The 144,179-nt window shown below is 38.6% G+C and overlaps 2 protein-coding genes across 4 annotated transcripts; both read left to right on the forward strand.

Moving 5' to 3' along the window:
* Positions 1-713: 713 nt before the first annotated feature.
* Positions 714-96,688, forward strand: exoc6b (exocyst complex component 6B). 3 transcript variants are annotated; one of them, XM_084403438.1, is made up of 23 exons: positions 735-891; positions 19,646-19,811; positions 20,017-20,064; positions 20,149-20,239; positions 20,767-20,812; positions 22,556-22,760; positions 32,666-32,839; positions 34,849-34,917; positions 42,056-42,139; positions 43,102-43,148; positions 43,698-43,818; positions 44,731-44,802; positions 45,382-45,479; positions 46,405-46,510; positions 47,254-47,363; positions 53,747-53,858; positions 57,530-57,664; positions 57,802-57,981; positions 59,462-59,491; positions 67,878-68,019; positions 70,664-70,737; positions 90,279-90,391; positions 94,739-96,665. In XM_084403438.1, the coding sequence occupies exons 1-23, from the start codon at positions 803-805 to the stop codon at positions 94,863-94,865; spliced, it is 2,439 nt and encodes an 812-aa protein (XP_084259564.1). In that variant the 5' UTR covers positions 735-802; the 3' UTR covers positions 94,866-96,665. The 3 variants fall into 3 exon arrangements, with proteins under 3 accessions (XP_084259565.1, XP_084259564.1, XP_084259566.1); XM_084403439.1 differs by lacking the exon at positions 59,462-59,491 and having other exon boundaries at positions 714-891; positions 32,666-32,866; positions 94,739-96,688; XM_084403440.1 differs by lacking the exon at positions 59,462-59,491 and having other exon boundaries at positions 94,739-96,688.
* Positions 96,689-112,281: 15,593 nt separating this feature from the next.
* On the forward strand, positions 112,282-128,559 carry cyp26b1 (cytochrome P450, family 26, subfamily b, polypeptide 1). Its single transcript, XM_084405343.1, has 6 exons — positions 112,282-112,608; positions 120,558-120,782; positions 123,387-123,662; positions 123,798-123,953; positions 126,561-126,842; positions 127,487-128,559. Exons 1-6 carry the CDS (start codon positions 112,405-112,407, stop codon positions 127,877-127,879), a joined length of 1,536 nt encoding a protein of 511 aa, XP_084261469.1. The 5' UTR covers positions 112,282-112,404; the 3' UTR covers positions 127,880-128,559.
* Positions 128,560-144,179: the final 15,620 nt, after the last annotated feature.

Consider the following 144,179-nt stretch of genomic DNA (forward strand, 5'->3'; position numbering starts at 1 on the left):
ATGGATATGAAAATACTGATGCGTTTTTATTTTATTTGTTTTTTTATTTTATTTGTTTTAGTTTGTTTCGCGGATGAGTGGTCAATTATAGAGTGTTGCTATGGACATCGATAATTATTCATAAATTAATGACAGCCACAAAGACTGATAACTGAAAATATTTTATTTATATGAAAGCCTAATGATAAAAATATATGCTTTTACGATAGAGGCTGTGATAATGATGCAATTGCAATAAGTATATTATTTTTAATCTTTATATTTTAATGCCGGAATTATTACCATGTCATGTTTAAACACTATTAATACCCATTAACACAATGCTGGCACTTATAAGTGAATGCTGGTTTGTTTTGTACACGAAGAAGCATTAGATGTCGCTGTCCTGCAATACAGTTTATGCTAAACTTTTACAGTGCTACAGAGTTGTAATAATTAGCAGCATCTAAATTCTCATATAGTATAATATATTCACTTATTCATTTTATATATATATAGATATATTAATATAATATACACATTTCTGGCTTTATTTTTCTTTAACTGTGACAAGTTAAAAAAGTTCATTGTATCAAAAAAAAAAAAAAAACTTTTAAAATTAAATTAAATGTCTCCTCCATATGTCCTCATTAAAGTATTACAGACACGATGTTTTTTGTTTTGTTTGTTTAATACAAATCTTGTTTTGAAATTAATTAACAGTTGAACAGTAATACCGGAAGTAAAAGCTCCAGTATTTTCCCCCCTCTGACTCTGGGCGCTGTGTGTGTTTTTTCTCGAGCGCGTCGCGAGGATATGGAAGATGGCGAGCGCGGAGACAGCGGCAGAGCACGAGCGAATCCTGCGTGAGATTGAGAGCACAGACACTAACTGCATTGGACCAACGCTCCGGTAAGTCTCCATTAACCGTACAGGAGGCTCCCGGGCTAATGTGACATTTGGGTTCAAAGGTGCCCGGAGAGCCTGTTCTCCTTGTTCCTTCAACTTTTCACTTTAGAGACTTGCCAGGAAATCTTCCATTCAAGTTGTCAGGCTGGGAAAGTAGGTGCTCAGTAGCGGTTTAGAGAAAGTTTTAGTTAGTATTCCTCTCACATGGCTCCCTGCAGGAGTCCCGGAGAGAGCAGGCGGATATTGGAGAATAATGAATAATGCTCTTTATTTGAAAACAAACCAAACGAAACGTTTACACTGTGTTCTGTTGTTGCTGTCCATTGTATTTAAGGAAGTAACCCAGGCTTTTAACTTCTCCTCAAAACATTGGCATTTTGTTTCCCATTTAAATGGGATCATTTTACCTTTTCTTACATTTGTATTTCTGCGTCAGAGCTTGGTTGCACATTTGTCTTTAATGGACATAGTTATGGGAGAAATTAGTTAAAAGTTGCATATGAAGAATGAACCAAATGAACATAGTTATTTCTTGTGGAGTTTCAACTTTTTAACCAGCTTGAGCTAAATTTGCAAACCACAGATTTCAGTTAAAGGTCAGCATTTCTGTGTCAGAAGTGGTTGACATTTTAGAAAAGTACGTGTTATGAGAGGTAAATGAAATCAACAATCCTGAAGTATGTTAGATTAGTTGGTTCAGCTTTAGTTTATCTTTAATTGCGTATATTTAATCTCATTCAGTTATTTTTTAGCCTTGCCTACCAATATGACAGCAGCATCTAGCCTATGTTATGACTTAAAAACTGTTTATGGCGAAGATCTTTTTTTTCAATGACGGCTACTTAAAGGTCAAAAGATTTACAATGTCTTGACTCTTGAGCAAGTACACAGAATGTAGAGAGCATAATGTGGACAGTAAATTTAAGGGTGTCTTTTCCACTTACTTTCCTCATAGTTAACCTGCATGTCAACTATGTTCGGTTCCTTTAATAATAATAATAATAATAATAATACATTTTATTTGTAAAGCACTTTTCATAAAAGAATCTCAAAGTGCTACAGAGACCACATTAAATGAATTAAAATCAGAAACAAATAAAAATACAAGTGATAAAATACATAAGAAAAAAACAGCTAAAAGAGGAGTTTTTAGTGCAGAGTGAGATTAGCAAAGCCTAAGGACAACTTAAGAACGCCTGCCTGAACAAAACAGTTTTAAGCTCTTTTTTTAAAAGTGTCCACAGACTGGGGTTTTCGTAAATGTTCAGGGAGGGAGTACCAGATGCGAGGGGCAGCAGAGCAGAAGTCTCCCATGGTGCGGAGTCTTGAGCGTGGCTGATGGAGGAGGTTTGTGCTTTGGGACCGGAGGTTACGGGTGGATGAGTGAGGGGTAAGGAGGTCTTTGAGGTATTGCGGGGTGTTGTTATAGATGCAAAGGTGGGTGATGAGGGCAATCTTGTATTGAATTCTTGAGGCTATGGGGAGCCAGTGGAGGTTCTGAAGAATGGGAGTGATGTGTTCGTATTTGCGGGTTTTCATCAGAGTTCGGGCGGCACAGTTCTGAATGAATTGAAGTTTTTGAAGGTGTTTATTTGGTATACCGATAAGCAGGCTGTTACAGTAATCAAGCCTGGAGGAAAGTTAACCTGCATGTCAACTATGTTGATACAAGTCAAGCACCAGTTCACTAATTGAATCCATTTCCTGTTACTTGGCGACCAGTTTGTGTTTTACATGTTGTTTAGATAGTGGAACTGTGTGATGCTAATTTTGGTGCTAGCAGGGTGGTGTGTGGGGCTGGGGCACACTGATAATGACATATTCTCACACCTCTGGTGGGACTTTCATTTACAGAATGAGGTGACATTACGAGCACAGCCTGAATTCATGGCCATGGTCATATTTTCATTTAGTTATAACATGTGGTTCTTTTACACCAGCCCCATAAGACAGTGCACCTAAAAGCATAAGGAGCTGTGTTCTTTATTATGTATGTCAAGTACAGAACAAGACAGTAGAGCTAATGTTGGCTGATTGGACCGGCAAAAAATTGGCCGGAGAAAACCCAAGAATATACCGCGAACCCAGACGACGTACTGAAGGAAAAGGAAAATTGAGCTGAAGTACGTAGGAGGGCGGAGCCAGGCTAGTGTTAAATGGGTTATCGAAAAAGAAAATGTAAGGTTCTATCCATTGGCTATTAATTGGATGGAAGCGTGAATGCAAGTTTGCATTCGCTTGTATGAAAAAGAATGCGTTTAAGCGAACTAAATTCGCCACCAGAGAGAGGTCTGTTGTTTCACTTGGTTTATGTCCTTTTGATTAAAGATTACAAGCAAAAAAAAAAAAAGATGAAACGTGTGGATGAATTGTACACAGTGATGCCGACCCTATAATCCAATCCAATTGCAAAACCAAACACTGTCTTTGCTGGATATTTCATATTGCTTGGAAGTTTTCTAGCAGGGAAGAATTTTTTTCAGAGTAATTTTTTTTTTTTTTTAGGGATTGGGACTTTTTTCATGGCAATTAAGCATGAAAAAATCTAATTCTAATTCCAATCCAGTCTACATAAACTGATATGTATATAAGTATGTTTTTTTCTTTTTATACTATAAAAATACTGCATCGCATTGTATACATTTTTTTTTTGGTGCAGAATTTGAATTCTTTTATAAAAATGTGACCTGGACCTGGATCTTTTAGATTGACCCACAAGAACATAGTAAATCCCATATCCCTTCAAATTACCCTCTGTATCAGATCAGGATCTGGATCAGAATGATCTGGATTTGGATCTGGGTTACCAGTTCTCTAAATGGGATCTTCACAGATCACAATGGAGGCGACTAGCTATGTAAGAACAACAGTTAGAAAAGTGAATGTGGGGTTCCTTTAAGTGTTTTTGTTTGAAGAGAATGGCACAATAAAACAATGCAAACATCCCCTTTCATTTTAAAATTCCTTTAAACAGTCAGACCCCTACCCTAAAGGGACACTGTGATGGAAAAATATGAGATGGCAAGGGAAATTCTTTTTGAGACTAAAAACATTTGTGAGGGAACGCAAAAGCATTGAAAGATAATTGTTTCAACACAAATATACATGCAATAAAATATGCCGTATTTTGACTGGTTTATCTCATCTTGTGTAATTAAGTTGGCTTGGAAAAGCCAACATACTGATATTGTATTTAAGCTTATTATTATTCTTCTTAGCCAAAATTTCTCCACGCTACTCCTCCTAAACTGTTCAAGCTACAACCACTAAACTCAGACTAAACCTTCAAACTGTTCTGACTCGAGTTGCTTGCTCTTTTCAGACTGATCAGACTTAACGGTTTTCCTAAAATTGCTGATCAAAAATTGGAAAAATCCCATAGACTTTCATTGCGGAATGTTCAAATTGAGCCAAGACTATTTAAACTTCAACTGTATAAATTCAAATTTTGACAGTTGGAGAGGCTCCTTAGACTCCATCAGCTGCCATTCTATGTACTACCGGTATTTCTAATTCATTGAGACTTTTTTTTATCAACCCATTTTCAAGATTGAATGAATCCAATAGCCGAAATCTCATCAGATTACTTTTAAACAACTGGGCCAAGGTCTTTTTCCATCCATGTTAATCCAACATATACAACTCATATCTCTCCTGCACTGTTGTACTGCACATTAGAAGGACTTCAAGTAATTCAGCGACTTCCTATGTATCGTATTGTAAGGTCAAGTTGTGTAGTAAAAGCATGGGTCCCTGACTTTTGCCAGCTAACTGACTGTGCAGATTTAATGGACTGCGTGTTCTTCTAGATGTTTCCTTAAAGTGCTAATTTAAGGACAGTGGAAGGCTTCTCACTTTCTGATGTGCTTTTAATGGATGGTACAACACATTATGAGACATGGCTCAATAAAATGTAAACAAGCTAATCAATGGCAACATTTTTTTTTAATGGTTGGCTGAGATTGACTTCCTGGCTCCGAAACACTATCTCTCTGTTTTTTTTTTTTTCTCTCCTCAATTTAGATGTCTGTTTGAGCTCTTTTTGTTGCCATTTTTAAATGCTTCTCATTTAAGCTCAGATGCAGTTGATAGTGCTTTACCTTTTATTCTGTTGACGTAAGCAGGTTTAACATCCTCATATGTCTAAATTAGTACCTCTTTCTAAAGACTGAATTTTCTGCTTTTTGTGGCACAGCTGTCAGCGAATGTGACTTGCTTTCACATGAACAGTGTGTGTTTTGTTGGTAGATACAGCGTCTGTTGGCATCAGAATTTGTACCATGGGCTGTCTGTGTTATATTGTATCCATGTGATGTCTCATAGAACATGTTTTCTTTCCAATGTGCAAGTATTTAAATGAGAAGAGCTGACTCTTAAGAGTGTGAGAGAACTATGTTTGGCTTTATATGAAATATGAAGATGCTTCTAGCAATACTTCTGGGGCCCTAGGTCTGAAATTGTGTGTAGTATGAGAGAGATTGAATGCTGAGACAGCCTGGGCTGATCTGTCTTAGTGAGTCAGTTTCCCCACCCAGACTGTACTGCTTCCACTCCCGCCCAGCTCAAACTATAATTACTCTATTATTTCAGTCAGTCTCTAAATGGACTGGCTATGGCTAGTAATTTAAATCGCTTTATGATACATGCCACTGAAGTATGTAATGTAATGTGCTCTGCAAGTCGTTTTTGTCGCTCCATAGAAGAAGTGATTGGCTATTTCATAATCATATACATGCCAGGACTTGTGATGACATTCCAATGGTTAAGCCCTGTAGCATAATTCACGCATAGAAGAAAAATCAGTCTGCCTTTCCTTGGTCTGCTCATCCTTCCCAAGCTATCTAGAAGTTTTAATGTGAGCATGAAATGGAAATCAATTTTCTAAATGCATTTAATCGATCTTGTTGTGAACGATTTATCCATTCATATGATTGTTTTTTGTAAGTGTGGCAGATTTTTCCCTACGCACCTGACTTAAGTTTAACCTGGGTCCTCTCAGGAGGACCTCTTCAATAATATTTATCCTCTAGCGCGTCTCCTAATCGACGTCGGCTGAGTCGGTCAACGTCTTGACCCCCACGAACACTAGCACTTGGGAATAAGGTCTCTAGTGTTCCACTAACCTGTGCAGCAGTAGCCAGACAGACTCCAGACAATGCCTTATGTTTTAATCACGGCCGGAGGATCTCAGACAAATTTCAGAGAGAATCCCACCAGCAAAAAGAATACAACAGTTTTTATAGAATGATACATTACATAATTTTCCTACAATATGATTGGTTCTTCCTATGTATAATCCAGCAAACCCTCCTGTTACTAGGCAGAAACAAACTCTGGATTTCTTGATTACTCAAAATCATGAGTTTTTTAATTTAGATATCTGTCTAGTTTAATTTCCCCTTTTGTTATATTCGGAGATGATTCAGAGTGACACACATGGACTGACTTTGACCAAAGTGTTTGGAAACATTTAGGTTTCAAAAGCATATAAATGATTTTGATTTGAAAATGTTAGTTATGATTAATTAAAAAAATTATCACATAAGCTTGTAATTTTTTTTATGGAAATTTGATAACTTGATCTTCTGGTAGATTGTCAGACTTCTCTCTGGTGATGTATACAGCACCGACTATACAATCGACTGCAAGCTCACATTCAGATCTGCCTCCATCCTATTCTTGTTCATTCTATTCATCAAGCGATGAATAGAAGCAAGTCCTCGTCCTAGACTTTACCCAATGATCTGTTTAACTTGTATACGTCTCAATACAGAAGATCTGTTGCTACACCACAGTATCAGATGGCAGAGAAGTGCATAAGCTTTTAGGAAGAGACCTGCTTAACCATTTCAGTGGTCTGCCTAAGTAAACTGCTATGTAGTTATACAGCTGAATTTGTTGTGGTTACAGAGCCTTTAACATTTTTAATAGGTATTTTAATACTCAAATAGGTAATTCCTAGTTTAGTAACTAAAGTACTTTATGTTTTCTGTAACAATTGGTGCTAAATACAGGGCCGTAACCACCAAAGGCATTGAGGGGAGTAACCAAATTGCCCCCCCCCAATATTTGATATTCTTAGTGGTGCTCTGCTGCTCTCCATTACTCACCACTGTTTGTTGTTAGGATGAGAGTTTAAAAAGTTATATTTTTAAGCTTGCCTGCCTCAGAGGTCTAACAACGCTCGTCAATGTCAAAATAATGGCCATTGGCCAATCAGGTCAAAGAAGGCGGGGCATATTGTTAACTGGAGACGTGTGAATTCCAACCCCTTTAGTAATATACAGTGATGCAAACAGTGATGGTTTTTTTTATGGAATTTTGCAGAAAATGCTATAATTTACATGATCCATGTCTTTGACAGAATAGACATACAAATAAGAGAAAATGTGTGCATATTTTTAAATAAATATGTTTAAATAAAAGTAGTTTCAATTAATTACTTCACAACTAGGCTACAATTATCAGAACTTCTCTTACCGTTCTATTTTCGTTTTCTTTATTCCTTTAAATTCCTTTAAATTCCTTTAAATTCCTTTAAATTCCTTTTAATCATTCTTTTAATCCTTTAATTATTTAATATCTTTAAATTAAAAGACCAATACCCCCCCCCAAAACAAAGAACAAAAACCTTTGGTCCCCCCAATCTTCAAGACATGGTTACGTCCTTGGCTAAGTAGCCTATAGATTACAACAAGGATGTGAGTTCACACACCTGGTGAATTGGACAACCAATGGTAGCAAATAAATCGGACTGGGATGGACAGCTGAAAATAATGCTGTAACCAATCACAAAATTAAAAATCTCCAAAAAGTCCCTTTTAGGACAAGTTTGTGTATTGTTACTGAATGTTCATAATTCAGTAACATAAATCAGTACTCATGCCTATCCCAACTGTAAATCATTAATCATTCAGAAAAGGAGTGATGACAACAGTATTAAACTACAGGGTGTGGCCCTTAGAGCTCAAATGTAAGAAAGTCTAAAGAACTAAAATTCACAAAAATTCTTGATTATTAGACATTGATTACTAAGTGTGTGTATGTGTACATCTTGGAGTACCAAGAACGAGTAGTTAGGTTTCTTGTCACATGCTGGGCCACAGTGACTTTAATGCTAGACACTTGACTGCTTGTTCTTGCAAATACCTTCTCAGCTATCACTCTTTCTCTCTGTCTGTCTGTCTGTCTCATCCAATCTCTCTTCTTTTTCGGTTTATACGTTTTGTGAAGAAATCTTTCTGTCTTCAATGTCCTTGATCTCCTGGTCTCTTGTGTGGGCAGTTGTTGTCCTGACCCCTGTAGAGTGATTACTGCTTCAAAAAGGAAGAGAGGACTGCAGCTTTGGAAACACGGTTCTTTGTTCCAATTATGGCAAGAGGAATGTTGTAAATATTTTGGGCTCTCTCTGCATCCACCTGAGGAATTTCGAACAAACACTTCAGAGTGCTTGAGCCAGTTATTGAGGATCATTACTCAAGGATTGATTATTTAAAGAACAGAGGCAAAGAACTGTATCATTGGTTTCATAGGATTTCCATTTGCATTAAAAGCAATTCAAATATTGCAAAATAATTTCCAGTAAATCGATTCAAAGTGTTCGATTACATATGAAACAATGTAATGATCTAGGCTTTCACATTTTCTCCGAATTGCTAGGTTGTTTTAGTGACTAATTTGAGTGTAGTCCAGAACGCTGTGGAATACTGTGCTGCTTTTCCATTGTTTTTCTGTGCAAACATGCATTAGACGGACCTGTTTGACCATTGCGCTCGCTTCTCGCATATATAACAGGAACTTGCACATGACACGCCGTTCTGAAAATGTGGTGCTCAAGTTAAAAGAAGTTCAACTTTTAAAAAACATGTCTGTAGAGAGCTTGCATTTTTTTTTTTCATTCCACTGACCTGCATCAAACTTTTTTAACCGCAAAAACACGTTCTGTGGTCCCTAAGTCAAGCAGACTGGTCTGGTCTCTAGACATGACCTGGGTCTGACTTTGTTGGTCTATTATCCACCAAGGAAATAAAAAAATAGTCATATATTATTTACAACAGTAAAAGCTTACCTCTCGTTAAAAAGCAACATGAGTTGAGATATCATTAATGTGCATAACATGAGCATGAAAGTTTAATTCAGGCGGTTTGGGATTTAGAACAAAAGTAATATGATAGAGATTGTTGCCATAGTCAGACATTTAACCTGGAAGCACAAAAGCCTGCACAGTGGGCGCAGTTGGAGGTGGACAATCATTCCACAAACCACCACCTTCTCCGTTTTGTTCCATGTACTTTCTGAACAGTGGGGAATCTTTAGATCGGCAACTTATGACCTTTACAACAGAGCTGCAATCACACAGTTAACCTGCAAACAATACACTTAATGATGAAGGAAATTACTTGCGGACCTCCACCATCAGGGCGGCAGGACTGAGAGAGATGTCTGCCGGTGGTTGCAAGAAACCCTTAAAGGAACACTACACCGTTTTTTTAAATAGGGCTTATTCACCGTCTTTCCTACATTTAGATAGGTGGGCAAATGCATTTTTGTCTCAGTGCATGCATTGTTTTAGTTTGGAAGCGCCACCGCTAGCTTAGCAAAATGAATGGAATCCTTTGTTGCCAGCTAGCATGTCATGAGTAAAAGTGAAAAAATAAATAAAAAAAACCCGAATTACTTCTTGTGGCCTGCGTATTCACAACGAGTACAAATAGCAATGGGCGCAGAGATATCACACTCACCACCAATGTTGATGTGTTGACTCTCATCCTCACGTCCTCAGGCTGTTGAGCGATCGCAACCTCCTCCTCCTGTCGTTCTATTTCCAAAGCACGCAGCTCCTCTTCTGAAAACTCTGGTTCCTAGAGGTATGGTTCTGGCTCTTGACTGTCTGAGAAGTCACCCTCTTCGTCTCTCACAAAATCCGCCATGTTCATCGCCATTCACTATGTCTACTGTAGGAAAAATAGCCGGCTACTATTCACGCTGGTATGTTGATGGAAGTTGGGGGATTTCAGGTGTTGTGTGATATCTCTGCGCCCAAGTAGCAGTGCTTCGCCCCCAATATAGTCCCAAGTCAATATCTGCCTAGGAAATCGCCTAGTCTTAATCTGCATTGCTATTTGTACTCATTGTGAATACGCAGGCCACAAGAAGTAATTCGTTATTTTAATTTTGTATCACTTTTACTCATGACATGCTAGCTGGCAACAAAGGATTCCATTCATTATGCTAAGCTAAGCTATCGGTGGCGCTGCCAAACTAAAACAATGCATGCACTGAGACAAAAATGCATTTGCCCACCTATCTAAATGTAGGAAAGATGGTGAATAAGCCCTATTTCAAAAAACGGTGGAGTGTTCCTTTAAGTTATGAAAACCTGTTCCAAACCTGTATGAATTTCTTTCTTCTGCTGAACACAAACATATATATTTTGAACAATATGGGTTACCAAACAGTTGATGGACCCCATTGACTTCCATAACATTTATTTTTATAGCTACTATGGAAGTCAATGGGCCCCATAAACTCTCTGGTGACCAACATTCTTCAGAATATCTTCTTTTGTGTTCAACAGAGTAATGGAATTCAGGTTTGGAACAAATTGAGAGTGAGTAAATGATGACAGAATTTTCATTTTTGGGTGAACTATGCCTTTTATATGGCAATATACTTTCTCTAGTTTCTATTATAACTTCAGGTTTTCTTTCTATTCTGTTTGTATTACAACATGTTTTTTTTAATAACTGATCTGTAGCCACGAGACATTTCTTTGACTTATAGTATTATAATTTGCAGTTTTGCTTTATTCTGTTCAGTTTTAATAACAGCAGCAACAATCAGGTACAGCTATGCAGAGTAGAGTTTTCAGCATTTATTTCCTATGTGTGATGTTTTTGCAGCCATCAACCTCAGCAGAGAAGCAGAGACCAACTCACCACAAAGGTGCAGCCAGGTCCACACCCAGCTGAGTCACTACACACACACACACACACACACACACACACACACACACACACACACACACACACACACACACGATTACTTACAGGCCCAACGGTAAAACTCTGATATGCTTTTGGTTGAAGGGTGTTCTTACACTTTTTGTGTGGTATTAGCAGGGAAGTGTTTGAAATGATTTTTTCCTTTTCTCTCCACAGTGGACTTGGTGGTTTACTAGATTAGTTCTGTGATAAGCTCTTAATGGCTTCCTCTGTATCAAAGACAATCAAACTGCCTGTTGTTGTTTTTATTTAGTTGATTTAACTTAAGAAAATGTAATGGCCTGTACAGGCAAATTAATTACATGTGCACCAAGTTAGTTTCGCTCAATCCATCTGTGGTCTTTTAGACATTTTAGCAGTGCTATTTTAGACATGTTCTATTCACTGGCATTTTTGCGGTCACCCACAACCAAACTAGGCTACTACTACCCCCATGAGGGCAACCACCCCAATAAAACATCCATTCCTGTGTCATTGATATGTCATTTGAGTGTACAACATTTTACACATATGCCATACATTTAGATGAAAGTTTCTTGGTGCGTGTTTAATTTCAGTCTCTATTTTGACATTAATGTGCCTTTGCATTGGTAATGTTTGAACAAAGATGCTCTCTAATCAGATCTTTTTTTAGAGATTTAAGATTGACATTTTGAGCTCTGCTGTGTGCAAGAAGTACTTGCGAAATCTGTAATGTTTGAATTAGACGTTGGGCAACATTCTGTGTTGCTCAGTGCTTTACTTCTGGCTTGCACTGCTACACGGATCATTTATCAGTCTGTCTCAGTATGAGGGGTTTATTTGTCTCTTAGTGTCCAGCTGTTGCACTGTGGCCCGTCTCTGCCCTCACTCTTGCTGCCTTTATTCCCACAGAGGAATTTACAGTTTCTAGACTGCTTCTTTCACTCCCAGTCTCTGTCACCTCCCACAAGACCTCAGGTTTTTCTGTACCATGCCGTTACTGGTACAAACGTCTGGTTTTGCATTCTATGCCAGTGTTTCTCAACTCCAGTCCTCGTGACCCACTGCTCTGCACATTTTGTATGTCTCCCTTATTTAACACACCTGAACCAGATCATCAGCTCATTAGGAGAGACTCCATGAACTGAACTGAGTGTGTCAGATAAGAGAGACATACAAAATGTGCAAAGCAGTGGGTCACGAGGACTGGAGTTGAGAACCACTGTTCTATGCGTCTGTGGTGTGGCTTGAACCAAGGGTCTTTAGCAATATAGTTTTATTTAAACAAAATACATTAAAACCTTAATATTGTGAAATATTATTACAACTTAAAATAAATGTTTTCTGTGTTAATATATTTTAAAATGTAACTCATTCCTGTGATGGCAAAGCTGAATTTTCATCATCATTACTTCAGTCTTCAGTGTCACATGATCCTTCAGAAATCATTCTAATATGCTGTTTTGGTGCACAAGAAACATTTCTTATTATCAACGTTGAAACAGTTGTGCTGCTTAATATTTTGTGAAAACCGTGATACTTTTTTTCATAATTGTTTGCTTATTTTGTGCTAAAACAAAACTTGCTGCAATCAAACTCCATAAAGTCATAAACAAATTTTCTGGAAAAATTATGGCATATGATGCAGAATATTAATAATTCACATTCTTCAGGGTTCTCAAGTCTCACGCATTGGCCGTGAGACACACGCAATTCACACGCTCACACGCCACACCGTGTATTTCTCACGCTGAAAAGGCAATGCCAACCAAGATGTCCTGCAAGCTTTATATATAACGTTGTATACGAGGCGCAGGCACACAAAGTGAAGTTTCCTGCCGCCAGCACGTATCTCGGACAGATTGCGTTCGTTACTAGGCAACATAGATGCGCGAACACATGGAAGTTGATGGAACATTCTCAGCCACCGTACGTTCGTTACTAGGTAACCAACAACATCGCGCGAACACACATCGTGATGGAGAAGGTAAGTTGGAAGAAAGCTCGTCTAACATTTTTAGGCTAGAACATTTAATATATAGCCCATCGTATACAATATTATTGATGCAGTCAAAAACTCTACAACTACTTTGCAACCAGACCAGAAGCTTTGGCTCAGTTTGGCTAGCTTACGTTATCTGAAACTAAGGGAAATGTTAGTGGGTATGGGAAGGAATGAAGATGTATTTCTTCATTTTATTTTAAATGATATATTATACTGTATTATTAGTCTTTATAGTTACATTAAGGCTACATGTATTAAAGCAGAGTGCTCTGGGACTGGGTAATATTTGTTTTTTTCAAACTGTTTGGAGCAATTTGTTATATTTTTGTAAATTTGTAATTTTGAAATATAACATTAAAGAGTATATTTGATGTGATGAATTGCTCTGTCATTTATCAGATTTACCAATTAATATAATTTAAATTTGTGCTGGTTAATTATGAACAATGGGTAAAATTGGGGGGCGGGGGCGGGGCTCCATTAGGGCTCCTCCCCTAACCGCGTGTGATCTCACTCCAAGCTTTTGATAAAACTTGAGAATCCTGCATTCTTACTGATGGTTTTACTGTTGCAAGGAATTTTTGCAAATTTGATTAACCTCATCTCTGTTAGCCAACTATAACATTATCTGGGTGACAAAGCAGCAGAATTTGCTGCAGCAATGTAGAATATTTCACAGACAACCAAAAGTCTGCTTAAATGGATGTACAAGATCAATTAATGTGTTTTTTTTATTTTTTATTTTTAGTTACAATGCACCAAGTGTCAGTTCCATCAGTTGTCTCGAAACACTCTCACACCGGCTCACTCCTTATTTTTGAGCTCTGACCATTCAGTACCATCATGATATAAAATTACCATCTGTTACCACCATCACTGACTACGGTACCATCGTACTGCAACAGAGTTTGTCTTGGCTGAACAGCACCATGAACTTGTTTTGTGCTTATTCTGGTGAATTAGAAGGGATTTTGAGTTTCTTGTGCCTTGCTGTCTTCTTACAGCTAATATTCGCTCCCATTCGAACAATGGGTTGTTCGTATGCTCAGAATGCTCTTGCTAGAATTGTATAATTAGGTGTTTTGTTGGTTAACTTGGAAAATGTCCAATTCAAATAGTTTCCTTTAAATAAACCATAAAAGGTCAATCAAATGAAAGTTTTTTTTTTCTTTTTTTCAGTACATTGACATGAGGCAGTGATTTAAGAGTCATGAACTGCAGTGACTGCAAACTCTTCCCTCTGTTAGACCGTGATCAGGTTTCAGTGTTTAGCCAGTGTACTGTGCTGAGGCTATTTCCTCTTTTAGAGCTTCTAATGTTACCTTAGAAACTCCAGATGGAGTTCAGCCCTTGCTGTCAGACGAAGATCTGGTCCAGGGTCAATAAAGCATGACCTAAACTTTGTCCAGGACAGTGTTTGCTTTCACTGCCTGTAATGTAGCAGCATTCTGATGTCTCATGAATTGCAGTTATTGTGCTGCAGTAAGTCCATGTTTTAGGTCATTTATACAATAAATTATACTTTAGTAATTATCTATTAATCCTATATTCCTATAATTTAATTATTGATGATATTCTGATAATTTAAAAACCAAATCAGAATTTATAGCAGTTATATGGATTTTTTTATTTTTTTTTACTGTGGCTTGTGCACGAACTGTGATTGACAGTCAGATCTCACACAGCCCTGCGCTGATTGGACCAGAAGAACCGGGAGCAGTGGATTTTTGGAAAACAAATAACAGGCACTAGGTGGAGGTAGAAGTGCAGGTTTTTTTCTAAAACCGGCTAATTTATGTTGTTCTGTCGGAGCATAGTGTCGTTTTCAGTGAATATGATAAAAATAAATCTTGCCGACTGCAACATTTGGGAGAAAATTGGATGTGTGAAAATATCGGATCTGTGCTGTTATTTATGTTGCTAGATTTGTCACGGTACCAGCATTTGATTTCAGCAGTCTGTACCAGTACCTGTACCAGCCAGTACCAGCTAAATTTTGCATTTCACTGTACCAATTTTGGTTCCAGAGCAAAAACTGTTGAATGAAGTACTTGACTTTTTTTTTTGTCCCATTTAACCCTAAAACTGGCAATGTGATCTGGGTGTAACATAGTTTTTGTCGTCTTTTTTGGGGTGTAAGAATGATTTTTTTCATCAAATCCTTTTATCATTTATCACAGCCTGGTCTGTCTTGAGTATGCTGGTCACATGATTTGTTTAAATATATTTTGTGATTAATTAGTCAGCCTGACCTAAATCCAACATGGCTGCCAGTGGTGCAGATTTTGAGATAAATATATATTAAACTAACTTTTCTTGTGAAAAAATAATACTAACACTGCTAACATTAATTATGAGCATTGTCTTAAGGTGCTGAAAAAGAAAATTTATAAAGTTGTTCATGTTGTTATTTAGCACGTTTTGAAATATATGTTACACCTGAGTCACATTGCCACTTTTGGGTATAAAAAAGGGATTAACTTTGTATTCATTTTTGTAACAATCTTTGTATTCTGAGTTTTTTTTTTTTTTACAAATTATAAAATGTACAGGTTAAACTGATACAGCCTCTCTGTCTTGAGTATGCTGGTCACATTATTTGCTTCAAGTTATCTGTGATCAATTAGTCAGCCTGACCTAAATCCAATTTTTTTTTACCATTTTACCTTTTTTTTTTTAACCATTTTTATGGTAACGCAAGGTCCGATTTCAAAACGGGTTTCACAGGCTGAATCTTGAGTTTGTAAGCTTTCCAATGATATATAATATGTCAACATTATATGAGTTGAAGTATAGAATATAATTGTTTTAAACATGCAATGGCAGTTACAGTTATAGATTTGGTCCTTTTTTTTTTATTTTTTTTATACCCTATAAACAGGCAATGTGATCTGGGAGTCACAACTCATAAAATCCAAAATACATAACATTTTTCAAAAATTCTTTTGGATATGATTTACTTAAGTCCAGATGATATAAAAAATGACATGAAATGATTTGTTGCTTATCATTTTCTACTCTTGCCTGTTTAAGGGTTAAATACAGTTGTCAGTATTCAGATTGTGAATGGGTAATAAACAGAAATCAAGGGAAGAGCCTCCCTTTATAACACTAAGGCTGTCAATATCTAAAGTTGCAAGCTCACTGAATTCTGCACTCTGGCAAAAACCCGTTATAATAAAAAGATATGTCTTAATTGTACAATTAATCTCTTATTTACATTGTGTTTATTGCTTTTTGTTGGCTATAATGAAAGGATTCCTAAGTGGCTCGCTTTGAACAAAACAAAACTGTCCTTTTTTTTTTTAGTGGTGTTAAGCAGATTCTGGCTGTTTCTCAATATGCGTTCTTAAGCGATATTGCGTCATTGGGTTCTTGTACATCATCAACCGTGGAAGTTCAATTCCAATACTCAAGTAATGTTACACAAGTACAGAGGACTCATGAAAGTACCTGGATGTGTTCTTGATATCGAGGATGCATCGAATGCAGACTTAAGAGAATGTTGATGTACGGAAGCCTGTAAGCTTTACATTTCTCAATCTCACTTAAGAGATTCCTGCTGCCAAGTTCACAAATACGTGACACTGTAAGTGTTTTATTTTACATTTGATTAAATTATTCAATTTCTGTAGTATATATTTTTTTTAACCTAAATACAGCTTTTTTGTCCCATTCTGCCTAAAAAACTTAAATAACTATTTATTTCATGTGTATCTTTGTTCCGTTTTACTGTTTATTTGCTCTGTTGGTAACGTAACAACCTTTGTTCTAACAGAAAATATACATTGTGATTTATGGCATTATCGTGGATTAAAATAACTCATAATATTCTAGTCATATCAGCATATCTGTCATGTATTTGTTGTAACTTTTGAACTACCTGGTACAGTAAGTTTAGATCGGTAGATGTGCTATTACATCATAGACAGAAAAAGTGCACTGCTATTGTTGGTATGAGGTGCTAACGTGTGTTTGGTGTGGCTTCTAAGTTTAGATCCTCTGCTCTATTTCCGATCCATTCTGTTTCCCAGCTGCCATTGAGCTATCTCTACATTTCATTCAGCCAACAGGATATGACATCCTAGCACACATAAGCATAGGTTTCCCTTAAGTTGGTTGAGGGTGACGACAGTTTGCAGAGGAAATGTTCTGAATGGGAATGCTGTGTAACAGGTCAACACACACACACACACACACACACACACTGCTCAAAGCAATGTTGTCATTCTTCAGAGTTAAAGGAACAGTTCACCCAAAAATGAAAATTTGCTGTTCATTTACTTACCCTCAGGCCATCCAAGATGTAGGTGACTTTTCTTCAGTAGAACACTAAAAAATATCAATGGCTACCGTCACATTGAGAGTCCAAAAACATATAACCTACAGGCAAAACAAAAACAATACCCGTGGCCCCTGACGATACATTGAGGTCTTATGAAGCAAAACAATCAGTCTGTGCAAGAAACTGAAAATGTTTTATGACATTATGATTACCTGTAATCCACAGCCTCTGCAAACGGTCCTGAGTGTGTTCAGGGCAATCTGGAGCACAGGTTTCCTGTCGCATAATTAATTCTCAATTAAGATATTAACATTCTTCAAATGTTAGAGTGTGTGCGCGAGACATGTTTGGGTGAAAAAAATCTCTCTCTCTCTTTCTCTCTCTTTCTCTCTCTCTGTGTCTCTCTCTCTCTGTGTCTCTCTGTGTCTCTCTGTGTCTCTCTGTGTCTCTCTCTCTCTCTCTCTCTCTCTCTCTCTCTCTCTCTCTCTCTCTCTCTCTCTCTCTCTCTCTCTCTCTCTCTCTCTCTCTCTCTCTCTCTCTCGTATCCTTTATCTGCTAAGGGAGTATTGGGAAATCAGGCACCATTTTTTTCTCAAGGAGGATATCACATTTCAGTTTTGGGAACATCAGCCTGTTTGCAAATAGTACTTGTGACTGTGAGCCAAAAGTGACAGTCAATCAAGTAAGATTAGTTCATGGTTGGCCCGTGCTGCGAAACGGGTAGAATCATTACATCCATACAGTCAGTGAGATATTCTTAATGCACACAAATGTTATCTTGACCTTTTTTAAATTTGATTATTCATAAGGAAGTGTCTTTACTGAGAGTCTTGAGCCAGATGCTGTAGAGTCTCACACAGATGGACCACTGCAGCTGTGCTTTTTACTGTTTATTCAGCTTTTTGTTTCCATTTCTGCGCTTGTTTTTGTGACTCTTGCTTAGGGAGTTGTGCAACACAGTTTAGTGAAGTTACTTACTTCCATGATAATAAGATATGTAATTTTTTTTTTTTTTTTTTTTTTTTAACATTTATTAACAGCCAAATGTCATTTAAAAAAATAAATAGTTTTGGCCTTTTTGTCTTTTATTTCATAAAACCGTGTAAGCAATAGGAGGAAAAAGGGGAACAGAATCGGGAAAGGACCTCAAGCGAGATTCAAACTTGCACAATGACTCCAACATCAAGTCACCATGAAAGTATTTATGATAAATTATTTATCTGTGCACATGTTCCCTTATAAATACTCTAAATTTTGAGCAGAGTATATTAGGCATTGCGTGACTAATTTGAGCATGTCCGCTCATTTGTCTGTCACAATGTTCACTTTTTTCCTGTATACGTCTCACATTTCCTTCCAGCATCTTCCTCTTACTACAGATAAAAATCCTAATTTCAGGTTGGGAAGTGCTTCTTTCACCTTGCAGCCCTGGATTTGAGGTGTTTACTGTGCCGTGAGTGTTTGTGGAAGAAGCTATCAGTGACGTCAAGACTGTGCTAATGGAAAGAGGACATTTCCTGAGGCACAGGAAGGCTGTGCTCAGGTGAAGCCATGTGCTGGTGTGTTTGTGTCCTTTGTGTTAGTGTATTTCACTGAACAGGACATCACATGCTTCCCTGACAGGCCTCACTGTGGCTCTGTCTATTAAACAGGGTTCATTTACATATGATGATGACTATCTGACCTCTATCAGGAGAGTGTGATGTTTAAGTCAGGCTCCCCCTGCCAAGTCCGGATTCACCCCAAACATGCTTCCCTTACTAATTTAAGATTTCCATATATAAAAAAAAAAAGTATTGTCACATTGGCTTGCTTACTGGAGGTAAAACTGCTTTGTCACCGTCTGTTCGAGTGGAACACTAGAATGTAATTGAATCAAATCAAATTGAATTGTGTTTTATTGTCACTTGTTTTGGGCATTAGTTGGTATGGTACATGCCATACTTAATTTAATGCAAAATTAAATGTTGCTATGAGGTATAAAACACAAAACATTTGGAAAGACATTTTCAGTGTGTCGTTTCCAATGGTTTTTTTATTTATTTTTTTGTATTTGCAGAGCTGAAGATGGAAAAGTATTGGATTTATTTTTAAATAACTCTTGCCGTTTGTCGTTTGCTTTGATTTCAAATGAAAAAGAAATATATATCCATTTACAAGTTGTTGAGCTTCTTGAGGAGTGTTTTATTTCATATCTTCTACTGCCACCTAGTGGTGAATACCTAGCGTCAGTAACAATGGAGAAAGATTGAATGTTTTATAGAGATTACATTTGCATTCTCTTCACTTTATCAGAAAGGATATCTCAGTTTTATTGTATTAGATAAGCTCAAAACAATTAAAGATCAACGAAGCACTTCATATATCTTTTGACAATATTTTCAGTTGTTCTGTTTAGTAATGTAGTATTTTGTATTTTGCATCAATCTAATGTAGCCTACATGTATTTGTATATAATGTAATGTTGACACTTCTTTTGTGTTCTCCTTGTCTTCCTGAAAGGTCTGTTTATGATGGACAGGAACATGGACTCTTCATGGAGAAACTGGAGGGGCGGATCCGCAACCACGACCGTGAAATTGAGAAGATGTGCAACCATCACTTCCAGGGCTTTGTGGACTCAATTACTGAGCTGCTCAAAGTGCGCGGGGAAGCCCAGAAACTCAAGGTGCAGAAAGAGGAGATGAGGGTTTGAGGAAATCCTATAAAACCAGAGAGAAGAAACAAGAGAAGAGGAAGCATTATAGGCTTAAACTGAAACAATTTGAACCACTTGTGTGTCATATGCCAGGAAAATATATAGTTCCTATATTGTTCAACAAATATACTTTCTGTTTATTCACTCAGATAATTGGTTGTCTTATCTTCCTCAGGGTCAGGTGACTGAGACCAATCAGAATCTACAAAATGACGGCAAGGGGGTGTGTATCCTGTTTGCTTAGTTTTGATTCAGAACATGTAACATTAACAAGCATGACTGAAATCAGTGGTTACCTCCCCTGTAGCTCCTGACGTCAATGGATGAACTGAGACAGTGCCGTCTGCAGCAGAGGAATATCGCCACCACCATTGACAAACTCACACACTGCTTACCAGGTAGAAACATCAGGCCTCTGTCTGAGCTTTTTCAATTTCAAATATTTGCTGTATTTACTCTACATTCAAAAGCTTGGGGTCAGTGACAGTGAATATATTTATAATGTTACTAAAGATATCTATTTCAAATAAATGCTGTTCTTTTGAACTTTCTGTTCATCAAAGAGTTTACCAGATAATATTAAGCAGCACAACCGTTACCAACTGTGATAATAAGAAACGTTTCCTAAGCACCAAATCAGCATGTTAGAATGAATTCTGAAGGATTGTGTGACACTGGAGACTGGAGTAATGGCTGCAGGATAGGAATATAAATTAATATACTTTTTTTTTTTTAAATAATATTTAACAATATTATGTTTTACTGTATTTTTGATCAAATCAAATTTGATAAATAAAATGTTTTATATAAAAATCATACCCAACCAAAACGTTTGACCTGTAGTGTATGTTTTTGAAGTGCTTGGAAGCTCACATGCTGTGCTCTTGACACTCTTCCCACAATTCCACTTGCTTTTTCCATGCAGTGTTGGAGATGTACACCAAACTGCAGGAACAGATGAGGACTAAAAGGTATGAAGTTTATTCAGTGCCTTTTTTTGTGCACATCAAAAACACCAGATGAGCACTAGGTGGCAGTAGAGATAAACTTATTCAGGTTGGGCTTAAATGGGCAGTTTAGTACCCACAATATTTTAACACCTTTACTTTAAAAAAAAATTACATTTGAGAACAGGACATTCTCAGCTGGGGAAGAGAGAGCAAGGTGTTGATGATTTAAACAGGCCCTTGATCACTGGACCACTGGAGTATCTCATCCAGCCAGATGTGACTGTGACCAGACAGAGAGAAAGAGAGTTTTCAGATGTCTGAGATGTTCAAAGCAGCATTTGGCAGATGTCAGGACTCAGAGACACAGAGGACACATTTGGACTGGATTTTCTTAGCTTTAGCAGCTGCATACATTGAACCATCCCAAATCTCAACATTTTCAGTCAACTTTGTTATTTATGGGATCTTTGTTTTTATAGTCAAGGACAGTAGACATCTGACCGGAAGGTGGAGGGAGAGAGGGGGAACTGGGTGGAAATGATACAGGATTTTATCCTGCTTCCTCATGAGCACACACCTCTTATTTACAAGCACATCGCAACCCTCAGGGGGACGTAAAGAGCTTCTGAAAAAGATTTGACAAAATGTGATAGGACTGTTAAACTTTACTGTTAATAAATTTAATTGTAATGGAAAATGTCTACATTTAACATCACTCTAGTTGTGGCTAGAAAAGATATACACTTAATAAATATCAATATTTTCAGAGAAATTTGATAATAATTTGCTTCAATACATTAATAGTATTTCATTTTAATGAATTTTGCATTGTTAAAATCATATTTTTTTGAATACAAAGAAAATATATAGCTGCCTTTATATTTTAGAAAGGGGGTTCCCTTACAATGGGATCATTATATTTGTGAAAAAGCCAGTCCACCTAAACTGCCACTCTAAATGTTTTTAAGCGTTGGTTTTGCTGTCTTGTCGTGTCCTCTGTGTGACCTGAGGTTCGGCATGGGCCTGCAACTTTTTTTGTTTTTTTATTTATCTCTGCTCTCCGTGTTTCCCCGTCTCTCTCGTGTGCTTGGTTTTGCCATTAGCCTGGAGGTAGCGGCAGGGTCGGCCAAGAGAGACTCTCTCCCCGGCGTCGGGTCTGCTGTGTAATGTTGCGTGACTGTGATGCTGTATTCAGAGAGAGAGAGAGAGTGTGTGTGTGTGTGTGTGCGATGAGCATAGCTCATCTCTGAGATCATCTTGATTGGGTTAAATTGTTATCATGCTGAGATTTAAGTCTTTAACCAAAGGTTAAAACACGCACTGCATGTGCAAGGCTCAACAATAAGAATGTCCTGGGGAGAGCTTTGAGAGTTTTGGGTCAGTTGACGGGACTGTCATTTGCCCTCCAGTTTAAAAAAAATAATAAAAAAAATAATACAAAATGTTTAATGCATGTGTATATACAAATGAAAAAAAGCAATTATAATTAATATTATTCATTTATTAATTATAAATTTTTTCCATGTAAAATGTTTTTTTTTTTTTTTTTTTTGTCATAATAAAAAAGTTGATGCTTTGAGGCCATGGAAAATTATGACTCAGAAGGAAGAGTCTAAACTTCTGTCTCAAGTGGGCCAACAGGAAAAAAACCTTATTGTTGAGCCCTGCATTTGTGCTCATTAATACTGGGAAGGTTTTTGAAGTAGCATATATATGCAACATTTCCTGTATCCATCATTTCTGACCCTGTCGTATGCTACCCAGATACTATCCAGCTCTACGAACTCTGGAACAGTTGGAGGAGAGCTGTTTGCCTCAAGCGGGATCATATCGTTTCTGCACCATCATGGCAGAGAATATCCCACGCCTGCGCACGCACATCAGAGACGTCTCCATGTCTGACCTCAAAGACTTCCTGGAGAGCATCCGCAAGCATTCGGATAAGATCGGAGAGACTGCCATGAAACAGGTGTGTGTGTTTGTGTTTGAGAGAGCGCTCGTGTCTGAATAATGCCTGGAGGGGTGTCTGAACTATTCTTTGACAGCTGCCTCATGTGCTCACCTCTGACCTGACGGTCACAGCTGGGTTTCAACGTGAGGTCTCCGAAGGAAGGACAAAGTCCTTGTTCTTCGGTAGTTTAATGTGCTTTTTCCCCATTTTTCCTTTCATCTTATCTCTGACCATCTAGTCATCTAGTCTGGAGGAAAGAGAGCTACCAATCTGTTCTGAATCAAAGATCATTTTAGGTCGCTTTTGTTTATGCCAGAGGAGTCTAGGAACACAGTGTATGGACGCTGCTTCAAGGACAGTGCACGGAGACACGGAGAAGACTCAGGGAACACATATGAGAGAAATTGAGTGGATTTTTCGTTGGAATGCAGAAAAGTCCTCTGCTTTCTTTTACAGTTATTAGACCAAGATGGGGTGAGGAGTGCATTAGAATATGAAACGCCAAGTAGACATTAAGATCTCCCAAGCACCATAAAAATCTGGCCTCACTTTTTTCTCTTTTCTCTTTGACATATTTTTCTTTGCTTTCTTACTTGTTCTTTTTCACAGAGGAATAAAACTGGTCATAATAGATGATATTGGATGAAAGCTCCATTGGAGGTGGTTTCTAAGGCAGGCATCACTATTGCACATACTTGCATGCCCATACATACTAAGTTTGGGGCTTTTCCGTATCACTAAGTATTACAATTTTCTTGCAAATCCTCCTGCACTGTTTTTGCTAGAGTAAAAACACAGACTTACAATGGAGAGCATATCTTGGTACCATTATATTATTGAGCAGTTGTCCAATTTAAAATAAGACAAAACAAGCATTACAATTACATTACAAGCTCAAACAACTAAAATCTAGATATTTCTTTTTAATTTACTTCAACTATTGTTTTGTTTTTTTTCTTCTCCAGGATTCCTACTGTCTAGAAATACGTGGATATATGAGGTAGCCTAATTTAAAAAAATAGTTATGACACTGTCATAGACACTTGGCCAGTAAGCAACAACCTAGAACACTCAACATCATTAAGGATCATTTTGCAGTATTCACCATCACATTGTCTTCAGAACATTCTCCACTCTTCTCAGATCTGTTGCTGCTACTAATTAAGAAACAGTGGAGAGCAAAAGTAGCCAAAAAGATGTCATGGAAGAGTTCAAATATTCCTCCTTGAAAAAGGCCAAAGCCACGCGTGTGTGTGCGCATGTGATGGTGTGCTATAACATATGTTTTCTTTTTACTGTGTGAAATTTTTTTTAGTTACACCCCAACACTTTCAAGAACACAAATGTAGCGAAACTACTAAATGAACATTTTTCAGCAGTATGAATTTAGCCCAGCTTTTGAAAAGCATTGGTCTATTCTTATATGGTCTATTCTATAAATTTGATCTATTCTTCTTTTTGTTCAGGCAGTTTAAGTTAAATGATTCCAGAAATGGAATCAAAAGTCGCGAAATATTGAGTTAAATGCTGCTGATGCTTCCAGCTAAATTCTATAAGTTAAAATGCATTTTATTTTTAAGAAGAATGCAATTTTAAGATGCATTCTGTTCAAGCTGGAGGTCATAAACCCTCATTTTTTTGTGTGACAAGTATACACTTCTATATACTGGAAATGATTAATTATATAATAATGTAGTTTTATATTTAAAGACGGATATTTCTCCCCAGCTTCAATGTAATAATGTATGTGGCTGCTTTTTTTGTTTCTGGGACTAGTTTTGTAATTTAACTTTTTCTCAAGAGGAGCTTTACTGTAATTGAATCACTTTCAGTTATGAGTAGCATGTAGCTTGGAAAGCTAGAGTTTCAAAGTTACTTCAATAACATTGGTTTTTGGAAAGTTAATTTAGTCTCTGACGATGTTGAAGAAGAGAAGTTGAACAATGAAACAATATGTGTATTCATCCAGGTAGGCAGGACTGAGGTAGATGTGTATTCTACCAGCAGGTTTTAATGCATTCGCTGTCTGACATGAGCAAATGCATGTGGACACCATGAGTTGTAATCAGAGATACCCGTTTGTTCTGTTGCTGGTCTGCTTCCAGTTGCCCCAGCCCAGCCTTTCGTTCCACTTTGTCCCTTTTTCCCCTCTCCTCATCAGCCTGTGCCCTTGTCCATAGTTTGAACAAACTGTTGGCTCCTGAAGCTCCGGAACTTGGTGAGTTTCCACCGGTCCAATCTAAATGATGGGACTGTTTGGTTTGAACTCTCTGCTGGTCTGCTTTCTGAGTCTGATCATCTGCTTTGTTTATCAAATGGCATACACGTCTATTAGTTTGTGTCCTTCCTTTAGTACAATGTGTTATCATTCATTGGATTATTTTTAATTTAATGAACAACATTGTTACTCATTGTTAACATTTATCCCTTTAAGTATTATTACAGAAGCTTTATTTTTAGCATATTTCTGCATTTAAACACAGGATGTAAATATAGTTGTACCTGTATGAAGACATGAAGTAATGCATGCTCTCATTTGTCATAAATAGTTGTTGCATCTCAAATCACTCTCTTGTTCACTCATTTATATATCTCCTATATAGTAAATATATCACAGTGCACTACATAAGAAGCCCTGTTTCTGTTAAGTGACGCAACGCCACCCTGCACAGCCAATTCAGACATTTAATTTGACTTATCTGAGTGAAGTAAAATAGTTTCATGACCATGCAGAGCAGTATAATAGATTTAGATTTAGAGGAGTTGTCCTGTACATATAATAACTGTATAATCTTGCCAATAATTATCTTTATAAACATTCAAAATATATAGTTCAAAAAATGTACTGACCCCAAACTTTTGAACTGTAGTGTATGTAGTTTAGGTTCAAATGGGAAAAACACTGGTATTTGTTGCAACTCTTCCACTAGCCCACCTCTTGGGCCTCTAGGTGATTGGCGTTTGAGACCTCCTGGTTTTGTGGGCCATCTGTATTCAGTATTGGGATTTATTGAAGGGATTGTGGGAGTAGAAAAGAAGGGAATCACGTAACAGGGTGAAGGGTAGATTGCACAAGATGAAGTCAAATTGGGAACAATCAGTGAATATCCCTCTTTTTATCCGTACATTTCTACTGACCGTAACGAAACCCCATATAGGGCCATGCAGATGCGCAAACAAGTTATTGTGCCATTTTAAACCATTAACATAAGCTGTAAGGATTAATCCCCGTGTGTAATATTGGTTGGATGTAAGGTGGATGAGATTGCCAAACAGATAATGAAACACACTGGCTCATGTGATTTTGGTTATGTGTTTTCTTGGGTGCCTGTCCTACCCTTCCAGTGGCCTCTGGCGAAGAACAGCAAATTGTACTGAACGGTGTTCAAACTCTTGAACCACACGATTTGCAGCATGCACAACCACCCAGGCAAATGCACACACACTTATGTCAACATCACCATGTGCTGTCCTAACCATGCGCGGCTGTTCGGGTTCAAAACGTGGTTAACTGCTTTTCCTCCCACCCTAGCGTCCTCTCATCTCCCATCATCTCCCATCACAAACTTCCATTTGACCCAGATTCTGCTCATGCTGATGCGATCCATGTCTGACCCGGTCTTGGCCACTGACTTCAGCTACTGCTTGAGTCTCTGAGATAAACCTTGATCTGGGGCACGGCTGGATCTGATCTTCAGCGACTCCCTTTTGGGAACACACTGTTTGAATGAATCAATCTTCCCTGGAGCCTGACTTCGTATCCCCAGGTTTATCTTCTAATAAAAGAGAGAAAGGAAGTGTGTTTTATAAGGTTTGGTGAAAACTAAAATGGAACCTCGAGTAAGCAATTAAATTATTTAATTTTTTTATTTTTTGGAGGGGGGGGGGGGGGGGTCGTGGGGTTTCCTAAGGGAACTCTTATTGTTGCTCAACACCACATACCAACACCTTCCCATTGTGTCAGCAGGTTTTGCATCACTTACTTTTTTCTTCAGAAAATGTCAACATCTTCCCCCTTATTTCTTGGCTTGTAAACCAGCAAAAACACCTTTAATCTCATGTCAATTCTCCCTTTTCCCCCCAGCAGTCAATGCTCTCCATTATGTAGTTCCATTTGCATCCAGTAGGTGGCAGCAAAGGTCATCGCAGATTCTGCCTGCCTCCGCCGCTCCGTAACGTCTCCCGCAGAAGTGGAATGTTGGTGTAGAGTTAAACCAATATTCAAACTCCAGTAACCTTTGAACAAAGTGACCGTCCAGTCGGCACTTGCCAAAGCCTCACATTCCTCCTATTAAAGTTTGTTTTCTTGCATGTCTTTGAGTCCTGTAAGATTTGTCTTCTTGGCACGCGTTCATGTGCGTGTGTGTTTTGGCTGTAACCCGGCACGTGCTGATTAGAGCAAAGCTATGGAGTTGTTCCTCAAAAGTAAACCAAGTGAACGATAAATCAAGCTCTAATGTCACCTTGCACAAGCTTTCTGTTAACTCAGAGAATCAATCTGTAACACTCTCTTATTCTTGATTGCTGACACAGACGCTGGCTCCTGGTTCTGACCTGCGACTTCTCCTCGCTAGCAGATGTGACTGCTCTGCTTACATGTTGGCACTCGTTGTGGCCTTTTTGCAGCTTCAGTAGTGGTTTCTGCTGTTAAATACAGAAGGGTGTCGTCGCTCTTTCTACTTTTTTGTGGGTTTCTGTTCCAGTGGTTTTGTGGTCGAGTGACGTTGGAGACATTCTGACTGTAGAAGCTGGAGAAGAATAGATCAGTTGCTCTTTGCTGACTGATGAAGAACAGAGCGCCTTTTCCTCCCATCATTTATATTTTTCTTCTGTTCAGGGATTTAACTTTTTCTCTTTTGAACCTGTATTTGCCCACTTCTTTTTTGAATCATTTGGTCATTTTTACCCATCCATCTCTGCATATTATGGTTACATTGTTAATTTTGTGTGGAGAAATACTTGAAGTTTCCACATTCTTTTGGCTGACGTCACAAGACAGATGGCATCACTACCACCGCCAAATACCTTTGGGCAATAAATCGGTTGTTTCAGGGTAAGACCCTCAACCTCAAGTGGATCCACTTCCCTTTCCACAGCAGAGATGGCTTCTCTTGAGCTTTGGATGTCTCTCATTCCCTCCTCCCCACTCCATTCTTCCATCCCCGACTCCAGAGGAGCGAGTAAGCGCACGAGCGAACCGCTAATAACAGAAGGCTATTTGTCTAGGGGCTCTGTGATCCAGACTTGCAGACTGGTTCCTATTCCACTGGAAATTAGGCCCAGTCTCTGTGAGCCTGTGATTGTTTTAATTCCACTAACAAATTATCTGAAAATAAATATATTGGGAGATCCAATGCTGTAATAATGGCTCCATTGTAAGCTGTCGAGCACAGAGAGTCTGTGTGTATGTTGAGTATAGAGAAGTGGTTAGTCAAAGATTATGTTATAGACCTCAAGCTTGAATTTTAATCTTCCTTTTCTTTTGAACCCTTTTGTTGCCCTTTTGTTATGTCAGTCACTTCTATTTCTTAGCCCAATTTTTAGCTCAAAGTTTTGTTCCATTTTACTCCTTTTTGTATATTTTCTCTGAAGGAGCATGTTTATACAATGACATGACAAGTGTTTCCACCATCTTCAGAATGACTCTGCTATTATTTGCTTCATTGTCTTCTGCTTTTTATTTTAGGGAGAGGTTGGTTATATCTAGCTATTTGGAAATCATCACCTTTTGCCAAACATCATTATTTGACACAGTCAATCATATGAATGTTAAAAATTCTGTTCACTATCACTAAATTATGCAAATGTATATGATTGAACATTTAACAAAGCTGCAGTGTTTGGGGAAACCTGTTGAAAATAATCTTTGTTTTAGCAGTCTAGGCTCCTTAAAGGAAGGGTAGGCAATTTCGGAGAGGCTAGCAATAGCAAGCTAGCTTTGAAAGCATTAGATCCCACCATCCCTTCAGAACGCTCCCCAAAGCCACGCCTCCTGCTAAACGCATAAACGCATACAGCCAGAGCAGAGTCAGCAAGGCGTCTCAAAAGCACATAACATTTCAATAATAATGAACGTAAACAACTTACAGAGATCTGACTTGTAACACCTGACAGATGCAGATTCATTTTGGCGTTGATAGTGTTGACATTGAAAGGCATAAATCCGAGTCTGAGGACGTGAACAGCTCCGGGTAGAACGTCATGGGTTCCCATCTCGTAATTATGGTAGTTATGGTGTAAAAGTTTTTCACCCAAACCTCCATCGCAAGGACGACTTGATCAGGACTTTTCTCAGTGATACGCTACTCAGTTTGTCGTTCATCATGAGATGTTGCAACTGTAATTCCTCACCATCAGCATTAAGAAGTGTATGTCCATCAACAAACTGATGTGTATATTTCTAATTTATTGCGGTGCACATTCGGGAACTGTATCATTAACTGTATCATAACAGCACATACGTTAGCCGAACACTAACGTGAATGAGAATTTGCTTTCGCAGAGCAGAAAGCGGCGTCTTATCGACATGTACACACGTTACAGCGTTTGAGTGCTAGTCAAGTTGTTCGCGGGCGGACAGTGTAGAACATAGGTGGGCATTAGGCAAATATGTTACCCAGTGACGTGTAGCCGTAACGGAAGTGGGATTCGAATTCCTGACGAATCGTTTAGCCGTTTAAGAGTCGATTCTTTCTTTTGAGAGACAATAACTTTATTTATCGTACACTTTCGGCTTCACAACTTTGCAGATTGTTTACTTTCACAGACAGCTACATTACACACTGCATGAAAGGTATTATTTGAAGAAGCATAATAGGGGCATCGAAGAAAAAGGTACCAGTACTGTGTATGTTTTTTCATGGTCTATACAGCACATGAATCAAATGATACATCTAAATAAAAAGACAGCCGTACAATATAAAACTACTGATGTATAGATATTTTTTACAAGTATAAAATTCAATCTGTTTGAGGTAGAGATGCACCAGAATTACTATTATTATTATTAATAATTTTTTTTTTTTTTTTTTTTTTTACAGAAACTGATATTAAAGGGATACTCCACCGTTTTTTCATATTAAACTATGTTATTCCCTTAAATAAGACGAGTTGATACATACCTCTCTCGTCTCAGTGCGTGCACTAAATCGCTCTGGCGGGCGGCGAAACTTTGTTAGCACTTAGCTTAGCCCAGTTCATTCAATATGGGCCAAGCAGAGAAGCTACCAAACACCTCCACGTTTTCCCCATTTAAATACAGTTACTCGCGTAGTGTAACTCGACCTAGGACGGTGACACAAAACAAAACGTTGCGCTTTTCTAAGCGTGTAAAATGGATAACTATATTGTATGGCGGAATACCATAGCAAGTGCTTGGAAGCACTTCGACTTCGGCGCAGTAATATCTTCACTAGAGGGAGCGGGGGTCGGTGAGAGGATTTTTCACGAGTGAAGATATTACTGCGCCGAAGTCGAAGTGCTTCCAAGCACTTGCTATGGCATTCCGCCATACAATATAGTTATCCATTTTACACGCTTAGAAAAGCGCAACGTTTTGTTGTGTGTCACCGTCCTAGGTCGAGTTACACTACGCGAGTAACTGTACTTAAATAGGGAAAACGTGGAGGTGTTTGGTAGCTTCTCTGATTGGCCCATATTGAATGAACTGGGCTAAGCTAAGTGCAAACAAAGTTTCGCCGCAAGACAGAGCGATTTAGTGCACGCACTGAGACGAGAGAGGTATGTATCAACTCGTCTTAGTTAAGGGAATAGCATAGTTTAATATGAAAAAACGGTGGAGTATCCCTTTAAAGTTTTCGTTTAGCTGAAAACAAAAATAAACTATGAATGCTTAATTGATTAAACTATATTGTCCACTAATGTGGAAATTTGTCATTGACTCTGACTCATATACACACAATGTATAACAACATTCATTTAAAATCCAGTAAAAACAGTAAAAATTACAGTACATAAAATAACGATTGCAAAATAATCAAATACTTAAGTTGTTTGAGATTGTAGAGAGATTTTCATCATTTGCAATGATTCATGGGAGTTCGTAGCTGAGTGAAACTGAAGTTCTATAGAAGCACATGTCATCACTTAACAATTTACAAGCTTATGCTAAGTGGATGGGATTTTTACTTCTATTGCAACCTATTCACAATTACAAATATTTCTGAAGGGAATACGTGCTGTACAACAAACTGCATAACCTTTTAACAACTAAATATATTTTCAAAAGGAATTAATCTTTTTCCTCTCTTATTTGGCATGTGCCTTTACTGCATTAACAAAGTCAGATTCTAGTTTAAATCCTGAAATTGCAGCTGTGGCTAACTAATATGTCTTTCACTGTGAAATTCAAAAGTTCTTAATAATGGAGCACTTCATGGGGCCACTGAAGGAAAGGAATTTTTGCAGTGTTTGTTTCTTTCTTTTTGTTTGCCATCCAGTACCCCATCACTCTGACGCGAATGCCTCTACTTAAGATGAGAAGACCGAACTGAACGAGTGGGACATAACAGCCAATGAAGCACAATAGACAACACACTACTGTAACATACTGCATCCGATAAACCCTTGCTATGACGCACATGACTCTACTAGAGGTTAGAAGAGGACTAGAACTTCAGACATGTCTAAAGAAATAAGTGGAGCACAATACAATTATGAATACATTGACAATGCTCAATCTTTACATAGTCCAATTAGTGCATGTAGACCTTCTCATTCTCAGAGAAGAATTATTAGGATAAAGTGTTGGCTTGAATCCTTTGTGTGAAAACATCAAGCAGCCACAACATCCACCTTGCATCCTATTGTCACAATTTGCTTTCAGTTAATTTGCCCTTATGGTGTTGAAGTTTTCTCTCAATTACCTTTTTTGTCTGCTGTAAGAGACTGGGTTGAAATGTTCACAACATTTCCTGTAATGAAGTCCTTTAAATCTGATGCTCTTCATGGGAAGGAATTCTTGAGTTGCAAAGGTCTCTTCATGTGCCACCATCCGATATACCTTCGCAATGACGCACATGACTCTACTAGAGAGCTCAATCTTTGCGTAGTCTAATAAGCTCATTTGGACCTTCTCATTCTCCGAGAAGAATAATCAGAATAAACAGTGTTGTCTTGAATCCTTTTTGTGGAACCACCAGGAAGCCCACAACATCCCCTTTGTATCCTATTGTCGCTGCTTGATTTCTGTTCTCTTGTCCTAATGGCGTTTTGGAGTTATGGAGTTTTCTTTTTTTCAATAAAGAGGCAGTTTTTTTTGTTGTCTGCTTCAAGAGCCCTCCATGCCCGAATCTTGCTCCCCACTAAATAACTTGAGAGGTCTGTAAGGAGAAGGTTGTGCGCGCATTGAACTTAGTCTTGACGTCAGACGCTGTTAGTTAAAGAATAGTGTTCTATTGGGGAAATCTCATCTGAACTCTCACGTTTTGCTCATGGGAAATCCTTTCACAGGTGCCTTTCCCTTTGTTGGCACTAATGGGAAAAGACGTACTTTGTCAACATGTAGAACAGTATCGCTATTGAGTTAGAATGTCACATGGAAAATGATTGACATAAGTTCAGTCTTTGTTATTTCTTGGTATCGTGGGATACTAAAATACACTCACTCACTCACACTCTCTCTCTCTCTCTCTCTCTCTCTCTCTCTCTCTCTCTCTCTCTCTCTCTCTCTCTCGTATTTTAAAGTAGCTTTGCAGAAATAAGTGTTGTCATGAGAAAAAAATACTTTTTATTTGTAATTTAAATTGTATTCAAATTTTATTTGGATTCTTGTAAAAAACAAACAAATGTAATCTATCTATCAATCAATCTTCTTTGTGCAAAAATAACAAAAATAATTAAACGAAAAAAATGAAAGTCCTACCAGATGTTCCTCTTCACATGTTGCTGTGTTTGTTTTCCAGGCACAGGTGCAGATCGCTCGTGACAATGCCGTGACATCACAACAGCGGTCAGCGAGTGGACGGAGGATACGGAAGGAAGCACGCTCCGGCACAGAGGTGGACAGAACTGAAAGCAACCCCTTCACAGAACAGGATTCTGGGATATTGGATGTGGAGTATGAAGAGGAGGACGAGGTGAGAGAGGAAAGATTCACCTCAGCAGTTAAGCATTTCAATTTATTTTAAGCTTTTACCAAGTTGTTTTTAGTCTACTTTTGTGCACAGGCACTCTATAAAACCAGAAAAAAAGAGAATTCTCCATTCAAATGTGACTTGGGTATTATTCTCTGTTCTTGCTCTTTTTCCTTATGTGTCAGTCCTTTATTTGGGTGGGAATCATAATGAATGTAACGATTCTGGTTCTGATTCTTATTAGTGATTCCGCTAACAATTCTTTTAATATGTTTGAGATGGATTTAAATTTTTTTATTTATTTTTTATCAAAAATGTTTCTACACATTCAAATAAACAACCAGCCACAAAACACAGTAATGGTTCTTGGTTCATTCAGTGAAACATGTCAAAATGAATCACTCAATAAGTGAGTTAGGTTAATTCAGTAACCACTGATTCAACCTTTGTATGAATAACTTAGATCTGGAAAACACTGTCACAGTTTTTTTAGTATAGTGTTCTATCTACATTAGCCAAAAATCTAAAGTCAGCATTTAGTTAAAAAAATATATATTTTAATGGAATCTCTGAATATTGACTCTAAATACCAGTTTCTCTGTCTCTGTTTTCGTCCCTCTCCATCAGTCCCTTTCTCCTGCTTTACTTTAATATCCCTATGGACTCAGCGGGCTGCCTGCCCAGTCCAGGATCCCCTCCCTTTCTTAATGGAGCGTCTCAGCTCCGCAGTCGTTTAGTGTCATTAGGCCTGCCCTGCTCCTCTGAGGCAGCAATGTGAGACGTGTGGAGCATGCAAGACGTGCTCCCCAGCTGTTGCTACCACCGGCACGGCGCGAAAGGATGATCCTCGCTTATGTCCTTAGAGACAAATTAAAATGACACAATCAAGACAGTCAGTGTTCGTTGTGTAGTTCACGTTGATTTTATTTTGACGTGCTCAGATAAGCGTGTGAGACTTCTTGTTTTGGTGTTTTCACTTGCTCAAACCGAAGCAACACAAGATTGACACTTGTTGTGTTTGTACTAAAGCACTGGTGATGGACTTTTGTTTTCCGTTTGCGTTATGCTAAGCAGACACTTTCATATCAAAGCAACTAACAAAAAGTTACTTGCTAAATAAACGTTAATGTAATTGTTGACTAAAGTTATCATCTTTACCTAATGTCTTACCCAATTCCATGATGGTGCAACATTGTTAACTATACTATTTTGATATCACAATAGTTCCATAAGTGAATATTTTACCTTCAACTGACCCTGGTAAGGTTAATGCTTTTTGCCCTCTTGTTTGACCTTTCCCCCTTCCCTTCCATCCAAGCTTCAATCAGCCTGTGCGTCATCATGTTTTCCTCTTCTGGCTCCTGTTTGAGAAGCACTGCTTGTGCCAGGCTTTAATCTGCTTGAATCTCTGTGCTCAGGGGCTTCCTGAGAAACGGTTGTATCCAAAGATGCAGATCAGTGCCCGTTTAATGACCCCTTGCCACCTGAGCGATGTCCCCTTGCGCCCCTTCGTCCTGTCTGTAAACTGTTTGTAGGGGGGAGTATGTTGGTGTGAACACGCCATCCTTGAACCGGTCAGACATTTCCAGCACTGTCCCAGTGGTGCATCAAGACTGAATTGTTTTTTCCACATTCTCTGGTTTAATTGTTGGTGGTGCCATGAAGTAGTCGGGTTTGAATGTCCCTGGTTGCTATTTTGCGGGCACCAGATCAAAGCTGGTATTGTTCAGTTGGCCATTTGTTTGGGTTACTTTTGGAAAAAGAGTCTTTCCTATACTGGTAAGGTCAAGGGTGGCTCAAGTCAAAGGGAAATAAAGAGAGTGTGATAAGTTAAAGGTGGTAAAACTACATGCATTTTACACTACGTTCATTTTTCATGACCTTTGAAAATCTAAATAAATTCTAGTTTGGAAAATATCTTTAATGTTGTTTTTCCTTATTGACTTCCAGCTTTAGTGCTGGTTATTTGTATAGGATACTATGTGTCTCTCACTGACTGTATTTTATTGCAGATTCCTGGTGCGCAGGACTTGGTGGACTTCTCTCCTGTGTATCGCTGTTTACACATCTACACTGTATTGGTAAGTAGTTCTCATTTGCATTCTGTTTTATTTCAGGTTTGACTGGAAAATCTCTATGCTGGCCCTCACGCTTACATATAACCCTCACTTTGTTCCCCAAGGCCTTTTGTTGCAGTGTTATTCTCAGGTAGAGAATGTCTTGTGTGTTTTCAGCATGTTCCTGAAAATGTGGATGTGTATTTTAGTGTGTGTATGAGAGGTTGGTCATTTAAAATTTCTTGTGTTAATTTGACCGTTTAATGAGTGAGCGTTTTACACTACCGTTCAAAAGTTTGGGGTCAGTAAGAATTTATTTGGAAAGAAATTAATACTTTTATTCAGCAAGGATGCATTAATTTGATCAAAAGTGACAGTAAATACTTCTATATTGTTACAAAAAAATCTTTGAACTTTCTGTTCATCTAATAACCCTTAAAAAAAGTATCACGTTTTCCATGTTAACTGTTGATAATAATAATAATAAATGTTTCTTGAGCACAAAGTCAGCATATTAGACTGACATTTTAAACTATTACAATAGAAAACAGTCATTTTAAATTGTAGCTCTAGTAATATTTTACAATATTACAGTTTTACTGTATTTTTGTTCAAATCAGTGCAGCCTTAGTAAGCATAAGAGACTTCCTTTTAAAAGCATTAAAAAATATTACTGACCCCAAACTTTTGAATGATAGTAAATGTATAAATATGTTTTATTTGATGTATAGCTGCATGATTAAGTGAAATAAAGTTGAAATCCCAATGGGGAATATCTTCATATTAGATGTTTATAATATCACAAAATCGCAGTATTTGACAAAACAATCACAATAAGATTTTTGGTCAAAATCATGCAACCCTACATTAAGTACATCTGTTAATCCATGCTGGCTGGTCATTTTAAATCTAAGCGGCTAGCACCAGTTGTTTGTCAATGACTTTGCTGAAATTTGCCAGTGGAAACTGCTCCATAGTTTACCAGCAAGTTCTCCACCCAAAAGTACCCTGGAATGTTCCCTGCACAAACAAATCTTTCATTTGATGCAGTCACAAGTAATGAAAAATGCATCAGTATTAATTTATGAACTATTAACTTGCTAGGCACACACATTTGTGGAGTCAAGAGTCTTTAAACTATTTTCTTGTGGTATGCTTCAAAATACGACCAAGAATTTGGTGTAGGTCTACATGCTTGGGTGGGTACGTCTGTTTGTTTGTTTTTGTTTAGTTTTTTTACACGAGGACACACGTGTTTGTTTTCGGAGCGTACGTGCTGACAGCTCCTCATGAAGACTCTTGAATTGTTTGAGTTGGTGGAATGTCACTTTTATGACCCTCCGGCCTGTAAATTTCATGTGCGAGCAGATGGACTGTCATTACTACAATAGTCTTTGTAATGGAAGCTGGTGAGAATGGCATGCTGGGGGTTCGGGGTAGAGAGGAAGCCTTTAGAGTTCATGTCTTGCCCTTTTTTTGACCAGTCCAAAGCTTCTCTGGAAACCCGGTCTAGGAGCCGTCTGAGGACGCAGAGGAAAGGGAGGAAAAGTAAAGGACGAGAGTTGTTTGAAAGTGACCAGGGAGTCATAGAAGGGAGACACACACACACTGTTTTGAGGTTATAGGAAAAAAAGCAAACAAATGAGAAAAGAGCCCCGATAAGTGAGTCGATGTGTTTCTTTTTAAGATGGAATGTTCGAGTTTTTTTTGTTTCCTTTCCCTGGTGACCCTTGAGTCACCTCAGACCCTGGGAAATCACAATGCTTACTTATACAAAAACAATCAGAATTGCACTTTATATGTCCCTGAAGAACTTTTTTGTTTAAACGGTGAGCACAAACTCATGAACGCCTGTTTCAATGCGCCTATGGCAGATACTTCCCATTCACTGTATATTCAGTGGCCTGAACGCCCACATAGGAAGGAAGTTGTTGAGACTGTTGTATGTTTATATGGCGATTGGCCTTAGTGTGACATCACTCCAGATAATTTAAACAAACATCATGTAAACACCGCTACACGCTACTGTAAAGAGTGAGAGGCACAGAGAGACACTTGTGGAAGGGAGGGAAACAAGTCAAATATAGAATTTGTTCATGACCGTGGTCCTGTAGATGTACAATGGCGCTTTTTTGGTTCTGCTCTGACTCCTGAGCTGGCTGCACTCCAGATGGCAGGAGGCGCTGAGGGGGTTCACCTGGGTTTCCTTCATACCAGGGGGTCGTGACCCGGCCACGGTGTCCCTTGGCCTTTTATTTTTTGCATGTGTGTGAGACAGTATGACTGTGAGGCCTGGAACTATAAGTGTGGAGCTGCTGCGGAGGAACAGGAAGTTGAACTCTGGTTGGAAATTCAAGCCGAGGGATGGAAAGAATAAGGATGGCGAAAGAGAACAGGACAAGAGAGAGGTCAGAGTGCCCATTGGAGGGTACAGTCTGTTCTTTTGTCAAGTTTGACTGAAAAACTTAAATAGAAGACAATGTGTTTTAAGTTTTTCTTCACACTGCAATCAAACAATTGACATTTTTATGAATCTGAAGATAATAAAGTTCAAATGGACAGAGGAAAAAGATTATCCCTCTGGAGTGGTGATTAAAAGAACAGTGGACTGCAATAGAATAGAAGGCAGAGGAAAGAGGAAGTGTGATATTTAAGTTTAGTTGTTGAAAGTGTGACCTCTCTGCCTCAAGGTCTTGCACTTACCATAGCCTCTTATTGTTTTTACATTGCCAGAACACAGCCAAAATGAAATGGCATTTTTCTTTTCAACTCGTATGACCTCAAGTGCAGACATTTAATGATGTCAGAAATCCGAGGCTGGTGGAGATTTCCTGGGGTCACTTTGTACTCTTACCTCTGTTTGCTCCTGTAGAACTGTAGTGTTAAACGGTCATATATCTATTCTATTCTATTCTATTCTATTCTATTCTATTCTATTCTATTCTATTCTATTCTATTCTATTCTATTCTATTCTATTCTATTCTATTCCTCCTGGCTTTCTTTTCCTGTTAGTCTCCTGTACCGACTTCCAGCTCAAACTCCTCCTCTTTGCTCCTGATGAAACTCTGAACAGTGTCTCCATTCTCTGACAGTTCTGGTCTGTGTTCAGATCAGTAAAAACAGAGACTGGTTGTGATGGGCCAGCTGCAGCAGGAAACCCTTGAGAAGGAGATGTTGGCACTGTTCTTCTTTGATTTTGACTGTTTAGGTTAAGGAACATCTATATGAGATGGAGCATTTGGACTCGATTAACTGAGTTTAGACTGCAGTTGGTAGACCTGCTCTTCTCAGTCTAGTAACCGCACAAAAGTTTGTATAGCCAACAGGATGGACACACTCAGTTAAATTCCTTTCACACAGAACACAGCATCCTTCTCTAACATCCTTTTTGTTCCTTCTCCAAAATTTCTTTTTAAGGATTCTGAGGTCATTTACATCCTGCTCCAAAGAGTCTGTGTCATCAATGACCGTATATTGAGCAGGAGTCATTTTGCCATACTTCAGACTGTTCAGTTTTAGGGAAGCTACTTTGATGCTGCAGCTGCTCATAATTTAAAGCGAGTGGCTATGAATCATTGAATCCATTTTTTTTTAAAATAAGTTGATTAATGAACCATCTTGAATCAGAAATTAATCAGACTTCCCAACACTTTTTGTGAGAGAGAAGGTTTGTATGCATGTGTGTGTGTGTGTGTGTGTGTGTGTTGTTGCACTTAGTAAGTTGAACAAGTTACTTTCTTATACTTTGTGTTTCTCACTAAATTGTTCAAACTTCTGTCTTTCATTGTACTCTGAAGGCCTTTGTGGTCAAAGCATAGTATCTGTTTGATCCCTATTGTTATTAAAGGTTTCAGGTTGTTCTGAAGTAATTTGAAATTTGTATAATGCTTTTTCCATTTCTGTGCCCACTGTTTTCTCCTCCAATTCTTATTTCTCAAACCTTATTCTTCCTCTCACATCATTACATCTGGGTGGTCTTGGTGGCGTAGCCTAGTTGTAAACTATTTGGGCTTGGTAACCGAATGATTGCAAGTTTAAACCCTCAAGGTTCTTAGTATCACTATTGTGCCCTTAGTCAAGACTCTGGCATAATAAGTATGCTGAAAATCGCTGTAGAGTAAATAAGTAAAAATATCCCATTAAATCAGAAATTCACAGTGACAATGTTTCCATTATTACGGAATGGTTCCTGCATATATTGCAACTGTATATTTCATTAAGTGACATAGTGTTAATATACCAATCTACTTGAAGTACCAAATTCTGCTTTGTACTTTAAAATGTACTAATAACCACCATAATAATACAAGTGGTAAAATAGAAAGCTGCATTATGAATCAGTCTTCATCGTAAGCATACATGTCAACCCACCCGTTTTTCCCGGGATTCTCCCGTATTTTACCTTGCTATCCCGCTATCATCCCGTTTAAATATTTTCCCGTATTTCTCCCGTATTTTGAATCTTTCTATAAAAAAATAAAATAAAAATCCCACTGGGTTAAGCGGAAATCTCGCCCTGCAGCTAATTTCATTGGTTAAGGTTACAATGACGGGTAGGTTTAGGGATCAGTGTTTGGTGTAGGCAATCAGTACTGTGATTCACATGACCAATAAAATCTTTAGAATCGGCTAAAGATTCTTAGCCTATTCCACCCCCTATTATTTTTCACTGTATTAATGTGATTAATTAATGCGATAGTCCATAGTATGTACTTGCAAAAAACAAACTTGAGAGTATTTTACAGTAAAATGACTTGCAGTGTGATGTTGAACCATTTATAATTTAAATGGTTAACTTGCGGTTAACCAATAAACAGGTTTCTTCTGTAAAAATTATTATAATGTTTTCAATCAATCAATCAATCAGTCAATCAATCAATCAATCAAAGCTTTATTAAGGACACGTGGTTCAAAACACAAACAATAACACAGACAATACAAATAAAAAAAAATCACGTGTTTACATATAGGCTAAAACGCCAATGGTTCCACATACTGGAGAAGAACCTGACTGAACTTAGGGCCAGGTTTGTCAGTGTTGAAATTATACTGTTTGCAGAGTCTAACAACCTACACATACATCTGTACATGATATTGCGCAGAACAGGTGGGCACGCCAACACTGACAAACATTTGGCTTGCACTGCTCCATCGTGGCACCTTAAGTAGCAGCCTCATTCCATCATTATATGCTACATTGAGTTTCTGCATGCTGCTCTTTCTGTAATGCCGCCACAAATGGGCAGTATACATAGAGGTACAATATGCTCTAAAAAGTGCAGTCTTCACAGATCCTGAGCACATATCAAATTTGCAAATCAACATAGCTTGTGCATAGATAATACAACACTGTCTATAAATACCCTAATCATCAAACAGGTCATCAGTTATATAATCTCCTAAGTATTTAGCCTCATCACATACCTTAAGGACAATACCAGACAGAGAAAATTCAGGACATTATAGTTTCCTGTCCTCCCTACTCCTAACAATCATAACATTTTCTTCTTTGCATTGTAGTTAATGTAAAAGTCTGAGCCATATTGAGAGGAAACCCTCAATAACTGTTGAAGGCCAGCACTATATGGACACAAAATCACCAAATCGTCGGCGTACATCAATTGGTTGATGATAGTGTTACCAACCATACAACCTGTTCCACAGCTGTTTAGCAGCTTCAGTAAATCATCCATATAAACATTAAAGAGAAAGGGGGACAAAATGCTTCCCTGTCTAACTCCATTGCATACATTGAATGGAGCAGACACAGAGACCCCATTTTACATGCATTGACTGATGAGCATACCAAAAAGCCAGAATTCTCACTAGAAATTTGGGAACTCCTCTGTTGTGTAACTTGTAAAATGATTTTGTTTATGATTTACACGATCAAATGCTTTAGAGGCATCAATAAAACACATAATAATTGTGCAATTATGCCTGTTATACAAATCTAAAATCTCCTTTAAAGCAAAAATACACAATACTATCTGTGCCATGTTTAGGTTTAAAACCAAACTGGTTGTCAATTGTCAGGACAAACTGTTCCAACTTATTCAGTAAAGTCCTCACCAGGACCTTGGATAGAATACTGTCCAGAGCTATAGGCCGGTAATTATCCATGCTATTTATTTTGCCAGCTTTGTCTTTATTAATAGGCACTAACATCACAGATAAAATCAATCAATCAGAATTAAATATTGACGCTTACACCATTGGCAAAGATGTTTTACAGTTATCCATTCTTTAGATTTCTTTCCAGAAATCATTTGGATAATTTTTTTTGCAGCTTCTTTGCAAGTGAGTCAGACCTCATTGTGTTTTCATTCCTCTTTATGAAACGTAGGGCATATTTAAAATGTGCATTTGCCCGTTTCTTATATTCAAATAAGGAACCATGTTTATGTCTGCCATGACTTCATGTGTGGTGTGTATTTGCTTAGTGTATCACATTATTAGTTTAGATTTGTCAAACTCTATTGGAATCAATTGACATTCAAGTCTGCCTGTGGACACATAAGAAGCTCTGTTAGTGTGCCGTGGAGTGTTATAGCTGGTCAAGTCTTGTCCTGTTGTATTATCCTTTTAGAAGAGTTACAGTCACCCGCTCCGTCTAGATAAATTCAGAAACACTTGACCAGGTAGTGATAAGTCCTACCGTACTGACACTGTTTTCTGTCTTTATCTCTGTCTCTCTGTGCGTGTCTGTGTTGTTTCTGCGCTCTTTTCTGACTGGGACGTGTGTGCATTTGTTGGTGTCATGCCCTTATAGACTTTGATAGCAGTCTGTGTGAGGTGGACAGGAACTGCACTTTGGGACTCTGGGAAAAGAGTCAAGTCTTTAAGCGCTGAATGAGTGCCTTTGTTTTTAGACCACAAGCCTCTGCTGCACTGTATTCTGAGTCATACTATGAGATTAGAAGAGAGAGTACCCGATATGCTCTTTTTTTCAGTTTAGCTTGGTCTCTGCCAGTAGAAATCTGTTTTCCTGTGTCAACTGCTTCTCTCCGTCATTACCTTCCCTCTCTTGTGTCATCTTGATCTTTTCTAGTGCAAACACAAGTCTTACATGACTGATGCTCATTGGTCATAGAGCTGTTCACACAAATTGAGAGCCATATTGTCACTCAGGTGCTTAGAATGTGTATCTGCCTTACACAGGGTGCCCGGGACACGTTTGAGAACTACTACAGGAAGCAGCGGCGGAAACAGGCCAGACTCGTGCTACAGCCTCATTCTAACATGGTACGCCCTTTACACCGCCTGAGAACATGCCGTGTCTGACACCCTCCTATAATATTCACTGCACCACCCCAATCACTAACATCACCTGACATAAACTCTCAGGAGCTGTGAGGTGGTAAGTCATTAGTGCTACAATAACATACAAATTTATACTTGGTTGACATGGATGCATACAATGAACTTGACACCAAGGTATAGTTAATTTAGGGCCTGAAAATTCAAATGGGGACCACTATTGTAGATGTCTTCATATAGAGTTTTCATTAGCTTGCACAACGATTGGAAAATGATGTTGTACCATCGTTCCAGCTAAAATCTCGCTCAGTTGCACTCAGTGTTGATGTCATTACAAAATACTTCAGGTATACACTACTGTTCAAAAGATTAGGGTTAGTAAGATTTCTTTTAAAGAAATTCATACTTTTATTCAGCAAGGACAAATAATAATTGATCAAAAGTCAAAGTAAAGACATGTTTTATGTTACAATAGTTTTCTGTTTCAATTAAATTCAGCATATTCAGCATATTGAAAGGTTTTCTTTCAACTTTATACTGAAAATTCAAAATTAGATTTTAAAATAAATTTAAATGGAAACCAGTTCTGTTTTATTGTATTTCTGTATCCGTGAGCATACTTTTTTTTTTTTTTTTTTTACATTAAAGAATTTTACTAACCCTAACTTTTGACTGGTAGTGTATATTAAAGTGTTGAAGTTACAAATGTGATTGTACAGGTATGTTGTTATTTGATCAGAAATATGACTTATTATTGAGGTAATAGAGGTAAAAATGTTTCAAAGAAATAATGAATTCTAAAGCAAAAGAAATAAAAATGTTTTAGGTCAATCTAGTTTATTTCGGCAATAATAATAAAAAAAAACAACAATTTTTTTTATTTTATTATAGTAGACTGCTCAATTGACTGTTCATAAACTCTCCTTCCTCTCTCCTGTGGTCTCCAGCATGAAACGTTAGAGGGATACAGGCGCTACTTCAATCAAATTGTTGGGTAAGTGCAGTGTACGTTTTATTTTGAATGGCCAAATTAACTGAAAATCAATTATAGATGCTTATAATGTTTTTAATACAGGATAGAATTAAAACAGCTGAATCCTTTTATTGGCTCAGTGTTCAGACCCTCCCATTTGCCAAACACTCCCCTTGCTCTGGCCCTTCCTGATTCTCCATCCCAGTGCTGCCGGAAAACTCTCTGAGCTTTAGAATTTATGGTTCTGGAGATGTGGACTGGCAGATTGGTGTTATTCCGAGTGTCTGGATGGGAATATTGGGAAGGCCGGTGTCTGGAATGGAGGCTTTTGCAAACATCCTAAATTACACAAAAAAAGGCTCAGGGCACTCGCACAGTGAGATGTCTGGGATTTTTTTGAGAATGTTGCTGGCCTGTTTGATGACTCTGATTCTTTTGGGTGCTGGACAGCCTCAGTGTGACCATTTGGGATATTAGTAATGTAGTTTAATGAAATGTTTTCATACCGTATGATGTTGTAAAGTACTCACTGTTTCTCTTTCATACACTTTCTTTGTCTATGTCCTGTAGTTTTTTTGTAGTGGAGGACCACATCTTGCACACCACGCAGGGCCTGGTAAACAGGGCTTATGTGGAAGAATTGTGGGAGCTGGCTCTTTCCAAGACTATTGCAGCCTTGCGTACTCATTCAGTATGTCTGCACACTACACACTCAACACACACTGAGCAAGACAAGCCAAAAGACAAGCAGTAAATCTGTTTAGTCAAGGCATCAATTTGAAGGCCAACCTGGAAGCCTAATTCCCCATGACTTCCCTCTGGAATTTCTGATGGGTTTTTAGGATAATGGTTTTCTAGTACAATAAGGTGGTGACTTACATTACTTGAAGACACTGTGCTTTCACATTTCGTTGTACAACATATACTACCGTTCAAAAGTTTGCAGTCGGTAAGATTTTTAACAATTTTTTTGAAAGAAGTCTCTTATGTTCACCAAGGCAGTATTTATTGAATCAAAAATGCAGTACAAACAGTGTGAAATATTGATGCGTTCACTCTAGCTAATATTTTATATGGTAATAGTTATAGTAATATTTTTTTATGAATAGAAACTTAAAAGATTTTTTTTGTGTGCACCCTTGATGAATAAAAGTAATAATGTCTCACCACCCATAAGAATCCTACTGATTTACAAACTTGAAAAGTTGTGTAAATTTACCTCAAATGTGAAGTTTGAAACAGTTGTGGTTTTAAAAATGTAAAGAACTGCCATGGTTGTCCTCGTAAATGAACTCTCATCTGTGTGATGGTAGTTGTCCTTATTTTACTCATAAATTGAAAACACTTCTCTAAAACCTATTAAAATTCTGAGGGAACCTATGGCTCAAAAAGACCAACCCTCCTCTGGGTTTTAGGACTACAAACCAGACAGTTAAATTCCCAGATTGCAATTGTCATACAATTGTCAGATACTTATTTGCTAAAATCAATGTTTCATAAAATATTTTTATTTTTTTTACATTTATACCAAGTAATCTTAATCCCTGTGCTTTCCTTCCTCTGCTTCTGCTGTAATCCATCACTCTCTCTTGTGTCTTTGCAGTCTTATTGCACTGATCCAGACCTGATTTTAGATCTGAAGAATCTCATAGTGCTGTTTGCAGACACACTGCAGGTGAGATGGGGTAGTACCTGACCGTCAAGACAGCTGTTGTGCTCTTGTTTATATGGATAACGTCTAAGAACAAGGGGTGTCAAATGATTCGATTTTTAAAAAAATCTAATTTAAAATTATGTATAATCACATATAAAAAATTTGTTGGGAAAAGTATCATTTTATAGACAATATTACAGCATTGAAGAAACATTACAAAAAGGTTCAGTATATTGTTTGTTCCGTTTGATATAATGTATCATATCACTAGCCTTCAGTCAGCTGCAATGCAGTGTCAAGTTAAAAGTAATGTGCCTTGAGATCCCTGCATTCTCATTGTCTTTGAATGCAAGTATGTGTTCTGTGTGAATGGCAAAATCACAAATACTTTTAGGAATGTTTTCAAGCTTGAAAATATCTTATTTAATAATTTACATGCGTGTTTTGGGGACATGACTAAATGTGTTTTTTTATTTTTGTTAGAAATAAGTTGGACAAATGTAAATGTATAAACACTATTTCATTCTGATTTCTGCTGAGAGTTGCATGCATTGCTTCCTGTTTTCAACTGAGCTGGGTATTATCCACCCCTCTCTTCAGGGTTATGGTTTTCCAGTAAACCAGTTGTTTGACATGTTGCTGGAGATGAGGGATCAATATGGGGAGATACTGCTGAAAAAGTGGAACCAGTCCTTCAGGTGCTTTTTGCCTCTCCTTTTCTCTCTCCGTTTTCTCTGTTTTCTTCATCTCGATGCCTCGGTTTTTCATTTGAGTAAGGATAATGATGATTTGGTTATCACCTTATGACCCTTGAGAAATCCATACTGAAGGAATTATACTAATGGGGTTATGCCCAAATGTAAGGCACGTTCAGTTTAAATCAGGTTATGTTTACTGTACATCATTTGTTCTGATCTGCAATTCAATACTTGGTTACCAAACATCCATTTTTTATGAAATATACATTTTTAATGCCCTCTATCAAAGTACCATTTAAAGAAATTGCCTGAATCTTATACCTGTTGTGCTCAGAGATTTATGTTTGCAGAGGCTGTGGATTACAAGACAGTTGAAGGACAGAGATATTTTGTCAGGCCAAACTATTAAACTAAAATCACTGATCAAATTACACCCATATGACTAAATCATATTGCTTGAAGGACAAATATTTTCTATTTTTTTTTGTGCTGGGGATCCTTTAAAGAGCATTTCATCCAAAAAATGTCAATTCGTTGAAAAAAAAATTGTTAAAGCTCCTTGGAGCTCCTCGGCTGAATCTTAAGAGCAGATGACTTGGAAAGGTTGTCGTAACCTTGTTGGAGTCGTTTTTAGATCCCTGTCAGAGACACTTGACTCACTCCATAAAAGAATGATGCTCTGGAGTCTTTGAATGACTCAGAATATCATTACTGTGGGAACAGGCATTCAAGGAAGATCTGTTGTGTGTGTTAGCCTTGACTGAGTTACACAAATACACACACAGACAGACACACTGCTCATGAGTCCAGTAAATGGTTTTTAGATTATTTAGTCTTCTTAAATATCCTGCTGTTGTCCTCAGGTTTATGATCAGTTCATCTGTGAAGTCAGGTCTTTTCCCCTCACACTTATTCTGTTGGTTAGGCAAATCTTGGATCAAGACAACTACAGCCCCATTCCCGTGACGTCCCCTGAGGAGTACCAGCGGATTGCAGGCCAATTCCCCTTCCAGGATCCAGAGCTCGACAAGGTGAGCATTAGGCACATAAGAAAGCTTTTATCCTAGATATTTTTCTCACAGATTCCCTCAGTTACACACCCTCCAGTCTCCACAAAGACATAAATATCCTCCTGCTGTCCAAGAAGTTGATTGCTAACATGCGCATCCTCTGAAATACTTTGAACAAAGCCATACATTTGAATTCTCCCATTGACGTCAACAAGAACTACTGCCCAATACTGTTGTAGTAATCAAAGGATGCTACCATTCTTGGTGACACATGCACTTGCAGTTGTTCTTTTTCATGCAATAAGGCTGCCTTTGTGTTTTCTTTTATAAAGGGAAATTCCTGGTGGCTCTATTAGAAGCATTTGTTGCGAATTGTCAATATTTGTAATTATTTAAAGCACTTACAATGGAAGTACACAGGGCAAGGCAGCTGTTAAAATACATCCCAGGGATTATATATTACAGCAATCTTAATTCTTTGCTAAAGATAATTTCTTAAGTGAAATTATCATAAAAAAAATAATAAAAAAAAATCTTTTTGTTATACAGCCCCAGAACCAGAAGTGTCCCCCTAGAAAAGTAGTCCCACGTCTAATGAATGATTTAGACAACTTTATAGCTCAAATAAATATTTAAAGAATAATTCACATACTTTAGTGTATATTTCTGATTTCATAAACCCTCCAGAACACTTGCTTTATGTACTGTGATTTATTTATTTGTTTATTTTTTATTCATTTACTCATATATTTTTTTCTAAACAGATGCCTTTCCCGAAGAAGCTGCCATTTTCTGAATTTGTGCCTAAAGTATACTCACAAATTAAAGAATTCATCTACGCCTGCCTGAAATACTCTGAGGACTTGCACCTTAGGTACGAGCGTTCAAACATACTTTAATCTGTTTCACACCTGCATAATATAACCCTTTTGTCCAAATGTTCTCATTAGCAAATCATGCTGCTTGGATGCCAGTTTACGTACCTATTTTTGAACTGCCTTTTTTTTAACCTTTCATTCTTCTGTTATGAAATCACTAAACCCGCCCCATTGTCTTTGCCTATCCCCTAGAGTAGCCGCTGAGCCTTAGAGAGGAAGTTCTGTCTGCACCAAACAGTTTCTGTGTGTTTTCCTAATTAATTGCGTGCTTGGTGCTAGTGGGTGTTATTTCAAGGAATTTCTCCTAGTGTTGACTGATCTCTGGTCAGTTTATGATTTCTTAGAATTACTGATGAGGTTGCCAGATGCGCCGAGCTGTTTAGTGTGGCCTACCCTGAATTCCCTGTCTGCAAGGCTGTTGGACAGAATAAATGGCTCTGTGAAATGCTGCTTCGGTATGATCTCCCTTTATGATATTTCTCAGAAGAGAAGTCCATTTCACAAGTGTAGAAAACAAACAGTTGTGAAAACAGCACTTGTGGATTTCCCAATAAAAGACCTGCTTAGCAACCTGTTATATAATGTCAGAGAGTAAAATGAATTAAGGCAAGTTATTGCTCATGATGCTTAGGATACCCTGTAAGTGATTTTGCTCATCCCAATCAAATTGTGCTATGGAGATGAATGATACCACAAATAGTGGTAATGATTAGACTTACAATTTTCATCTGGTGGGTGACAGAGGTGAAATTTTAATTTGAATGCAGGATTCAGTGATTCAGGAGTGTTTTTAGGGAGCAGACTTTGGGAATAGAATTGCACCAGTGTAATCTAGTTATTCAATTTATTATCAGTTAAGACCCGTTCACACCAAGAACAATACCTTCAACCATTACATTTCTGGAGTGCACTATTGTAACGACCCAGCCAATCAAAATCCATCCAACTTTAAAGTAAGCATCACAATTTGCTAATACTTTACCATAGGCTAGATAATCATTTTATTTTTTGTTGTTTATTCAAGCAACAGTACTTATTACTGTAATAGTTTTCATTAATAGGCATTGCTGTATGGATGATAAGTAATAATAACGTTGTATGTGCTCTTACAGTATGAATGGTTTTAGTATAACTTTGTGAAAGGTTAAATAGCATATTGTGAAATAGGATATAGCCTTCTTCATGGCCAGTGTTTGCATATTTGGCATATTTCATTCTTGTTCTACAGATCAGTGTACTTGTGTTATTATGCTACTGTTTTTGATAGCGTTCATACAGTTTCTTACAGATAATACCATGATTATCATTGCATTTTTCTTACCGAATGTGGTATCCTGTCACCAATGACCTGCCCGCACTGTCTATGGGCCTTTTTTGGCTGCACCCGAGCCCTCACTCACAACTCTCTCTCAAGCCCCGTCATCATACTTTTCACACCACGGACACTAAACAATCTAGCAAACTGTCTAAACTGAATTATACATGCATGCATAGGAGGAGTTTTAAACTGCCAATTAGTCATTCAGAGAAATTCAAATGTTATTTTTAAATATGAAAAATGTACAGAAGTCTGGAATTCGGTGGCCTCATAGCTGGCTATGGGTGTGGACACTAATATAGTTAGGGGTTCAAGCATGAAATGCTGAAACCCTATTGTAATTGTAAGGATTCGTAAAACGCATCGTGCAGGCCAAACCGTAAGGCCTAGAGACGTGAAACCTGGCCAGATGGTAGGGGACAACCTATCAGAGTATGCCCCGATTGGCCCATAGGTGGCGCTACAGCAACCAAAAGTACAAAATCGCTCATAACTCTTAGGCCGTTTGACCTAGACTCAAGTGCCTTACACCACTGTGATCCCTGTGAGAAATGGTCTTTTTCATCTATTATGTCAGTGGTTACATGCTTGCTAAATAAAACTTAATAACTTTTGATGCTTTTGTGCTTAAAGGCCTTAACTGCTTGAACCCCGATAAATGCTGCTTGCAGCTTTAATTATCATTGTAGTTATCGTTATAGTATTTGTTCATGGGCCTTCATCTCACTAATAATTTTAGACATGTCTTTAATTTGGACATATAGTTTACATCATCTTTGATGCTTTTATCCAATACATTTTTTCCATAGTGCACCGTAAAAAAAGAAAGAAAAAAGTAATACTTTATTTTTCCCCCCTCATACATAAAGCGCCTTATCTTAAGTAAGTGCCTTACTCAAGCAGGTTTCTTTGCTGTGTCACCTCTGTTTAGGAATGAACCTTCGACCTTTTGTATTAATCTTTAAGCATTCATCTCCCAACCACCCCTTAACCTCAGCCACGTTGTGTTGTGATCTGATATCTCATCTCATCTCTTCTCCTAATACCCTGAATGGAACATTAGGTCAAGGGGTCGAGGCTAAAGGTCACTGTCTGTAGAACTGTCGTTGGCGTTTCCGTCTTCCTCCTTCTGATTGAGCTATGCACTAAGACGAGTCCTCTCAATTGTGATCGTTTGATGTTCCCTGTCTCTGGCTCTTTCTTTGAGTGCCTCGTCAGGTCTGGTTACTTTAGAAGCGGATGTCTCTGTTGGATATCCTAATTCTTGTGTGCATGTTTGTGTAGTTGTTGCAGTTTAGAGGTTTACTAAGGAAATGAGGGAACATGTTTCAGGACAGAGAACACGTAGAAACCGGCATCATACCAAATTACTACTCCATTATCATCATCATTAGTGATTAGTGTCTGAGACATTGTCTAGCCAACCAGACACTCTTAACAGTTTCGCCTGTAGAGTGGTCCGATAGAAGATGCCTATTATAACAGTAGAAAAGACGAATGTATTTCCCGACTCATTGGCTTAATTTCAAGCAATGATTGCCTGTCCAGGACTACCTGTGCTGTGAAAGTATTGTTTTTGGAGATATATTCTACAATCACTGCAAGAATGACTTTAAATGAGCAATAATACCTTTTTTTCCTGTCTGACGGAGTCTGTGCGGGCTAAATTCTCCTAGACTGTCCAGATCCTGGAGAGAGTGTATCTGCAATGGACGTTGAGGGTAACTGCTTGGTTTTTTGTCAGACGTATCAAAGTATTTGGCTCAGTCCAATCCCGTCTGCAGGATGATTTCATGAAATTATTGAATCTACAGGTATTCATACTGGTGAATGAAATGAGTAAATCACTAAGTTCCATATGCTCGCCTGCACACAGTAAGCTAGCATTTTGTCCAATCTGGTCCCGATTATAAATTATACACCCTTGAATTAGATGGAAAAATATACAGAACATAATTTTTTACACTGTTCTCTAGAATGCTTGATTTTGTCTGATCAGTTTTGGCATGCTGCAGTCAAATATTTTTGTATAATGATCACTAAACATTATCCTTTACTTAGTGGTAAAATCCCAACATTGGCTTTTAGACTCTGTGGGAATAGTAATTAAAAAGGAGCCTTTTTGGATTTAGCATTTGTATTGTGTTTTAAAGGTGTCCGTGTCATATATAATTCTGTATGGATGTTGGCAGAGAAAGCCGGCTCAGTTTTATTGGGACCCCTACCAAGACTTTGGCTACTCACTGCCTCCTCACTTCCACCAGTCATGTTCTATGTGGTTTTCAGAACGTGGCCGGTCCCCACGCTCAAATGTCAGTTAAAATTCAACAATAAACATTTGACCTCTTTTGGCTGCGCTCGCAGTAGTCCGTGCCTCGGCGTGTGGGGTCCAAGGGCTCCAGATCAAGCCAAAATCCCCCATACACACAGCTAATTTAAGAATACTGTCAAATAATGGCTCGACTCACTGGATTTTTTCGTATTTGACATATTTGTAAAAATGGGTCCCTATTAGCACAAGTGCAGGTGGCCAGATGGCGTGCAACCAGAGGTCTCAGATGGTGGGGTCAGGATGCTGGGTATGTGTGTAGTGTATGTATGGAAGGGTGTAGAGAAAAAAAAGCTTGTTGCTATTGGTAACGGAAACCTGGGATTGACACACCAAAGGAGCAAAAGAACAGCTCTGCATACTACCCAGACTAGTCCACCGGAGGCAATTAGTCCTTGTGGTCTCCCTCTACTAATATTAAGATGAGATGTGGTCAGAGGGGGAGGTAAGGGGCTCAAGTCCATGTGCAGGTGCCTGGAGACCAGACGTCAGGAATGTATGTGACTCCTCCAATGCATGTCCAGCGAACTTTAGACCTCCCTCATGAGAGCCGCTTTGCAAATGTGCATTTACCATATTAACCTGAAGTTACCCTTGAGTTAAAGCTTGCTGAAACGTTACTTTTTGTGATGGTTGAATAGCTAATAAACATACGTTCTGCGCTAACCGAAGGGAGCCGTAGCTGTCTTGCGTTCTTCTTCGGTTTAGTTTCTCTTTTTCCAATGAAGTTAATTGGACATTTTCAGTCTCCGTTGGTTCCCTTCTCATCTGTTTCTCTCAGATCATTGTTTATCAGACCAAACCCCCACCTTAATTTTCACTGAATAAGTGAGAGAGTTGAATGGATGAATAAATCAAACGTAAATGCCAGTAAAACGTCTGTGTTTAATCAGACTACAATTTCTCTTTCTGTATTGCAGCCCCCTCCCTCTTAAAATGAGGAATAGCCAGAGGCTTTTGGATTCATCCAGACACTGTCAGTTTCCAGATTGTCACAAAAGACCAATGCCTCGCTTTCAGTCCGCAATCACTTTCCCTAGTTGAGGTTCAACGCTATACTAGGAACATTTTCATATTGTAATGTTCAAGATCAGAGCTGTGTTACGGTATTCAAAATCCATTAACTGATGACTGTACCCTAACATTCCTTTTGCTGAAATTTGAACAAAATTCACAAAACAAAAAATATCTCAGTCACCATGAATTTGCAGCGTCACAGTTGATGCTAATATTATAATCTGTATGTAGGTCTGCAAGCAACTTCTCAGCATCTTGTGGTTGAATAGCACCTCCATTTCTCCCTTTTTTTTGACCTCCCAACTCTCTGCTGCGTTCTGCTCTCCTGTTTGCCAAGTCAGCGGAGAGAGCTCCGAGTTTTTTCCCCCGCTGAGGAGAGGAACGTTTTTCAAATTCCTCCTCTGCTTTTCTCAGCACAATGAGGGACGATTTAGTAATTTGCGAGGAATGCGTTTGTTGCCCAGATCGAGGGGGAAAACTATTGCACCCTGGGCCTTGGCTCATATTGATGGACACGTTTGAGACATATTGTCCCTTTCTTTCTTTTTACTCTTTTAAATTATTTTTGAACCAGTCTGTGGAGTGGGGGGGGATGTAGAAGAAGATGCAGCTGCAGTCGTACTAACAAGCACAGGACCGCTGGCTGACAAAATTAGCCCCTTTACTCCTCCCCACCCCCATCATTGAAAAGGAGAATAAAGAAAAGTGATATCCCCCTTTTTCCCTCGTGTTGATTTAAACCGTAATATCTGTGTGTGGTTGTTCTCTGGTTTTTGGAACATGCGTTTACTGAAACCCAGAGGGTGTTATTGGGCCCTGATGAGTGGTTTTAAATCCCGCCCATGTCTGTGAGTGTTCATGTGTACATCTTAGAATCTTGCATCTGTTTGGTTCCACTTTGTTCTTTTTTTCTCTCAGAGGAGGTGGAGTATCAAGGCTGAGATTAGAGCACATAGGACTCTCTGTGATTCAGAACGACTGCAAAAACATCTTGCTTGTGATTTTGCACTCCTTATGTTGGGTCTGAAAGAAAATCATTCACACTGCTACACCGCTATAAGAGCTCAACGATACCAGTAGCACAAAATGCATATAGCAATTTCAGAATTTGTACAGTTCAAAAGTCTTTTTGTCAGGAAGATTTTTTATGTGTTTGCTCACCAAGGCTTGATATATTTGATAAAATAGAAAAACAGCAATATTACAATTTTAAATAATTAAAATTCTATTTTAATGTACTTTTAAATGTAATTTACTGATTGCAAAGCTGAATTTTCAGCAGCCATTACATAATTTTTTAGAAATCATTCTAATATGCTGATTTTGTGCGTTTCTTATTATAATTTTGTGGAAAACGGAATAATTTTTTTTTCAGGATTCTTTGATAATTAGAAGGTTTAAAAGAACAGCATTTATTTGAAATGGAAAACTTTTGTAACAGTATAAATGTCTTTATTGTGTTTTCTGATAAATTTGCATTATTGCTTAAAGTATTATTTCTTAAAAAAAAAAAAAACTACTGAAAACATGCAAGATATTTTATATCTAAAAAGGATATAAGGGATCTGGTGTTGGTGGGGCAAGACACAACCCCATACCGTTACACTCGGTCCACAATGTTCCTCCAATCCTGAATATGTGGTTATGGATTTGCATTATAGACATAAATGTGCATTTATAACTGTATTCCTAATTAGATGAATTTTCATGTTCAGCTCAACAGAAATTGATGACATGATCCGTAAATCCACAAATCTCCTGCTCACACGGACCCTTAGCCACTGCCTACAGTATGCCATAAAGAAGAAAAACGTAGGACTGGCAGAGGTGAGGTTCTTTTTCTCTCTTCCATTTGTGTCTGTGATTATTTGCACACATCTATGTTGTTCTTTATTGATGTCCTTTGCTGTCTCAGTTTCAATCCAACCTCAACAGAGAGTCTCTGTCTGGACTCTCAGTTTTCAAGATGCTAGACATCACTGGAAAACTGTTCTTGTGTCACATTATATCCACATCTTGTAGACAGACCCCTTTAGTACCATTTTTCTCTCACTCAAGATGGGAAACAACTGCAGTTTTAGTGAATACCAGTCGCTCAGATTTTTAATTACTATTACTATAGATTATTAATTACACGCCAATTTTTTTCATTCAAATATATAATACAACTGCCTATGTACTGTATGTGAAATTGAAGAATTACATTTTGCAAGCTATAGCATGTTATTATCTTACCCAGTCTATTGTCTGCCTGCAAAGAAGCACTCACAAAAAAGTCCAACTACATTGATGATCAGACTCAGCAGCTTTTCATTATTATTAATGAAACAACCCCTAAAAGTTGTTTTATATAAAAGTTGCTATATCTAAACAACATTTCAGGTCAAAGCCCAATCTGAGGCAGATTGTTCGCAACAGTGACAGGCAGATAAAATGACCTGTCACTGGCTGGTAGCATGTGTCATTTTTTTTTCCCCGCTTTGCTCTCACTCCATCCCTGCTTTACTCTCCCCGTGTTTGTCGCTCAAATGTGGTTAGTTTCTTCTCCGATCTGCTGATTCTGCTTGCAGTCAGGTCTGTTTATAACCCCTCAAATCCAGATGTGTTCTGTTCAGATGAGTGCCACTGATGAGAAAATGATGAAAGAATAGCAGAGGAAGAAAGAAAGACATTCAGTGTTGTATTTTGAAAAAGCAAAGGCTTTATTATTGGTTTCAGGTAGTTTGCATAGCAAAGTCTAGTCTTACTACTACCATCACACACACACACACACACACACACACACACACACACACACACACACACACACACACACACACACACACACAAGATCAGATATCAAGCTCCTTCCTCCCCCTCTCCTGCCCCGGATCTGGTGGAGGTGCGGAAGTGTGACCCGGGCTCTGCATCAGGCTTCCCTCCCTGCGCAGTGCACCATGACTGGAGAGAGGGAGGGAAAAGCGGGTCCAAGCTAAAGGTCTGGGCTCAATTAGCACCAATGCGCATCAGCGCCTTGCTGCTGACAGCCCTGCCCTGCCTGTGGACCTCAGACTCTGCACCACAGACCATCTAACTAAACGTAGAGCTGCTACAGGTCTCCGTCCCACAGACAAACCCTCTCTGTCCCTTTAACTATACCCTTGACTTCCTCTCCGTACCCTTTCCCCTTTAGAATTACTCCCACATAGAGCTTTTTGAAGCCAAACATTGATTTTCTCTTTGATGACCGTACTATGTGGTTTTACAAAGTTCAGATTAAAAATAGCTGCATTACTACTAAAGAAAAGCTCTGTTAGATGTAAAAATGTTAATCTATCAACATAACTGTTTAAACTGTTTAAAAAGTGATAAACACTACCACTCAAAAGTTTGGAGTTTTTTGAAAGTTTTTGAAAGTCTCTTAAGCTCACCAAGACCAACAAAAATACAGTAAAAATAGGAATATTTTGAAATATTACTGTCATTTAAAATAAGTTTTTCTTTTTTTAATATATTAAAATAATTTATAAAATTAATTTAATGCTGTAATGGCAAAGCCTAATTTTCAGCAGCCATTACTCAAGTCTCAAGTGTCACATGATGCTTCAGGAATCATTCTACTGATTAGAATCGTCTTAAATGTCTTTACTGTCACTTATGACACATTTTAATGCATCTTTGCTGAAATTTCCTTCCAAAAGAAAAGTTACTTACCCAAACTTTTAAACCTTAATGTACACTGTAAAAATTTTTTTTTTAAAGCCTATTAATATTATAATCAAAGCCTATTAGCCTATTAAAGCCTAATAATTTCAAAGCATTATTTGAAAATGGAGGGTATGCACATGATGTCACTGCAGTTACACCTACTGAGTGGCAAAAAGACTAAGTGGCAGTGTTGCTGTTGAACTTGAATTTTGTATTTCATCAAATTTATTTGTATCGCGCTGAACAATACACAATGTTTCCAAGCACCTTTATAGACAGTCATAATGTTATGTCTATTATGCCAGGTTCACACTTATTCCGTTTGCAGTGCATATTTTTTTTCGTGCCCATGTTAACAGGTTAGAGCGTTTTCACTGCTCACTGATGCGGTCCTGAAATGCGTTCCAGGAACAGCGTCTGCAGCAGTGCAGCGATCATTTATGCATCGAGATTTGCTGTGCTGAATTAAAGTGACAGCGCATTGTTCACATAAAAATAGACATGGATTGGCACGAAAATGTAGTAATTTCACCATAAATGCATATTATTAAACTCTACAGTTTCACAGTCAACATATGGCTTTTTGCCCATGGTAAGGCAAAGAAAAATACACCTTACCTCAACCAGGCGACCTCATTATGTGGAGGTGGAAAAACTAGTTCTTTATGACCCGCAGGATTTCTTATATAAAGATTTAAATACAAAAGAAAAGGTGCGAGAGTCGGCTCTTTTTTAAAGTTTTAATTTAAAATGTTTGTGTTTTTAACATAAGAAAAGTGCATTTAAATGTTTTGCTACTTGCTGGAGCAACCTAATATAGGCCTATAAATCTATATAGAAGTAATGCATTGAATAATACATTATTTACATTTAGTGTGATTAAACCTGAATACTTCTATGAAAGATTGTATAACTGTACTGTGCACAAAGAGAATCGCAATGCTGACAAAACATTTTCAGTAGCAACTTTTGGATTTTAAATGAAAATAATGAATAAATGTTGTGTTTGTGGTATACAGCCGCGGATCAGTTGCGCACTGCAAAAGCGGAATATGTGAAAGCACACTAAGCGTGTGCTGCTCCTGCATCACATACGTACTGCAACACACCGCAAACATACTGCAAACGGAGTATGTGTGAACCTGGTGTTTGTGCTTTTAACGAGTTTTAGGGCTGGGTGATATGACAATATATAACAATGATTTAAGTGTACATCTAGATTTAGGTCTACCTATTTTGTATTTATAGTGATACAGCAGATGCAGCGTTCACATGCTTTGCTTTATGTATTTCCCTGGCACATAAAAATGTTAGGAAACTGATTCCTGGCCAACACGGACCACTGGTTCTTTGGTGAGTTGTAAGGATCACTGTCGAGTCCAACTGCTTTTATTTAAGCAGATAATCATTTGTTTGACTCCCGTTTTTGCAAATTCCCCTACTAAAGCTTGTCATGTTGCAGGATGTTTTGCCACTCAGTCCGGCTAAGGGGGCAAAGTGACGTCAATGCATACCCTTTATAAAACAAAGATTATTGGAATAGGTTTTACAAGAAAATTCTGTTTCAGTCTTTCTACTTCAAAATTTCACATTAAATGCATTGTGTTACCTGCCATTTCTTTGTAATTCTTTGTGAAATTTACTAGCAGTTTCTGAGTTAAAATTGTTCCTAAGTAAATCTACACCATTTTTTTCAGCTCAGTCTGATAGTTAAAAAGCGTACAAATCTTCTTTTTTACGCAAGTAACTAATTGTGCTGTATCAGTCAAAAATGGATTAGTCTTAATTTGAATCACATTTGATTCCCAAAGTTGGTTCAGATCATCGTCAACACCACTCACCTGGAGCAGTCCTGTCACTACCTAGAAGGGTTCATCTCCAACATAACCAACGTGCCTCCTGACACCATTAATGCCACCAAACTCTATGGAACCTCAACCTTCAAGGTAGAAACCTGCAGCTTGTGGTGTCATTCCCTTCCCCCCATTGATTGTATGAATTATTATTTAGTATTTTTAACATGCATGTTGTGCCTGTTTAGTTCTTTCTTTCTTTCTTCATCCTTTGCTTCTCTTTGTAATAGGATGCAAGGCATGCTGCTGAAGAGGAGATCTACACTAACCTGAATCAAAAGATTGACCAGTTTTTGCAGCTGGCTGATTATGATTGGACGGCAGTACAGGGAGGTGGACAGGCCAGTGACTACCTGAGTGACCTCATTGCTTTCCTCTGTAGCACCTTTGCAGTGTTCACTCACCTGCCCGTGAGTATTTCGTCCACATACACATTTTTTTGGACATAGATTACATGAATGCTTTTTAATTGCATATTATTTGTACCCAGCCAAGGAGAGATTATGGTTCTGTGAGGATCCTGGGCGCCATCTTAAACTCACCTTACCTTGAAAAAGATGGGCATACAGCACAAGCTTTTTTTAAACACTGTGCAATACAAGAACTTAAAGAAGTTTTCAGGGGGTTAAGATGTTATTGAATCTTTTAATAGTGGCTTTACATTCTGCAATTGCAACTTGGCATTTCACTTATTGCTGTGACAGCAAGGCAATTTTTTTTTGCAAACAGCTCTCAGACACGCACTGCTATTCTCTGTTGCTTATTTGCATCAGTTTTAGATACATCAATAAATTAATAATAATTTAAGGCTCTATTGGCCTGGGCCATAATCCATCCCTGTACCCAGCATTTTCTGACTGAGCTTTAGTTGTCTCCCCTATTTGACTCCATCACTTTAAAGAAGATTTTCCTCACAGTACACTTGAACTTCAACAGAAAGCTAAGTAGGGTCATAGCAAGTAAGAGAATTGGAGTGTTCTGGGCTTGCAAGCGTATGTGTGGCTCAGCTGACATGGAGTTAAAGAGATTGTGTGGCGTGACCTTAGGTCTCAGCTTTAGTGAAGGAAGTTTAGCACTGGCACAGCCCGGTCCTGACCCCTGTCATGAGGGATTTCTGACAATCAAAGTATTTAAGAGCTTTCCCTCCTACGGGCCTCAACCAAACACCTTTCCGTGTCGGCATGACTGGCTGGGATTGTCTCTGATCCAGGGCTGGTGGCGGTAATGCTGCTTCCTGCGCTCCTGTAATCTCTTAAATTCCTGACTGCCCTTTTTCTAAGCTTTCAGTAAGAGAGAAGTATGACCCTTTCAGCCCACTGTAAAACAGCGCTCACATTGTTGGCTGAATTTCACCAACAGGGGGCAATGTTTGTACGACCCCAGGTCAGGTTACGGTCAGGCTGAATGTCTCACTTTCTCCATCTACACATACACGCATAACAGCGAACCACAGATGTACAGTCAAGCGATCCTGCTTATATTATTGAGTTTGCACATTCCAGCTCTACATGTGAACATAGTGCATCCTGATTCACTCAGCCCCATCTGTGCAACCTCACCATGTCCCCAGTTCACACTCCTGATGGTTTTCAGGAAAGGTCAAGAACTGACCGTTTGTGTGTGTGTGGAAGCGACCCTGCCATCAACTTCATAGCCAAAAACTCTGATAATGACTCCAAAGCCACAGTCCCATCAGTCACACTCGCTTGCTCGGCCTCTCTCACCCGACCACAAACCATCTTTGACACTCAGAGGGACTTTCGGTGTTGATCGTAAACTGTTCGGCCAAGTTGATACGGGAGAGTGTGGTTGACCGACTTCACATTTGAACCCGGGGGAGTCATAAACTCGACCTTTGACCTAAATTTTGTCTTTATCTATCTTCTGTAGGGCAATTCTATAGAGCACGCCACACTACCGGTGAGTATGTTTGCAGTGTGGTCTAACTTCAGCTATAACCTTGGCCATTTCTCGTCACAGTACTTCCGCATGCTGCCTGGTGTTCATCTGACCTACTCATAGCTGTTTGGATGCATTTTAATGCTTGTTATGGAACACAAATGAGGCGTCTGAAGCTGTGACAGTAGTGCTTTTTTTGTCCCTTAGGTTCTTGGTGTTTGTTTGTAGACTTTTACCATAAAATTCAGATAATAATTGGTGAGATTTTTGTGTGCCTTGCACCGATAACGTTACCTTACGTAGATTTATATGCAAAGTAAACAATCCTCTTAAAGTTTGTATAAAACTGTGAACCGACAACTTAAAGCATCATGTGATGGCAATTTACAGTTTTTCTTGATGGAACTGAATGACTGGCAGGGCACTTTTGGATTGTGGAGCTGCCTATTTGCCATAACATTCTGTTTCTACATGGTGGTCTGGTCATAGACTGACAGTCTCCGCCAGACATTTTGAGTGTATTTGCTATCTGATCCATAAAACCTTTGTGTGCAAGCTTAATATTCATTGTGTCTCTGTTGCATTAACTTGTCATTATTGAGCTGATGTTGGCAAAATGCTCTGAAAATGTGGCAGCTCATATGAGGAGCTTTATCTTGTAGTGTCTGATGCAGCCATAACATAGACGTCCACCCTATCTGCTAGTAGAATTGGCTTTGTTTGTTTAATTTGGAAGTGGTTTTGTTTCAAAGTCTTGATTTTTGCTGTTTGAAAGTATCAAGCTCTCCCATTTTTAGTCGTGCTTACTTTGCTGTACATTTGAAGGAAGTTGAACTCTGTACAGCTTCATCATATCATCAATTGTTGCCGTTGCTCGTGTTGCCTTAAATCACCAACATTGAATGTCAGTGACTTACACTAGCGTTAAAAAGTTTGGGGTCAGTACGATTTTGTTTTTGACAGTAAAGACATTTATAATGTAACAAAATATTTTTATTTCAAATAAATGCTGTTCTTTGGAACTTTGTATTTATTAAAGAATCCTGAAAAATGTATCACGGTTTCCACACAACATTACGCAGCACAACTGTTATCAAAATCATTAATGATAACAATAAGAAATATTTCTTTAGCACCAAATTAGCCTATTAGACTGATTTCTGAAGGACTGTGTGACACTGAAGACTAGAGTAATGGCTGCTGAAAATTCAGCTTTGTCATAACAGGATTAAATTACATTTATAAATATATTAAAACAGAAAACAGTTATTTTAAATTGCAACAATATTTAATAATATAACTGTTTATTAGAAATAAACTGTTTATTCTCTCAGAAACATACAAAAAAAATCTTACCGACCACAAACTTTTGAACATTTCTTTGTTGCTGCATATCACTATCATCACATGTTTTTCCATCTAAGTTTCATTCTGAATTAAATTAAATTAAATTAAATTATACCTTTCATTTAAAAAAACTGCAAAAACAATCCATATAAAGCAGCCTTTCCATCTCATCTGTTCAAGTAAACAAAATCTCATGTCTTCATACAGAATAAAACATTTATCCTCCTCAAATTTGGAAAAATGTTCCAGCATTTTAATGCTATGTTCCAAAATTTGCATAAATATACTTGAACGTCTAGTGTGAATGAGGGATTTTAATCAAGCAGGTAATCTTTGAAAAGCCTTCCAAAAAGTGGGAGCCACAACTGCTGTTAGTATTTTTATCACACACAGTATCCTCTGATTTTCTGAAAATTTTACCTGGCTTTTATTAGAGCCTTTACAACAGCTCTTTTATTCATTTCCAAAGCAATGTGTTAAAATGTTTGTTGGATTTTTTTTTATATGCTTCCTGGCCCTCTGTAATGTAGCTGTGGAAACCCTGAGGTAACAGAGAGGCCTTCCATATCAATCTCATCAAGCACCTTGTAAGGCGAACACTATTTGTCATTATTTACTTGAAGCCTGATTTGAGCTCCAAACTCATTGGCCTGCTGTCTTTGTTTTCCCTTTGTGTTTGTGAAATGCTGGAACAGTGCAGCATGGTGTCGGGAAGTCCAACACATATTATCACCCTTCCTCCGACCAGAGTGTAATCAGCGCAGACAGGCATCGGTTTTCCTCAAGCGATAATCTCTGCTTCTCGTTAGGATGTCGTGAGTGTACATTCGTTGTTTTTGCAAACAGGGATCGGTGTGTGTTGCATAAATAAGTCGGCGCGTTTGAAATATGAGTGCATTGAGAGAGCCTACACACTCCATGCTGAGTTTTCTCAGGGGTCCTCCGCATGTGGTGCGTGTTGGGGCCGTTTGTAGAAGTGTTGTGACGTTTCAAACATATTATTATTGTTATTAAGAAATCTAACCTTGGCCCAGTGTCCAGAACCCCTTGTTCTTGTATTCCTCCTCCTCTTTATCTCTGTTTCTTGCTTTATTATTGTTTCTCGTTCTGTCTCACTGTACCGTGTGTTCTGTTTATTTTGACAGCCAATTGCTGAGTATTTTTTAATGAGGGCTTTGATGAGCCTTTGTTTAATTAACTGGAGACTGCAGAGGAGGAGTGCAAGCGGCCTCTAACTGTTCACTCATTGCACCCTTTCCTACTTTCTTTCCTTTTTTTGATTTTCGCTCCCTCCTTTGAGCCCCTGAGCTAATTGTTAACATCCCCCTGCCCTGAACTGTAAAACAAATGTGCTACTGTGAGAGGGGTGTGCCACACGAAGCAGAACTGTTTAAATCAGGCCCTAAACACATATCTTTGAACGTAGGCTCTAACGTTTATGTGTTGAAAGTAGCTAATCTGTTCAGATTTATACATGTAGCTGGGATTCAACCATACATGTATTGATTTTGTGGGTTTTAGTGAAAATGGCCAAATGGAAGGAGCTTTCCTCTGCAACCAAGGAGGAAATTGTTAAAATAGTTACATTTGGTCAATTGTTTTTGAATATTGCTCGTGCTGGATGTGAATGGTTACCCTGGAAATTCAGAGTTCTCGCGAGAGCACAAGTTGAATTTGCTCAGCGAGTTTACTCTGGCGTCGAGTAATGATACTCATTAAATAAGCCCTTTTATCCGAGCTGCACCAATCACATCGGGTTATCTGATATAGGGGGGCCAGAGGTGAGCTAAAGATGACGACAGTGCTGTGATGTCGAAGTCATTAGTAAACATTGCAAGATGGCTATGGATGAACACCAGCTGTTTGAAACGGCTTTTGCCGCTACAATGAACGAGTTAGACTTGGCTTTTTATCTAAAAGAGGAACAGAAGACGGCGCTCGAATCGTTCCTTTGCAAGAAGGCCGTTTTTGCTGTTTTGCCGACTGGACACGGCAAGAGTCTAATCTACCAGTTAGCTCCGCTGATAGCTAAGCGTATGGGGCTTGTTGAGATTGGTCGTAGTGTTATCCAATTGCGTGCTGTGAGATTTTCAAATGCATGCTTGGTGCCGTCCCTCGAGCTGGCTGATTTTCATTAGTCAATGCCAGACCATTAATCTTTCAGATTTAGGTCTGGATTTCCAGGCTAGTGAATGGTCACAATGTCAACAGAATTATTTCAAAGCTCAGTGAGACCACTACCATGCAGAATGTAAAGTGTTGTGGCTGGTGAGCATTTTTACAGAAGGATGAAAATCACCTGAATGTGGGACCACCTCAAAACAGCTTCTAAAGATCTGGATAAAACGTGCAATTGTGAGAAACCTCCAATTTCATCTTGAACTGTAAGCCAACAGCTACAAGAGGCTGGATTGAGAGGTTGTATAACAGTAAAGAAAGCATTTATTAGTTTTATCAACTGCAAACAAAAAGAACACCTTATATTTGCCAAAGAACATAAAGATTGGAGTATGGAAGACTGGAGCCATGTTCTGCAGTCTGACAAGTAAAAATTTAACAACCTAGCATTGTATGCTGTCAGGTATTTTCGTAGGAGATGACTGGAGTGTTTTAATATTAAAAGCATGCGTGGTGCACGGCAGGGGAAACATAATAGTATTGGGGACCCATGTCTTCAGCAGGTGTTTGAAGTTGCTGGCTCTTTGAAAATGGACTGATACTTGGGAATCCTGCTGAACACTATGTAGCCAAGTATGGAGGATCTGTTTGGAGAGCAAATTATGTATTTTCTAACATAACGCTCCCAAACGCACCACAAATGCAACAAAGTTGCGTGCAATAAGTGTTCATGCTCAGCATTTTTAAGTCTTCAAGTGGCCTCATCAGTCCCCTGACCTTAAAGCCATTGAAAACATTTGGGAAATTATAAACCCTGAATTGTGATAAGTCATGCTGGTCTTCCAATGAAGCTCAACTTTGAGAAGAATTTAAGGAGGTTTGGAAAGAAGTTAAGCACGATATGCACAAAGTCAATACCCAGGAGAATGGCTGCTGTAATGGAAAAAAAAAAAGAACCAACAAAATATTAATAACTGATTACATTGTAGTCAATGTATTCTGTATTTCTTGTGGGCTTTTTGTTTTTCTATGCTTTTTTTTTTTGCATAATACTATAATACCCATATTCCATGATATGCTGGAGATTGCCTTTCTTGCCAAATCATTTTGTCATTTTACCTTAACCAAGTTTAATCTGTTCTTCTTCCCAATATATCATTCTTCTTATATTTTGATTGGTTAATTGATCCTGAAGGGTCATTAAAAGCAAATATTTTGTATATTTGGCTTGGTCTCTTGTGAGTGTTTCCACTTTTCTGCATGTACTTTGGAGTTCTCAGTTGAAATTTGGTGTAGTAGCACACTACTTGTTTTCTTGTATAATATAGTGTTATAAGTTGCTTTGGATAAAAACTGAATTATAATTTAATCAATTTCAGTCTCTCTCACGTGGTTTCTTTGCTATTGTCCAGTATGAATGTGTGTTTCAAAAGTTTAATGCTTCTTCAGTTAAGCAGCAGAAAATATGAATGCACGTATAAATGAATACAGATATATCAATATAAGGAAATAGAGAATCTATTCACCCCTGCCCAGATTGTGCAATCCTTGCATATGACTCTTGCTCACCACATTTACAAACGCCTTACTCCAATCAGACCAAATGACTCATGAGTGATGAGAATGTCCCCAGTAGGAGACAGGTACCCGTGTGTGTCTTCATTCCACCATGAGGAACAGAAACAACCCTTACTCCTTTGGCCTCTGTGATTTATTATGGCTATTAAACATACAGAGACAGGAGTCCGGAAAACAAGTGTGTTTATTTTTTAATCACTGCAGTGCAGTGCATGCACTCTAATCATCTATAATCACCTAGTTAGTGCTTCAGCCTGATTAGTGGCTGACTGAATATGACTGCAATGTGTGTGCATGTGTGTAGTTGTATACGTTATATGTTAAGTGTCACGTTGAACGCACAAAACAGTTTTCTACTCATTATATCCATGCCAACTGTAGATTAACACATAGGCCATAGGTATTTCAGAAGCTGGTGGAGATGGATTATAGCAATTTCACATGGGGCCTGACCCTACACAGGACACAATCACACGCCTCCATCCTCTTTTTGGAGTGAGAGAGGAGGGGAGAGCTTTTCCTGTTGACCCCACCTGACCTGAACCATTCAGGTCTTTGTCGGTCAGGTGCATGTGTGTGTACTTTATACTTTACATGACTGTGTACAAAGAAGCTGAAGTGAGGTTCACAGCCATATGGCCAGCTGATGTTGTGGTGATGCCAACCCTCCCCAGTCCTTGCCCTCTGATTCTGTAAGAACAACCTTATGTCGGGGCTGTGCTGCTGCTGCAGTTAGATCTTGTGCTCACAAGCCCTGAAAAGTATTTAGAAACGTAAGACACTCTTAAAACTCTATGAAGTTCATTGCAATATAAATCTTAATATATAGCGAAGTGCCATTAATTTTGTAAAAAGATGGATAGCACAAGTGCAAAACATGTCACTTAGTGAAACGTGTCCATAGTTAATGTAATGAACAACCTTGGAATAGTTGGATAGATGTGGTTTAGAAAAGTGCAGTTAGTTGAGAAGTGGTCTATATATTTATATTTATATATATATATATATATATATATATATATATATATATATATATATATATATATATATATATATATATATATACACACACACTCACCTAAAGGATTATTAGGAACACCATACTAATACTGTGTTTGACCCCCTTTTGCCTTCAGAACTGCCTTAATTCTATGTGGCATTGATTCAACAAGGTGCTGAAAGCATTCTTTAGAAATGTTGGCCCATATTGATAGGATAGCATCTTGCAGTTGATGGAGATTTGTGGGATGCACATCCAGGGCACGAAGCTCCCGTTCCACCACATCCCAAAGATGCTCTATTGGGTTGAGATCTGGTGACTGTGGGGGCCATTTTAGTACAGTGAACTCATTGTCATGTTCAAGAAACCAATTTGAAATGATTCGAGCTTTGTGACATGGTGCATTATCCTGCTGGAAGTAGCCATCAGAGGATGGGTACATGTTGGTCATAAAGGGATGGACATGGTCAGAAACAATGCTCAGGTAGGCCGTGGCATTTAAACAATGCCCAATTGGCACTAAGGGGCCTAAAGTGTGCCAAGAAAACATCCCCCACACCATTACACCACCACCACCAGCCTGCACAGTGGTAACAAGGCATGATGGATCCATGTTCTCATTCTGTTTATGCCAAATTCTGACTCTACCATCTGAATGTCTCAACAGAAATCGAGACTTATCAGACCAGGCAACATTTTTCCAGTCTTCAACTGTCCAATTTTGGTGAGCTCGTGCAAATTGTAGCCTCTTTTTCCTATTTGTAGTGGAGATGAGTGGTACCCGGTGGGGTCTTCTGCTGTTGTAGCCCATCCGCCTCAAGGTTGTGCGTGTTGTGGCTTCACAAATGCTTTGCTGCATACCTCGGTTGTAACGAGTGGTTATTTCAGTCAAAGTTGCTCTTCTATCAGCTTGAATCAGTCGGCCCATTCTCCTCTGACCTCTAGCATCAACAAGGCATTTTCGCCTACAGGACTGCCGCATACTGGATGTTTTTCCCTTTTCACACCATTCTTTGTAAACCCTAGAAATGGTTGTGCATGAAAATCCCAGTAACTGAGCAGATTGTGAAATACTCAGACCGGTCCGACTGGCACCAACAACCATGCCACGCTCAAAATTGCTTAAATCACCTTTCTTTCCCATTCTGACATTCAGTTTGGAGTTCAGGAGATTGTCTTGACCAGGACCACACCCCTAAATGCATTGAAGCAACTGCCATTTGAATGGTTGATTAGATAATTGCATTAATGAGAAATTGAACAGGTGTTCCTAATAATCCTTTAGGTGAGTGTGTGTGTGTGTGTGTGTGTGTGTGTGTGTGTGTGTGTGTGTGTGTATATATATATATATATATATATATATATATATATATATATATATATATTATATTTATATATTTATTTATTTTTTGTCCCCACCATAGGCCTTTAAGCTGTCAGAGACCGAACCTGAGAATTAGTCAGTTAGTTAGTTAATGCTAGTAGCTTCTAATTTAAGAAATGTCTACAGTGGAATTTCCATGTGAGATGGAGAGAGACAGAAGAAGAGGAAAGGATGAGATGACTGAAGCAAAGAGGGCATTGTCTTGCTGTTTTTCCTTCCATTCTCTACCCATCACACATGGACAGAAAAGGGATAAAAAAGACCTCTCATTCTCTCTTATAAGGATTTACTGTGTATTCATCCTTCATTTCACTAGATTTATTGCCTGAGTGTTTCCAATGTGCAGGAAGTCCTCTTGTATAATGGTGTTTTGTTTTTATTTTTTGACCCCATCAGATAAAAATCCCACATAGACTCTTGGCCCTCCAGTCTGCTGTTTTCTTTCAGGTTTAGTGTCATATTAATAGCTTTGGATCTCCCCTAAAGTATTAGCCTGATTGTCAGGAAGGCGCTGGACGGCAGACAAGGGCATATTTGAGGTTTTCGGCTTGGAGCTTGAATTGTGTGTGTATCAGCGTGTGTGACGGTGAACGTGTGTTGATGTTTAAACAGCACTGTGGTTCTCCCGGCATAAATATGCACCATAGTGCTGCTAAGCTCCCCTCTTTATGTTTGTGAGATTGCATGTAAGCATTGACTCTTGTGGTTGTAAATACAATATGAAAAGTATTTCTTGTGTGTGCTCATGGAGACTATATTAGAGACCAGAATGCAGCAGATTCTGACTCTCGAGTGAATGAAAGGATTATCTTATGATATTCAGTTGGACAGAGACAGGGAGGAGAGAAACATGTAAGCAATTCAAATAAATGTCCATAGTTTTACCACCTATTGGAGAGGGTTATACTGTGTGAAAGATGCTCAGTTTGTGAACCTCACATTTCTTTGTTTTTCTCTCTCATCTGTCCTTCTTTCTCTAGGGCAAGGTGGCTCAGACGGCATGTATGTCAGCCTGTAAACACCTTTCCACCTCCTTGCTGCAGCTGCTGTTGGAGGCTGATGTCAGGCAAGTGTCTATGGGAGCCCTGCAGCAGTTCAACGTGGACGTCAAAGAGTGTGAGAGTAAGTTTAAGTAAAAGCTCAGTGACATTTTCATAATCCTCCTTAAACCTGATTGCATGATTGTACTTCAACCTGGTGTGGCCCAATAAAAAATTTCCCGAATCCTACTGGAGACTTTTAATCAAGCCACAATGCTGTGTTTGCTGTAACTAACTTCTTATTTGACACCCATGTGACTTTCTGAAAGACTAAGCTGAAAGTTTAAAAGCTGAAAAGAGAAGGGTATGCATTTTTTGCTAGCATCTGAGATTTGTCGCTTGGCTCATCTCTCCTCACGGCTTTGCCGGTGACCACAGCTAAAACTGCCTTTGAGCACCTAACCCCGTATGGTTAATGGATTTCCCTTGATCCTCAGCCAGAGCACGCTATCGCACATAGGTCACAGAGAGGGAGAGAAAATAACCCCAGTCATATAACGGTCACATCAGTTACACTGTATGACACCTTTTTCTTGTGGTTTGCTTTGGTTTACCAAGCAGCCTGTGATTACTTAAATTTTTAGAGACCCCCTGTTTATTTGTATGCCTCAAACCACAAAACTGAGCTTTTTAATCAAAATGTCATTCGAGTAATAAAGTCAACCCCCCCCCAACTCATTCTGTTTGAGACTTGGTTAATGAGGTGTTTACATTTTTGGGAAGTTTGAAGGTTAGGTCTTAGGACAAAATGGAAAACTAAAATAACTTCTTAAAGATGTAACCACTTGAATGCACAGATGATGTGTCTGTGGTTCAATCTATCAACAGTTTGGAAGTGTCTGCGCTGTGGGATAGAGAGGGAGGGAGATATGAAGGCACGATGAAGAGAGGAAACGATGAGGTTCAGTTTGGAGAGTTTCAGAAGGGTTGGAAAATATATTTCTTTGCATAAAGCTTGATCATAAGCAGCCCCAAATTTGTTTTTAATGTGTAATGTTGAATATGGGTAAACTGTGGAGTGCAGGCGAGTGCAGGCGCGTTTTGAATGTATTGAAGTCTGGAAATAGCTTCAGAAAGAAGAAGGTCATAACATAGTCGTGATGTGTAGTGTTGAAGGGGTGGACAAGCATCTTGATGGTTTCACTGTCATAAAAAATTAGCAAAAATTGTACAACAGCTAGTCACTGGGGCAGTACCCTAAAAGGGACAACTTTGTACCCCTAAAACATGCACATAAGAACCTTTAGAGTAATAATATTTTTCCTTAAGGTACTTTAAGGGTTTAATTTAACTATAGTAGGGTTTAAAAATAACAATAGTGTATTCATTATTAGTTCACGATACCTAATGCTTCTAAGAAATTGAACTTTATTGTAATGTGTTACTACATTTTGTAATCTGTTATTTTATGATGGGGTAAAATTGGCCATTTGGGTACTTTCAGGTACAACTGGAGATTCAGTCATATTATTATTATTATTATTATTATTATTATTATAATAATAATATATAATAATAATCAGTCATATTATATACTAGAATGCTTCCTAATCACTTTTCCTAATTAAATGTTAGCAGTCATCATACCACCGCATTATTATCTCGAGCCCAGAAGAGGCTCTGTTAAACTGACATTGGCCTCTCTCGTGTTTGCTGCGCCTCTTTGACCTGTACAACACCAGGAGCGAGCGATTGGACATTCAAAGGGAGAGGGCGTCAAGAGTTGCTTCCTGTTCAGTTCAGCTGGTTTTGGGGAGCATAAAGGTCTTGACAGCATTTCCTTGCTTATCCCTTGGGAGGTTTCTTAGTGTAGTCAGTAACAGGGCTTTATACTGGAATGTGGCAGTTAGGTGAAAGCCTAGAGGTCCCTGTTCTTGAATCTTGATGAGATGTGCTCTGACACGCGTCACGTAAACCATGCCGCCTTTGCCGCAGGTCTCTCTCCTGTAAAAAGGCGAATGGGGAAGTTCGCAAAATCGACATAGTCTCGGGCTGAGACGCAGCAACAAAAGCGCGAGGGTAAGCAGTCGCTGGCTCAGCGTTTGCGGGGGTCAGAAATAAAGATGGCAGGCGTGTAATTTGCGTGAGAGGCAAGAAAGGCACGCAGCATCACGAGGTGAAAGGGATTTCTTCTGGCCCCGGCTTGTTTTGTCTCTGCGTGTCAAATGTTCCGTTTTTCAGAATGGTGAAGCCGCTTGTTTACGGGTTCCCGTCCAAAGGCACAGAAAGGTCCAATGGCCCTCAGAAACCTCTACAACTCTTGCACTCCCCACACACCCCCAGCCCATTGGCTTTTCACAAGTGTTGTCGGCCCCTTCGCTAAGTACCACGCCACTGGTCTGGGAGAGCGGCCTCATGGGAATCGCCGTCAGGCCTCAGGTTATGGGGTAAAGGCTGCCCCCTCATCCCCACACAGTCCCTCTATCTGGCTTGTCAGATCAACGTTGGGGAGAATTAATGAGAGTTTGATGATGATTTTTTCCACCGAATGGGCCGCACAAAGCCGGTGGCAGACCGAGAGACATGACTCTGCTCTGAACCACCAAACGAAACCTCCACCCCCTCTGCCAGCACCCCCAAAACCTTCAAAGCCCCCTTCCATTTCACCTCCCCCGCCCCCACTGAACCTCCCCCTGTCCTCCCCTTGTCCCGGCTGTCATCCGTCTGCCAATCTCCCGCTCCATGGCGAATTCCCTGCTCTCTTTATCCCTCTCTCTTTCCCACAGGGTTTGCCAGGGCCGGCCCGGTGCCTGGCTTCCAGGGGGACACTCTGCTGCTCGCCTTCATCGACTTGAGACAAGTAAGTCTTTGTTTTTTTCCACTCCTTTTTCTTTTCTTTCATTCTTCTTTCCCCTTTCTTCTGTTTTCCCCTGTTTACCCCTCAACATCCCCCCCCTTCTTTCTCTTATTTTCCCCTTTACTGTCAAACCCAACCCCCTAAACCTCCACGCTAGCCTTAGTTTTGTTTGAAGGTTTCCTCCAATGTGTGAGTCTGTGTGTGTTTGTATTCATATCTTTGGTCTCAAGGCCCGGTCTGATATTCACCTTTGGGTGGTTTTGTATTTACCATTGTGGTACAGAGGTGGCCTCAAGACCCCCTTCTGTTCGGTTTAAGGTAAGATTTTTTTTAGATGGTTCTTTATGAGTCATCTTTTCCTACTTGCACCTCTGCACACTTGAACATTGCGGAACTGGAGCCGCTGATAGAAAACGTTGGCCTGTACCATTGCTCTGGCTTGAAAGACAAAAACTGAAACACTGAGATCATCATCAAGGTGATTTTGCAATCAGAAAGACAACACTCCAAGGCATTATTCTTTTATCCCTATTCTTTTTGTTTAGAGGACATTTTGATAGTACTTTGGTTGCACAGAATCGATTTTGTTACTGCAGTTCATTTGAACGTTCAGTATTATGTTGTCAGAGCCGTAGCCTAGCAGTTAACATGCATACTTTAAGTTCAGACATGGACCCTATGTTGAGACTATTTGTAAGCACCTCACAATTCAATTCTGATTCAGGGAGTCATGATCCATTTAAAGGATTAGTTTACTCCAGAATAAAAATTTCCTTATAATTTCCTCACCCTCATGTCATCCAAGATGTTCATGTCTTTCTTTCTTCAGTCAAAAAGAAATTAAGATTTTTAAGGAAAACATTCTAGGATTTTTCTCCATATAGTGGACTTCAATGGGGACCAACGGGTTGAAGGTCCAAATTGCAGTTTCAGTGCATCTTCAAAGGGCTCTACACGATCCCAGTTGAGGAATAAGGGTCTTATCTAGGAAAACGATCTGTCATTTTCTATTATAAAAAAAAAAAAAACCTTTTTAACCACAAATGCTCGTCTTGCACTAGCTCTGCAATGCACGCCCACGACTTCACTCATTACGTAGTCATGTTGAAAACTTCACGCGTGAAGTAGGCGGAAGTACTGACCCAGTGTTTACAAAGCGAACATGCAAAGACTAAGTCAAACGCTGATGAAACAACGATGTCGGACAATTTTGAATTTGGTGGAGAAAATGAGATGGAGTTTTTACCGTACCCTACCTTTTCCGCCTATGTCACGCGTAATTGTTCCAACGTGATTACGTAACGCGTGAAGTTGTGGACGTGCATCGCTGAGCTAGTGGAAGACGAGCATTTGTGGTTAAAAACTTTATATAGTTTTATTTATTTTTTTGAAAATGACTGATCGTTTTGCTAGACAAGGCCCTTATTCCTCGGCTGGGGTCGTTCAATGTTGAAGCTGCATTGAAATTGATTTTCTTATACATTATATAACATATATTAAGTGACTTTTTAAATTCAGCATGAAAAAGCTACAAACAAAAGCTTGGAATATTCTTTATTGAAGGTTGTTCTTTTGCAACATTGTGGCTTTCATGTACAGTCCTGTGTGGCAGGTCTTGCATGTCTTGCATACTGCAAACAACAGCTAAGCGATTGAGTTAGTGTTTGTACATATAACTGAAGTTAGCTAAATCAATTCTTACATTTTGTAAATTGATTCACAATTGTTAAAGAAAGAATCACAATGCATCAATGAATTAGTTTTCTCCCCCAGCTCTAGTAATTGATGCTCATGTGGTAGATGCAAGTTCAATTTCAATCCAATTGAATTATACCTATTTGATCTTTTTCCATTACATATTTTCTAAAAATAAAATAAAATTGGCAAAAACCTCAACCTCAAAAGACAAAATGTATATATTGTATCAGGTCATGCATCAGTTGTATTAAACATAAGTACAGTTTTTTTGTTTTTTTTTTGTTTTTGGGACACGTCAAATGAAAGTTAAAAGCAAACAAAAAACGGCTGGTAAGAAGTATGTAGCGTATGCGTGTTTGTCAATTCCGAGATCTAGAGGGAAACAATAACAGTGGGGTTATAAGGGTCCATATTTGGGACCCCCTCCCTTGTTGCCGAAGTGGCCAACCTGGGCGAGTGTCAGGGACTGAGAGGGGATGACGGATGGGCTGGATGCTCAGGGAGTACTGGATGAATGAGCTGACAGACAGTGACAGATAGCTCTTTCTTCCACTAAAACAATTCCGTTTTGTCCCGCCTGCCATCATGATGCAGTGCCACTTGTTTTCCATTTAGTTTTTTTTTTAGTTTTTTAAACCTGACTTCACCATGAAGGCGCTTGTGTGGTTTTGCTTTGTTTTGTTTTTTAAGAGAGGAGAAAAGAGGATGCTGAAGAAAAGAATGAACAAAATAGCCATTTTGCTTTTTTTAATGTCATGTTTTGCTTTTGAGCTGTCATGATGCATGACTCTCTACAAAGATATCTTTCATTATTAATACTGTTATTGTTATTATAATTTCAATAGCATCCGAAGTCGGTTAGAGGTGCAGACTTCTCTCAAGAGGTGGCTTTTTAAAGGGGTTGTTCTGGTGATCAGAGACGTCAGAACTGTTCTGTCCCTATGCGTGCCTGGCCCTGAATACGCCCGATAAATCAACCTGAAGGGCCCGTTTGTGTCCCGGTCTCCCGGGTCCTGGGATGGGGCTGCGGGTCAATCCTTCTGGAGATAGACAACGAAAAGGTCCGGAAGCTCTGGGAGGGGTTTTGGTGAAAGGCTGGAACCTGGATTCACTCTCCTATCTGAAAAGACAAGAATACAAAAAGAAAAGGACATCCAAATTATGCTTCAAAGTGCTTTAGACAGAGAGGAATAAGAGGATGGATGGAGGATGACGTGACGAACGACTTAATTCTCAGACGTCCTCATTCATTATTACATTAATCTTTACTCTTCAGCCACATTCATATAGCAGGGAGATATGGTTGACAGTGCTGTTTGGAGTGCGAAATACGGTTGTGTTTGGTTTTGAAGCAGAGTTACAATTCTTCAACCAAAATGCCTACCTGGAATTTGATGGTGTCATGGCTGAATTTTCAGAGTGGGTTCATCTGTTATATGCAAAATGAATGTACATATAGCAAAAACACATGAAGGATGACATGTAAGGATAGGATGGATATGATGTAATTACGTAAGATGTGACATAAGAACTGGACTTCAGACACAATCAATTGTCAATCTCAAACACTGTGTTTAAGTGGCCTTCCTGTAATTTGACATTTCAAAATGTGAAGCATATAGAGGTGAAAGAAAATACTAAAGACAGATAAAAACCTTCCTGTGTTTGACTTGCCTTCCAGTCTTTTTAGCAGGTTTTCCAAGATTTTCCACGAAAAAAGCAACAGATAAAAATTTGACTGAGGAATCAGAAGGAGACATTATGATAAATGGTATGCTCCATGCTGCAGTTCTATATTTAGGAGTCTTATATTAGCAGATTAGGGAAGGTTTGTGGTGATGGGAACCCTTGGCTGGCCTTGGTGTGGGAGGCCTGCTGGCCTCTGTGGCGAAGCTGGCCCCCCAGCAGTGCACGTTCTCGGGGCTGCCGCATGCCTCAACTCTTGCGCTGGATCTTCTGCCTTCCCAAATTCCTCTGAGTTCTAAGGGGTGGGGGTGGAAAGAGCCTGCAGCCAGGCTTTGGTTAATGCGGAGCCCCTGATGGCGGAACTGTTTTTATTGTATGAAGGGGTGGTCTAAGTAGAGTTTGACTAGATTTGACTAATTTGATGGTTAACTGCATATGGTTTTTGTCTGTCTTTATCTGTCTGTCTGATTTATTTATTCATCTGTTTTGTCATTTTTTTCTGTCCGTATAACCTTCAAACTTAAAGGATTTTTTAAAATTATATTTTACAAATCTTTCAAACAAAACTTTTGTCATGCTAACATTCAAATATTTCCTTTAAAAATGCTTTTCTAGTAAAACATTTGTTGAATTTCAGTTCATTTGACTCTATTTTACATTCAAATTTGATATTGTGATTTTGCATTCATATTTATTACAAATTCACTTATTGAATTTGAATTTTTAAAACCATTCTCATTTCAGTTATGATTGGTGCACCAACCTGCAGGGCTCAAAGTAATGTGGTGCTCTGGTACAGGTGCATAAAAGCCGACCATTTGTGTCATAGATGGTGATGGTTGAAGGTATGAGAGACATTATATACATCCCCTGCTGTGGTGTCTCTCCTTCCCACACTTCATGATTCATTCTAGGGCACTGCATAGAAGTGCAGAGGGGGCGGGGATACATTTTCCTGGTGCCGTGAATTTAGGAACCATGAGGCTGCTAAGCATTCCTGTGGCCTGTCCACAGGCATTATCCTAGTATTCCTGGAACGTTGTTAAAAGGATTCAATGTAAAATGCATTTCCCCTCTCTAACCCGTTCCATTCCTTTCTCCTAGTCCTTGGCGTTGAAAGCCTAACACCAGTGACACCACTAGAGGCTTATGCTTGCATCCTTCTGAACCATATGGGCACGTTCTTAGTGTCCATACAATTCTAGCTAGCGAACTGCAGCTGTGTCTGATTTCTTTTACCTCTATTTCTTTGTCTCTTACATCACTTTTCTCTCATGATTGTGATAACTCTGTTCTGCTGTCAAAGTTGGTTATGTTGGTTTAAGTGTGGTTTGATGCTTGCACAGAAACGAATGATTGAAATGTAATCCGTATAATGTTCTGGCACCATCTGATGATTTAATACTCTCAGGGTTATTTTGGAGTCTGTTTATATTACTTTATATTTTTATGTGTGTGTTTGGTAATCGCTAAACAAACTCAGAGTCCGCTAGTGACCCATAGTGAAAAAATGTTGTTCCGGCAACAGGGTGCAAGGCGGGGACATGTTGGCGAGCCAGAAATTTGAACACCACCACCCCCTCCACCCCGAAAGGAGTTCACTGCGGTTTAAGAAAATTTGCTGCTTGCTCCCAAATCTCAGTCAGCAACCTTCTCTAGAGAGTCAGGGAATCTGGAGAATGTTCCTTCAGTTATAAAGACTTCTTGTAACAAAATGAGATATTTTGTTCGTCTCAAACTTCAATCTGTAGTTCTTACCTGTGTAGGCGGGTATTTTGATGGTATACATATTTGTTTTTCTTTAAAGGTACACAGTTATGTAACTTGTTTTTTTTATTGCTTTTTTCCCCCAAAATTTATATAACAAATCCATCTTCCAAACCGCGTTTTTGGTTTATCCTGAATCACTACGGTATGCCTATATTCAGACTATTTTAGACAGAGCGGGACGCCAACCGCTGCAGAGTAACCCAGTACATAAACAGAAAAAGTTGCTCTGGCTACAACTTTCTTCTGGAAGGTGCATGCAGTTTTGTTTATTAACCTCTAGAGTGCCAAAAGTTACATAGTGTACCTTATATTATTATATATATGTGACCCTGGACCACAAAACCAGTCACATGGGTCAATTTTATGAAATTGAGATATATACATCACATGAAAATTAAATAAATAAGCTTTCCATTGATGTATGGTTTGTTAGGATATGACAATATTTGGCCAAGATACAACTATTTGAAAAACTGGAATCTGAGGGTGCAAAAAAAATCGAAACACTGAGAAAAACGCCTTTAAAGTTGTCCATTTATGTTTGCAATTGTGCTGCATTCACTCACAAAAAGAAATGTTTTATATATTTACTTAATAACCGAATGATTTTTAGCATAAAAGAAAAATCTATAATTTTGACCCATACAATGTATTGTTGGCTATTGCCACAAATATACCCGCGCGACTTGTGACTGGTTTTGTGATCCAGGGTCATATATATATATATATATATATATATATATATATATATATAGATAGATAGATAGATAGATAGATATAGAGATAGAGATAGAGATAGAGATAGAGAGATAGATTACAGATTACAGGCCATAATAATATAACATTTGCTGTAAAAAGTCTCCTATATAGCTGAAAATGTATCTCTAATACAAAATGTATCTCCAATTATAGAATCACTTCAGAAGTTTTGGGTCGGTAAAAACACTAATATTATGAAATATTATTATATTTTTTTAAATGACTGTTTTATATTTTAATGTAATGTAATTTATTCCTGTGATGGCATGGTTGAGTTTTTAGATGCCATAACTCCAGTTTTCAGTGTCGCATGATCCTTTAAAAATCACTCTAATGTGCTGATTTGGTGCTCAAGAAACATTTCTTATTGTTATAAATGTTGAAAACAGTTGTTTAATATTTTTGTGGAAACTGTGATTACATTTTAGGATTCTTTGATGATTAGAAAGTTCAATAGTCACAGACTTTTCTTGGAACAATATTTAAGTATTTACTGTCACTTTTGATCAATTAAATTAACAATAAAATTAATTAATTGAATAATTAACCAAATAAATCATTCTGACTCAACTTTTGAACAGTAGTGGATGTACCCTATTGTAGTTTATTATTATTATTATTATTATTATTATTATTATTTTAACTCTTATTTTTTTCTGATTTGTGACAATATAATTAATCTTCATATTGTTTGTGGTATAGGAGGAAGTTCACCGGTTCAGAGAAATGACTAACGGGAGTGTCCCATTCAAGGAATACTTGCAGTATTAATGTATCATTTGTTTCTGACAATTGCCTAACATGTGTCAACATGCAGGCTTTAGGGGAAAATGGATTTATACATCTATTAACAGTTTCTGTTTGAGTAAAACTGAAAGGCTAAGACCTTGCACTTTGAAAAGTCAAAACGAAAGCAAACTACCATTAAACATTGATTAATGATGAGAGACACAATGTGATCATTATTTAGAAAGTGGAAATTCTGGCTAATAGATGAGTGAGCATATGGTGCATATAAATGTTACTTTGAAAATCGAAACCGAACTCTATCTAGATGTGGGATTTCCAGCCGTTTCCAAAATTGCCGTTTGGTATTTCCCTGTCAAGCATATGCCTTTTGAAGAGTGAATCACTGCAGTAAAATGTCCTTCTGCTCTCTGGGATTGCAGCTGTTATGCTACCTTTTTCTCTTATACACTCTATCACTACAGTCAACACTGTTCTGGTTGCATACATTTTTGTATTTAGAGAGAGAGTTCACCCAAAAATGAAAAATAACAATATTGGACCCAAAATTTTAAAATATATATAAATATATCTTATTTTGTGTTCCAGAGAAGAAAGTCATACAGGTTTAGAACAACATAAGGGTGAGTAAATGACAACAGAACTTCCCTTTTCTTTTTTTGGGTGAACTTTTCCTTTAAACGTTCCTTATATTTTGAGCTCTGAAAGACACATTAAGCCATGGTGCTAATGTGGATGATGCAAATCCAATTTCTTACCCTGTCTCCACAAACAAAAGAGCCAAAAATGCTTAAATTAAGATTTTAAAAAATGATCTGTTCCTTAAGGACATTCTGTTTCACAGTTAATTCCAGTCAGTTTCTTGTCATCCACTGGCAGTTCAATGACCATGGACCTGATCTGTAAGGTTATTTTCCACCTTTTTCACCAGGATTGGTGAGTTTAAGACCACCTTTGTCCCACATTCTCTTTTAGTGATGTCAGTAGGATGAACCAGAGTGTGTGTTTGTGTTTTTAATGGAGCCTCTCTGTCAACCACAGTCTCCCTGAACCTTAACCTGCCTGGTTCAGTAGCTGAGGTCAGGCAGTGAAGGTGCGCAGGAAAGAAGAGAGATCGAGGATGAAACCATATGGGCCGTGCTCTTCTCCTAACCCTGTTCAGCTACAGCCTCCCACAGATCCGCTTTTTTGTGGTTCCTTTAGGGAGAGATAGAAAGTTTGAAAGAACCAAGACTGCCACAGAATCTCGATTGTACGAGCAAACCAGCTCTCCCAGATTTTCCTGCCTTTGCTTATGGAAAATATGTGAAAATGAATGAGAAGGAGTGGAAATGTAGGAAGGAGAAAGAAAAGGAAACGACACAGGCAGTGCTCTCCTCAGACCATTTCTCCATAGTCTCCCTAAACAAGCCAGTGACAGGTGTCACAGTTTAATCGTCCCCCATTTGCTTCCTCTCAATGCCCAGTGAGTGTGTCACGCTTAAAGCCACCCCCCCTGCTCTTTCTCAATGGTGTGCTGGTGTGTGTCAGTGAAAGGCCTGTTTGAGGCGCTGTCATAGGTCTCCAGGGGTCAGACGGATGAGCTGCCCTGCTTGTATGGAGTCAGTGAGGGAGCAGATATTCTCCGAGCAGGGGGTTGACATCTCTCTTTGCGGCAGGGTCCCATTCAGCCCTATGAGGATGGCACTGATATGCATCTTCTCTCTCACTCCAGCATGAACACAAACTGTCAACTGATTCTTGCTTCTCCAGCTTACCCTTTTCTTTCTTTCTCTCTCAAATCCTTAAGGATAGTTTATCCAAAAATGAAAGTTATTTCATCATTCCCTTACCTACATCATTCCAAACATGTATGATTTTTCTTCTTCTTCTGTGGAACACAAAAGAAGATATGTTTCGGCATATTATGAAAGTCAAAAGGATCTAGATTGCTCGAAGGTCCAAACAGGACATCAAGGTACTGTGAAATGAATCCATACAACTGGTGTATCTGAAGTTACATGATCACTTTGTATGATGAACAAATCAGAATTTAATCGTTATTTACTTTCAAATCAAAACCAAAAATTAATCAACATGCATATGCAGACTACATCAAATATGGCAACACAAATGTCAAGATGTTTGGCCTCGTGATGTGCAAGAACCAATGAGATTTGACATTAGTTGAAGTTTTTGTTGCCGTATTTGATTGTGTTGTGTGCATTGATCAATGCTTTTATTCAATCTAAGAGTAAAAAGACTTAAATATCAATCTGTTCATCATGCCAAATGATCGTGTTGCTTCAAAAGAAAATACCAGTTGAGTCGTGTGGATTAGTTTCATAGTACGTTTGTCTTTTTAGGAACATAAATGTTTTTGACCCCGTTGACTTTCATTATAGGGACATAAACACCTGAAATATCTTCTACTGTGTTCCATGTTTGGAACAACATGAGGGTGAGTAAACGATGACAGGATTTCCATTTTTGTGTGAACTATCCCTTTAAGTTAAACTTTTTCTTAAAATGCTTGGAAACCGCTCCAGTTCAAAACAGGGCTTCCCGTTGTCCAGCTGCAGGAATGGAGCTCCACCACTTTTCAAATGTGTAGAATGTTTTTGTTTTTGTGTGTGTGCTGATATAGGGGTCATTTATGGGACCCACATATTTGTGGTTTTCCCTCAGTTCTGACCCTTGGTTCTGGAACACTGTTTTAGTCAGTTTGGATGGATTTATCGTTCTTGTGCCTTATGTTCCTTTGTTTAAAAACTTATTTATATATTCTGCTTGTCACGCTATTTAATTTTCTTGTTATGTGGATTTTAGTACAGCTTGACATTCTGGTGTGGCCTTTGATTACCAAAACCGGTGTACTTGGGAGAGAGAAATAGAGGCAACACAAAGGAAAAATAATACTCTTACGTAGTGTCACGGTGCTGGTCTGGAGGTTACACACTTCCAAGAAAAAAGGGTTTGTCATAGATTTATAAGACCTCTGATGGTATAGGAGGCAATAATTGGAGAACACAATATCAGGGTAATAGGACAAAGAGACAGGTATAGAATATAGGACAGGTATGTTTGTTTTTATTGATGATTTTTTTTCTTTTTTTTTCTTATCGATTGTTATTGTGACACTGTGTTAAGGAGCAAAAGCTTAAGGATTGGTTGTTCCCTGCAGCTTCCCCTGCTTCAGAAGTTGTGTGTTTTTCTATGGATGGATGGATGGATGTTTGAAATACCATCTATAGAATGTTCCATTCAGTTTCTATATTTCCCAGAACGAATTACCTGTGTTAAATTTCTTATAATTCTTAACTTCTGAATTGTACTCAACCCTGATCAACATAGTATATTAGAGGCACTACAATAAGTTGCTTGTCATTTGGTTTTCTTAGAATATAATAGTAATTGAGTTTTAAAAACTATATATTTTTTAATTATAGATTATGCTTTAGGTATAATCTTTTTACACTTTTTTTTTTTTAACAGATGCTTTAATCCAAAGCGACTTGCGCATGATTAACCTCTCAAGAAACATGCACATTTTTAATGTCATCCCATGATGGAACACTTATACATAGTTGATCTACAGGATGAAAGCCGTGCTCTCCTGGAAAATACTTTTCTTTTGTTCAGATGCACATAGAATCATCCTTTTTTAACACTACTTTCATATACATAATACTACTCAGCAATATTGTCATGTGTAGTCATTTTAATGTGTTTATGCATGTTTGCTGCAAACTTCACCCATTGTTTTATGTAGAGCACACAGCTGACAACTCTAAGTGATGAGGAAAGAGAATGTGGGAGCGAGTGGGAAGATACATGAATGTGATGTTTTGGACAGTGAACTCATTCTGGCCCTGGCGCACGCTGGCTGACCTTCCTCTAGTTAACAGCCAGAACTAGACCAGGTGTAATCACTTTCTCCAGCCTTCCGCCTGTCTTTCCGTCCAAGGGAGAGGGAGAGTGAGCGAGTAGGGGGTGGGCCAGTCGAGTGGCCTCCGGGCGACCCTGCTTGCATTCCCTCGGAGCCAGCGGACGATAAGCCTGACGTGCTATCTGTCTCGCTCTTTTTCCCTCTCCGTCTCTCACGGGCTCAGTTAGGATTGGCAGGTCGAGGAGGGTTTGTATGGTAAAGCAGCAAGTCTCTGTGTTATGCATGTTATACATGCTGGAATCGGGACAGAGAGAGGGGGAGCTGACCCTCTGGTAACCTTGGCTTTGGTCCAGTCAGGGAGTCATGCAGGATCCAAAGTCTGAGCTGCTTACCCTGTACCATTTTAGCTCAGCCCCGCGCCAGGGGCTATGCCCTCACGGGAGATCCTGGGTAACGGGGGTACAGAAAAGAGACTGGTATTATTTTCCCTTTTACTCCTTTTTTTTCTCTCTTCCCACCCCCTGTTTCTTTTTTCTCTATTTTTCTTAGCTTATTTTCTCATTCTCCTCCTCCCTCTGTGAATTTCTACTTAAAGGCTTGACAGAAAGGTTGATTTACCGGTCTTGCCTCTTTAGCAACCTCCATCTCAACCCTCATCACCTTTTTACCGGAAAACACAATGTGTTGTCGACCAATTTGTTTGTCATTTAGTAAGGTAAATAGGATTTGGTAAATTCCGCTGGGATAACAAGCACCAACCTGACCCTAAGTTTAATTTTGTTTTGTTTCTCTCTCTCTCTCTCTCTCTCTCTCTCTCTCTTTCACTTTCTTTGGTTGCTGTTTATCTGTTTGTCTTTATGCTGTGGTGATTATGAGTGAGCAGTATTCAGTCTGTAGCCTCTCTTTGACCTTGATCATGAGGGCTATCAGAGTTCACGTCCATAGAGACAGCATCACGGCATCACCAAAAAAACTTTTATCAGATTATATCCTTATTCATGCCCTGTGAAAGGGATAGGAGTTCTGTAATGCTGGTTTATTGTCTCTCACCACAACACGCGCACACAGATCCACATTCCATCTTCATTTTCCTACAGCAGCTGTAGTAAGAAAAAGTACTTTTTATCAAAAGTAGTTTTGATTTGTCCATATCCTGTAAGCTGTAAAAAGGCTCTTTTCTTATAAATATGAACGATGAGACACCCTTGGCATTAGTATGATTCTGGAAACCAATAAAAAACACTGTGTGTGTCAATGCAGAACTGCACTGTTAAGGGGCTTTTTGAAAGTGTTTTTGAAAGACTCTTATTCTCACTAAGGCTGCATTGTGTTAATTCGGTCCTCAAGAAACATTTCTTATAATTATCAGTGTTGCAAACAGTTGTGCTGCTTAACTTATTTGGAAACCGTAATACATTTTTTCAGGATTATTTGATGAATAGAAAGTTCAAAAGAACAGCTATTAAAATGTAAATCTTTTGTAAAAAAACAAACATGTAAACAGTATGTCTTTGTCACTTTTGATCAATTTAAGGCACATTTGCTGAAGAAAAGTGTTATTTTTTTAAGTATTGACCCCAACATCTTACATATAAGGTTTGAGTTTATGTACATATATACTTTTGTGCTTCATTGTGGCCTGTTACATAATGAAGGCCCAAATCTATTGTGTACTACTTTATCATTTTCCTTTTATATTTTCCTCTGAATAACTGTTGTCTATATGAGTAATTAGATAACATACTTAGATCAGGCATAGAACATAATTCTGATTTAAAAATGTTAAAACCTTCTCGTAAATATTTCAATGTCATATTTATTCTGTTCTGTGTTCCTTTTAGCTCTCTTTGCACATTGCAGGCTCTTTTAGATGTTTGCTACTGGCTCAGCTCTGACCATTCTGTCACACTTCTTCCCAAGCAATAACTAACCTTGTCGGAATAGACAGGAAGGTAAAAGAGAGGTCATGTCTTCCCCAGGCCAGTGCCAAGTTCTTCAGTCTAACAGTTATTAATTACCACCAGCAACTCCTTTAAAATGGGTTGTGTGGAGAAATGGACAGTGAAAATGAGCTCATCCTCCAAATGCAAAATGTTACTGTTCGCACATAAATACTGCTCATTTATTTGTACCACTCTTTCTTAGTTGATCTCTTCTAGATTGGACTGAAAGGGCTTGTGACTGTTTTGTTGTCATATTGACCTGGCAATAACTCTCTTTTCTGAATGGACAGGAAGTTGAAAGTGAGGCCACTCTTCCCCTAGACTAACGTAAATGGTCAAACGTCCATTAATTACAGTCGTAACTATTAAAATAGGTGTCAAAACAAGTCAACCAGAAGGTCACAGAAAGTATACCAAGGGACGTGCCAAATCATCTGTTCTGTGACCCAAATACTTATTATTCTATGTAATATAATTTGTATTTACTTATTATCTTTTAAAATAATTTTTATACTTTTGGTTAACTTTTTATAATACTTCAGTCACAGTTTGTCTTTGTCATCTGATTTTTCTGTCATCTGAGATTTCAATGAACCAGGTTTTAATAAGGTTTACTTCTGAAATCTTTAAATGTTTCAGAAATGGGACAATTTTGCATTCTGTTGGATTTAGCCACTTTCCTCAGGTCTCTATGACCGCTTCAACACACCATAACCCCAGAGATAACTCTTCCTTGTCTGAAGAGGACAGGAAGGTAAGGTTGAGGCCAAGTCTTCCCCAGACTATGGCTCCTTAGACGTTGTGGCCTCAGGAAGAGGGCTGTTTTTGCTTGTCCCTGATGTGGCTTGCAAACGGAGCGAACAGGGCTGATAACAGAACAATGACCCGAGAGGGGTTCAGCTTAGAGGCAGTGTAGCGGCCACCGCAGCCATCTCCATCTTGACCACCCTCTAACCCCAACCTCCCTCATGCTTTTCGGACATGCTTAGAGTTCCCTCAGTAAATGTTCACTTTGCAGTTAGAGATTAGCAGTATCCTGTAGTGACTTGTACTATACACGCCCAGCAAGAGAATCTCTGTATCAATTAAGTATTGTCATTGAGTTGAAAAGGTGGAAAATTAATCTCATGAACTCTGTGTCCTGCGGCCTGTTACAGCAATGTTTGTACCCTTTTTAATCAAGTTACGGCTGTCAGAATACTTCGGACTGGAGCTTCTGCTCTGCTGAGATCCTCTGAAGCCCTCTTGAGAATTCTGGCCAGTCTTAATCATTTAGGTCTCTGCTTCTACTAATGTAATTAAATGAGCCACTCAGTTGTGGCACAGACCCACCAGCAGAAGGGAGTACAGCATCCTAGCAAAGCAGACCAATGGTAAGTGGTCATTGTTCATTTTTACACTCACTCTGATTTTACTCTGTTCAGAGTTCAGTGCAGGGTGAATTCTATTTGAACGAGAGGATCACTATGTCCTACTCACTCTGGAGTACTCTGATGGGTACAGGTCATTACTGCCTCTTTTTGGTAGACTTACGTCTCTGCCATTTATTTTGTTAACATAATATAGCAGCAAAATTCATAATGATAATTCATCCAGAAATTAAAATTCTATCATCATTTATTCACCGTCAAAACTGAGATGTTCTTCAAAATATCTTTTGAGTTTTTTTATTTATTGATTTATTCCTTCAAAATTGTGTTAGGATTGTTACTTGCATGTCTCTGTAACACTTAAGATTTCATACACATATTGTCTATTGTTTTTTTATTTATTATATTTGTATATATTTTTATTATCTTTGTCTGTGCTGTGGAAGCTTCTGTCACCAAGACAAATTCCTCATGTGTACTGAAAGGTACATACTTGGCAATTAAGCTTATTCTGAATCTTATTCGTTTGTTATCATTAGTTAATGCATTAGATATAAAATTACAATGACTAATACCTAGTAATTTTTTATCAAAAGTTCATAACTTGATCTTCCAGTTAAACAACAAACTTCTCTCTGGTGACATGCTTGACCTATCCGATCATTTAGTCAGCTCATACCCCACCCCTTTCTTACAGTAAACTGAAAGTTCAATTCACATACAAAAGTCCCCACCCTGTACTTTTTTTCTTTTAGATAACTTGGGTGAACTTCACCAAAGGAATAAAAGATCCATTGCTACTTCTGTTACATTGCAACTTTAATATTGGCCTAGGTTAATAAATGCTATAAAAGTTTTTTATGTCATTGTTAGCTATATACCTGTATTAACTAAAGATGAGTTATTGTAAAGTGCTGAACATGTTTTTCCTTCCTTTATTTTTATTCCCTTGTTTTGACTCATTTGAGACCTGCACAACATTCTGAGGCAGCAAAGAAGAGGGAGTCTCTTCTTCTCCTGCTCTCCCTCTGCTACCTCCTCTTCCTTTCCCTCGCCATCATTTTTCTCTTCCTCCTCCACATCATCTTTTTTCCATTATGGACCCCTTTATTTTCTTTTTGTCTTTCTTGTCTCTTATTCCTCTTCTCCACTTTCTCTCGTTTTGATTGACAGATGCTGTCATTCCCAGCACTGGTGCCTCTACGACTTTGTCATTTTAAAGTGTTTTTTTTCACAGACAGCGAAAGCAAACGTTCAACATTGTTAATCTTTTCTGATTGACATGTCGTTTCCCTGCAGTTAAGAGCATGTTTGTTTGCATAGACTGAGATTTGTGTTTGAGTGTCTCATGCTTACTGTTTGCTGGACACTTTAGCGTAGATGGAGTCTAAGCCAGGATAACCTCTATGGATAACCTCTGACCTTGTGTGCTACTGCTATGTGGACTGAAAAATGGCTTGAGAACCAGGGAGCCACTTTTCCTTTTTTCGGTACAGATACTCCTTATCATTTTCCTCCCAGTGGACTTTGACCGTCTGGTGTTGAATGATGTTTTAGTTGCTCCGCCTTCCCTTTTTTTCTTTCCACTCTTCTCTCTACATTCACATGATCCAGAGCCATGGATAGTTGAGCTAAGGCCTCATCCACACTACTGCGTTTTAGTTTAGAAACAGAGAATTAAAACGAATATGATCTCCGTCCACACCAGCGTTTTAGCTGCGTATTAGAATTGATCTCCGTCCACATTAAAACGACTGAAAACGCGGATCACGTGACCATTCACCAACACTGGGCATGCGCGTGCCGGTGTAAACACAACTTCATTCATAAAATTATCCCACCATGCGCTGGTTCTTCCCGGGTTAACCCAAAACCGACGCTCCATGTACGGTCGATACCGCCGCTGCACACGGGAATTGTCACAGATCGCTCGAATAATAGCTTGCCTCCGGCGCATGTAGGCAGTTAGCATTGTAAAATGCAGAATTTACTTGCACAACAGATGCTAGCAAAGATATACGCCATGACTGATGACACCCAATCATAGATCCGAGCGTGAGCCTCTACTACGTCATCGTTTCTAAAGTCCTCCGTTTTGACCTCCAGAGATTCAAAACGAAAAACGGGTCGGCAGCGTATCTAAACTTCTCCGTTTTGGGTCTCCGTTTTTGCCGTTTTAGTCTGGACGGGAGGTGCAAACGTAGCAAAAGGTCTCCGTTTTTAAACGAAAATGCAGTAGTGTGGATGGGTGTGTTTTTGATTCAGACCTCTCTCTGTTGGTTACATGTGCAGGTTAATGTCAAGATAAGACCTGCCTTTTCTCATTAACGTTAACAGATTTCTCACAGAAACTTCTAGAAATAATCATTAGCGGTGATGGTATGAGGATCAGAATGCATGTTAACTAGGCACCTTAAGGGTTGAGTTCAAAACCACCCGCTTGATTGACTAGGGGTGGACAGGATGATTGGGGATCATAATTGTTAGTCATTCCATAAAGTTTGCAGCCTACCATCTGATTTTTCACCAGTATTTGTATTAACCATAGACCCAACAAATCTGCTCTTATCCAAACCTTTTGAATGTTTAATTGATCACCTTGTACTTTACCCAAAAATGAAAATTGTCATTATGTGCTCGCTCTCATGTCATTCCAAAGTCTTTTGTTCATCTTTGAAACACAAATGAAAAAGGTTTGTGTGTGTGTGTGTGTTTCGAAGATGATCAAAAGTCTTATGGGTCTGAACAACATAAGGTTGAGTAATGATGACAGACTTTTCCTTTGTTTCCTTTTTTTAGCCAACTATCCCTTAAAACTGAACACTTGTTGCTCTTTTTACTGACTACATCAGAGAAAACACTGGTGCACTTAAAGGTGTTCTGGATATCTCATGTTCATATTTGCTCTTCCCAGCGGAGGTTTACTGCTGCTGTATCTGTATCGGATTTGCTCGTCGTTCACATTTATGACCGGTCACTTGAGCCCTATTTGCTGCGGTTCAAATCACGACTCACATACCAGCCCATTGTGACTCATCCCATGTTTAGAAGACATTTTTATTAACATGCAACCCGAAGCTGTACTCTACCAGATAACTGCATAGGCATTTTCGAATATAGGTCAGGCAATCTGTATATTTAACTATAGATACTTTGGCCTCATTTTCTCTCTTCCTCCCTTCTAGTTTGTTTTAGCAAAGTGGGGTTGTTGTTATTTCTTTCTTTACTAGGCTGATCTCTCTTTTCTATGCTGGTTATTATCAATGTTATCATTATTCAGGCTTAAGCTCAACTGACTTTGGCCTGCATGAGCCTCTGGGGCTGATAGTTCCAGAACGCACTAAACAACATTGAGAGCCAGAGGGCAGCCAGAGGTGAGAGGAGAACTAATGAGAAAAGGAGTGCGAGGAGAAGGCAAGGATGAATTAATAGTGGCAGTGATGGCACAAAGAGGAAAAAAAAAACAATTCAGCATTAGTGACTAGAGAACACAAAACTAACCGACTTAGAGGTTAAGAACGGTATCCTTTCATCTTAGTTTTACATAGCAGCTCATTCGCATCGACTTCATGAAGTCATAATGAATAATTATACTCTATTGGCTGGTTATTCACAAGCCGTTTGTAGATGGCTACTAGGTTACTAGGGCATAGGTAACTAGATCATTACATAACAAACTCCCCACCAGAGCATTTTTAGATTTATTGCACGAGTAAAGTGGCAAATCAAACCTTGTTTTTCCAGAACACTGCCAGAAAGTGCAACAAGTCTAAGGGGAGAAAAGAACAACACGGCAGTCAATTCCCAACACCCCCAGGCTATTAACGAGAAAAGTTATTCCTGCTATGTTCCAAACAAACAAGTACGACGGTCGGAATAACTGTTATAAGCCCTTATCCAAACGGCCCAGAGAGGAGAGAGATAGTGTGAACGAGGGGTGACGCTGAGGCTGTGAGGGAAACGAGAGCAACACATCAATGTGCAACGTCATGTTTTCTTTTTTTGCTCCCTTTCTCTCCATCATTCTTTCTTTTAGAAGAATGAGAGGAAGTGATAATCCAGCGCCCGCACGCCCCCATGCCCCAGCTCCTCTCTAGCGTGGCCCTCTGTTTGTTCAGAAAGGGGCCGATAACACTGTCGGGGGTCACGCCGAGGTCAAAGAGAGAGACCGAGTGGAAGTTCATTGGGAGGTGAAGGCGGAGCGGAGAGGCAGAGCGGAAAGGTGAAACCCAGGTCATGGACGAGTTTGACACACTAGCTAGCGCTATGTGGAATGCAAGTGCATTCAGATTACAAATGACAGCGGCAAAACCTGGCCTATTTTTCTCTCTCTCCTCTCCTCTCCTCTCCTCAGCCTTCCTCCCTTGGTGGGTTTGTATAGACCATGCTAGCGGGAAGAAGAGAAAGGAAAAAACAAGATATGTATGCAAATCCAGAAATCACTTATCTCACGCAGGTGCTTATCTGCCATCGCACAGGGTGTGCGTGTGTGCATTGTTTCATGAGAAGTTTTGTTTGAAAATACAGGTGGTTGAATTTGTTGTTTATTAACATTTTGATTTCAGTTGGACTAAAACAATACTTGCTCACGAAAATGCTTTAGTCTGACTGCTGGTCTTTTCTTTTCTTCTTTTTTTGAAAAGGCGAAATAAAGCTGCGATCATTTACTGTTGTTCACCGAATTTTTGCTGGCAAAATTCAGTCGCTTCAGTAATAATCCACACAATCATGAATTCTCCATGCAGGTTGCGCTATGGGTTCAAGTTGGTCACTCAGATTGACCCAACAGAAAGTTGTTTGGTTTGAAAGATAATTCCGAATGAATTGTGCTTTATGTACCGCTACACTATTGACAATAGACAGTAGTCCTTTTTTGCTGTTGAAATTTTGCCCGACACCTTAGCAGAACTTGATAATGCATTTATAGAGTGGCTTCATCAGCTTTGTGCACTTATTTGCACATGTGCACATATTTGACATATAATTAATAAAAAAGACAGATTAAGACTGTAGCTCGACTTCATAAAAACCTGCTGTAGCTCAAAAACAGTGCATTTAACATAAAGACATTTCTTGCTTTCCTGGATGCTTTTCCCTTTTGCACACATAGGCATATATGGTTTCATGTGTCCTTTATGTGTGTTTACGGTTGAATACAGAGGTTGTTGTGTATTCATTTGCCTTTTTTTTTTTTTTTTTTCTGTTGGCAAGTTCTGATGACATGTTTGATTGTGTTTGTTTGCATTCCCAGCACTGAATCTGCGTCTAAATGTGTGTGTGTGTTTGTGCGAGTGGGTTTGTTTGGGAGGGAGGAATGTGCTCTGTTGTTTATTGAGCCAGTGCTGAGGGGTGCATTTTTGGCCAGGCTCCAGCAAGGTCAGTAGCTGGCCGGGTCAATCACGGGTCATTACCGGCCCATTATCGGGTCAGGTCCGGGTCAGAAAGAGCCCTGCATTCAGGGTGAAAGAGTGTAAATGGCTGTTCTCTCTTTAACCTCTCTCCATTCTCCTCTAATCCCCTGCTTTGTCATGTTGCTTTCCCCTGTGTCTCCTCTATAATCTCATTTAAGAGGCCCTGCTCACTTATGTAACATTGGGAGAAGTGAACTGGCCTGATCTAACAAGGGCCAGTGATGGTGTTTAATGAACTTTAATGATCTCTCTTTGTCTTGTCTTTCCCGCACCACCACCATCCTGGTTTTAGTTACTGGATCTCTTCACTCAGTGGGACTGGTCCACGTATCTGGCTGACTACGGCCGACCCACCTGCAAGTACCTGCGAGTCAATCCTCACACGGCTCTGGCCCTCCTAGAGAAGTGAGTCTCACACTGATCTCTTTCTCCTCTCATCTCTCGCTCATCAAACCACATGCACTTACTTTAAGACATCTGATCAGATGCAAACAGGTTTTTTTCTCTTTCTCTCATTATCTTATGTGTTACTCATGAGTAGGATTTCTCGATCGTAAGTATTCTGCATTTTGTTGATGTGCCCTTACATTGGTGATTTTCATGAAATTTCCAGGTTATATTTTACCTCCCAAAATAAGAATAGGAAACAATATTTTACATAAAGAAAATAAATGGGTTTTCGTGTTTTGTGGGGACATTGCATAGACATAATGATTTTATACTGTATAAACTGTACATTATATTCTATCCCCAAACCCTAAATCTACCCATGACTTACCCAAGAATTTCACTTAGACACGGTTTCCTCATGGGGACCAAAAAATGTGCCCACAAGGACTTCAGATATTGCTATCTTTGTGAGGGCATTTTTCCCATAACGTAGGGAATACCTGAACCACACACACACACAACAATAATAGTAATACATTATATATGTTTTGTTTTGTTTTATTTCTTTTAATTTAGGTGTAAAATACGACCTGGACATTTCTTACAAGTTTTTTATAATCACTCACATGATCAGTGTGTAATCAGTGTATGCTTGCAGGGTTTGGTTCACTTTATGATTTTGCTGTATGTTATGTACAAGAAAGAGTGTCAATGTTAGTGTTTGCATGCTGTTTATTAAAACTCAGTACATGTTTGCAGAATGTATGCATTCCTCAATGTTGTGTGTGTGTATGTTTGCTAGACTTGTGACCTCGATCACTTCAGCTTTCTTCTGTCGCTCTCGGTTTCGTTCCCTCCCTCCTTCCCTCTTCTGTCTGTCCTCTTGTATCTTTGATATAAAACAGCAGTGGATTGGTATTACACAACACCCCCCACCCCCTGCACTTACCTCAGCCTTACCCTCTTACCCCTCTTTCTCAGTGAAAGTGATCTGTATTATTTAGCCTGGCCAGAGTTAGCACACTACTAAGCACGAATACTGTGTGTGTGTGTCTGTCTGTCTGTGTCTGTGTGTTGAATCAGAGCACAACCTGTTCGCTGAAGAGAAAAATTGGAGTGTACTTAAAAAGAAAAGGCTTTTTAGTTACTTAGAGAGGGGAAATGAAGATTAAATATAAGAATATGAGTTTTAGTTTGTTTAAAAAACCTCATCCAATAAAATCATGATTGTTTGTAAGTGGAGGAAGCATCTGAACTGAGGAAGTGAAGTCAGGGAAGCAGTGATGTGGTTGTGTATCACCTCATTGCAGGGATGGGCAATATATTTTACTGGTACTGGTTAAATGTCCCATTTTTGTACATCCAGAAGAGGAAAAATATAAAATAGAAATGCACTAAACTCAGTCTGATGTGGGTAGTTTTTAATAAAAAACATTAAATATATTGTCTCATTAATTAATATTAGTTTAGAATATAGACAAATCTTATATTAGGTTAATTGTCTAGATTGGCAATATGTTTAATCTGCAATTTGCCAATTCTATAATTCAAAGCGACATCAAAAACCACAAATCCCTTTAGTCAAATCAGCTTAGGTTCATAAACATTGTTCAGATTACATAATTGTTAGAGTTTCTGTTGAATAAACTAATCTCTTTCTTTGTATCAACTTAATTTTTTTTGTTTAAATGAACTCAAAATCTTTAGGCAACCAGGTAAGGCTACTTTACGTTGAACCAACAAATCATTTTCACAGTGTGATTGTGTCTTTAATCATTTCTGTGCATTATGTTAATCTAATACCACATCCACAATAATACGTTTTAATAAAAAAAATTAATTTTCAAGTGTCTTCATGTTCTGTTTTCGCTGGAGGAAAACAATAGTGTGATGAGGAGTGAACGCAGCGAAAAATTTACAGTGGAACCTGGTACCGGCAACATGTGAGAAGTGCATATGCAAGTGAGGGTACGCTACGGCTTAAAATATAGAAGTGCCTGTACTGCGTACCAGTATGTACCGGCCCACTTCGAGCACTGGTTATGACCCAGAAATGTCCTACAAGCTGTTCTGATGGGGTCATAGCAGGGAAGAAAAATGCAAAAAAAAAGCACTTTAAGTTTAGAGCAACACAAATATGGTTTCTACCTGGATATGGTTTTGTAAATGCTTAATAAAAATGCCGTTTAAAAGTTGCATGTTGCAATTTTAATTTATTTTACTACATTTTTAAATATGAAAATGAATAGACTGTTGTGAATGTCAATTTCAAAAGTTCTAGTTCTCCATAGCAGCTATCCACATAAGGCCAGTGCCGTCATCGTCAAAAACATGGAGCAAAATTACACAAGGTAGAAAAAAGTAAGGGTTCAGTTGCAGGTAGAATAAACATGGTTTGTGCCAACTACAATGTTTTGTGCAATGAGTTATCGGCAACCGAGAACAGTCTGTCGTTTTAATCATTTAATCAACAATTTGGCTTTTTGGTCAGGTCGATGGTCAGTGTAAAATCCTTGCCTGAAGCAAAACCAGTTGAGAATCACTTCTCTAATACTCTGTCCGCCTCCATCTCCACTTGTTTGTTGAACTCCAGAAGCGAGTCACAAACTCTCATGCTCAACAAAGCAAGCATTCCTCACTAGGCGGTGGTGATTCTTATCACCATGGTAATCACAGGCGGCTCTCTGTAAAAAAGCAGTGATGCACACTATGGCAATACAGATATGTGTCCGTGGTGATGGCTATCTCGCCTAATAACATTTAGTGAATAAGACTCGCAGGATGAGTTGATAGAAAAAGAACGATTGGATTCGTGGCTGGTGGTGATCATGAAATTGCTTCTGTAACAGAGTGACTCTTTCTTTCACAATATTTGTAACTTGCATTGTGTTTGAAAGGTCTGGAAATTTTAATTAAATGTTTTTTTTTTTTAACAAAGTTTAGTTTTGCCATTTTCTACCCACTGTCTAACCCTAAACAGGCTGTTTTTGCCAGTGTACCTTTAAAGAAACTAATTTTATTCAGCAAGGATGCATTAAATTAAAGGAGATCTGTGCATTAGTGTGAATACAGCTTATTAGATCTCCCGCTGTCTATGATGTCATCAGTAAATCTGTGAAAGAGAAAAATCATCAGCTCTTGAATGGAGAACGTTCAGTTCTCAATTCTTAACATAAAATTGTTTTAATTTATATTTTTAATTTGTAAAAAGTTCATATAATTACAAATGTAATAAAAAGGACTTTCAAGTCAGTAAACTAATTAATTAATAATAATAAATCGTTTTGGAATCGGATCGTGACTCTCGGAATCGGATTCGATCATGAGGTGCCTAAAAATTCCCACCCCTATTAAGCAGTTTTCAAAATTGATAAGGAGTAAGGAATGATTCTTGATCAGCAAATCATCATATTAGAATGATTTCTGAAGGGCCATGTGACACTGAAGACTGAAGTAATGGCTGCTGAAAATTCACAGGAATAAATTACATTTTAAAATGCATTAAAATAGAGAACAACTATTTTAAATTGACAATATTACAGTTGACTTTGATCAAATAAATGCAGCCTTGGTTAGCATGAGACTTTTAAAAGCATGTAAATGATGTCTGTTTACATTTTTGTTTTCATTGATGATTTGCTGTTTTGTTTTTCAGTATCAAACGAGCAAGGAAAATCCTGTTTTTCATGATATGCCGCCTTTTAAAAGCGGAGGACTACAGACTATGCAGAATAAAAGAATGTGTTTTTTTTCAATGCCTTAATGATGATGGGTCACTTCAGTATTTTGTCAAACTCTGGTGCCTAGCTCTGCCACGGTTTGGCCGGTTGCGAATGAGAGGAATGTGCATGCATTGGCTCAGTGATCTCCAAGCTACTGAGAATGAGCGTTTGGCACAAGCGGCAGGAAAGTGAGCAGGATCATTAGAACCTCCATGCAAGTCTGCTCCAAGGTTCCTGCATGGAAGCACCATTTGGAATGTCTTTCTTGACCACACAATGGTAGTCTCAGTTAAAGTCTGTGCCCTTCCTTGAGCTCTTTAGTGGTACAGCACCCTGTGACCAACATTACATTTGAGTTTAAGTGGCCACCCTGTCTCATCATATTCCTTGGCTAGTTTTCATATGAGTGACGAATATGGAAAGGTTATGTTTTAGTGAAGCCATCCTACTCTTTCATTTTCTGTATTCTACTTTTACATACTCTGTACTCTCTTTGTTTTCATTTTATGAGCATTTCACACTGAGGATACAGTACATGAAAGTCTAAACTATCAAAGTGAAAAAACCCAATCTTTTGCATCTTCCTTTTTTCTGTTTTTTGTAATCTAATGATCTGATATGCTTAATTCATTGTGTGCAGGATGAAGGACACCAGCCGCAAGAACAACATGTTCGCTCAGTTCCGTAAAAACGAACGGGACAAGCAGAAGCTTATAGACACTGTTGTCAAACAGCTGAAAAATCTCATCGCCACCAACCAAGCCTGAGAAAGCCAACGCATCAACAGACGGCCCACGTCCTGATGATTTGCCACCATCAGAGCGTGTAGACTACGCTTGCACATCTACATTAGTTGGGTATATTGTTCTTTTAACACAAAGACACTTGGACTGACACATACACATAGTAATGCTCCTCTCTGAAAGGTGCACCTGCTAAACCATCCCGTGCCTGTGTGATATTGTGTCCATGTCTTCCTGTGTACTAACTGAACACAAAGGACACCAAATCACATTTTGTTCTTTAAAACTGGTTTTTGTTGTGTTTTATTCTCTTGTATTGTTCTTTTGTCACACTAACTTCCTGTCTCACAATTTGAATTGCCTTTACAACAGTTCTAAAGTATTATTTATCTTATTTTTGAATTTGACAACTACAGTTGCACTGTAGTGTGGATATTACTTAAATTGCTGCAAAGTTAAAGGAAATTGGAACACTAACTATGCTTGAATATTGCTGTCATAATTTGTCAAGGGATGGTCCACCCATAAATTACATTTCTGTCATTATTATGTTACAAACCTGTATGACTTTCTTTCCTCTGTGGAACACAAAAGAAGATACTTTGAGAAATGTCTCAGTATCCTTTTCCCCCCATGGGAATCAAAACTGTTTGTTTACCAACCATCTTCAAAATATTTTCTGTTGTGTTCTGCAGAAGAAAAAGTCACACAGGTTTGGAACAGCATGATGGTGAATGATTGATGACAGAATTTTCATTTTGGGTGAACTATCCCTTTAATATCTGTGAGAAGATAAATGAATATTCTCACAGATGGGTCAAGGGTTCATGTGAGTGCAGATTTTTTTTTTTGCCGTTCTCAATACAGGGAATCCAGTTACTGACCTTGTTAAATATTTAATGCATAGTAATTGTATACTAGACATACTCCAGCTTTAGCCTGTTACAGCCAAGACGTAGATTATATTTTAATACCTTAAAGAATGACAGTTGTGTGGCAGCTTTGGAAACGATTAGTTTACTATTGTCACAAAAATTACCAGATTAAGGTTAAGTTGTTTTTGATTGGACTTCCATTGTGCAGAATAGAGGCTTAAGTTTCTTGTATTCATTGATTGCAAATATAGCATTCAATGCGAGAACTGACTGAAGATGTGTAAGGCCTGGAACCTACTATAATGTCTTAGAGATAAAGACATTATACAAGAGCAGGCGTAAACGGTCCAGAGTTTGTACACCGCTGTACATTTAAAACTAATATTAAATGGCTCTTTGAATTTAAACGGTGACGTCTTGCCATAACTTTTATATTTTCCCTGATAGGAATGAGGGTGCAATATTATATTCTCTCTTCAAATTGAACTGAGGGATTGTTTTGTTTGTTTTTGTTTAACGGGAGTTTTCTTTTTCTTTCATTTTTCTTTTTACTGGCACAAAAGATGTATGTTTGAAGCCTGTCCCTTACAGTAGGTGCAAAATTATTAAACTATAAAGGGAATTCTTCAGTTTTAGGGACAGGACAAGCACTACATAAGCAGTTTTCTGGATTCAGCTCTTCTTGTCTGTGCCTTGACTTTTTTTATTTTTATGCCAATATTTGATTCATGTGTTTTCCGCACAGCACCTGGCCTTGGACGTGTGACCAGGGAATGGATGTGCATTGGTGTATGAGAGTGAGCGTGCATGAGAACATTCAGCCTTTGCAGACAGCTCTGATTGTAGAGAACATATAGAGAGAGAGAGAGATGCACTGTACAGATTGTTATATTAAACCACTAATGAATATTACAATACTAATAAATTCTGCAAATGCCAACAAATATGTAATAAATCGAGACTGTGTACTTTTATTTTGCATCTGCACATCAGTTGGCACAAAATAGCGGAATTGCAGAATGGAAACATGTGACATGGTCGCAACATGGAACCCGTGTGTTCCACATGAGCGCCTTGCCAATAGATCAGTGTTCTTTTAGTAGACCATTATAGTATTTAATAATACCTTGAATCAGCTTTTAAGTTGTCTTTTTAGTTTTAGTAATTTTATGTGGTTTTATAATTGTATTTGTTTTTTTTATATCTCTACTTAGCTTTATATCTATTTCAGTTTTAGTAATTTTAGCATTTCAACTTGTTTGTATTTTTTTATTTTCTTATTTAATTTAGTTGCCAAGATAACATTTCTAATTTTTAAGCTTTTCATCGAATATTTATATTTATATTTTAAATTTAATTTATTTCAATTAATGAAGATTATTTGTAATAGTTTTAGTTAACAACAATAACACTGGTCCAGATGTGCACTAACATCATGTCCATGGCTCTGATAAATGTTTATAAACAGTGACAGAATCTGATGATGGGCTTTTGTTGTGACGTACATGAATATATACATTTTGTAAATACTTTTGACTCACTGAAGTATTTATACTTTTATCTTACCAGTCTGTCTGTGTTTAGATGATGTCACTCTGAGTCTAATTGTTTTGTAGTATGCTTGATGAAATATGAAAGTGGTCAGTGACTCTTAGATTAGACCTTATATGACCTAGAACCATTTGAAGTACACTGCACACACACACAGCTCTTTTCCCTCATTTCCTTCCTTTTCATTATGGCACAAAACCTGCCTTATCCAATATTGTGCAATCACTGTCCCATCATGCAGTGAGAGATGCCCCCTGCTACCACTATTTATCTCTGTGTGTGGAAAACGTTACTGAACTGTGACCACACCACAAACACATTTTCCTTTTCCGCTTCTTCATCCTCTCAGATGAGACACCGTGGCCCTCTGGGTCTGTTGATTCCCCACAATATTTGAGCGATTCGGGCAAAACAAATCTTTTGGGGCTCACTTGAGCGCGACAGGCTTTTTGTTGGGGTTCAGGAACCGAGCCGTGCCAGCTTATAACCGGATGATGAATCCTGCCTCCTACTGCCGGTCTCAGCGCCCGTCTCCCTCCCTCACGGCCCGGGACCGATGGAGAAGTTCGGAAGTTCTGGCAGCTATGACCCTGTTGAGCCAAATGTAAAACTGAAGATGAATTGTTTATTCTTACGACCCAAGATAAAGGACTTGCTTGAATGACTTATCCTTTTGTCATATAACCCATGGTAAGGGAATCTGGTAATCCAGTCCTCTTGGAAAGTTTTCTTTTAACACTTCAATAGGCTGTAATTTTTTTGTTAGATGTCCACGGGCAATGGTGACTTCACTTCCACTGTCAGTTCAACATGTCTTGAAGTCACATTCACTGATTTAACCCTTCTTCAACCATTTCCAGGCAAAGGACCACTCAATGGATAGAGAAACGAAGCAGGGACCTCCATATATTATGAATACAGTACATACACAACCGTTCAAATGTTTGGGGTCAGTAAGATTTTTTTTTTTCAACAAGGACATTAAATTGATTAGAGTAGAGATGTTTACATAGTTACAACAAGATTTCAATTTCAACTGTTCTTTCTATTCATCAAATAATCCTTGGAAAACGATCAAAGTTTGCACTGTTTTCAACATTGATAATAAAAAGTGTTTCTTGAGCACCAAATCAGCATATTAGAATGATTTCTGGAGGATAAAGGACACTAAAGACTGAAGTAATGACTTGGCTTTGCCATCACAGGAATGAATTAAAGCTGATTTTTTTTTTTTATGATATTTTACAATTTTACTGTATTTTTGATAAAAGCAGCTTTGGTGAGCATACCTTCAAAGTCAGTTATTGATGTGTGTACAGTACATTTCCTAATTTTACTTGATACAGTTTAATGTGGAAGATTCAATGAAGCATTTGCTTTAGCTTGATAAGTTTAGCATTGATTAAAGTTAACTTAGTATTTTGCTTTTGTTTAAAAAAAGAACCTGCCATACTGCTGTGGGTTGTGGACCCATGGTAAAGACCCCTGATTTACATGAATTCATTAGTTCAAAAGTTGGAAAAAATACAGAATTTACTGACAAAGATCTACTGAAGTTTGTATATATCGATATCTTATCCTTTCCTGACCGCATGTATCCTAACAGCAGTGTGTGGCTGAACGACTTGTGTAGTTTTGAGCTTTCTGCACGTGTTAGAGAGAAGGGAAGAGATGATGCGATCAAGATCAGGCTTCACATTTGCATGTTGTTTTTAGCAGAACAAAAAGATTGTCCTGTGTCCCCAAATGGGCCATTACAAAGAAAAAGAAGAGAGATGATCTGTCCGACACAGATCAGATCGTCAAGATTACAGATCATCTTACCCTGACTTACCCCGAACCTATACTTTCTTGCAGTGTGTAATAGAGCTGTTTGTGAATGTAAAAGCTCTGCAAAGTTTTGAAGATCAATGTGTGTGACAAAATGATTGTCTCCTAAAAGAAAGATTTGATTCTGAACTGCTGAAATTAGTAAATTACAGTCTCACTTCCTGTTACATACCTATGTAACTTTGTAACAGATTTGCATAATGCCCACCTATGGTCATCATTTGATGCCCGTGAACGACGTCTAATTTGACCCACCCTCAAACTGTAGCTGGGGCTTGGAAGAGTTCGGTTTGTGTTCAGCGCTGCGAATCAGCTGTTCATACACTTCAAAAGGATTTGGACTTGTGCTGGAACTGATACGGAAAAACTGACGCCATAATTCGTATCGCTGTGCATGAGCGTTTCGTTTCCGACAAACACTGTAAGCGCTCGACCAATCACAACAGACTGGGCCATCTGACCAATCAGAGCAGAGTTGCTTGCGGAAAGGTGTTTAGAGAGACTGAATCTTCAAACAAAGCGTTTTCAGACTCAGTTTTTTTACCTTGGATGCATGTAAACCTATTGTAGGAGACCTCCAAAACAAAATTAGGAACCTTTAAAATAGCATAATACGGGCACTTTAAGCAAATCTGTATGACATGATTATAATTTTATTTTACACGTGTGAAAAAGTTTGTCACCATCTTTAGTGAATTACTTGTAGATCTCCTCTATTTGCAAACGTAGGCGAATGTCACACTTGTATATGCTTGTGTCTGTTAAATGTACAAACATTTCACGAGGCAGACCTCGAGTTTACAAACACCACTGTGGGAACTTCGAAAATCTTCAAAATCTTCAAACCTTGACAACAATCCAAGATGGGATGAAATGCAGTTTGATAATGAATGTCACTTTAGAAATATTTCTGCTTTACCAACTCCATTAGCAAAGATATCAAATGTATCTAGACAAAAGTGTCCATGTTTCGTGTGCCAGAGCAGCAGAGGTCAGGTGAGGTCACTATCTCACTCCTGTCTCAATATCCAGAGAGAGAGACAACATTGCGTGCAGTGGAGCTTATAATAAACATTTGCTGAGAACAGAAAGATAAAAGCAGTTTGCCGGCGATGCAAAGCTGATAGCATGCCACCCATGGATCTTTGTCTCTTACGGAAGAGAGTTAAAAATAACCTGCATGTTTATATGCCTTAATATAAGTTATTGTTCAAATCTGTGATTGTTTTTGCAAATGGGTCAGTCAGATGAAAAAGCCGAAGAGGAAAGAACTGTGGCGGGGTGTTTGCATAGTGTCTGCCACGGCTTCATATCAGACTGATTATGGAAATATGGTGATCTTTGAACTAATCTCAGTCTGTCTCTCTCTCTTTATGCCACAGTTTATATTCCTACCAAGACAGTGACCAACAATCATTTGACTAACTGATCAAAGCTGCATTTTTTTTTTTTTTTTTTTTTTTTTTTGCATTGGGATGGCTGAACCCCAGTGCAAAAATAAGACTGATTATAAGGCCTAATAATCATCAGTGTATCATATAAACACCTAAACTGTATTCTGTAATCAGGGAAACTTGAGCGATTTATGTAAATCAAAACCTTCTGTTGCTCGTTACTCCTATGGTTAGTTTGATTCATTTTTACTTTTGCATTGTTGGTTTATTGATTTGCATGTAATGCGTATACACTACCTTTCAAAAGTTTTGGTCAGTAAGATTTTCTTTAAAGAAGTTAATACGTTTATTAATTAAGACTGCATTAAGTTGATTAAATGTGAAAGTAAAGACTTTTACAGTGTTGCGAAAACAGTGCTTTCTATTCATCAAAGAATCCTGAAAAATGGTTTACAGAAAAATTTTAACCAGCACGACTATTTTCAATGTTGATAATGAGAAACCAAATGAAAACCATATTAAAATGATTTCTGAAGGATCATGTGACAAAGAAGACTAAAGTATTGATGCTGAACATTCAGCTTATCCATCACAAGAATAAATTCAAATATTTTAATTTGAAAAGTTATTTTAAATTTCGACAATATTTCACAATATTTACTGTATTTTTGATCAAATAAATCTTGGTGACTTCTCAACAATTTATATATATATATATATATATAAAAAAATCTGACCCTAAACTTTTGAACAGTAGTGTATATAAACCTTATATTTCATAGTTTTCAATGCTTTATTATTCTTGCAAATATTATCTCTTTAAATATTTTTAGAAGCAGAAATGACCCTAGATTGACACTATTTCAATTGCTTGGGTTAAAATCTCAATTTGGACAATCTGTAGATCCTGATTTCCTGTACATCGACATGGAGATTCACAGGAGACAAACTGAATGCAAAGAGGGGGAACTGACAGACAAAAGGTTGTGAGTGAAAGTGAAGTGAGAGTGTGGGAGAAGATGGAGTGATTAGGGAAGAGAGGAGAGACAGCGAGCGCACGTTCTCCTCTCCTCCAATGAAGATGGATGGCAGCCCACCCTCCCTCTCTTCTGTGCTGCTGGGAGGTTATTGATGGGCTTCAGGAGTCAAAGGTTACAGAAACAAAACCCTGGCTTCCTCTGTGTGCGCGGTGTGTGTCCTCCCCTCCAGTCAAGGTGTTTGGGAGGGATTCTGGGAGGGGCTAGGGTTTTAATTTGAACACTGACAGCGACACACACCCCGGTTCCTACACAGGCCTGAAGGGGCCCATCCATCATTGCTGTGGAGCGCTAAGGGTGTGCGTGAGTTTGTGTGTGTGTGTGTGTGGGATTGGCGATTTATTGTTACATGGACATGCTAATAGCACTGGCCTCCACAAAGCCAGTGGGTAGTGGGGGGTTATCATTCAACCATCCATCTCCATCCACATAGCCGCTCAATCACTCCATATTTCCCTCTTAGTTAACACTATTTGTTGTAAATCTCCATCAGTCATCATCAACAATATGATCGTAAATAATACCTTGTCTACTTTAAATTGCTTTAGCACCAACTTACTGACTAAACCATATTTTTTAAGATGAGAATCAAAAGATGACGCTTGCTTCGGAGGCTCTCACGCATGGTCTGTGTTTTAGAATCTTTACATATCATTTTAGCATTGTAATGCCTTTGCTCAAGGGTTAGTTCACCCAAAAAAGAAAGTTCTGTCATCATTTATTCACCCTCCTGATGCTTCAAACCCGTTAGACTTTAGTTCATCTTCGGAACACAAATGAAGATCTTTTTAATGAAATTTCTGTCTGTTGACAGTCTACGCAAATACCACTTTGATGCTTCAAAAAGTTCATAAAGAGATTGTAAAATGAATCCATATGAATTGAGTGACTTTTAAGACATGAAGCAGGGGGTAAATGAGGAACCTCGTTTAAATGTGACTGTAATAAAAATTTACTGGAAAACCTAAACCACACATTATTCGATACAGCTCATGCTAGAGACAAAGGACCTGGCATTTTGATTCTTCCCTCTTTTAGACTAAATTGGTTGGACAAAATCGGATTGAATGACTGCTTTGGAATGTAGTTGCTAGGAATTTAGGTTAGATTAGATTTGGACTCCCTTGGTTGTCAGATTCTTTTGGGTCCTGTTACTGTCCAAATGCTGATATCTCTATTTTAAACGTTTGCCCTGAAATCAAAACCTCTTCTTTTATAAATAATTTGATTTAGGGTTTCAACAACGATTTTGAGATTCAGAGATTTCATACCAAAGCTGAAGGGTAAATTGTCAAAATAAAGGGCTCTTTTTAACTTTCAACTGTTATTTATACCAAAATTAATGATCTGGTATTTGCACTACCATTCAAAAGTTTCAAGAAATTGGGTGCTGAATATTCAGCTTTGCCATCACAGGAATAAATTACATAATAAAAGAATTATTTTAAACTGTAATAATAATGGAAATCTTACCAACCCCAAACCTATACCAAAAATATCTCAAAATATTCTTACTCTTCAGCAAACAATCCTTGCCACCTTTCTGCATTTTCTTTGCAATTCTCCATCCCTATCTTCAGTGTATCAAGGTTGGATTTAAAAAAAATCTCATTTCAAAGTTTATATGAAGTTGAAGTTCTTTTAGAGATATACAGATGATTGCTTTCGAGAGGAGAATTACTTTCTTTGGTTCACAATATGACCTCACTTGGTGTAGCCACAGTATTTGGAATGATTTGCCCATATAGGTCATGTTCCTGGTTCAACATCTTTGTTGATCCTGGACCATCATTGCAGCAACATTTCTCAACATTTCTCTCTGATATTTAGAGGTATGTTAGGTTGGGTGTCAGGTTTAGGGTAAGGGATATGAATGTTGTTCCAGGAACATGACTTGAGTAACTTTGTGCATCTAGAAATAGGTATAGACAGTGAGTCTGTGTGTATTCTGATTACTTTTTTATTTATTTTTTTCATGCATTATTTCATGAACATTTCTATTAAACATGGACCTTTATTTTCATTAAAAAGGCTTATTTGACTGAGGTGCCCTTGAGCAAGGCACCTAACCCCCAATCGCTTCCCGGGTGCCGCTGCAAAAAATGTCTGCCCTCTGCTCCGGGTGTGTGTGTGTGTGTGTGTGTTCACTACTCACTGCTCCTAAGATGTGTGCACTAACTTTGATGGATTAAATGCAGGGGACTAATTCTGAGTATGGGTTACCACACTTGGCCTTCACGTCATTTGTAGGCTAATTTTGTAAATGTAAGCAAAAAATTTGGACAAACGCAAAACTGGGTGCTGGTAAGATGCCGTTACAAATGTACCTGCTCGGCCAGAGTTCCCTCGAAGTTTTGCATCTTCAGAAGCGGAACCTCGTCCAAAGTTACAAAAAAATGCCTTGCCATTGTCAAACAAAATGGCACTCATTGACACACACACTTCGATGACGGCATTTTCGCCCCGCACAACTGCGTACTCATGAAGACGGGACGAGTGTGATTTACTCTTCCTTGGAACTGTGTTCTCCATATGTGTGCCCACTTCAGTTACTCACAGATTTCACTCACAGATGTTTGCAAGGCAGGTGATTTGACAGGGAACAAAACAAGAGCATTTTTTCGGATAAATTAAGTAGAGCAAACAATGACGAAACATGTTCAATATTTGTTCTGACATCCTGAAAATATTAAATATTTACTTGTGTTGTTATACAGCTATTAGCTGTTATTTTTATTTTATTTATATATTTTTTGTTGTTGTGGATGCCTTTATTATTGTACAGTTGAGATTGGGACATGATCAGTTATAATATTTATTTTATAATAATTGTCAATTATATAAGTAGTTACAATTAATTTACAATTTGTAATATAATAATATCGATATAAATATCACAGTCTTAGATATATCATATACCGAACCTCACAAAACTGAGGGGGTTTCCACATAACAGTCATTTCTCCTTCATCTGTTTCTTCTGTCCTCCATCTGTTTTGAGGAACAGGAATGTGTTTGTTGTTGAGTAGCAAGTCATAAATGTTCTTGGTTTCCCGAAGTGAGGAGCTGCGCACAATTTCTGGATTTCACAACATATCTCATCAAAGATTTGCTAATATCGGTGTGTAATTCTCATTAACAAGAAAATGAACTGACACCTTTTCAAAATGTTCTGATATTTTCACAAAATGTGACATATTTGTTGAAATAGCTTACTGCTGGTGACCAATAGCCTTTGATTCAGTCTAATGGAAGCAGTTTTCACTGAGAGATCACTGAAAAGGGAAAATTCCCATCACTTTCATAGTGATATCTTTAAATCAGTTGGCTGGGATTTTTTTTTTTTTTTTTAGGTCTGTACATCTTTCTCAAAATACCTTTAGGCTATGTACTGGATATTTATTTCATTTTCCTTGTTTTCTCCTTGATATACCAGTTCTCTTTCTTTTTCAGTTTTACATTTGCTAGATTAATTAATTTTTTTTATTTTTTTATTTGAGGTTTTTAAGGTAAATTTATCATCACTCTCACTGGAAAAAAACTGGAAAAACTCTAAGTTTTAACTTGTAAGTTGTCTTACAGAGTAAACACTAAAATCTGTAAATGGTTAAACATTGCATTTTATGCTTTATTGTAAAATACTGTAAAATGTATGTTATTTGCATTTTCTGTTGTTGCATTGTTTTAGTGTCATGTGTGTTACCCTGATGGGGTTTAGTCACTTGCGTTTATGACACAGTTGTAAAATATCTGGCACCTATATGCCATCTCGTAATACCGGAAACATTGTCATATTTTTTTTACGTTGAATTTCTGGTAACCACCGCTGCCTTTTTTTCTCTTTTTACTGTCAATTTCTCTTTCTCGTGTAGTCTATGTATGACGTACTCGCATGTTTTCATTTTGTCATGCACCTCATTTGACCTTGTCTTTTCACATTCATCCAATAAATCATTGTGCCTCTTCTTCTGGGATTTCTGCTTCTGCCTTGGAAACTCAGAAGGCGTCACCTTGAGTAAAGTACCCGACTTCCTGCCATACCGGATCGTAAATCGAAAATGGTGTAATACTCTGGTTTTAGATTTGATCTCAGATAGGAGACCAAAATAAACTTCATGCACAAAATCCAATTTTGGAATCGTTTCAACATTTTACATATTTAAACCATTTTCCCAATTTCCATTTGGGCCTCAGGCCCATCCGCCACTGCGTTTAAGATTTACTCTTTTGTTTGTTTTGAGTATGTTAACCCACTAATCCCAAAAAGCTTTAAAGGTACCAAGTGAAAATTATCTTTATCTTTTTCTTTTTTTATGGAATATTGCAGAATTCATGTTCCCTCATTATCTTTAATCAAAATAACTTGCAGCATCATCCCTTCTCTTCTCTAATGATGGCGCGAGGACGGGGCAACCTGTCACTCACATGACATCACAGCAATGGCAAACCACAAGCATCCAACGATCCAAGCAATTCCCGATAGACAAAATTAAGTCCCGCTCTACGTTTTTCTATTTCATGAAACCGTTTCACTTGGATGTACATCACAATAGGGAAGAAAAGACTATACCGTCTTTAACAAGCTAGCTTCAAATAATACCTTCACATTCAAATATTCATTTTAGGAGGCAAATAACATAACATAACTCAGCATCCCCAAAAACAGACTCAGGGTGACAGAAGGACACCAGAAACAGTTCGACAGTGTTAATGTGAAACACACTTTCTGCATTTTGTTGTTGAATTGACCCCAGATGGACCTAAAGGCAACCTTGGTTCTGTGTTAGAGTGGGGCACACATGTCCAATAGTTTTTATCCCCAGCGATTTTTGGTTTGAAGATTTCAATGTGCAGTTCCTGTTATGTTGCATAGAGATCTAGGTCCATGTGTCTTCATGGTTCTCTGGCTTTTGTGCCTAACTGTGTTTACTCAGTTGACACCGAAATAAATCGTTAACCTCTGTACTGAGTTCATTGATTCGTTCTGACAGAATCTTTAAAGTCATTCTATACAATTTACAATGCTATTAAAACCATAAAAAGTGTCATACGTTTTGTCCAACTTTATAGTTATAGTCTGAATTATATAATATATAAGTATATATAATATACTAATATATAACTAGTATATTATATACATACTTATATTATATATAAGTTATAGTCTGAAGGAATACAATGTAATAGTGTAAAGGTCAAGGTGTTATTTACTGATAATATAGTGTACTGTTTAAGTTTTAAATATAAGTTGTATGGACCACATTTATGATTTTTTTAATAACATTTTTTGTGCTTCTTCTGGAGCTTGACAGCCCCAGGCCAGTCCTCATTTTTTTCATCATTTTGTAAAGATTCTGAAGAGTGAAGTGTTCCACAGACAAATGAAAGTCATACGGGTTTCGTGTGATGAGGGTGAGTAAATGATGACCGAATATTCATTTTTGGTTGAACTATACCACTTTTGGGCCTTTTTATCACTCAGAATTATCCTGGTCAGTTTTTTTTATATTTTAAAACACTATAGGTCTCATACACTTGCAGACTTTGTAAATGATTACAGAGAAAAAAACCAGCATCATACAATAAACAGCTGAGGATCACACACTACCAGACTTTCAAAGTCATTCCGAACACCATAAACACACATGTGCCTTGTTGCTAAAAGACGCATGACAAATTAAAATAAATTGTGTTTTAAAATCAGCTCAAAATATCACACATGTTTGATACTAAAATACTAGGTCTGTGCGTATCATAAACAACGCGGTTATTATTTAAATCTGTCGTCTCTGTCTGGCCAAAATCTGCAGACTGGCTCTGACTTTCGGCAACTAGCACTGACTCGTTCAGACTGCAAATCTGGGCAAAAATATTGACAAAATTCATGTAATGTATTCTAACATTTATTCAGAAGCTCTTTGCTGGTGTTGTCCTTCTGATATGTCATTAATCAATTGTTCAAGTAAAAAAATATATAATAAATAAATAAATAACAAAATAGAGCTAGATTTACAATTCAGCATGCAAATTTTATGATGATCTCATCACTGTTACATTTTGAATGCTACATTTAGAAAGTATTTTTAACTTAGTCAACTTTAATTTTAAATTTCTTTAAAAAAACAAAAACAAACTATGAGTTATGTATAAAAAATGTCTTTGTTACATATGTTACATGTACTTACCATAGTAATACCAGTAAATTATGCATGATTACATGCAATTAACCCTCACCCAAAACCTAATCCTAGTAATTACATGTTGTTAATTATTATTACTCAGTACTTATATGTAACAATGACACCTTAAAATAAAGTGTTACCAAAAAATGATAGCTAATTTGAAATGCCATCTGAATGTTAAGGGGCTCTGCCTGAATAAATAGCAGATGTTTAGTACTTCTGTCCAGACGAGTGTCTGTGAGCTGGCTTTTATGGAAACCACAGCATAAAACGACTTAATCCACACTACTCTATTTAAGATACAATTGGACTGACCTTCTCAGTTGCCCTCAGTTGCGCATCTTGGGCTGACTGTGATCCATCCCATTAAAGGAGAGATGCCATGTGCCTCTTCTCACTAACGGAAGGGAACACACGATTTCATTGAGTGACAACACCTGGGGAACTTGCTTGTTCTCTTCCACTGATTCACATGGTCTCTTTAAGCCCTTGCTAATGTTCTATTGGTTCCAGGGCCACAGTTTGATGAGGTTTGGTTACATTTATACATGCTACAAGGTCTTAAAATGGGCTTTGGAAACAGTGGAAATGACCTGGCTTGATTTTTATAGGCAAAACACAATGATTCATCCTCTATATCAGGTAATGTACTGTAAACTGTTGTGGCTAAACTGCATCCACTAGCTGTAATGCAAACCAGATTAGCAGCTGAAAGCCATCAGACCTCACGGTGACCCTTATATTCCGGCTGTGGTCTGTGTAATCAAAGTGAATTGGGATATGCTGATGATTTTCAGATAACAATCTACCTACCATCTAGTATCTGTCATATATATAACTCGATTTGAGGAATCATGAGCTCTGCATTGACATCTGATAATGCTCATTCTATCTCAGTGACTGACGTTATAGTTGTCCAATGATTCATCGGAGCTGGTTCTTCTCAAGAATTGTTTATATTGGTAAATACGTGTGAGCAATGTTAATCGCTTTATGGAAAAGTGGATCATTAGCAGTTATTTCTGGGATATGTGTCTGTGGAAACATTCCCTTTAACTGTTTTATTTGTATATGATTTGAAAACATGTGGGTTTGATTTATCCTTTAATGGTGTGTGTGGCCCTAATGGCGATTAGTCATGTACCCTTATTTCCACTGTCATTTCCTTCAGCTTCAATACCGTTTGCTAACTCAGAATGGATTCATCGTGAATAAGTAGCACTGGTGAGTCACGTTACACTGACAGACCTTGCTCCTCACTGTGTCCTTTGTGCACTTCCTGTAGAACAGGAAGTGAAAGTTATTTAATGTAGAATCTACAGTTAGCACAGCCAGGTTTGTGTGTATGACCTTCACAGGTGTATATTATGATCTCGTGACCTCAGTTTGAAAAGGTGCTGGCGTTGTTCGTGTTATTTAAGAGCTTTGGTCAAACATCGGTGATTGTGTATAGGCTATGCGTATGTAAGCCTACTTTGAATTGTATAATGCTTATACAAGGGCATAATGCTGTGCCACAAGGTTCCAGGGTCAAGGAGTATCAGATTCATGTTATAGAGCTGAGCTGATTAATGTTAAACTTATTTTAATAAAGTATATCTGGACTGGTGTTTAAATTGCAATTCTTTTATTGGTGTTCCTTCATTCAATTGTGATAAGTTTAGTTTCAAGCTTTAAAGTCAACATTTCTCCAATTTACTTTCTTAAAGGACATTCCTGGTCTTATTATTATTTTTTTAAGTATAAAAATCAATGGTTCATGTTTTCCACAACTTTAAAATGTAAAACTTTCGTACACTTTAATTAAAACGTAGTAACTCACCTTTCCTCTGAAATGAGTTTTCAATAACTAGCAATAACATAGCAACATTTCATGAATCTTCCAACACCTTCAACCCATCCACTTTAATAGGCTTCTGGAATAAATCTGGTAATTCCAGGCCCCTCAGGACCTTGCGTCACTGCTAATTCGCTCACATCAAACAAGAGTTCATCAAGATGTGAACTTGCTTACTCTCTAAGCTGTAAGTCTGAGGCCATTTAGCACGTATTTCCCGGGGAAACAGTGACACACACGATTAACTATATCAGATTTATGTAGTTTTATAAATACAAATTATTTTATTCAGAATAACTACACCTGTGGTCTCTGAGTAAACTGCTTAAGCTTGAGCGAAAAAGGCATTTTTTAACAGTAATATGCTGCAATAATAGTTCATTTTATTTGCTACACGAAAGGGATTATTTCCATTTTTTCCCCACTATGGAAACATGGTAAATAATAGCTACATGCTAAATGCATGACAGCGTGCGCTGGAATCAGAGATTGAGACGTTCTCTCTGTCTCCGCTAGGCGGCAGTGTGTAGTTGAGAGACGCATCCAGGTTGACAGCGGCAGACATCGTGCGCGAAATAATTTCTTAGGAAAATATCATAAAAAAAAGACAGAAATCCCATGCATTTCACAGCGCAAACTCGGGACAGGTTCACTTTGGCTTAGTAAAAAGATAGAAAAGTAAAAGTAGAATGCGTAAGCTTGCAGAGGTCGCACTATTTCAAACAGACTGAAGAAATGAATGGATGGTTTTAACTTATAGGCGCGCTCTCGAGCTCTTCGCATTTATCCTTTTTTAAACGAAAGCTCGACTCACTATTATTTAAATGCGGTCGAGAATTGTTACGCTTCAAACAAGTGAACAGAAAAGCCTATATGACGAGCATCCCTTCGTCTCTGCCTGTCTCATCCTGAGCATCATCAAATGTGCGCCTCAGGAATCAGACGTGAAGAGGGTGAGCGAAACAGCTGGAGTTCTAGTCTGCAATGCTCGCCTCATGTGCTGAGAATCATTACATACATGTCCTTGAGTGATTGCTATCATAAGGTGGCCGTAATTGAAACCACGTCCCAGCTGTATTAGATGACACCAGCACAAATCGGTCACTCGGTGCGCTGGTTAAGCAGAGTCTGTTCAACAGGGGCAAGGGATTCGTTTTACATAATAGACAGACAGACAGATAGATAGATAGATAGATAGATAGATAGATAGATAGATAGATAGATAGATAGACAGACAGACAGACAGACAGACAGATAGATAGATAGATAGATAGATAGATAGATAGATAGATAGATAGATAGATAGATTAAGTGAAAAAGATTAATCTAAAGTTTCCGCTAAAGTTAGAGCGCTCACGAAAAGAAATCGCGTCAGACTGAGGTACATCAGCACTTTGTTTTAGGGTTATTATTTATATAATTAATTTAATGTTTTAAATACTGTTTTATGTGTTTGTTTGTTGTTGTCTTTTGTGTTTGTTGGCCCCACAAGACAGCTATTATGGTTGCACGAAACGCAGCTTAACAGATTCGCGCCAGATAATAAACAGATCATTTTTATAGAAATTATTTTTTAAAACGTCGACACCTGGAAGTTATAGATAGATAGAAAGAAAACAAATAACGAATGAATGAGTCAATGTATGAATCACTGTATGAATAATCAAAGGACTAACATCGCGCATTACAGATGCGCATTTGAACAGTCAAGTTAGAAATCATAAAAACTGATATTTAACCAACATATGGTGTGGTATAAGATCAGGTAACATTTTTTTTACTTTTGACTTTTTTTGTGTGTTGTGGTTTTTCGAACCAAGGGTTTAAATCCATGCTGCGTAATCAAGGTGTGACGCATCATTAAGCGCATATGATATATAACCATATGCATAATCCGAGAGTGGCAGGTGATAATTTCTCAATCGAATGAGATGTGAAGTATTGCAAGTCTCTCTCTCTCTCTCTCTCTCTCTCTCTCTCTCTCTCTCTCTCTCTCTCTCTCTCTCTCTCTTTGGGCTCTCTTCCAGGTCCCGCACGCTCCAGCGCCCGGCCCGTTCACTTTTCACCCCGCCTCAGTTCGGTGGGGTGGGGTAAGGGGGGAGCCGCTTGCACCCTGGCCGAATGCCGCCTCACTGCCTCCGCTATATAAACACACATTGGAAGCTCGCTGTACGACTCGAACTCACATTGAGAAACTGTATGTGAAGAGAGAGAGAGCTAGAGCGCAAGAGAGAGGTAGAGAGTGAAACCGCATCAGAAAAGGGCTAGCGAGACGCACTACAGTCATCTGAAGATTTTACTGCTCATAGGCATCAAACTTCGGAGGATTATTTCTTTCATTTATTTCTGCGTCTTCCTTATGACCATTACTTGAAATTGAGTGCATTTAAAGAGATTATATCGAGTTTTCCTGTAAAATATTTTTAAAATAATAACTAAAACCAATTTATTATTATTATTATTCAAAAAGTAATTAAAAGAGTTTGGGATTTAAAACAAAATTTCCAACTCAAGTTTGACAAGTTCACTCCAAATTTACATTTTTAATTTAAAATTCACGGGAATATTGGACAGCGATTTGCAAAATCTAAAATGATATTCAAACATTTAAGATCGATTTGTAATATCCAGCATTCTGTTAATTAAACACTTCAATTTATTCATTACAGAACTTTGTTGCGTTGCCTTTTGGTGAGAGAATCTGCTCAGCTATTTTAGCTTTTCAGAATAATTGTAGCAGCAAATCATATCTAACACAGCAAGTCACTCATATAGCCTACTCCTGAGAAGGCTTAACCACTGTAGTGCTCATCACTCCAAAGAGGTCTTTGAAAACAGCCCCCGGACGTTCACAGCCATGCTCTTCGAGAGTTTTGACCTGGTCTCGGCGCTGGCGACGCTGGCTGCGTGTTTAGTGTCCATGGCACTTCTTCTGGCCGTGTCCCAGCAGCTCTGGCAGCTGAGATGGACCGCAACACGGGACAAGAGCTGCAAGCTGCCCATGCCCAAGGGCTCCATGGGGTTCCCCATCATTGGAGAAACATGCCACTGGTTCTTTCAGGTAAGAGCTCCATCTCCTTGTGTCTTTCCAAGTTTCCAATCGCCTTGCTGTCGCACGCACACTGCTGAGGTGCGCGCCAAGCACCGCGGGTTCGTGCGTTCACCAGTGCATATAGTCTCCATGTAGGTAAATGGATTGTTAAAGACACATAAAGAGTAGGATAACGTCCACTAATGCTTTTCGCACGTGTGTGCTCGTGCGTAATATTGCGCGTTAAAAAGAGATTCCCACGTGTGCAATTTAATCCGTGCCATATTTCCATGGTGTTAATGAGCTGTCTGTTTTAGATAGCCGTCAGTTTTTGTTTCATACAGCCAGTACTCAATCCACGTGGAACAACCTGTTTGCGGCTGCCAAGAAAGCCGCGCTCAGTTCCAGAAATATTGTAGTCCTTGGCTTCCGATGCGCGCGAGAACACAGCCACTGAGCCCCGCTTGTCAAAGCGCGCATAAACTCTCCTTGGCGCCCGGGATGAGATTGATTGCGAGGGCAGGTAGTGTCGCGCTTTCATTGAGCTTCTGTGTAATTACGCACGCCGGTTACTCTAGAAGAGCCCGCGTGCTGTGAATGATACCGTGCCGTTCTGTCATAATACCCAGACAGCGCGTAGTGCGCATACTGTACATGCAGGGTATCTAAAAATCAGCCCAGTGGCCATAATATGTGTGTATGTGTGGTTTTTAAAAGTAGTTTATTACACGACCCTAAGCTGTAAAGGAAAAAAGGAAAAATCATAAATAAATGTCTTTCTATATTCAATCCATGGTGCGCACAGGGATGTTCCTGGACATTGGCTTGCAGTAGCTGGAGTGGGTTGCTTTAAACTGAGATTTTCTGAGATTCAATAGGGAGGAATGTCCTGGTCTGAGTGGTGTACAGATCAAATTCTCTGGTCAGGAATAGATTCTCCAAACTTGCTGGAAATCCAAAAGAGAATTTCCGTGCAGTTGGCAGGCTCTCTACAAAAACATACAGGCTTGACATCTCAGAGGTATATTTAAAATATAAAATGTATTTAAAATCAATAGGATTTGGACTGGTCCATTTGTGGCAAACTTGTCATTCCTTATTTCAACAGCTCAAGGCATGCAGGACTGCAAGGGGACTGAGAGCTGACATGCAAACGTGCAATTTGAATTGTTGATACTATATCTCTCTTTATTGTGCTTCTGAAAACATGCACTGCTTTTACACCATCCATGTATATCAATACATCTAAGACACCACAATTACTTTGTTGGTTAGCCCCTTTTTTTGGTTCATATATCTCTGTCTGTCGCCTCAAGACTCCGCGAAGCAGCAGCTGAATCCATAAGTGGGTCAAATCTGTGATTGACATAGATTTATGGACTTGGAGGAATCTAACTTTTTTGCGTTCTCTTGCTGTGTGTTTGCCGTTATGAATTATGAAATGATTTAGTATTTTGTCTGTGTGTGAATTTTTTCAGGTGACCACAAAAAATATCTGGTCAGAACCTTCTTACTTTGTCCCCTTCTCAACTGTTCTCCAAGTTGTGGCTGAAATGGAGCATAAAATTAACTAGGACTATGCCAGGGCCATTACTTTTTTTGCAGGCTGATTTAGTGAGTTATAGTGAGTTCAAATTGAACATTAAGATAATAATGATATCTATAAATTCATGAAGTCCTTAATGAATTATGCACTGGTTTGCAATAGTAGTGATAAGTCCTTGATATTGCACAGTTCACCCAGTGGGCAACCCTCCCTTACCCTTACCCCTACTGCACGTCTCCACCTTGACCCAAATCACTCCAGTCTGGGTGGCAATAAAGCCGCCCACCAGGGGGTCAAAAACACACCCACACCCTGGGACAAAGACTACACGGCTTGGGGCTCTGATCAGAATTCCAGAGAGCATGGCCTATACAGACCTGGGGGATTTAGGAACAGTTTTCCAGCATCCCCTCTCTCTCGCTTTCTGGCTCTCTCCTGGGGCTTGTCGGGATTAGCGAGCATGAAACGGGCATGACTGGCACCAGTGCGGTGTGGCCCCTTTTTCACCTCTGGAACGCACCACCAACCCCTCAAACAGCCTCTTGTCTGTAGGAACAGGGGACGGGGGGTGAAAGCGGAGGGGGCTTGGCAGCAGTAGTGGGAGGAGGAGGAAGGTAGGGGATAGAAAAGAGAAGAAAAGGGGGTCCCCGGGGTGAGCGCTCACACTGCACTGAACAACCATAATCTCTCTCCACAAAGTGTTTCCAGGTCAAAGGGGAGCCCATTCTCTCAGCTCGCCACATTTAGGTTCTTTGCGCTTAATTGTCTCGTGGGCTTTGCCGTTCGTTCGGCATTAAGCTAGATCATTTCTCTCTGGTCCCGATTGCTGATTCCAACTGCATTGCAGAAAATTCCCATATCTCCTCTCGTTTATGCATAGTCATGTGTCCCCAAGCACACCCTCTTTGGTGGGTACACCCAAGGGTGACTGATGGGACCTCAAGTCCTACTGCTTCTGCTCGCTCTTCCCGCCCTCTCTTTGCAGAAATGCTGTCTATACCCCAGTGGAGACAGGCCAATGCACACATCCTGAGAGATTCCAACGGGCTATTTCAGTAAATGGACATATTATCTATATATACGCTGAGACTGTGGGTCAACGTACGGAGAACTCCCCCCGCGCAGTTACCTGCCGCTCTGAACTAATAAACACAGCAGCCCCCAGACTAAGCCACACACACACATATATACAGAAGGATCTAAGGACAAGGGTCAGAATAATGAGTGATAGAAATAAAGAGCACGGAGCAAAACGATGTGCCAAGCTAAACTTGCCGTACACTTTTCAGATCCCCCTGCTCCATCTATCTTTCTTTTCTTCTCGTCTTTCTTTATGGCGGTCGTACGCTGAAGAAACACATCGGGGTGATTCAAACTGCATATGAAATTGCACCCCCAAGTCCCTCGCGTAGCACCCCTGTGTTTAGGTCAACCGTAGCTGATCTGAATAAATATAATTAAAAGGGTTTTTTGTGATTTTAATAAAGGGGTCATTTGTATAACATTTCCACTGGCACACAAAGGCTACATTTATGGAGCGGGAGGCTCGACTGGTGTCCAATTTACACAGAAATTTGTATTTTTAGTCCTGCGCACTCTGTGTGGAATGGGCCAGTGGAAAAAAAGAGGTCCTCTTTATTGCGCCCCCTTGTAAAATATCTGATAAATTTCTTTTCAAAATAAAATAAACTATTGAACGTGGTGAGTTAACCCTTTGACCGCCAGAGGCATAGAACAGGCATGTTTTGTGTGAGGTCGAACATCACACATTTGTTTAACTACTTTGAAATACAAGTATCTGTTATTCGTTTTGTCTGTTTGTTGTCTAATTCATTCGTATTTTAAGGCTTTAAATACGTCAAGGATAAAAGTGACAAAAACTATGCAGCTGCACGAGCTTCTGACACAGATGTTCTCCTCCCAAGAGCCCCAAGTGACGTTTGACATGTGTTTCGCGGTCCAAATGACTGTGGAAAGCTTTTCGGTCTTATCGCTGAAGATCATCCAACCTCAACCTCTAACAGAGTTCTTGAACCCAATCTACCTTCGCTCAAAACAAACAGGCTTTAATTTGAGTGACTGCCGATTTTACGTGGTTTTTAAGAAAATTAGCTCATACAACAAAGTAACTGTAACTGTAACCGTGCATGCGTGCAGAAGTGGACGGACGCACCGGCCGCATTCGTGTGTTTGACAGTGCAAGTAAGCTGCAGATTATTACCTCATTGCTTTTCCAGGGTGTGTGGAGATTTTGTGCGTCAGTGACCCTTTTGGGTTTTTTGTTTTATTTTCGTTCTTTGCACGTCTGAGCTTCTGTGGCCTTGTGAAATGAGGGAGGACATTTCTCACCTTCTAGCCAAATGACATCTGCACGGCCAAGCCCAGCGCGTTTGTCTCCACATTTTGCCTCACGACCTGTTCTGCTATTTCCAGCCCGGCGAGTCACTTTTCTATGAAGTAGACTGTGAACATTAAACCATTCTAATCACATTTTCTTTTGCTCACCTCACTGTCATTCACTTCCAAGCTAGAAAACCATGACATTTTCCCATCTTCTATCTGTCTTTTGTACTTTCCACTTGTACTACACAGGTCAGGACTGGATCCTTTCTGGCTGCCCTTCTGTGTACACTTGTTTAAGAGGGAACCGTTGGCCCCTACATGTGTAAATACACACATGTAGATGTGAGAAATGTATATGTGTTTTTGGTGATGTAGTGTGTGACCATACATTGCACGGTTTCACTACTCCGGGAGAGGTGGAAAAAAGGCCCTGGCCTGGTAAGGATGACAGCATGTGGTGTTTAAAATGGACGTTCTTGTTCCCAGAATGATCAAACACACCAAGTTCACGCAGGTTACACATGAAGTCAAAATAGAAATCGTCTGAAGGGGAAATATGACAGAACAAAGACCATAAACAAACATAATATAATACAAATTACAAGTTAACTTGTGCATAAATGTGTTTATACACAGAAATCAACAGAGGGAGAGAGTTAGCCAGTGCCCTCATGTTGGGGCATGTGTGAAAGACGGCCTTGTCCTGGGTCTGTCAGGTTAAAACCGGCTCCTTGCTTTCTCTCGTACTGACAGGTCCCACTGCTGAGGTGAGCACACACACAATCATCCATCATCACACAAACTCAGTTCTCACCATGTGGTGAAAGATACTACATTTATTTTCCCCCCTCTTCCCCTGCATTGCTTTTGGATGTGTGTGTGTGTGCATGTGGTTGTTCATGTCAGCATTACCTCTTGCCCTCACACTCACCTGATATGTGAAATCCTCAGTGTCTTTAAGTATTGCCTGGCTGTGAGCTGGCCAGCGACTATTTCTCTCACCCCACACACTGTGCACGCAGTGCCTGTGCCCCCTGTCTAACACCTGGCGAGGTCCCGGGATGCCGTGTGTCTGTTTGGCCATGGTCAGAGTTTCTCTAGGGGAAACTCCGGTCATGCTGTTTTAGAAAAACAATCTAAAAACATTTCTTATTGACTTTTCTGAAGTTCCGATTGGTCGCTTATGATTCTAGAATCTGGAATTCTTTCACCTCTTCCTGATGAGGAACCAAAAAAGGCTTTGGATATAATATAATCCCGCCAAAACTATAAAACCCAAAAACAGTCATTTGCTGGAAAAATATTGTGAACACTGAGAAAGAGAAGTGTGAAAGTGTGAAATATGGTTTAAGTTGTCCAGTACTGCAGGATTTACAGCCATATATTCTCCCACATGTTCAGCCAGGTCGGGTTAAACTTTCGCAGTTGAAAAAATGAGACTTAATCCCCTTTTGTCTGACCTTGTCTAACCTTAATGTGCATATATCTTGTTAGTTTGATTTTATAGTCTCACTATTTAACTAAGCTGATAATTTGTTGTAGGGTTTTAGGGGTACAAGCGGCTCATAAGACATTTGCTAAGTCTTCAGAGATCTCTGCCAGTCATGAGCTAAGTTTGTCATTTAAGGTCTCTGACAATATGGAAGTGCAAGCTCAAAGGCGAGAAGAGAGTATAAGAGCATGAGTGAGATCAAGCAAGATAAGTCCAGATGGAAAACTAAAGCATCCGCTGTCAGATGTTAGGATGACTTATGACAGATGTTTTTGCGTTATTAGATGTTTGGAAAAAAAATAAGAATGCAATGCATTTTAGATGACGTACATTTACATTCTTTATTATTTGCTGGCAATATGTTATTGATAATAAAAAGTTCAAGACCAAGACATCATTCATCATGAACTAATCTGTTTATTTGTTTATATATAGAGGTGAGAAACCCAGCCTCAGACCACAATTACACAAAAAGGGGTGGAACGCTTATTTGCCCATCTCAAAAGAGATTGGTTACTGGACTAACGGCACACAGGAAGGATGTTGGGAAGTGCTTGCCCTCAGAGTTAAAAGAAGCAATATGCACAGGGCCTGTCCCTTATATTTAAGACCAGGAGATGGTGGGAAAGTCAGTGTGACATGAGCTTCTCTGTCCATACATATATTCTGAAGAGGGTATTAAAGCTCCCGGAAATAAGCAGTTTGGATTTTATAATCTTTGCTCATGGGTTCTCAGGTCTGAACATAAGTAATATTAACATTTGAGCCGTAAATGTCATAAAAGCCCTCCATATGGAAATCTGTCAATGGTAATAGATAAATAAAAACATCAGCTACTTTTGAATGGCCATTAATGAAGAAAGCAGAAAGATGCATCTTGTTTGCAGAATGGTGTAGTTACGGCATCTACCAGCAGAGGCTAACTGGATTCTTGCATTTGCTCTATTCTTTTTTTCCTCTGTGATAGCTACTGGAATGAATTTACTTGTTGTTTAACCCCATGGTGTTTGTTTAAGTGTTTTTTGGTTTAAATACCCTGGTTGACTATTCGTTTCACATTTGGACTGAACAGGCATTAACACACAGAGGCATGCACATAGCATGCTGAGGTAAAGTGTATTCAGAGTAGTTTCTCTCAGCCAAACAGGAAAAAAGCCTTGCATGCTGCTAAATTTATCCCTGAAAATAAGAGTGCGAGTGTTGGAGTGTGCTTGATGAAACTGGTCACAAAATTTGGAAAGGGGAGGGGGGAGGGTGGCAAGGGGAGCAAACAGCTCTACTGCCACTTCCTGCCATGGGGTCAGTATGTGTGTGTGAGGCTGAGAGGTTACAGGCCGTCTTTATGTGCTCAGCAGAAGTCTCGAGGGCTAGAGACAATTACTGTGTGTGTTATACGGAGCAACTCACTCCAAAATCGTAGCGTTTTTATCATGTTTGTAACTACTGAACTGAACTTGAATGCGCTTGAATGACTATACAGGGTAAATTAGTTTTAATTTAGTACTGTGTAATGCATTAAATTATGTACATACAGCATCAAAGTTGCAAAATTTCAGTCAGGCAGATGTTATGGCTACACTTAAAGCATGGGCATGAGACACTATTCAGGTTTATGTGTTCTGCCCTGAGAAAGCCTGAAGTGTGTTGCTGTAACACTTTAAACGTCACATTCAGGTTTTTGGGGTAATCACTCTGCTTGTTCTTACATTTTAGAGGTTAAGGGGTGAAAGGTGAAAGTTTGCAGTGTATGTACTGGATTCCTCGCTGATTAGCACATTCAGACACACCAGCTTCTCAGAGCTAATGGCTGCGCTCATATACTCATTAGATCATTTCTCTTAGCAAAGACTCTGATCCTAAAGGCTAAGCTTGAGCCCCTTCTCAGCTAAAGCTAACCTAACTGCATAAAGAATGCTGTGAATGGGACCCATATGCCCTTACAATACAAAAACAAACAAGTTGGCTAATCCCACAAGGCTAACACCCTTCATTCCAAGTACTTATTAGCCCTAACACCTCATTACCTCTGTAATATTCAGACAGAAATCTCTTAGCCTACAGTGTTGTGCTCAATTTAAAGTGTTATTGCTAGGCTAAAGGTTAATCATTCAATTGGAACTACAAAGGTAAAAATGCTTTTCAGTTTATGGTAGAAAACTGACGGCTGTGGTTGGCAGAAAAAGCGCAGCGACAATGTTTCGGGTATGAGGGTGACACCATACTTTTCTAATGTACTAAAATCATAATATTTACAATATTGTACAGTACTGAACAGTATTGTCTTCTGAAAATGAATTAAAAGGTAAATTATACTCCTGAAATATTTAATTTTATATAATATATATATATATAATTAAAAAAGATATATAATTAATAATATTTAAAATATAATTGATAACATCATTTTTTACATACAGTTCACCAATTAACATCAAATGAAATGTATCTGGTCCATTTAGCAAATATGACACTCTAATATAACACAATTTTAACTGTAAACAACATTTTGCATTCAAACATTTTGTCTACTCCACTATTAAATGCCTCTGAGTATCTGCAACTCATGTATTTTCTTCTTTTTTTGCTTCTCTTTTTCAGGGTGCAGGTTTCCATGCATCAAGGAGGCAGAAGTATGGGAACGTATTCAAGACCCACCTGCTCGGGCGGCCACTGATCCGGGTGACGGGGGCAGAGAATGTGCGTAAAGTTCTGATGGGAGAGCACAGCCTGGTCACTGTGGACTGGCCCCAAAGCACCAGCACTCTACTGGGTCCCAACAGTCTGGCCAACTCTATAGGAGACATCCACCGCAAAAGGAGAAAGGTCCATATCCAGTTGTTTACTACTCAAATATAGTTTTATTATGTGTGGGAACCATCCTTATCTCCTAATGGATGGTTTTTGTGTGCTCCGTTTCCCTGCCTTGCCAATGAAAAATGTTTTGAATTAGTGAAAGGACAAAACAGAGAGTAAGAATGAGAGATGGAGTGAAAGAAAAAAGATAGAAGGTCAAATGGAAATGGTCTGCCATCCATAGGTCCAGATTTGGAGATAGCTACCCACAATGCCTTGCTCCTCTGTTACGCAGAACAGTCTGCTCACAATGACCACATGGAGGATTACGCTCATAACTAGCTTCTCCTCAAATCCAACCCATTGTTCTGGGACAAAATAGCTTTTTTGTAGACCGTGGTCCTCTTCAGTCACTTGGAGGCTTGAGTTTCACCCCACACACCTGTTCCATTGAAGGGTCAGCAAGGTGTAATCAGTCTGGTTAATCCTCCAGGTCCCGGGCCTCATGCAAACTCCCTAATGGCTGCTAATTAGTCAGCCTGCTTCAGACGGACAAAGACCGCCTTATGGACCCCCTTCAACCATGTTCCAATGTCCCGCTTTGCACACTAATGTCATAAGTGTATTTTCGTTTGTTTTTCAACCTCTCTGGAAATGTACAGAATTCCATATTTGTGACTGGATGGGTACTTTCATCAACAAGTTCTGCCCCTAAGCCCTCTGGGACATCCCGATCTGCCCCTTTGAAGACTATTGCTACACATTTACACATACTAGAGAGATGCTGGGTGCAAGTATTGGATCCAAATGGCCACAAGATCTCTGGATGTAGCTAGTGACAACTGCATAGAATATGACAAGTTCAATTTAATGTTAAACTGGCTTTGTGTCACTAACAAGATGCACAACAGTTCACTAATTAATATTAGATACAACCAAATCAGACCTCAAAAAGTAGCCAGAGAGCAGTAGACCCATCAAACAGTGGTTTTGGTAGGAATTTGGTAGAATTTATTAGGTTGTCCAGTAGAGGGCACAGGATCTTAATTCTACACTCACCTGCCTACACCAAAGTGCTCTCCCTGTGAATGAGAGATTTTGTTTTAGTCAGCGGGGGAGAGAAAGAGAGAGAGAGAGAGAGAGAGAGAGAATGGAAAAGTAGAGAGAAGTGTAAAGAAAGTGAATGGTTTGGGGGAGAGAATAAAGAGGTCTTTACATTCTGGTCAAACCAGCAGCTTTGAGCAGTTTCATATAATTTAAGACATATGGAAATTATTAGGGTGGGGGAGTTTTAAAAGGCCGTGTGTGTATGTGTGTGTGGAAAGTGCAGTACAAGAAGTCACGTTTTGTAATGAAGACAGGCGGCTGTTTTTTTTTTCCAGTAGTGTTCTAAATCCTGTATAATAGGGACTGGCATTAGTGGAGCTTGACTGACGTCTGTCTACTACGCAAGGAATCGCAATAGGAAAATAGTAACCTTCAAAATTCCCAAACCAATAAGCAGTATAAATATGGTGTAATATTTCTATATTAGTGTATGGTTAGTAGCTAAGAGAGATGTGTGATGCAAACATGCTTGTAGCCACTCGTTTTTTTTCCTCCACACATGTGAACCGCTGTGACGTACCAGAAAAAGAGTAGATGTTAGTATTGTAGTAACATGGACAGATCACTGGAGGTTTTATATACAGGGAGACGGACTAAGTATAAATAGATATGAAATAGGATTTTAATAACTAAATGATATACTAACAGCCCGCTAATTGTTAGAGATAGAGAAGAACAGCACGGAAAGGAGACATGAAGAAATGGGCCTTGGCAAAAGAAAGTCAGACGTGAGGAGAGACAGGAGGAGGACACACAAGTCTCCGCCCTCTTCTCTTTACTACTGGAAAAAAAGCGGGGCGGAGACGAGGTATTTGGAACGAGATGGCATATAAAAAGTGCTATTGTTAGTCGTGGAACATGGATGTTATTTCACTAAACAAACCAGCACAACTGAAGCACATTAGAAATGCGCTGCTGCAGCCAGGAAAATCTTACCTTCGCCTTTCACCCTCACTGCTGATGCAGAGGGAAACACTCACAGATATTCTGAGAGAGAGGTGGAGGTATAGGTGAGTGGCAGTTAAGAGTATGAGAAGGTCAAAAATAGTGAGGACTTCAGAATTAATGAGAATGTTTCATGCTTCATATTATTAGACAAATAAGCTTGGCCTTTAAGTCCCGACTGTGGCTTCAGGATAATATTTTCATGACATTTCTTGCCTGTAGAGCACAGATGTGCTGTTCTGTGACGGTTGATGTGATTCATGGGCCAGCTGCATTGTGGGAAGTGTAGTTCAGCAAATGCAGGTTCCTAAAGCAAATGTTTAGCGCTTTTGGAACAGTACGTCTACTGTCAGATAGTGTCACATATATAGACAGGTTCACAAACCTACATGTTTTTGGAAGCCGATCCCTTCCACTGCTCTCTAGATCATTTTCTAAGTGTATTTGGTCAAATACATCCCTCTTATGAAGATCAGATCCAGTTTTGAGCTAAATCATTTTATAAAACCAACAACTCATCGCAAAACAATTTATCATGTCAGCAGACAGCAGACTGACCGCACTTTCACTTGTGTTTCTCAGATCTTCGCTAAAGTCTTCAGTCATGAGGCTCTGGAGAGCTACTTGCCCAAGATCCAGCTGGTCATTCAGGAAAACCTGCGGGTGTGGAGCTCCAATCCTGAGCCCATCAACGTGTACCGTGAGTCCCAGCGGCTCTCCTTCCACATGGCGGTGCGTGTGCTCCTGGGTTTCCGCGTCTCTGAAGAGGAGATGTGCAGTCTTTTCCAGACTTTCCAGGATTTTGTGGAGAACGTTTTTAGCCTTCCCATCGACCTGCCGTTTAGTGGTTATAGGAAGGTAAAATGTCAATATGTATTGTCTAAATCGCTTGAAAATAGAGGAATGGATTAGATTGTCTCTGTGTATTAGGTACACAGAGATAAATCAATACTAATAAACTTCAATTAATGAACTTGTTTTGTGTGTTTACAGGGTATTCGCGCAAGAGACTCACTCCAGAAAAGCATAGAAAAAGCCATCAGAGAGAAACCACTCCACACACAGGGGAAAGATTACACCGATGCTCTTGATGTGCTTCTAGAAAGCGCCAAGGAGAACAACACAGAGCTTACGATGCAGGAGCTGAAGGTGAGCGTAGCACCATTAGCTATGCTTCATATTTTTATGTGCATTTTGGGATATTGCATAAAAAAAACACTAGATGGAAACGGCAAAATGCACTGAAATACTAAAAATGCGCAGAAAAAAACGTATGGGCTCAATTGAGGCAGATCCATTTTTTATCCGATAAGAAGACATGCGCATAAACTACGATGGAAACACATTTACCAAATAAATCTATCAATGCACAACAAATAACTCGCATGAATGATTTGGTTTAATTCACTCAGCTGAACGGGCAAGGAAGGCAAACAAAACTGACAACAAGCGCGCACACATAACATCCATAGAAGGACAACACCAGACAAAGAACATGAGAAACACTTGGGTATATACTCAAGGGGAGATTGGCGAAAAAAGACACACCTGGGAACAATCAACAAGAAAACTACAAAGGACTACAAAACATGGCACAGAACAGGAAATAACATAAGTCCACATAAGACAAGGGGAACACAAGACAGGAATCATGACACCAGGAAGTGGCGATTTTGTTCGCTTTAACACATGAGATGCAAACAGTGCTTTATTCACAAATGTTTTATGCGATATTTCAATTTTAAAGTTAAATTCGCAACTTTGGATGGAAACATAGCTACAGCTTTGTTCCAAAACATAATTTTAAGGCCTCATATGCACGCTTTCCTTTGTGAAATAATTTTTTTTTATTAAAAATCATGATATTTAAAACAAACATAGTGAATAAAACTTAATTGATCAGTTACTGTGAGGTGAGAATTTTTTTAATTATAAACATACAGCTATGTGATACTGAAACCTATTCATGAATTGTTTCATCAGACTGTTGGTGTTGTTTTTGCTTCATGTCATCAGTGTAGCAACATACTAATGTCAAATTCCATGGGAAATCAAATTTGAGCTCCTCTTGTGCACTTTGCCTATTGAACGCTATTTGTGCCGTGTGAGAGTGACTGTTAAGATGGTTGTAGTGCATGTAGGGTGTTTCAAGTTAGTCACTAAAGAGTTTCCCTTCTGTTAGAATGCTTTCTCAGAAGGTAGCTGCCTATAGGCAGTAGAAAGCAAGGCAGCTCACTAGATGCTGGAGCCTGTTAAAAATAGAGTAGCCTCCTAGTCTGTACAGTAGTGGACGTCTTTGTCACAATGTGCCAATCACCAAACAAAGACACATTTCAAGACAATTTGAGATGGCATGTCTATTTAATGCTATACATTACATATCCATAAAACTGTTCATGGATTTCACCACACAGTCATCCTTCCAGTCTCTTTCTACTGATCATTTCCTTTTCACCAGATGATTTTGTTTTCATTGTGAGGTCAACTTGTGATTACTTGATTACATATTAAAGCAAAAAAGGAAGTCAACACTTTGATTTTGAGAGGCTAACAGTGACTCTCTGACAGCACACTTTACCCACTGACTGCTCTCTTTATTTCTCATCTCTCTCCTGCTCAGTTCTCTTGTGTCATGCCCAAACCGGGATGACAGACATTTAATGATACAGATAATAGTAAATAAATGCTTCCCTGTAGGCTATTGTTGCCTGGTTATTCCGCTCAGCTCAGAGGTTTTAGCTTTTTTTTTTTTCTAAGGTACATGTGTAGTCTCCTCAGACAGTGGTGGCAGGAGTGGCTCCCAGGCCTGTCAACACCAACTCACTGGCAAGCAGTTAAAAAGGGAGGGAGAGAGAGAGAGAGAAAAAAAGAAACCTGTGTAAGATGGCAGCCAAACCTCAAAGAAAAAAGAAGAGAGGAGGAAAGAAAAGAAATAAAGAAGCTGCGTCCTAAGAATTTAGAAAAAGTCAGACTGCGGTGAAGTAGCTGCATGACTAGAGACAATATTATATATACAATAACACTTTAGATTAGGGAACACATATTTATATTAATTAGGAGTTTTCCCTCAATAAACTCTTAATTTCTGCTTATTGATAGTAAATAACTTAATTGTTGTAGTGGCTATGTTTAGGTATGGGGTAGGGTTAAGGGATCTAGAATATGGTCATGCAGAATAAGGCATTTATATGCACTTTATAAGTTTTAATAAACAGTCAATATGCTAGTAATATGCATGCTAAACAACTAGTTAATGATGAATAGTGTTCCCTAATCTAAAGTGTTACAAGTTTTAAATCATTAAATAACCCTGAACATTTTTGTTTTGATAATAAAAAAATTTCTTGTTTCATATAATCATAATTATAATCATATTATAATGATTTCTGAAGGATCATGTGATACTGAAGACTGGAGTAATTATGCTGAAAATTTAGCTTCGCCATCATTCTAATAATATTTCACAATATTACAGTTTTTTTTACTGTATTTTTGATCAAATAAAAGCAGCCATAGCGAGCGTAAAGGTCATTTAAAAAAGCATAACAAATCCTGCTGACCCCAAATAGTATCACTGAAGACATTTAACCAATTCAATATGACAGACATGACTTTCTGCAAAGTTTTACAACAGCAATCAAACACAAATCATCAATAACAATGTAAATGTGCCAGAAGTGTCAAATATCTTCGACTAGCTACCATATATCAGTGTCATTTAGTTGAGTCACATCAACTTCTCTCTTTCTCCCTCAGGAGTCCACAATTGAGCTGATCTTCGCTGCTTTTGCCACTACAGCCAGCGCCAGCACGTCTCTGATCATGCAACTGTTGAAACACCCTCCAGTGCTGGAGAAGCTGCGTGAGGAGCTGAGGAGTTGCGGCCTGCTGCACGACGGCTGCCTATGCCAGGGTGAACTACGCTTGGACAGCATCGTTAGCCTCAAGTACCTGGACTGCGTGATCAAAGAGGTCCTGCGTCTCTTTGCCCCCGTGTCCGGAGGTTATCGCATTGCCACGCAGACCTTTGAGCTTGATGTGAGTTGTTGTGGATTTGCAGCTACTTTCACCCAAGAATTTACATTTTCTCATCATTATCCTTATGTCTTTCCTTATATGTATGCCTTAATTTCTTAATTGGGAAACAAAAAAAGATGTTTTGAAAAATGTCTCAGTGGTTTGTGTCCATACAATGAAAGTCGAGTGTTGTTTGGACCACGGCGTTCTTTAAAATATCAGAGAAGAAAGTCATACAGGTTTTGTAAATGATGTCAGAATTCTCTTTTTTGGGTGAACAATGTTTGTAACATTTTGTATTGATGTTAATCTAATCTATTTTTTATCATTCTAACCATTATTTTAGTTTATTTGTGTACTATCATAGTATGTATTAGTGTTGTCAAATTGATTAATCGCATCTAACATAAAAGTTTGTGTATATATGTATGTGTGTGTATATGTATATATACTCACACATATTATATTATTTATATTTATTTCAATTTTAGTTTTAGTAATTTTACTACAATTTAAACGTCAATTTATTTCAGTTAGTTGCCAAGGCAACATTTTTAAAGTTTTTCCTATATATATTTATTTTTATTTTGAATAGTTTGAAAAGCTTTAGGTTTAGTTAACAGTAACAACACTTCTTCTAACCTCATTTTTTGTCCGTCTCTCAGGGTGTACAGGTACCTAAAGGTTGGAGTGTCATGTACAGCATCCGCGACACCCACGACACCTCAGCTGTGTTCAAGGACGTGGAGGCCTTTGACCCAGACCGGTTCAGCCCAGAGCGTAGTGAGGATCGCGAGGGCCGCTTCCACTACCTGCCCTTCGGCGGCGGCGTTCGCTCCTGCCTCGGCAAGCAGCTGGCCACTCTTTTCCTCAAACTCCTGGCAGTGGAGCTGGCCGGAGGGAGTCGCTTCGAGCTGGCCACGCGGACATTCCCACGCTTGATTTCGGTCCCCGTGGTACACCCCACCGATGGCCTTCGCGTAAAATTCTTCGGCCTCGACTCCAACCAGAACCAGATCATGGCCAAGCCGAAAAACACGCTAGATGCCACCGTGTGACAGACCGAGAACTAACAGACTTCATATTTGGAGCTGTCACCTGAAGTTCTGTAAAAGACTCTCATTTGCCAAAAATGTATAGTCTATCATTTGTAAAGAAGTATATCATAAATATATAAATTTAACTGAACGTATTGCTACATCAGGAGAGCACAAGAGGAAGGTTTCAGAAAAGAAGACAGATCCGGAGGGGTTAAAGGGACAGTCATATAAGCCGATGTAGATTTCACAGGGTATGGCCAGTTCTGCTTTAACCAGCGCAGGACGGCTCTGGAGGAATCAGTCTTGAAATAGTTTGAGATGAGTGTTTTTTGTTTGTGTGCAAGTGTCTGGATGCTGAGTTCATTTATATGTATATACAGTATGTGTGGTTTGTGTGTGTGTGTGTGTGTGTGTGTGTAAATACACTACATGTTTTTCTCGTGCAAATGTGTGCGCGTGCCTGTTTGCGTGCGTGGACAGGTTGTTATTCAGCTAAGGTATTAGCAGTTAGAGTAGGCAGTAAACTAGAATGAATGGGATGACTGTGTAATTTACTCAGGTGTGTTAGCAGTACAGAAGGAGCTTTCAGACTAACCCAGTACTTGTTATACATGCTCTGTACATAAGTGACAATTCATAATATTCTTTTTAAGAGAGCGTGAAAAGGAGGCGAGAGATGAAGAGAGATATAACTAGACAGAGACTATGAGAGAAAATTAACCTGTGCAGGCTCTCAAAACAAGCTATAGAGGGAATGAGGGACTCATTCCTGCTGCAAATTTTTATATCTGAAGACATTTATGAAAAAAAAAGTATGTCGTAAACTGTCGTATATGCTGCTTTGGGAGTCGCTTTTTATTTATATGATGGAGCAGAGTGCCAACTGACCTCTGCTGCTCCACATCAATATATGAAGAAATTATACTGAACATACAGTAGATGGTGGTGGAACGGAGTGGACAATCATCAGTCATTCACTCTATAAACCACCAATCAGGAGAGTTTTCTTGAGATGCCTCTGAAGGGACTTTAAAAGCAGTTGAGTGAGAGGCAATAGGATTCCCCAGTGCGGGTTCTTCTTTCACTTCCTCTACATGCCACGCAAAGGACTTTTCTTTGATAAAATATGCCACTGATCTTTTTTTTTTTTTTTTTTTATGAATTAATGAATGGATTAATTAAAATAATGTCTGCTGCTTTCAGTGTACCATTTTTCGAACAGAGAGTAGATCGCTACCTTCAGCTACAGTTTTGCTATTTCTAAGCAAATGTGAGTGCACAAGGAATTTCACCAATTAGAAAGCCATGGGTAAAGCATATTTGCATTGTCTAATATCCTAATATTCTTGCTATTAATATTATTATTGTAATAAATCTTATTTTAAGTGCTATTTTTGTTATATTTCAGAATAGAGTTCTAGTATAAGTAAAGTCTGTTGGTAAATACTGTTCTATTTAGAATGATATGGATTTCAGTTATACTATATTGTACACTGTTTAAATGTTAATATGGTTTTTATGTTATTGTAATAATTATAATTTTTGGTTATCATTATTATCATTGCATTTAGTTAATATTAATAAACAGAAGCACTTGCGAGGTATGTTTATTTTGAGTGCCATTTGACTACATGTTCTGATTGTTGAGTTTGTCTGTACATATATTTTATTCCTTTTTACAAATCCACATTTCACTTAGTTCAAATATGAATGTTTTCCCCTTCTTTTTTTTGTTACAGTGATTCTTAAATGTACTTGGTAATTTTATAAACCCTTGTAATAAACTATAATGTGAAAATCAATCATTAAGTTCGAATTCTTTCCTATGATCTTGCCTCATTCTGCTTAACATTAACAACTTCCTTTGCCACTTAGTCTCAAGGGTGTCTGGATGTGTTTTGAACATGATTTTTTAAATTATGGCTAAATATTTTAATTGTTAACCACATGCAAGTCTGTTTTACATCACCTAGGAACCACAGTATACCCCTTTGATGTTTGCAGTCATATTCTGTGAAGGGAAAAGAAAGCTGATCTCTTTGATGTTCACCCTTTTTGATGTGTTGATTCTTGATGCTCAGACCTTAGTGTTTGTATATATACACGGTAAATATTCGACGAAGCAACAATACTATACACTGTAAAGTAACCACATACATCCTCAAGTTTTCACCAATACTTACAGTAGTGATACGGAGACACACACACACATGCACACTGCAGACAACTCAACAAAAAACAGCTTTATTCAATAGACGCCAGATGTGTTGACCAGCATTCACTTCAAAGAGCTGCCTTAGCACACAAAAAAACATCCTCACCATACATGTTCTCATTTTTGCTTTGGAGTCTTGCTAATTCATTTATGGCTTGCTTTGTTTTTCAAAAATGTCGTTTAGTTATTATCCAAGTATGCCCTAACAGCATTCTAGAAGTTGTTCATTAGATACTCTGCATGAAAGGATAATGCCTTAATTTCAGTGTCAGATTTTCTTTGAATAGCGCTTTATGAATATTTAATGACAGTGACCCATGTTGTAAGTGAAAGCAGGAACATCTTGACAACCTGGAGATCACAAGGTTTCTCATTAGAGATCACGAATGGGGTCACTTCCTTTTTCCCTTTATCTGATAACTTAATCAATACTGAAATTCAGATCAATGGTGATGATATTTACTCAAAAAGGTCAGAGATCAATAGAAGACATTAATAGAAGATTTTTATTAATGCAAATATTTTGACCATGATTACCCCTAAAGAAATGTATAATAGTCTTGGTGGCCACTGACCATTCACCTACTGTAGCCAGGTGTTGTGAGATCTGGGTCCTCCTTTATAAAACGTGCGTATACGCACAGATTTGAACTCAGAGTGTGGGTAGGCTATGCTAAAATCCACGCCAACGTTCATATTTATTAAAACGGACTTTGACGTGGAAAAGTGCTTAGCATCACATCAGGGTCTGAGCAGACGTACACACTTTTCCTTGTGGCAGAAAGTCAGAGTACTGCAGGTATTTGGAAATCTAAGCACTTCTTGCCGCTCACCATTTTCAAGTAGCCTAAAGGATTTGGATGTTGACTGGTGCTCTTTTATATGGTAATGACATTAATTAGGCGACGTTTACAAAGCGGAGATTGGAAACCATTCAGCTGTGCACAATTTCAAGATCAATTGCGATTTATAACTTTCACTTCTGGAAGAGGAGCGTATGCACGTTTTTGTCCGGTTCGTTCTCTAAATCACACGTATGAAAAATGATTGTAAGATCAAATGTAGGGCGGTTTCGACGCAACATTTTATTAACGAGGCCCCAGGTTTTTAGAAATCTAAGCAATTCTTGTCGCTCGCTTTTCTCAAGTAGCCTAAAGCATTTGGACGTTGACTGGTGCTCTTTTATATGTTAATGGCATTAATGAGGGTGTTTTTACAAGGAATAGATCTGAAACTATTCAGCTGCACATAATTTCAAGAACATTTGCGATTTTTAGATCTCACATCTGGAAGAGAGGCGTGCGTATGTTTTGTTTTGTTTTTTTGTTCATTCTCTGAAATACAAGTAAGCACATTTGAGAAGTGATACGATACCAAATCAGAAAGGGAGCTGATGAAAGACGGAAGCATAACACGACTTTATCCAAACATTTTTCTCCCAAACATTTTCTGTAAAAAAGCAGTCCAAACTCCAAACACTATTATAGCATGTTTGTTTACTCTAAAGTCACGTTTGACCGCGAGAGATTTTTCGAGAATATGGTTGTTTGTGAATGGAATCTGTTTGTGTGTGGTGTGCTGTCTTGGTCACATCGTGGCACTCCACACACTATGGGAACAAAACTGTTAAATCTATGATTTTTATAAAATCGTTATGTTTGTGGTCTCTCATATTTTGAAAATCTGATAGGATTTTAAAAATCTTTTAGTGTGGGCCAACCTTTACCTTCTTCGTCTTATCTGCTCTGATGCAGAACAATGGGTTCCTTTCAGTTTTCCACCCCCCTTTCCCAACCCTCCCAGGAATCCAGATTTCCAACCACAATGTCTGTGAGTACGCCTGGGAGCAGATATTGGGACGACATGAAGATGCTTCCAGGATTCTTGGGCTCTCTCATTGTTCTCAAGGGAGAACACTTTGAGACATCCGTGATCACTACTGAGACTGCTCTGAGCTAGCCATCCCTCTTCTCCACAACATTTCTGATGAGCACTCAAGATGTTCCCATTCCATTTGCACGTTTTCATGGATGAAACAAAGGACCCAAGCATATTTAAACAGTTTTAGCAAGTATATTTGGACTACATTTGGGTACGAAAGGCTGACATTTGGAAAAGCACATGTCTGGAGTTCATACAGACACTGAGCAGATTTGGGTTTCAAAAGCTGGTCGGATTGGATTTTTGATAACTACAGATGACAGAACAATTACGATAATAAAGTTGACCATTGCTCATTCTCATAATTGCTGCATAGTTAAATCTTGAAGATTATATTTGTCTGTCAATATAGGCAAACATTGAAAATAAGATTTGAAGTGCAAGTGGACATGAGTTCAAAACACTTTTCATAACTGATTCTTGTATCACAACTCTTGAGAAAATCGATTTATCCAGTTATTAATTTTCAGATAAGTTTCTTTTTCATTCTGGCCGTCTCTATATTCATGGAGAGCTCGTGCTTTTACATTTTTGAGGTTGTTTAGCATCAAATTTGTGAAGGGAACAACCCCTGGCTTGCCAAAGAAGTACACTAACATTGGGAGCAACGTGTATCGTTACAAAGTCACGCCGATGCACGCTTTCAATTTGTGGGTAATTGCTACAAGCTGATTTGGGGTTTAAAACTTTCAGCTTAGAAACCAAGATAGAGTGATGACAGGACATGCTTGGTCCACGTTTGGCCATAGAACTACAATCAAGCCAAAACCTGCAAAACAACAGGCATTTGGTGGGGTTGGACCAAGGTAAGTATACTTGCATTGGAGGAGATCAACATCTCTTTAGGAGAAACACTATATGAGATCATACACCTGACTAGCTTGAACAGCAAATTTGATTTGGCTGAGGGAGTTTGGGATAGCTGAATCAGATGTGGTTTGCAGAATCAAAATTTAATTCAGAACAGCATCTGTCAAGCAGGGAGATTTTATGTGGAGTGTTCCTTTAATACTAGTGGTTCAATCTTTCATCTTTTGTTTTTTGATTCTTTAAACCGAACCATATTAACTTCCTTTCTAATTTTCAGTCTGAATTCACAAAGCCCTCATTGTGCTCTGGGTCTGGCTAACAGAATGTAGAACAAGAGAGAGTGTACATGTCTGTGTGTGACTGCATTCAGACTTTCATTCTGGCTTGTTTATGAACAATGACCTTTCTGGAGAGTGCTTCACACCATGTCCAGACGTTCCAGTGAATGGCCATCTATGTGTCTGTTCAATCTGGTACAGTTTTTTGGGGATAATGATTGGAAATTCACAGCATGATTCATTGACACAGCAGGGTCAAGTTGGAGACTAAAATAAACTCTGGACTGACACTGCTTAGATATTCCAGATAAAAATAACACTCGAGTCTTACCCATAAGTACATTTTCCTCTTCAGGTATAAAGCAGGACGATGGTGATTCAAAGAGTTTTGCAAGAGGTGTAGGTGGAGTTTTGACATAAACATACGGGTGGAAATGGAGCAACCTTCTAAAGGTTAGATCTGGATGATTGCATTGATCACTGTTCTAGGGGAAAAAAAAAACACACTCACAGATGAGGAATGAAATCCATATCATAAACATTTAGAATTTAAAATAATGCTGTTTAAATTCTTGGAGCCCAAAGCATTTGAATGAATGAGGACATACAAAACCATGATATTGTAGAAGAAGAAAATGACTGGTTAGAAGATGAGGGCAACTTAAAACCACAATGTAAAAGAAAATGCTATGAGGTTCCAGTGAGTGATAATCATCTTCAATAACCACAGGATTCAAATTTGTTCCATATGAAAATTATTCAGTTCATTACATAATTTTATTTGTCTGCTGCTTCAGATTATTTGCTGCTCAAACTGAGATACTATTTCACGCAAATCTATTTAAAAAGAGCTGTCATACACAATGTTTACAGCACAGTCAAGTAAAAACATACTAATATTCCAGCCATTTAGAGCAGTATGCCATTTCATTTTAATATATATATATATTTTTTTAAAGTAATGCAGCTGAAAAGGTCTCGATCTCTAAACGTCACAGTGTTTGCTTCACTGCATCACTCTCAGTTCCGCAATGTTCCTGTAGAATAAACAAAATCTCTTCTCAGGACATGTCTGTTCATATCAACTTGTTTATTTTCCACTTTCTGTTTGTACCTTTTTTATGTCAAGAATTTAGCGTTAAGTTTGTCAAAAACCACATAAGACAAAATCTGTGGGCAAATGCTGCAGATGTATGGTCCAAGAGGGTTGCTTTATTTTTCAGGCTCAAATTACGTTGCAACTTTGAGTGGAAATCAATCTTTAATTTTTTTTCTCTCTTAATAGTTAGTCACTGGAAAAAAAAAAAGCTGACCAGTGAGAAGCATAATTCTGATGAAATTATATTGAAAAGATGAAAATATTTTACTTATTTATTTGAAGGATACACACACACACACGGTTTCACAGATGAGGCTTAAGCCTAGTCCCAGACTAAAATGCATATTTGAGCTGTTTTAACTGAAATCAATTTACACTGGCATATCATAAAATATGTCAATGCCATTGTTTTGTCTCAAGATGCACACCAGTAATGTTTTTTTTCTAAGGCATGTATAAAAGCTACTTAAATGTCCTAACTGAGCTAAGGCCTAAATAATCATGGCTTAATATAAACCCTGTCTGTGAAACCAGGCCACAATGTCAATGTCAGATAAAATACTGTTCTTGATAAGAAAGTTAACATGCAACTGATGTTTTACCTAAGAAATGATTAATTGTGCTAAATGAAATGGTCAATAGTGTAATTTCTCAAATGCTACACTGTAAATCCTAATAAGTTAGCGGAACGAAAAAAAAAAACGTAATCAGTTACATCAAATTTTTAACAAACTGAAAATAAACAAAGTTAACAAACTGGAAGATTAAGTTAGTAGAACTTTAAATTTGGATTTTATACAAACAAGCATGTTAACTGCAATTTAATTGAAATCGTGACAAAGCTTAACTGTTAAAATACTGTAATTAAAATTAAAAGCTTTAATACAGTTAAAAATATTAATTCAAATCGCTTTCATATAATTTTTTTCTATTAAGTACAATGAACTTTCAGTAATATGAACTAGCGGCACCAAATTAACTTGTTTAATTCACTTTTTTAATGAATCTGTTTGAGCTTGATGCGGACGGATATAACATCAGTTATGAAAGTGAGTTTGAGGCACAGCTATATGTTTGTTCAAACAATGGAGTTTTTTGACACACTTCATCTTTGCGTTTGATAACTTTCTACACATTTTTAGCATCTTACCTGCAGGTACAATTGAGCTGAATGAGTACAGTCTGAACGCTGTCTCTGTAGCAGAGTTGCAGATCCTAAAGTCTCTGACAAACTGCATGATGAGTCACAAAATTGTCAAGGGTCCAGAATTCAATTAGCACATCACAGCAACATATTCCTGCCTTCCCTATCAAATAAAGCTTGTCCAAGTGACACCATCGGGACACCACACCCTGTTTGAGCTGCTTCTAAACATGCGTTTGATCTCTAGTCTCAACAAAACGCGCTAAATTACACATTAACGTCACTGACAGTTTAATGAGAGTTCAGTGCTCTTTTGTGGTGGTGTATCTGTCAAACTGTTTTGTCTTGGTGGACACAAACTGGCCACTAACGTTCGGACAAAGCCCATGTCTAAAGGTTCATTCATTTGCTGGAGTGTCATGTCAGGTCACAACCCCTAAATCATCAGGACTCCAAATCGCAACAGCATTATCTGGAATAGATTTACACTGAAATAAACTTCAGATGTGTGCACCTCTCTTTGCTTCCATTCATCCTCTCTTAACCGCTTGCAATTTCTTAACTGAGACATTCAGACGCGTTTCTGGATGGGCACTTTTTTTCTGGACGGGCCCAGCGGAGGTATTGCTAATGTGAATTGGCTGAGTGAACCAAAGCCCCTCATCCTGTGTTTTCATTGACTCTTTCTCTCCAGCCCCGGGAGTACGAAAGCTAAGCTAATTAGTGCACCGCTGGTCTTTCTTCTCCTGCTCAAGTACAGATATCTGAGGTTTCATTTCTCATCTGGCTCGTTCTGTGGCCGTCGCAATCAGTTGGAGCATTTAAACCTCCCTGCCTGACAGCTCCCAGTGTCATTGGGAAAAAAAAAGTACCGGGAATGAAACTTTCCTTGGATCCTGTAAGCCAAATGCCCAGTCACGCTAACCTAAACCACCCTGGAAATCAAGTACAGTTAAAAAAATCTAATAAATGTGAATCTGATTGATAATATTGCAGTGTAGGCATGAATGCTTTTCCTATAGACCTTATTCGCCAGAGAAACAAGCACACAGCCATCTTTAGAATTTTGTCTTTGAACTTCCATTTTTGCGGTAGCTCTGTATATTTCTATGGCATCTGTCGAAGAGTAATTAGCTGGTGAAGTGGATTGTAGAGTTCACAAAAGTTATCATGAGCATTGTAATGTTTGAAGCAGATGTCATAACAAATTTCAGTAGACCGGTATGATTTTAAAACGAGCCGTTCATTCATAAATCCGTAAAATCTTGCCTCCATACTGTGGAAATACAAACTGGAAGAAAGAGCGCAGTGCGTAAAAGGGGCGGGGCTACATAAGGTTTATAAACTGCATTTATTCAAAATATACAGGGAAGAACAAACATTTACAGAGTTGTAGCTTACAAAACATTTGCTTGGTTATTGCTAATGTTCATTTTATATATTTTTCAAACCGAAAATATATTACAAAATCAAGAAAATTAATTTTTGGGAAAGACAAATTGTACTTTTTAAAATGGCCAAAATATGAAATGTAATAAACAAATTTATTTTTTTACATTTTTTTTACATTTTTAACATTTGAAATATATAAATACAATTCAATATATATATATATATATATTTTTTTTTGGATGTGGTGTTTGAAACTTGTTTCCTTACAAGGTACCTTCTTACACAAAACACTGACCGGGCAACCATGCATGCAGTAAGGTAACTGGCTTTAGTTTCGGACGCATCTATTATCACTGCAGGAACATTGATTTCTCGATTAGGTCAGCTTGAGAACAAGAGGTTCACAGGTTTTTGGTTCTCTCTGTCTGTCCAACAAAAGATAAATACGCTATGCTGTCTTTGTGTTAAGATGCATTCACAGGATAAGATTTCTTCTGTGTCATTTAAAAAGATCATTAAACTGCAGGGAGACTAGATGGTTTAATCGCAATGCTCTCAGTGTGTCGATGTCACAGTTTAGCGCCACATGTAGCACATTAAGGGGTCAGGGAATGAACTTTGATTAACTTCTGCAAACCCCACTGTCGGCTGCTTTGCTGATGACCTCACACGCTCATTCACACAAATGCGCTCGCACACCGACCATAAGTCAAGATGAGTTCATCTGTAAAGTTCACACCAATAAATTACGCAGCACAACAAGTGAAGCTTTTGGTCGTGGCGCTGAGAGAAATTAAATGATGTAATTTTTAAATTCATATCTAAAAACTGAAACACACAAGATACTAAATGGAATAGCTGTTATGAAGCAGGATGAAAATCTAATTTACTGTCTTTAATAAACCGGTGTGGTTTCATCTCCATTGTGGTTTACTGGTTAACTTATCAGGGTGCAGCATTAAACCATAAAAGGGAAAGATTTCTAAATTAGAGCACTTAATGTAGACTTGTATTTAACACAAAACGTCTGGAGTTTACCCCAGGGTGGGTTCACTCTAAAGTGGATCTGAAAGGCCGTTCTTTACCAATGTCTTGAAATTATGGTCATGTAAGTTAAATATAAACCCTGAAAGGCTAATGGAATCATACTTTATTTCCATACTCATGGTGGAAGCTGTTTTAGGCTGCCATTAATGCAGTCTTCTCCTCTGCTGGCAGGTGTCTCTTAATAGATGGGCTTTTCTTCCATTATACTGGAAACATATGTTTCATATCCATATTCTCCAATGCAGTTACGAAATATTCTGTGGTTCAGCGACGCAGCCAAAACATTCTGCAGCGAAAGAGTGACACGAGTGCTTTGTCTACATGCAGGAACCTCAAAGACACAAACAGAGGAGAAAGGAAAAAAGAAGTTGAAGAGGTAAGGGGAAAAGAGGAGAGATGTGAGAAGATAATGAAAAACAGAAGAAGTGGACGGATTGTAGGAGCACTGAAGAAAAAGAGAGAGAGGGAATGAAGAGTCTAAAGTAAAAACCTTGGGTATTTTATCCAGTCATCTTGGTAAAGGCCGGTCTGGAGCCAGTAATTGGATTCATATTTCAGGACGTGCGATGTGGTGATACTGATCTACAAGAAGCCCCCCTGCCAACTCAACACACGTGAAGCGGTGGAGTCGCTGTAAAAATAAGAGATGTAGAAAAGAAAAATCATGAGTTTGCATTACCGTTTTGCATTATCATATAAATTGACTTGCTGTCCATGATCTAAGGCTCCACTCAAGCTCTACATTTTCTTTAGAACTCCATTTTTAGCTGTAAACAATGTTAATCGTTCTGCTAACATCCACCTTTTTTTTTTTTAAACTTCCAAAAACGTTAGCAAACTCAAACTCGCACACACAAACCAAGCACAGGGAGCATTTCTGAAGAAATTCTGCCTTAATATGATCAGTCGCTCTTTATTTTCGTTTAGCCTAAAGAATTTCTGTCATCTACCTCAATCAGAGGCCTGTCCACACAAACACACTTACATGCACGCACATAGCATGGACACACACATGCCTCTGGCCTTTCAAAATAAGAGCTATAGAGAATTGAATCCAGATGATGGGTGAAGAGATAGATAGATGAAGGATTCAAGGTCAGATCTGATGGTATTAGACGAGCGTGTGGTTATCAGAAGTCAAGGGACATGTTTGTCACCAGATTTGGAGAATATATGGTGACTAACATGTCCTGTGATTTTACAGTGATAAATGATTTCAGGCAGTGATGAAACTTAAAATAAAAGGCAACATTTTAACAATGTTATCAACAATGTCATAACAAATGTATCAAAGTGCCTGAAAAAAGTCTTGCATCCATTAGACTAATTCTGTGAAATTTACATTTATTTAATTATAATTAATTGCAATGTATTAATTGCAATGTAATTACAATGCCTGTAATTGCCTTGTAATTGTTTGGAAAAAGCAAAACAAATTGGTAATAAATTATATAAAATAAACACACACACACACACACACACACACACACACACACACACACATATACATACATACATATATATATATATATACAGTGAGGAAAATAAGTATTTGAACACCCTGCTATTTTGCAAGTTCTCCCACTTAGAAATCATAGAGGGGTCTGAAATTGTCATCGTAGGTGCATGTCCACTGTGAGAGACATAATCAAAAAAAAAAAATCCAGAAATCACAATGTATGATTTTTTTACTATTTATTTGTATGATACAGCTGCAAATAAGTATTTGAACACCTGAGAAAATCAATGTTAATATTTGGTACAGTAGCCTTTGTTTGCAATTACAGAGGTCAAACGTTTCCTGTAGTTTTTCACCAGGTTTGCACACACTGCAGGAGGGATTTTGGCCCACTCCTCCACACAGATCTTCTCTAGATCAGTCAGGTTTCTGGGCTGTCGCTGAGAAACACGGAGTTTGAGCTCCCTCCAAAGATTCTCTATTGGGTTTAGGTCTGGAGACTGGCTAGGCCACGCCAGAACCTTGATATGCTTCTTACAGAGCCACTCCTTGGTTATCCTGGCTGTGTGCTTCGGGTCATTGTCATGTTGGAAGACCCAGCCTCGACCCATCTTCAATGCTCTAACTGAGGGAAGGAGGTTGTTCCCCAAAATCTCGCAATACATGGCCCCGGTCATCCTCTCCTTAATACAGTGCAGTCGCCCTGTCCCATGTGCAGAAAAACACCCCCAAAGCATGATGCTACCACCCCCATGCTTCACAGTAGGGATGGTGTTCTTGGGATGGTACTCATCATTTTTCTTCCTCCAAACACGTTTAGTGGAATTATGACCAAAAAGTTCTGTTTTGGTCTCATCTGACCACATGACTTTCTCCCATGACTCCTCTGGATCATCCAAATGGTCATTGGCAAACTTAAGACGGGCCTTGACATGTGCTGGTTTAAGCAGGGGAACCTTCCGTGCCATGCATGATTTCAAACCATGACGTCTTAGTGTATTACCAACAGTAACCTTGGAAACGGTGGTCCCAGCTCTTTTCAGGTCATTGACCAGCTCCTCCCGTGTAGTTCTGGGCTGATTTCTCACCTTTCTTAGGATCATTGAGACCCCACGAGGTGAGATCTTGCATGGAGCCCCAGTCCGAGGGAGATTGACAGTCATGTTTAGCTTCTTCCATTTTCTAATGATTGCTCCAACAGTAGACCTTTTTTCACCAAGCTGCTTGGCAATTTCCCCGTAGCCCTTTCCAGCCTTGTGGAGGTGTACAATTTTGTCTCTAGTGTCTTTGGACAGCTCTTTGGTCTTGGCCATGTTAGTAGTTGGATTCTTACTGATTGTATGGGGTGGACAGGTGTCTTTATGCAGCTAACGACCTCAAACAGGTGCATCTAATTTAGGATAATAAATGGAGTGGAGGTGGACATTTTAAAGGCAGACTAACAGGTCTTTGAGGGTCAGAATTCTAGCTGATAGACAGGTGTTCAAATACTTATTTGCAGCTGTATCATACAAATAAATAGTTAAAAAATCATATATTGTGATTTCTGGATTCTTTTTTTTAGATTATGTCTCTCACAGTGGACATGCACCTACGATGACAATTTCAGACCCCTCCATGATTTCCAAGTGGGAGAACTTGCAAAATAGCAGGGTGTTCAAATACTTATTTTCCTCACTGTATATATATATATATATATAATAACACTTGTTTTTATTTATTTTGGTAACTGGTGTCAATGCAAAAAAATATATTTTGAAAATACAAAACATTGTTTAAAAGTACTTCAAAATTCCAAGAGAAGGCCATAAATGCAAATCAACAAAAGTGAAGTTTTCCTTTAAGCTTCATAATAATGCCAAGAATGGTAAAAAAAAAATAAAAATAAATAAATAAATAAAGATACCAACAACATTTAAGTTCAAAAACTTAATTGAATTTAGTCAACATTTTTTGAGAATGACCTATGCACACACACTCTTCTACTTGTGCTTTGTTTATTCTGGGCAGCCATATTTAAAACACTCATTATAGCATCTTGTCATCACATGCTCTTGACATGTTTGATTTACTGCTGTCAGCGTGCAGTTCCAGTCTATAATATGAAGCAGCATATCAAATGACCACATATTTTCTTTTCAGTGGCTGGGAACATAATGTCTTCCCCTCTAAATGACCTTTGTGTTGTCTGACTAAGAAAAGGGAGGAAATGGGATCAGAACAGCTTTAAAGTGGACTCCTCGAGAAGATGGGTGTTGGCATGCTTATCAGCAGTGGATGCTAGCAGGAACAGATATGGGACACAACAACACACTGCAGAGATTTACAGATATGCAGTTCTACACACCTTTGTGAGGAAGCTGAGACGATGAGTCGTGTCCTCCGTGTAACCCGGTGACCGCTGGAGATCCACCATCTGGCTGGACGCTGCTTTGTTCTCCACGGCTGTATAACACACTGTCTGTATCAGCCCAATTTGCTTTTATCTCCACACACTTATTACATCATCCATTGGTCTCCTAGTTTCAGTTTCTATCACTCATGCCTTTTTTTAGTTCTGGCTTGTTTTACTCACTCACACACACCCCTCACCGTCTGACTGTAATAACAATGACTCTGTCAATAAAATACATTATGCTCCTCTCTCTCTCTCTGGACCTAAGAACATCTTTGTGGTTTTCTCTCTCTCTCCCTCTCTTGCCTGAGGCTGCACACAATGGACTCTGAGGTAGTTGTCCAAACAGCGCTGTGAGAAGTTGCATCAGTGTGCCACAAGATATGATTCACTCTATTTTACACTGCTGTTATTTAGAAGAAAGCCACTACATCCGTTGGGGTTAAATGCCATTGACTTTAAGGAGCATCTATTTAAAAACACTAGATCTCTGATGTCTCGTATGAGGTTATCAGTACACAACCAGTATTAAGGAGCACTAATTATTATTTTTTTTTTTCCGGCATTTATGCCATTACAGGAATGGAGTATACTTGTGAGACTTGAGAAAACCTGAGAAAACTAACATGCTAAATTATATGCAGTGCTCACCACAAAAATATACACATCCTATCATGTTGAAAATGTCATCTCTCACCTTAGTGTTGATCGCTGTCTGAGTTCAATCTAGGACAGCAGCAAAAAAAATAGCCATGGTAAGTTGCTGACATGAGAAATGGCAGAACACATGCTGATGCCGGTGTGAGCTCATATCCACACAAATTAGCACACTGTCAGAGTATGTAGTGCTTTAATTGAAGACTGTTCTATGTAATGAGCTTATTGGAAAACACCTCTACTTGAATTCTAATTGAATTGTGAATCATACATTTCACTCCAGTTTCCACTACAGTGCCTGTGTAACGGAGGCCAGCTAGTAGTCCCTGAGCGAGTAAACCTCACTCCTCTGATCTCAATAAGCGCTCTAGCGACAGACGCTAGAGGTTGTAGTCTTCAGCCTCCTTGTCAGAGCACCTGACTCTCACGCCGGAGACCCGCACAGAGTGGGGCGAGAAGGACCCTGGGGTTGAGGGGTTACACCTGTAGGATATGATTACAGGGGCAGATTATTGATTAATAAAGATTAATTAAGTACCATAGTGAATGATAAATTGAACATTGAATAATACATTGTTACATTTGTATCACATTACCATCCCCATATGTATGGCCTTTCTGGCATAGTAAACTTGCTTAGTAGCTCATCTGATACAGCATTGCACTTGAATGTTCAGTGAAACACGTGTCCCGGAAAAAGAGCTCAAAGACTTCCAATGCATTTGCATTATCTCACAGAGCATTTGCCTTTTAGCACCACTTAATACATATTTATTTTCCGAACTGTTGCGATATGTACAACCGATGTAATACAATTTTGGTTGAAAATTGAACCTGCTTTTAGCAACATTTCACTCTGAAAATTGCTGTAAAACATGCAAGTAATATAATTTACATTTAATCTGGGGGGTTAATCATTAAGATTATTCTTAACAACTATACTTATTTATACAGAACATTTTATAACACACCTCTCCATGATATGAGGGGTTTTATAGGCTATTTTATTTTGCACTTTAAATAAAATGCTACCATTTTCACTTTTCTACTGTCCAATGACAATTCTGAAAGAAAACACAACGGGAGACTATTGCTATAGTAACAGACGCAACTTTAATGTGTATCTGATTGAAATTAAGCCACAACACAACAAAGTAAATCCACAACACAACGGAAAATGTACAACACAACGGAAATAAGCAACAACACAACGGAAAATGTACAACACAACACGAGCCTTTGCAGTGGCTGCTCCAAACCTCTGGAATAGTCTACCTATTAATGTAAGAAAAGCTCATTGAAACATTCAAGTCCTTGCTTAAGACCCATTACTATGCAGTGGCTTTCAATTCAAGTTGAGCTTTGATATCTTGACCTTTTTCTAATGTTGATTATTTTGTATTGTAGATTGTGTATTGTTTGTGTTTATTATCTCTTTGATTTTGGACCTTGTTAAGCACTTTGGTCAACTATGGTTGTTTTTAAATGTGCTATATAAATCAATTTTAACTGAACTGAACTGAACAACGGAAATAAGCCACAACGAAATAAAGAAATAAAGCCGCAACACAACGGAAATGCTACCGACCACCAGAGGGCTCTTGGAGCGTGGCAAAGTTAGTTTTCCATGCCACTGTTCTATAGAGTCAGCAGTCTAAAAAATATATCAAAACCATGATTAGTTTTAACAGTATGTAGTTAACCATGTATATCGACATTTATAAATTCAAAATCACCTATGTGCATATCTGCATAGTTATACTCTAGACTGCCTTGACACACTTTTTATGTCGTATACAGTGGTTACATACTGTTAAAACGGATCCTGGTATTGATATCTTAAGACTTCCGACTCTATAGACTGTATGTAGCCCCGCCCCT

The sequence above is a fragment of the Rutilus rutilus genome (assembly GCF_951802725.1).
Source record: "Rutilus rutilus genome assembly, chromosome: 3".
Taxonomy (NCBI): Eukaryota; Metazoa; Chordata; class Actinopteri; order Cypriniformes; family Leuciscidae; genus Rutilus; species Rutilus rutilus.

Coding starts and splice junctions, on each gene's coding strand:
- exoc6b (XM_084403438.1), top strand. CDS start 803: ATGGCGAGCGCGGAGACAGCGGCAGAGCACGAGCGAATCCTGCGTGAG. Junction 32,840..34,848: donor AGTATGAAGAGGAGGACGAG/GTGAGAGAGGAA, acceptor ATTTTATTGCAG/ATTCCTGGTGCGCAGGACTT. Junction 46,511..47,253: donor AGGATCCAGAGCTCGACAAG/GTGAGCATTAGG, acceptor TTTTCTAAACAG/ATGCCTTTCCCGAAGAAGCT.
- cyp26b1 (XM_084405343.1), top strand. CDS start 112,405: ATGCTCTTCGAGAGTTTTGACCTGGTCTCGGCGCTGGCGACGCTGGCT. Junction 120,783..123,386: donor TCCACCGCAAAAGGAGAAAG/GTCCATATCCAG, acceptor TGTGTTTCTCAG/ATCTTCGCTAAAGTCTTCAG. Junction 123,663..123,797: donor CGTTTAGTGGTTATAGGAAG/GTAAAATGTCAA, acceptor GTGTGTTTACAG/GGTATTCGCGCAAGAGACTC.